A 136,536-nucleotide genomic window follows, 5' to 3' on the forward strand; every position below is an offset into this window, starting at 1 on the left:
TTTTTTATGTTATTGTTATCATTATTATTATCATTATCATCATTATTATTATCATTTATCATTATTATTGATGTTGTTGTTATACTATTATTGTTACTTCTACTATTACAACTAAACTGTTGATATTTCAAATTTTTAATAATTTTCTTTTTATTTATCAACGTAAACCTTACAATCATTAGTAGTTAGATTAGTACCAGTAGTAAGAGTGGAAGTTATACGAAGTAGACCGGGGAAGTAGAAGAAATTTTAAATGTAAGTGTAGGATTTTTGTGAGATTATTGTTAGTACTGGCTGTAATAAATTGTATTTGTATATACTTAAGTTTGCTTTTAATATATTTCACCCTCTGGCCTTTGATTTTAATTCATGTTTTGGTGGAGGATAAACAAGATTTGTCATCGTGTTTCATTTTTGATATCACTTCTGTTATCACTAGTAGGTTTATTTGATCTTAATATGAAGCAGGGAAATTTGTTGTTTTTGCAGGGAATTTTGTTTTCAGGAAAATCACATCACGAGCGAGCTTTCATCATTCAATTCTATAAAGAATGTGTGTTACAGTACCATGAAATATTAATCATTAGCTAGCTTGCATCTAAATAAAAACATTGTTTTCATTGGAAAGTACATTATCGGTTGACTTCATGAATAGCTATTTATCTTTTAGCTGTAGATTAACCCACGTAATACGAATTATATCTGTGTATATAAAGTAAATTCCTTCAGCAATTATCTACAGTACAGTATACACAATGTTTGTTTCGGCACATTCCTATTCATAATTGTAAATAAGATTGCTCATTGAAATCTGTCAGGTGAATTATGAGCTTGTCAACGCAATTACGCAAGGGACCGTTTCATAAAGCTGTCCGTGAGTTAAGAGTGATTTTAAGAACAACTGCAGTTGATCCTTTCTATACTATAGTTAATGATATTTAGCATACATGTTCATTGGTGATTATTTAGCGCGTGATAACCAGTCGTTCATATAAGTTGCATTTAACTTACGAACAGCTTTATTAGACACCAACCTGGTTGGTTTTACCATGAACCGACATTATTTTGTCGAGGACCATTCATTACACATGCAGTTAGTACGCTGTTTGTATTTTTTATACAACGCTTTTTACTATATGAACCTAACAGTAGTTGTTGAAATAGTTTAAACAAGTATATAAATCTTAGATTTTTAAAATACATGTAGAACAATTTCAATCATAGTAAATTCTGAATTCTCAATAAATTAGGCATGTTTCTTGAACTGTTAAACAATTACTGTGAGGTTTAAGTATATTCAATTCAATTCAGTATTTATAAATAGTATATAGTGTTGTATAAGATTTTAAACAGCATAATTACTGTGTAGACGTTTATAGATCTGGTACCGACAGTGAACTGTAAAAATGATAGTTTTATTTAATAGTCATTTTTCGATCTTTGGAGCGACAGGCAGAGTGATACTGCAGCCACATCAACAACACCCACTCCAAACCCGCAAACATAATTATGACAAGCCATTAGAAACAAAGTAATAGCTTTGATCGGCCTGGAGTCGGTTTCATCGGTGTGACTGTACACTGTAAAAACTGTGGTGTTAAAACTGACACCAATTGGTGTTAATAGAAGACCACACCCTGAGGTGTTAAAATTACACCCTAGAGATTGAACATAACACCAAAGAGTGTAAATGTAACAACCATAGGTGTTGTAATAACACCTATAACACCACCAATTTAACGTCGGTGTAAAATAACTGGTTTGGTCCTCTACGTACACCGGTTAACACCACAATTTTTGCTGTGTAGTATCGCTGCAATTCATATGGTACCATCCGCCCCCCTCAAATAATAACAAAACAGAAAAACGAAAAATACCCCTCCCCGAATACCCACAAGCACCCATATAAACACATGCATGTTGCCAGTGAAGGAGATTTTGTCCCATTATGACCAGCAAAATACTTGGGTAAATTGAATATTGACTATTTTGCTATGAGGTAAATTATAATAGATTTTATATGCATTTAGCTATATACACATATATATATATATATATATAATATAATATATATATATATATATATATATATATATAATATATATATATATATATATATATATATATATATATATATATATATATGGTATATACATATACATCTATACATCAGTCAGGACCATTTGATTTCGCTGGTTACATGGTCGCATTTCATGGAACTGTAGAGTTTCCGAAATATCCTTGACTCCTCTTCGTAGATGGGTAGAGTATAGCGATTGGCAAATTGAATGTTTATATGATGTATAATAGTGATGTTGATTGTCATTTTGTTACTGATCGTAAATATTGATCTTAAACCTTCCCTAGAAATGCAAAGGATTCTTTATTATTTTATTATTATTCATATAAATCAACTAACGTAGAGGGCGTCAACAATTTGTAAATTGTTGCCCCCCGGCTTTGTGTGTTTGTATAAATAACAAAATACAAGTTGATGTTATTGTGATTGTAAGTGATTCTTTCAATATTTGAGTGGAATAAACTATCCTACAACCTCCTACGCTTTCAACCAAAAAGATTCACTTCTGCATTTTACTTGTTTGATTTAATTTAATTGAAATGTCTAATTCATTGTAAATTTTACATTACAGTAACCTCGGGGCTCACCATTCACAAGTCCAATATCGTGGTCCATAATACTAACAAAAATACAAAAATTACCATGATAAGACTTTGTGAAACATGAACCCGAATTATGTGCTAATCATGATGTGAGATGTGTTGAACGCAGACTGTTCGCGCGTTGAGTGATGAGGGACGAACCATTAGATATCCAGGGGGGGGGGTGGACTGGATTCCCCCCCCAAAAAAAAAAACAAACTAAACTTGACTCACCATCAGAATAAAAAAAATGGTCCACTGACAAAATCATCTGAAAGGTGCAAAAAAAACCAATAAAAAAAATTGTCTCAACGGAGTAAGGAAAAAAAAACAAAACAACTTTGCTCAAAGAAGAAAGGAAAAAAAATTGCATCAACCCAAACTTCCAGCCCCCCCCCCTCCTGGTTATCTAATGGTGCGCCCCTTAGAGAGAAATGCCAGATAAACCCGTCCTTATATAGCCATATAGGTGTCACACCTGTAAATATTTCCGACGTGGACATGCATGTTAAAATAGCAGAAATATATATATACATTTATATGAAATGAGGATTAAAGTAAGAGGAAATAATGTCTGCTACTTAGCGTACGCATAATTTTTGAAAGGAGGGGAAGGGGGGGGGGGGTTCAAAGCTGAATTGAAAGTTGCCAAGAAAAAAAAGGTCTTCACTAAATATTACAGGTCGTCTCATACCCCGAAAATCTGACCCCAAAAAAATTGGACCTAAAAAAAAATAAAAAATATCTGGGAATCAAAAAATTAAAGTAGGGTTTGACAACCTGTAACCACCCCACCCCCCCCCCCTGTGTACGCTACTGCAGCGGACAGGAAACATATCTGAAATTCCATATCTGAGCATCAAAGGGTATGTTGATCTGGCTCATTTCTTAAATATACCAATATGCATTGAAACATCTCGCCGAGATCCCATTCGTCTTCAGAAAGAATAAAATAGCCCTAATTCTTCCGGCAGTCAAATAGTCCCGACAGTATAAAGTCACATTTCACCCCCATTTTTGGCAGAGGGTGTTTTAATGTTCTTCCTATGTAATCGGTGTCAGATGGCGAATAAATCATATGCATAACTTTTTCTTAATCAGCTATATCAAATTAAAAATGTTGGGAATGGTCTGGGAAAATGATTTTTTTTTTGAGGGCTTCCTTATTGAAATCAGTCGTCGCGTGACACATGTAATATTTATGTAGCAATTAGAAAGATGGGATATGGGCGGAGCCATTGCGGTTGCGTAAAACGGAAACGGAGGTGACTATTCTGTTCTTTATAATTCAATTGAGGGTCATCAGATTCAATGGGTTGTTAAAAGGTTGGCAGAAAGGGTTAAAATAAATAGAAATTATTTCTGTGCTAGCTAAAGTTTCGTTGCACTCTGCGATTTTTTTTTACACAGGCTTGACAAAATAATGTTATTTGGTATCACCGATCTTCTGAAGATATGAATATATATTTCACAGCGTGTTTTTTTTGTGGGGGGTTCACTTGAATTTTGTTGGGGGGACGCAGGAAACAAAATTGTCAAGCAAAAAGAAAGGGGGGACAGGACACCCCCCCCCCGTCCGTGTACACGCACACACGCGTGTGTATGTAGTTCTTTATGTTTGTTTGCTTGTTTGCTTGAAATTTATTTCTGCGTTCAACATGTTCAACATAATACAACATAATCAATTATTACATAGATTTTACATATATATACATTTTAGACACACGTATCATTTACAATCTCTTTCTGAATATAAAAAAAAGCATATGAAAAATATTATTTAACTCAATTTCAGAACGCAGGAGACCGTCGTCATGTGGGTGGCGTATATAAATTTGATCTCTTCTTTGATTTTTCTTCTCTTTGTCTAGGATATCAGCCTAAAAAGGAAAATTGGCATTGCCTTTATTGATGTGTATCACATAAAAAGCGAATTCTTGTTTGGATAAATATACTACATCACACTTTTTTTTAATCATCACTTTATTCAATATTCAAAATCAAACAAAGGAACATAGGTGAATACACAATAAAAAAGAAAAAAGCCCAGGTCATGAACTAATAAATTACATGTAGGCATATGTAAATTACAGAGAAAAAACGAATCACAATTTAAACAACAATTAGAAAAAAAAGAGAATCATACCAAAATATAGAAGATCAAGTTTTGAGCAGAAAAATATGTATATATATATCTCATAAGTGTTGTGTATAATGCTACATAATAGATAACCTTTAAATTTAATTGTAGTTTGGGTATAATTATAAAGTTCAACGTTGAATGGCAAGACATTGCATTAGTAATATGAAGTGAGACAGAAATAAGAAAATAATATTCAAAGGAAACCAAAACAAAGAGGAACAATCCAGAGCAAGCCTCATCAGAATCTGCGACGAGCCGGGGGGGGGGGGGCACTTACATTGACGAGTGGATACCATGCGCGACCAAAAAAACACGTAAAAAGGATGTCCTTTTCACGATAGGGCACGTTACGTACGTAACGTGATAAGGGTGTCAAAAACACAAAAATAACGAAAAAAGGGTATCTATTTCGCTAGGAAAATTACGTGTTTAGGGTCGAATTTGCGGGGATGATAAAACAAAATTAAAATGTTTTATAAAGGATGTCCTTTTGCCCCAACACTACGTGTTTAGAGTCCTATTTGCGCGAGGTGTAGAAGGTGGGGTCGTACTAAACAAATAAGGTAAAGCCGACGACCGAAGGACCCGTAATTCCTCTACTTGTTTAGGGGTTCATTTCAGGGAATATTTGCCAAGAGTATCGTTATGTTTCCAATACTTGTTAAGGGTAGGTTTCACACGCCAATACTTGTTAAGGGGTGCATTTTCAGAATATGGAAATTACGTGTTTAGGGTGCTTTTCGAGACCCCCATAGTCGCGCATGGTATCCACTCGTGAATGGATGCCCGTGGGAAGTGCGGGGCGACGAGATTAGCAAGCCTTGGAAGCCCAAAGAGTCCCGCTGCACTCCCCATGGGGACCCCTAAACCGGCCAACGCGCTCCAGAACCACAGACCCCGCCGATCACCCCCACCCGCTCCGCACACAAATCCCCGAATCCTCCCCACTGTCCCTCATATTGAGAAGAAAAGGAAAATTCCGAAAATCTGTGCACAAAATCAAATGGAGAGTCGCTCACAGAGTCAGCTATTTCGAAGCACGTCCGCCAATTCGAGGAACCCAGGGAGCACGACGAGACCCTCCAAACCTCCACACCTCGCTCATCCCCAAACCGAGCCCGACAAAACAAGCCCCAGACCCCCGGGGGGAGGGGCCACTTCCATTCACGAGTGGATACCATGCGACCATGGGGTCTCGAAAAGCACCCTAAACACGTAATTTCCATATTCTGAAAATGCACCCCTTAACAAGTATTGGCGTGTGAAACCCTACCCTTAACAAGTATTGGAAACAAAACGATACTCTTGGCAAATATTCCCTGAAATGAACCCCTAAACAAGTACAGGAATGTTTTATTGTTGGTCCTTTCGGTCGTCGGCTTTACCCATTTTGGTTTAGTACGACCCACCTTCTACACCTCGCGCAAATCGGACTCTAAACACGAAGTGTTGGGGCAAAAGGGACATCCTTTATAAAATATTTTAATTTTGTTTTATCATCCCCGCAAATTCGACCCTAAACACGTAATTTTCTTAGCGAAATACCCTTTTTTCATTATCTTTGTGTTTTTGACACCCTTATCACGTTACGTACGTAACGTGCCCTATCGTGAAAAGGACATCCTTTTTACGTGTTTTTTTGGTCGCGCATGGTATCCACTCGTCAATGTAAGTGCCCCCCCCCCGGGCCCAGACCACTCCACTCGGTGTTGGTAAAGAGAAGCACTAACTCCGACAGGGCCCTCTCCCTCCTCCCACTGAGGTTCTTCCCTGGCTTTGTATATCACAAAGGAAGAGACGATATAGCGAGTTTGGATAACTCTCTGCTGAAGATTTTGGGAGAGATTAGCCTTTTGCAAAATGATAACAGTTCTTTTAAGCTTGCAAAGTTGTCATTCGAAACAAAGCCACGCAAACCAATTTTAACTAAAAGAAAAAGAACTTTGAATTTTTTTTTCTTTCGATGTCCGCGACTATTGGTGCGTATTTATTACTTCTGTCGTTGAATTAGGTTTCCTTTATGACTGTTGCTGTATTTTCTGCTCCTAGCATTGATGTATCACCCAATACATACAAGCTTGAAAGCAAAATATTTCTTTGACATCCTTAAAAAATTCGGATAATGACCGTTTTCATTATTATGTTTTTCTTATTTTATACAAGTCATGTTTATAGAGCTCATTGAGCTCTTCAATATGAAGAAGAATGTGAAATTATGAAGATGGACGCATTGATTTATCATACTGATTTTATACAAGTCATGTTTATAGAGCACATTGAGCTCTCTTCAATATGAAGAAGAATGTGAAATTATGAAGATTGACGCATTGATTTATCATACTGATTTGTCATTATTGTGATGAAAAAAAAAGAAAAGGTGTGTGTGTGTGTGTATGGGGGAGATGTGTGTGTGCACTTCATTCCATCATTTTGTTTTTTCAGTTTTTGGTAAATGAAAAATTATTTTTGTATATCATGTAGATATAAAATGAAGATTTTGAAATTTTAAGCTTGAGTTAAAAGTTGAGTTTAATCGGTTTGTTTTCTCATTTGGTAGAGCGTCCGTCTCACAACCGGGAGGTCGGGGGTTCAAACTCCGGCCGAGTCAGACCAAAAGACGTTAAAAGATGGGAGTTGCTGCTACCCTGTTTGGCGTTCAAGGGATAGAGCCTCGTCGATCTGGCGCTGCACAGCGGCTGCCAGGCACACCGTCAATTGGGCGAAACAAATTTTCGGAGTATTTCATTTCTGGTGTCTATTTCGAACAATAAAATATGGATTTTAAGGATTGTATTTAAAGGAGATAATGTAAATCATTTTAATGAAATCCTCAATAAAAATATGTTGAAAAAAAGTGCTGAGTTGGGTCTTGCCCGGTTCCACCATATCCCAACCCCACCCCTCTCCCTCCTCCCTCTCTCTCTTTACCTCTCTATCCTTTCAGTTAATCTCTCTCCATACTCACCTCTTTTCTATCTCTCCATCCCCTGGTTCCCCCCCTCTCCCTCTCTGCATGAGCCCGGTCTCCGAGTCCAATTTACCCCCTCCCTCTCTCACTCACTCTCTATTCCCGCCTTTCTGCCGGGCCAATCCTTAGCTCATTATATTTGCAATTATATTCCACATACTAATAAAACTACTGTATGGTTGGCCTGTTAAAGTAAACCACGTGATTATAAGCGGCGGTTTCGTCTACTCCAACTCAAACACAAGTTGGCGTTTTGTGTTTTCCTGATCTCTCTAGTATGAAGTATCCATAGAGATATACTAGTTTATATCTCTATGGAAGTTTCAGAGTTCAGCCAGTTCGGAGTTCCATTCTGCGCATGATCAGAGGAAGGTCATTTTGTACTCAAGTGACATGACAGTTTGATATTTAATGAGATAAGCACCAACTTTGATGTTTTGATTATTCATAAATTTGTTTTTTTTATCATTTTATTTAGGTTCACAAAACACAACGATGCGTCAACTATTATAGCGACTGGTATTTCACATGTGGCCAAGTAGGTCCTACATTGTTATAAGATCTTGCTAATTCATTCAAAGAAGAAAGGGTATAGAAATGCAACAAAACCTTCATAGAGTGTCCATTGTTGTGCTATTCTATTCACCCGGTGGTTGTTTCATAAAGCTGTTCGTAAGTTAAGAGCGACTTTAAGAACGGCTGGTGATCCTTTCTTGTGGTAAATTATGGTATATTCTTTGGCAATGGTTCAGTACGTAAAAAGGGATCACCAGTCGTTCTTAAAGTCGCTCTTAAGTTACGAACAGCTTTATGAAACGGCCCCCTGTACCCTGGTCTATGCAATATCTGCATCCTGCTATATGAGGCATGCTTAAATAGTACCTTGCTTTGAAATCTACCTATGAAAGGTCATTTTGACCCAAATTTTGACCCATGCGTTAACTCCGAACTGGTCTAACTCGAGTTGCAAGCCGGAGTTCTCAGTATCAGGAATAGGTAGTTTTCGCAAGTGCAACGGGGTCAGATTCTGCAACGTGGTACATCTATAGAAAATGCCAGTCAAATTACAATGGACACCTGACATATTTTTGTCAAAAGTTGGTGAATGGACGAGGACAGCATAATAATGTCCCCATGATTCAGACGGGACGAAAAATTGCAAATATGTCGTCTGTCCAGAGTTAAATGCCGGCCGCACAGACGTGTCGTTAGCCTCAGTGGCGTACCGTGAGTCACGGCATGGGGGGGGGACCAGCAAAAATATTGAGTCACCTAGTGAGCGCGCTCAGTTGCTAGGTTTGCTGATCTAACAGAAGGATAGTGTCATTAGACGAATATGTATGTCACTGATCACATAATGCGAGCGCGAAGCGCGAGCTGAAAATTTTTGATATTCAGACCTAAAAAGGGACATTATAGCAAATTTTGTAATCATGATATGACCTGTCTCGCTAAACAAACAATGCGAGCGCGAGCTGAAATTTTTGTTTATTGACCCCAAACAGACATTTTAAGGACTATATTTTTAGGAATATATTAAGAGTATACACATTTCACCATAGTAATCTAATGGGAGTGCCAAGCGCTTGCTGATTTTTTTTTAGAATTATATGCATCCAAACACATAAAGCACTTGTAGTAATTGTAATCATGATTAACATGCGCATCTCACTAATAAAATATTGCAAGCGCGAAGCGCGAGCTGAAAATTTAGGAAATTCAGACTTCGAGGGACACTTTTAAGGCTTGTTTGTAGGAATTCACGAAGACCATACGTATTTCACCAGCTAAATGACGCGATCGCGAAGCGTGAGCTGAAATTTTTGTATAAAACCCCATATATGGATATTTTAAGGACTATTTTTAAAAAAAAAATCTATTATGAGTACACATATCTCACCACAGTCATCTAATGCGAGTGTCAAGCGCATGCTGATTTAGTTAGAATTACACATAGAGACATACTTTTTGTAGTCATTGTAGCATGATTATCATACGCATTTCACTAGTCAAATATTGCGAGCGCGAAGCGCGAGCTGAAAAATTAGGAAATTCACACCTGAAGAGGGGCATTCTAAGGCTTGTTTGTAGGAATTCATGTAGACCATGCGTATTTCCTATAACCAAACGATGCAAGCGCAAGCTGATTTTTTTTATATTCAGATCAGAAAAAGGGATATTTCAAGGACTGATTTTAGTAATTCATGAAAAGCAGACATATCTCATTAATCCACTAATGCGAATGTAAGCGCGGACGGGAATTTTTTTCACATTAAGACCTTAAAATTATATGTCACTACATAAAACAATGATGATTCCAAGTGCGAGGAAATATATTTGGTGTATATTGACTTGAACACGAGAGGTTTTAGTACAACAGGATTATATATCTCGTTAAAACAGACAATGCGAGCATCAGGAACAATGAAAACAAAGGCCCTGAGCAAATTATGTTTCATAAAGTTATATTTTTTTATTTTCATGTAATATAGCATATCATAATTATAATGTAATATAACATAATTAACAATAATTTCTTCCTTCCCACTACGTTTCTCTCACTTTCTCCCTCTTTTTCTCTTTTTCCCCCGTTTTTTTTTTGGCCAGCTGATTGAGGAGGGCACGTGCCCCCATGCCCCCCTTAGTTACGCCACTGGTTATAGCCTATAACACGGACCTAACGGGGCGCTAGCAGTAAGCCCATGCAGTAACATCTTTCGGATCGTGAAGTCAAAACATTTATTTCAATGTGTAAGTAATGCATTGCCGTTGTAACATTGTATAGGCATCGCTGCCACATTATCGGTATAGGGACTCTAGTCTGTTAGCGCGTTGTGGTGCTAATTTTTATTTAGCACCAACGACGCGCTAACTACGTTTCTTTGCGGTCAGTACAGGACGATACTTCAGTTGATCCACCTATTAATTTCCACAAAGTCTTCTTTGTCATAAGGTCTTTGACAATAGATTCTCTACACACTAAGAAATAAAAAGGGTCAAAATTGAACCCCGCAAAATCAGCACCCTTTGTGGGAACGATATTTTTACAGGGGTGCTGATGTACCGGGGCTGATGTAAATTTGAAAAGCAACAAAAAAGGGGGTGCACTTCAAAATGTAGGTCAGTACTTTGGTCCCCAGAAATTTGAAAACCAATATATATATTTAGTTTTGGATTTGTGATGTCATAAACGAGCAGGTTCCCCATGTTATGTTATGTAACATAAATGCATGAATTTCATTTTTTTTATGGTTCTTGAAATGACATTTCATTGATTTTTTACCAAATCTATGTAGGAATGCTGCTCGCATATGACATCACAAATCAAATAATTGAAATTTTAATAACTTTTAAATTTTTGATGGATTTATCTCAGACCTTCGGCAATATATACATGTTTTTTCTGCTATTTTACGATTAACTTTTTGTCAGGGCGAACTTCCCCTTTCTACAGGACCGTGAGTAAAGAAATGGTAGGCAATTACATAGCGCCACCTATATTGAGAAAAATTATATACAGGGGTACATCAGACTATACGTGAAAATGAGCATGCATGTTTAACGTGAGTTGGCAAAATTAGGAGGATTTCTAGTCATCCTTTGAAATCATTTATGATAAAATATTTTCTTTATTTTGCGACTGACTGCTAGCATTTTGCAAGAGTATTAAAGAGCTTCTTGCTTGAACCATCACGAGAAAATTAAATATAGGGCTCTAGAGTTTTATTTAATTTTTCCTGCTCTAAATAATATATAATCATCTTCAAATTAAATCATGATAAAGAAAATTGGTGAAGAATAATGCCTCTGATCGCCTTTTTGGGTGTTTACCTGCACTTTTAATGAGGAGGAAAGCAACACATCCAAAGGGAGTCACAAACTTGAGCCAGATAGTTCTATTTGATAGACTGAAAAGACAGTGCTGGTCGGAAGCGGCAAGGGGGGGGGCATGGTTAGGGGGTGCCTCCATGAGGGCCAATTAAAGGCCCCTTGCCCCCCAGTACATAAATACACACTAAAGCATGGAGAGACGAGAAAGTAAGGGGAGAAACGGAAGGGAAAAAGAGGAGAGAAGAAAAGGGGAGGGGATAGAAAACGTAAGGGGTGAGAAGCAAAAAAAAATGGAAAGAGTGAGGGTAAAGGAACAAATGAGATGGAAAGGGAGGAGAAAAATAAACAGATGTAAATAGAGAGGGAGAAAGAGAAGCAAAAGAATTAAAAACAGCGGAGGATGAATAGAAGACAAGGGGAGTTAAAAACGGACAGCCTCTGCCCTTGTGTGTATATAGGGTGATAATATTCAGGGTATTCACGGGCGTTTTATCATTTCATAATCATATTTCCCCCACAAAGGAAATGAATTGTGCCCCCCCCCCTCTAACAAAGAAAAGAAAAGAAAAACAAGAAAATTGGTAAAGCCGAATAATGCATTTGATCGCCTCTTGTGTGTTTACATGCACGTTCGGGAGCCGGAAAGCAAGACATCCAACTAAAAAGAATGAAAAGAGGGAAAAAAGTAAGGAAAGGGAAATTACGAGAGAGAGAGGGGGAGATAAAGGGGAGAGGGGGAGGGGAGCACCGTGTCGATACGGCCTTAAATGCTCTACCACCCTGAATATTTGTTTTCTTTTCAAATGAAAGGGACTACTGATCTGTGCACTGAAAAACTATCAGAAGTGAAGGGCACATGAGAGTAATTCATCTGCGCGCAAAGCATGTCGGACAGGCGTAAGTAAAGATCACATGACTTTATTGATTAAAATAATTCATTAAAAATAGATCAAATATCTGTATATCAAAAGAAAAACGATAGAGATAATGCTATGTTCATACTCTTTCATAATTAAGGCGTTTGGGGAGGCCAGACTGCATTTTTGTATTTCATTTTGATTATTATTACCCACAATGCAGAACGGTTCTGGTTTTTCTGGCAATGAGCTGTGTGAGGGTGTGTGGGTGTGTGCGTGTGTGTATTTGAGTTTTTGTCAGACGTGTATCAATCAGCTATGATTATTTACGTCTGGGACCGACCTTTAACGTCACCATCCGAAAGACGTGATAAGGGTTCGAACCTCTTCATCAATTTGTAACTTCCCCACAGCTTGGTGGATTACAGGTGCACGCCACAACGCCCAGTTGGCCGAAATTATGGTTAGTCACTCTTATTTCAGGCCATTTAACTTTTGATTGAGCTGGGCAAGTACCTGATCAACATATCAAGTCTTAATGTACTGTTAATTGTAAATAATGTCAGCGAATTAAAGCAAAATCTATCCAGGGATTGATTTTTAATGATTTGTTTTTGATGAGCTATGAAATAACACGTGAGTGAATGGGGGTCTGTAATACTCATGCGAGCCCTGAAAGGGACCAATGCTGGAATGGAAGCTGCCCTCTATTGGCGGTTCACACAATGGGTAAAGAGAAGAACAAGAAGAAGAGGAAGGAGTGGATATTAGAATGGGAATGAAAATAGCAGGAAGAAAACAAATGTAAATATATATATATACAGTAGCGGACCGTGACCCGGCGAGACAAAGCATTGGGGGGGGGGGAGGGGCACTGCATTGTCTGAACAATGCTGTGCCCCCCCAATGCTTTGTCTACTCCGGGTCACAGTCCGCCACTGCATATATATATATATATATATATATATATGTCAAATGTGAAAATCATACATGTACAACAGCTTTTGCAACTCTTGTATTTAAATGTTTGAAAGTAATGAATGAAAGAAACAATGGCTATAAATCTATATAATTATATATACGTACGTTCGAACAAAGAAAAATATTAAAACGCTGCGGATGATATTTTTTTGGCTACAGCTACTGTTATGTGCAAATGGTTTATATGTCCCTTATTTTCTACATCCGAGGATAAACCTAGATCTAGATCTTGGCTCCCAAAGACCTAATTAACATTGAAATACGGATTAAAAGTTGCCAAAGCTTTCACTACAAAATGAATGTCATTTTTGGTTACTTAAATGCCTCAGAATAATACATGCCACAGCACCCCCAAGGATTTTTTTGGGGGTGCTTCAGCACCCTTAGCACCCCTGCTTCCCAGAGCCATGATCCGTGGGTCCAGGAACCAACATTTTATTGATTAGGCCCCTTACCCGGGGGCCCCTTAGGCCCAATCAAATTTTTATCCTTTCTGAAATATATGTTATATCGTTTCGAATCCGGGACATTTCCCATAATGCCTTTCACAGAGATGTACGATGTTCGGATAGCGATCTGAGAGGTCGGCCGCGATAAAGCATCATGAGCGATTTTATGCGGGTACCGATTTTGCTTCGCCGTTGATCTTGTGTAGCAAAAGTGTGCCGGTGGTACGTGTATTGTGTGTATACGCGCGACTGGGGTGTGGTGGTATACGGTGAATTTCTACGGAAGAAAGGCTTGCAGAACGGAATATCATTATTTTTGTGTGGAAAAATAACCTGTTTTGGACACTGCTGGACGGTGCAATTGTATCAGGATAACCAATTTTAAATGGAACTACCAAGGACTCTAGAGTTTGGAGAATAAAGAGGATATATCGACGGTTTGTGGACATTCAGACCGAGTGTCTGACCGGCTGTTGTAAACTTACTGGACTGTGCATAAACGTTATTTTATTATTCCAAAATGGGGTGCGCTACGAGCGCAGAAGATAAAGCGGCCGCTGAGCGGTCGAAAATGATTGACAGAAATCTACGGTTAGAAGGAGAAAAAGCAGCTAGAGAAGTAAAATTATTGCTCTTGGGTACGTATTGTGGATCACCATAGGCTAGCCTACTGAAAAATGAAAATTTAATCACACTGGCAAATGATGTGTTATTACAACATGAAGTGTGAAGTGACTGACACAGTCAGACTCAAGAGTTGGAAGTGCAGTGCCAGTGCAGTGGATGGAGTGGGGAATCTTGTTCACGTCACTGTTGCTGCTATATGAAATCGAATGAATAATAATATCTGTAGAATAACTAAAAATATGATGAATGGATGAAAATGAAATTCTAAAATGCATTTTAAATTTTTTATCATGTTAGCTAATTGCTTTTCACATGATCCACCTCTTGAGTCATAACTAAAACTGAAACTGACATTGACCACCTCTAGTCGTGCTAGTCTCGGTCTGACTGCAAGTTGTTGCTTTTGAGTTTTGTGTAAATGTCCAACTGCTACAAGTTCAACTTAAGCAATTACGAAAGAAATTGTGTCGGTGCAAGAACGCCCTAACTCCTTAGCAAAACATTATCGCCAACCACATCGGTGCAGAAATGGTATTTTTGTGCGGATGTGAAGAACGAAAGTGTTGTGTTAGGGCATTTTTGCTACGAAATGCTGCGTTCTCAATGAATTAGACAATACTGCCCACATGTCATAAACAAACTTTGATGTTCTCTTTTATATTTGGAAGTTCAGAGAAAAAAAAACATGGAAAAGTGATGTAGAATGTATTACGGTATACCCAGTTGTGTGTCCGGATGATCAATTTTAGAAAGTCATGTGGAAAAATTTACAAGCGAAGTTTCATCAATTTTTAGTACAAAATGTTATGAAATATAGAGAAAAGAGAACAAAATAGAAGATGATTTACAACTATTGAATTAATATTTTTAGTGTAATCCAAAGACAAAAAAGAAGGCTTCAAAAATATCAAGTGTCCGGACACCCGACTCCCCCATCCTACTGATTACTTTCATGAATTCAATCATATCAAAATCATTGTTTTCTTAGAAATTGATAAAATTCCAACATTACAATTCAGAATTACAAATACCCAAATGTTAAAATGAAAATAAAGAAAACAGGCCAGCATCATGAAAACAAAGTACTTTAGATATTGTCCTCTCAATAGAAAGCCGAGCTGAGAACAATGTGTCTGTAAACATATGTATGCTTACCTACATGTACGTGTACATGTTGTACATGTACAACGTACGTGTGTTAAGCCCATGCGCCTGCGCTTTGTCAAATGAGGGTATTGTCTACATACAGTGTGTACCTTGACTTTCCAAAGAGAGTGTGTAGTTAGAGCTGATGCGTCCATGAAATGGGGCCCCATCTTCCAAACTGAAGAACTTTTGTATTTGAAATTGTTTTTTTTATAGCCTCTGGTGCTGGAGACAGTAGACACTTGAGGCAGGGCTCGACATAAGCAGTAGCCTGGTGGCCCGGGGCAAGCAAATATAAGAGTCGGGTCACCAAAATTCTGTTTATAAAACCCACACTTGATATCTTGATTGGGCTACCAAAGTCTATGATGTCTATTGTTTTAGGGACACCAAATTTGCTTTGCGGGCCACCAAAATATATGAAATTAATGATTTGGTGGACTAATCGGGCCACCAAGATAAAAAAAATTAGTGTGGAGCCTTGCTTCAGGGGACACAGTCACCCAGTCTTATTTTAACCAAGGATTGGTGTTTTGCTCACTGCAGCAAATCTACAAGAAGTTTTCATATTTTCATGATAATTGATTGTCATATTAAAAAAAACATTCAGCCATTTGGTAACTACATTTACATGTATGTAATAATAATAATAATAATATTCCATCTATATACCGCAGTTACTATGTGCAATACTTGGTATCATACATGTATTATTTCTCTCTGAAGCTAACAAAGAATAACATTAACAAGAACAGGTTTTAGAATGGAGGTAAAAAGGGATGGAGAAGCTCAGAGATGCCAAGTTCAAAGACCAGCTCTGCGTGAGATTTTCTGTGCCATCTGAGTGAGATCACTAGGCTGTGATAGTTGCGTGAGACAGAGAGTTGAGGGGATGAACAAGAGTACAAAATGCTTGAGTCTCACGCATAATGCGTGAGACTTGGTAGCTCTGGATGCTGCTCAATAAAAGTATGACCTCAAGGAAAATTAAGCTTTTCTCCATGGTTCAGTGCAAATGCAGCATGCTATTTAGTGACCCTTATGTCAGGGTTAAGCCCCCTGCTTTATCAACTGGTAGCTTTGAATTTAAAGGACAAGTCCTTCCCAACAAAAAGTTGATTATTTGAATAAAAAGACAAAAATCCAACAAGCATAACGCTGAAATTTTCATCAAAATCGGATGTAAAATAAGAAAGGTATGACACTTAAAAATTTTGCATCCTGGTCGGTATGCAAATGAGGAGACTGACGGCATTGTCAACTCCCTTTTGTATTTTATTATATGAAATATGAATGAAATATGAGATATTCAAATTGTCTCATTGTCAAGTGAAACAACGTTTAATACCTCACTGAACATGTAGAATTACCATTGTTAAAGAACAAGTCCACCTCAAAAAAAATTGGGTTGAATAAAAAGATAAAAATCCAACAAGCACAGCACTGAAAATTTCATCAAAATCGGATGTAAAATAAGAAGTTATGACATAATTTTAAAGTTTCAATTAATCCCACAAAACAGTTAAATTGTATATGCACATCCTGGTTGTTATGCAAATGGGGAGAGTGATGACGTCATCCACTCACTATATCTTTTGTATTTTATTATATGAAATATGAAATATTCTAATTATCTCCTCATTGTCAAATGTCAAGTGAAACAGTAATTAATTCCTCCTGGAACATGTGGAATTAGCATTGTTCAATAGTACTATATGATTCAGTTACATGTTTAGTCTGTCCCTATGGTCAAATCTGTAAAAAATGAAATATTAATTCAAACAATAAACAAAAGAAATAGTGAGTGATGGACATCATCGACTGACTCATTTTCATGTCACTGAGTTGTGCATATCACTGTTTTGTGAAAAATAAGCAAACTTTAAAATGTCATAACTTTCTTATTTTCCATCCGATTTTGATGAAATTTTCAGTGTTATGCTAGTATGATTTTTCTCTATTTATTCAAATCAACATTTTGCTGGGGTGGACCTGACCTTTAAATACTGTACATGTTTATTGTGGTTCAGTCAAGTTGGTCCTTATTGTCGAATCCATAAAAAATGAATTATTGTATAATTCAAACAATAAAAAAATAAAAGAAATAGATAGTGAGGAACATCATCAACTGTTTCATTTGCATGTTTCTGAGTTGTGCATATCAGAAAAACTTTAAAATGTCATAACTTTCTTATTTTACATCCGATTTTGATGAAATTTTCAGCGTTATGCTAATTTGATTTTTCTCTATTTATTCAAATTAAAATTTTGGGGTGTACTTGACCTTTTAGAGTCAATGAACTTTGCCTTTGGCCACGTCGGGGGGGGGGGTATTTGTTGATTTGCGATCATAACTTTGAAAGTTTATGGATTTAGTTCATGAAACTTGGACATAAGAGTATCCATCATGAGTTTCAGGTCACTTGACCAGGGTCAATGGTCATTTAGGGTCAATGAAATTTGGCCAATTTTTCTGTTGAATTGCAATCATAACTTTGAAAGTTTTTGGATACAGTTCATGAAATGTGAACATACATGTACATGTACATGTAGTTTAGGCCCTTCAGGGGTTATTAAGGGATCATCTTGCACAAGTCTTGGGTCACATTCTGATCAAGGTCAAAAGTCATTAAGGGACAATGAACGTAGTATTTTATTATCATGTGATTTTTTTTTTGTGAATGATTATTCTAATGTCGTTTTCAAAGTCAGCACTGCTGCTATACAGTGCGTCCCGGAAAAACGAATCGATTTATCATAACGTAATTACAAATACAATAGACAAGTGACCTACCAATGTAAAGCTGAGAATCTCCTCTTTCATCTCATATACTTAGATTATTCCCCATTCACGCATGAGTAAGCAAAAACAATTTGAAGAAAGGATACCAAAAACTAATTTGGTGGGGAGGGGGGGAGGGGGGGTATCTGAATTTTAAAAAGAAAATCACATGCCTAAAAAGTTCAATATCTGCTCATTTATTTGATACCTTAATAACAAAAAGGTCAAGAAGTAAAAACGTTATGTTCCCTCGAAACAATGCTTGTATTTCCATAATTTCATTAAATAAACATGTTTTCATTGGTTTCCCACAGAAGCTATCGCATGGTTACAATGTAACAAAAGACTTAATGCATGGCTGATCGTCAACAACACGGATTGTCAAGTGAGATTGAACGCTAGACTGTAGAACCTCTTAATTTTATTAAATTATTGAAATTTAAGCCTTATTTCAAATAACCAGACCTTTGTTACATGTATTTCTTGACCATTTTCTGTATTGAGGAATCAAATTACAGAGCAGATATTGAACTTTTTAAATATATACAGCCCGCCAAATGACTTTTTGATATCCCCTCTTCAAATTGTTTTTGCTCACTCATGCGTGAATGAGAAATAATCTAAGTAATTTCAGATGAAAGAGGAGATTCTAAGCTTTACAATGGTAGGACATTTGTCTATTGTATTTGTGATTAAGTTATGATAAATCATCAATAAATCATGGATTTGTTTTTGTGGGATGCACTGTACATAGAAACGCATAATGCCGGCGAGACGGCCAGAGGCGCTCAACTTGTTGTGTTATATGATAAATAGGGGTTAAGAGAGTGCAATGTGAAAAAAAATTAATGCTTAATTATATTTACAAGCTTACACCTTGTACTAATAATTTCATTTCCCCCCCTTTCTTCTCACTTCCAGGGGCTGGTGAATCAGGGAAAAGTACAATAGTAAAACAAATGAAGTAAGTACTTGCATTCTGAATTTTGGAGGAAATAAAGCAAATTGTTGCAGTGTTTAATGTCAGTCTGTGCTTTGTAATTTGAATCCATTTGTATACTGTAGTTTGTGTGTACATGTCATGTATACATGTTAGTTTTGAACTTTTTGTACAATGTACATGTAGCTTGAAAACTACATGTACATTAATATACGTAAAAGAATATAGGCAATTGTAATTCTGTAAATGTGTGCATTATCTACAATGTAGCTACATGTACATGTATATGCACATGCCAAGAAAGATGTTCCAAGTATTTTTTATTGCCAAAAAAGGTAAATATCAATTTTCATTCTTAAAAACTGATAAATATCCCACTATGTATTTTCTTCACCTTTTGACTTGAATGGATAGAAGATTATAAGATCCATTTACTCATCTGAGTTCTGTATTAACATACCGTAAAACAGGTTTGCAATTATTCACTTTAATTGTAGCGATGGACAGTCAAGAACATTGTTGCATGTTTCTGATCATAAACCAGTCAGAGTAATTTTTTCATGTTTTCTATTCAGTATGTTTACGGGCCTTGAATTTCCTCTCAATAAGGCTCAGGGGCCCGTAACACAAAACTTAGCAATGATCGTAGAACAATTTTCTATGATTGATTCCATTAACTACAATTTACAATCAATCGTAAAAATCAAGCGTACATGTACGATCAATCGCTAACCTTTGTGTTACGGGACCTACAAGTTAATCAAAAATCAGTGAACCCCACCACAAAATGCACTCCTTCATGCTGAAAATACATGGGGGTGGTGGGCGAATTCACCCCGGAAATGCCTAAAGTCGCCCTCGAAATCACCCAAAATCATGCTTTCGGGGGCGACATTAAATCTTAATGTCTCCCCCGAAATTATTGCCGAGCAATAACAACTCAGTGGCCTGCGATCGCCATATGCTCAATCTCCGCTTACCATATAAAAATGATAAAAAAATCCGCTCTCAAAATCATGAACAAGCCTTGGAAATAGCGAGGAGCACAGTTTCAAATTCCGAAGTTGCATCTTTTTTTCTGTACCACGTGTTTCCATGCAAATGGTATGAAAGAAAATCAGCGCAATGGTCGGGAAATGGTTGCATGTATAGGGGTCCATTATGACTTCCACCATGTGTAATTATCCAATGCACATTTTCCCCTAAAGATATCACAATTCGTGATAACATAATTCGAATTACACAGGAAATAAATCCCAGAGTCTAGTAACCTCGCATTAGTGAGTTGTCGTTCGGCTTTGCTTTTCAAAATGGCCAAGTAATATCCAAAATAACTTATCTTATTTGTTAATTATAACTTAAAAATCATTTGTTTTATTTTTCCAGGGGATAAGGTAAATATCAGACAATAAATCATCAAACAAAGCTCCATCTATTTTATTAGGCCGGCGGGAGGCTCACGCATGTACGCATTGGCGCTTGTACTACATGTAGCTAGCCAGTCTGAGCTCTGTCTCTCTGCCAGAGCTCTGGGGGACAATTTGCTCAGTAAAGGCCTCGATGATGGTGATTTTCTGTTTCTGACAGAGTTTACATTTCGGGTATATTGTTTTCAAAACTGCCAATAAAGTTTGATGATTTCTTCATTGTCATGTATATTTAAGTTATGAGTTCATTCTCACCAAATTTAGACTCCTCCATAGAGAAATGCAATTTTCGTGACATCTGCGTTTTCAAAGAACTTCAGGAAAAGTTAGGGTATGTGGGCCTTTATTACATGGCCGAGTACAGGTTATTGCACAGGAATAGATGGAGTAGAAATTAGATATTGAATTTATTTATATCCAAGTTCAACTCACAGTCACAACCACATCCAAGATTCTAAGCATGAAAAAAAATAGCTTAAAAATCATACAATATCAAAATTCATTAATAAGTGAACAGGTATTCCTCAAAATACAAAAAATTGAAAATGCAGCCCCCCCAAAAAAAATAATTAATGTTTTCCCTGTAATATTAGATCACCTGACCTCTCAATTAAATGTCTAAAGCATCACATGGCAGAACTTGATCACTTCGAATACAGTGTATGTTCATTTCCTGGTGGGATTCACTAACATTTGAGCATCACTGTAAAGTTTTCAGGGATGTCCAAAGGATTGTTGCTGAGACTGTATTCAGTCTTTCTACAATAATGATACATGCATGCAGAACATTGCAAATTTGCTCATTATGGTTGTCCAAAGGATTCTTGGTGAGACGAAGTCGATTCAGTGCTTCTATAATGCTGTTGCAAATTATGCTTTGCAAACTTGCTCATTATGCATCACAATATAAGGTTGCTATGGACTACGGCAGTTTGTAATGCACTCACCAGATGATAATGCATGGTAGAAGTACTATTACACCTACCTGCTATAGTAGTCTTTGGTGTATGTACATGTATGTGATGTACCATTACACAGGAAATGGTGGAATTGAAAAAAAACTTGGGCATTTTTTTTTTCCTTTCTTCAAAGAAAATACTCTACCCTGCTACATTGTACAAAGATGTAGTTTCTACCAGTCCATCTATTTTACCACCTCTTTCATTTCTTTTCATTTGTCAAAATAGGATTATACATGAAGAAGGGTATTCTGAAGAAGATTGTAGGCAGTATAAACCAGTGGTATACAGTAACACAATTCAATCGATGATAGCCATCATCAGAGCGATGGGTTCACTCAAGATTGATTTCGGAGACACAGAAAGAGCAGTAAGTACAATAGTACAATGTAGTTTAATGCTTTTTATGCTATAATATTTTTTTCCTCTTTAAAGAGAAATGCCAGTAATTGCAGTAAACACTGCTTTCATGAGAAAGTCTGTAAAATAAGGCTATAATTGTCAGTATATCATCGAGGATCTATATCTGGTACAGTTACATTTACTGAATTTTGTGAAATCTTGAAATCTATGCTGAAAAATGTTCACACTGAAGATCACCAACACAGAAAAGCGCATGTGGGACAGTGTATAATTACTGCATTGAATGTCGGGCCCGATGCTTGACCCGAATCCTGTGCTTATTTGCTGATTTCTCAGCAGTTACACAATTTCTTCCAGAATCCTTTGGCACATATGTTTTATCTATACAAACAGACACTTTGGTGGTCATTTCAATGGATTCTGTAAGAACTCATTTTGATAAAGTTACCAAAACTTGCATTTACCTTCAACATTAAAGTGAATGGGGATTTAATGGGGCTTTTGTAATCTTTTGGGCATTTTTGAGGCTAAATCGCCTGGAGCCCCAGTTTGATTTTTTTCCTTATGTTGTATGGTTGATACATGTAGTTGGCCATTCTTGGTATGTTGTGTGCATTGCTCTTGACATTTCAGTAGCTATACATGTAGGCATCATTTAATCCTACCATAAAAAAACAATGACAAAATATAAATGAAAGAATGAATAACTAATATAAATAATTTAGCTAACTAAATGAATGAATAAATGAATGAATGAATGAATAAATAAATAAAAAATTAAGTTCAGCCAAATATGTTTCTCTTTCACACAATAGTTAGAAATGTTGAATCATGGATATTGGATCATAAATCTTTGATCTAAATTAAATTTATGATTCATACATATGCAATTGCACCAGGTTTATTTTTTGCCTGCATTTGTCATTTTTTAATTTGCATCATGAAAGGTTACATTAGTTCCTCATATTTCTATGATATATAGATTTGCAAATATGGCTTTCTTCCATGATTTAAATAATTATGTGTGGATATATCGATGCAGGCGGAGCCAAAATATTTCATTTCATCTATATGATTCTTTTTTTGTGAAACGTATGTAATGCATTTAGCCACAGATTGCAGTTTGGATGAGTTACATGTATATTTAGGGATAGTACATGTACATGTACTTCATGTTAATTGCATACACAGACAGTGCACACACATTGGTTTGGAACTTTGGAGGCAAAGATGTGCGAGACATATTTTGTGAGTGCCGGAAATCGTGTTGCCATGGTAACAACAAATTACATGTATATGCCCAAAATAAGATAGAACACTTGCAGTTCAAACTACTACCCTTTTTACACGTACGCTAAAATTTCCTTAACCCCATACTATAGGTGGGGCTAAATTGCCATTTAGCCCCACCTACGTGTATAGTACGGGGTTAACAGAATTTCATTTTTGAGGAGCGCGATCACGCCGGCGCTCCTACCGTGCTCCTTAAGAAAAATAAGGAGAGCAAAAAATCGTGCTCCTAAAAAAAAAAAAAAAAGGAAAAAAAAATGCTAAAATTTCACAATTTACATCTTTAAATCCATGAAATGGCATTCTTTTTTTTCCATAATTCCTTGAAATTACTTTGATTTAGTTGTAAACTATCAGAAAAATGAAGAATATTCATCTCTTTCCCGCCTTTGATTTTAATTTAAACTCGGTAAATGTTGCAGTCCCATGTAGTCCCATATGTAGATTTTCATGGCAACACCATGGAAGTCTACATGTGGGACTACAATATTTACCGAGGTAAGTTCAAATCAGAGTCGGGAAAGAGGTGAATATTCTTCATTTTTCTGATAGTTTTAAACTAAATCAAAGTATTTTCAAGGAATTATGGAAAAAAGGCCATTTCTTGGATTTAAAGATGTAAAATGTGAAATTTTAGCAATTTTTTTTTTTTTTTTTTTTGCAGGGGCGCGTATGACGTCTTGTAAACGTATTGACGTGTCCCAGGCCTAGTTTCACCACAGATTAATTAATAGCTAACACAGCCATTGCATATATACACCATGTACAATGTTAAGAAAAATCTACAATTTGTCATACATGATAGTGAGCTCCTCACGGAGAGCGATTCTGAGAAGCTCAGTTGAGCTCCTCAAAAAAATAAGGAGAGCGATTTATTGAGCTCCACGAAATTATAAACGTGAAGGACTGGGTTAAGCTTAGCCCACTTTCTTTTTACACAGCATTTTTGCAAAGTGGGCTAACCCCACCTTTAGTACGGGATTATTTGGCCCTGCAAAAAAGCAGGGTTATCCCAGTAATTGCTGTGCTAAGAGCGATAGTATGGGGTTAAGATCGCTAGTGTAAAACGAATGTGGGCAATAATATAAAGCTTAACCCCGTACTATAGATGCTAAATAGTAAATAGTGGTAGTAAAATACGAGCTGTGATTGGCTGGATTTGTACCACGTGACCTCCCTTCAAAAAGTTATATTGTACATATGTACAATATAACTTTCGATTTTTGGATGGCAAAATCCATGATGGGGGGCTTAGATTGAGGGATCTATTTACTATAATAAATAGTGAACGTTCTATCATACAACATTACTGGACTATATGAACTCCAAATATAAAATTATCCCTCGTGCAAGCCTATTTCACCTCGGCCTTCGGCCTCGGAGAAATAAACCTGCACTCGGGATAATTTTATATTTGTCGTACATATAATCCAGTATATTGTACAATAGATTGTACACTATTTATATAATAGCAATTTAGCCCCACTTATAGTACGGGTTAAGGAAATTTTAGCACGTGTGTAAAAAGGATACGAGTGAAGTACTTGTACTACGAATGATCGATAAAAACCACTAGTCCGGGGTTAACGAGTTTCGTGTGTAAAAAGCAAGCATTCCTTATCCGGGGTTAGCAATAACAATTTGGCATGTGTGAAAAGAAAAAAAAATAGTAAGGGGTTAAGGATAGTACGGGGTTAGCGATAGTCCGGGGCTAAGAAAATCCTGTGTAAAAAGGGTATACATGTACTTGGTCACTTTTCAAACAATTATCAAACAATTCTCATGAAATTTGGCTCACACATTGGTCTTGAGGTAAAGATGTGCGGGACATATTTTGCATGTGTCAGAAATCATGTTGCCACGGTAACAATTTATATGAAAATTAGGCCAAAATCTTCTGCATGTAGTTCAAACTATTTCATCAGTTTTTTACCAATTCTCATGATATTTTGCTCATACATAGATCTTTGGGTAAAGATGGGCATGATATATTTTGTCCATGTGTTGGAAACTGTTGCCATGGTAACGGCGTAGGGCAGGGGTATTACTATTAATCACCATCAGTGATACGTACATGTAGTTCTAGTTTTAGCTTGGTTTTCAGGGGTTGGGGAGGGAATACGTCATTTGCCAACTTATCCGTTTAAAAAGTTAAATACATGTACATGTAGGCTTTCTATCCCTTTGACTTTTGGGTCTGGTCTGGGTCTTTAAAGTTGCGCAGGGACAGTGATTTTCCGCGATCGCGGAAAACGGACGGATTCACGGAAATGGCCTTTTGAAACGGAAAGTGGCATTTCAAACGGAAAATCACGGAAAACATATTTTTCCTCAAAATACACAGAACAGCAACATAAATTACTCCAAAATCTCAACAAAAAACATAAATTACTCCAAAATCTCAAGAAAAAACAAATATTAAATGGCCACAAAATCTCACAAAACACGATCTCACTTCACCACAATCACAACAAAATCAACACATCGTGACTGCTCTTCACTCCTTCACACCCGATCGTACCCCTCGCCCCGGTCCTTCCCGGCCGCTCTGGCAGGTTACGGTCGATCGGCATTCACATGCAGGTCGTGTTTTGCTGCCCTCTACGTTTGAAAATGTATAGCACGATCTTGAAATCCAAAATGGCGGATAGAATGAAATCGTTGACTGCTCGAAACGATGTTCAAAACCCCCCAAAATTATGTCCAAAACCCCCCCAAATTATCTATAAAAGTTTTTTTTTTTTTTTTTTTTTAATTGTGTTTTATTGATATTCAAAATCACATATAATCACAATATTTACATCTAAAAGTTCATTCAACAGTGAAATAATGCCAGAAATGTGAAAGGTGAGGATGTATTCATGTTAGATATATGTATCAAAATATTTTTTGTGCCTGCATAGATCCGATTACAGCGGATTCTACTGTGTTGTTGGTACAGTGACAGATCCAAATTTTGACCAGCGCGAGCGTTAACTTGTGTTATTGCTACTGGAATTTTCACTTTTCCGTGTGTTCAAAGTCTATGGGGAAACGGAATTTCCGTTTTCTGACATGCCGAAACGGAATTTAAGATTTTCTGAAACGGAAAAGGCAATTTTTAGAAACGGAAAATCACTGTCCCTAGTTGCGCACACATGTATTCTACGCTACAGTACGTCCCCCAGTTTCAAAGCCTCATTCTGCCTGTAGGAAATAAAACATCACCAGCACTTGGTCACCTTGACCCCTGAAACTGATCAATTAGTCAGCTCACATGCTCTCACATACATGGCATGGATTTCAAGGAAGTAATAAAATTCAATTTTTGGAATGGCCCGTCTGTCTGGAGCGAGGCATGCAGCTGGTGTGATGCCCGTGCATAGCTGAAGCTGAGATGTTGGGGAGGTAATGAGGCCGGACGAGTAATGTCATTGATGGCAATCCAATAACACCACGGCTATTCCTCGTCACAGCTGCAGATTCTGATGAAACCTTATTGTGCTGTCCTACTTTTATGTATATCTTTATTGCGATGCTCAGACATCTTATAACGATACTCTCATTGAACGTCGCCCATTCTATTGATTGCTTGCTTCCATTATGTTGTTGACGTTATGAACTTTTGAGTAAAAGTAGGCCTCAATCCACAACATGATGTGCACATGTTTTTTTGTATGTTTTATGCGGTGAGGGGAGCAGGACATAGTGTTAACTAAAATCTCTTTCTCACTAGTTTTCCATCACAAATGTTGACTTTATACATGTACATGTACTACTTGTACAAATGAAAATGTAAACTACATGTAGCCCAAATTACAAGAAGATACATTTTTTAAGGGCCTACATTGTATTAGTATTTACAGACAAATATTGTTCATGGATTTGGTAGTGTACATGGAGGGCATACAATGTACATGTACAACGTACATGTACGTGTAGGCCCATATTGCTTTAAACATGTACATGTACAGTACATGTATACATGAGCAAAAAGAAAAAAAATGCATTCAAATCCTTTATATGCTGACCATAAGCGTTTGTAGGCTTACTTTGTACAATGTGCATGTTCCGTAGGCCTGTATAGGCCTATTTGAGACAGAACCATTACATGTAGGCCTATACATGTACATCCGGAAGAAGCGAGTATTGTCAGGATATCCTGTTTCAAAAGCCCTCAAAAAGCTGCATGTACATGTACCTGAAAAACTGGGATAGGCTTATACATGTAGGGTCTTATACACATATTGGAATAATATTACAGGGATATCACTCTTCAGGAAAAGTTGAGATTTCAGACTTTATTGATTAATTTCCAATCGTAAAGACTATTTTTTGTGTACAAAATGTCTCATTCTACATGTATAGGATTTGATTATGATTTTCAACTTTTATCATCAATTCTACACTGTTAAGGTGCTATCACTGTATTACGATGCAAAAATTCTAAATGCAAAAATTGTGTGTTCGTGAATGATGTATTTTAATAATACACTGTAAATAGCAACAAAATATTTTACCAACTTCAGTTCTAAGAAATATTCTCGCAATGGGCCCTGCTAACATGATAATTAATTAATACGATATTGGGGGTAGGCCTACATGTATTTCATACTCAGTCATTCAAAGACTCTCAGTTGCCATGGAAATGACCTTCCAGATGTACATGTATGTAAATGTAATGCACATTATGGTGCACCAGCAATAATACCTGCAATTATTTGCTTGATGTACATGTACATGTGATGGACTCGGAACTGTAATTGAAAACAGTGTTGAAAACTTTTAGCAGATGAAGAAAGAGGGGATGGGAACATAATGAATGTACATCTTTAGCAAGAAACTTTGATGAAATTGAAAAGAATTTTTTATGAGTCGAAATTCTATTATATATTGTCTGCCAAATACATGTACATGTACAGGCCTACATATTGCCTACAATATATAGGCCTATATTTAATGTCCATTCAATCATTACCGTTCCTCCATGATTATACACTATTTATCCTTCTGAACAGCACAGCATCATTTATTTATTAAATGCACTTAATAAATCTAATTTGTTGTTGACCAGGAATCGCAGATGGTGAGTCCATTTTCAATTTTTACTGATGACATACAGTAAACATTGATGATGACTACTAATAATATTAATATAATGGTACAAAATTATTTCGTGAATTAATATATATCAGTGATCTTGGACCCACTAATAATTGCAGATTCTTAATTTTTGATTGATTTGTTATACACAAGAATCATGACTGATCTCTTTATATTGTGTTTTTACAATTCTATGAAATATGTTGATCGCCTATGTACGTTCTCATGTTGCCCTATCGATTCTATCATTAAAATTGTGTCTTTCTTTTCATATGTCGTACGAGACTGTAAAACCTCTTACAGTGGAGCGTGGTACTAAACCAATTCAATAGCAGTTTTGAGTGTATGCTGCATTTCCTTGGACTCGAGCAAACTTCCCGACTAATTTTAATATTCTTGATAGTTTGTATATTTGCAAATTTATCCTGTAATTGTCTTGGGAAATAAACGTAATTGCATGAAGAAATTTGGAAAAGCAAATAGACTTAATAATATAAGAGGATTAATTTCTAATGGTAATTTTGTTCCAGTAATATTTTAGGGGGTTTGATCAAATGAATGTACATTGTACATGTAAATAAATCAAAAGAGTGGCATGTAATAGCGTACATGTACATACATGTACATGTATGTATGTGTGTAGTGTATATAGGCCTGCACATGTGTTTTTGTAACAGAGTGGCATGCTTTACTTTCAAATATTTTTCGATCTACATGTAGGACAATTTTTATTTTACAAATGTCAAGTGAGCACTTACATGTACATGTATTTGTTTGGCGTCATCTGTGCCTGGGAGGCGAAAAATGAACTGAATCACTATGACCCGCGGGTCTCTCCTTCCGATATACATGTAAGTAGGCGGTTTCAAACCGCCTCGATCACAAGAATCCCCGTTAAATTACGAGAACTTTTTAAGGCTAAAAAATACCCGTTAATTATTCCTGCATTCACACCGCCCCGAAACACATCCTTCGGGATAAGTTCCCGAAGTTACGAGCATGCGCAGTGTGGTCTGATAAGCAGGCAAGGCGGGAGATTCAAAATCTCTAGCCCAGCAGCCACCCACGCCGCCGCGCCCAACGACACGCTGGGATAAAAGTTCCCGTAATTTGCTTTCACATCGCCAAAATACCTGCGACCTTGGAAAAATCCCCACGAAAGTTCTCGTAATTTCGCCAAGTACCTACTATTTAGCGGGTATTTTCTTTCGGGGAGATTACGCGTAGTTTGCTTTCACATTACCAAAATACCTGGTATTTTCTGATCGGGGTAAATTTCCCGATCAGAGAATACCTGGAACTGGCGAACTTCGAGGCGGTCTGAAACCACCTACTGATGGGGGGAGTGCAGGTGGACTACTACACCAGGGTTTCCCCCTACTCTTATACAAATAGTCCAGTGGGTTCTTTAAGTTGAATTAAGAAGGGGGTGAGTTTCCATTAATATGGGTTCCACACACAATATATTATCAGTAGTTCAAACAGATACCTGTAGCATGTCACAAAAATCCTCTGCCTTGATATTTTGCTTTGAAAGTCTATGAAATTAGCCACCTGTCAGAGCCCGAGAGACGAGTGTACAGAAAAATCACTCTGAGTGTGACGTCACCGAGGGGAATTTAGTATTAGAGGTGCCCGGATGTAATACAGAAATGCTATGCAGAGAGAGAAAGATGATTCTACAATTTTTTTCCAAAGCAACTCTAATCAAACAAGTAGGAATCATATGTACAAATCTTTACTTTCCCTGTATAAAAAACAGTATTAATAACTATCATGAACTCTTAAATCATGATATAAGATTGCAAACAGTTATTGAATGATATTTTCACTATTTTTTCTATTTTATCACAATGTTCCATCAAGTGAGTAGCTGGAAAGTAATTCTGGCGGCTAGCTCAGCTCTGCGCGCGCTGCACGCCTATACAATACACACAACACCCAGGCATTGAGTGTACGGTAGTGGGGTCTGTAGTGGTCTGGTATGTCGACCCGCAGTTCATGACCATGCAGCGATCCCCTGGCGTCTTTTTCTTCTTTCCTTTTGTCGTTGACTCCATTTTTATATCCTCTGGATCATTTCCACTCATGCACATTCCAAAGAACAATCTTGAATCAAACGTATTATTCTTCTCGGCCTTCCGAGTTTTTTTCTATATTTAATTACGCTAGAGGTCACTGTCACACATACAAACGCAATTCGCAAGTGAGTTGAAGACAGCAAGAAAGGTATGCGGTACGGTAGCTCGACAGCTAGCTGCGCGGGAGCGGGCGGCACAAAGCAATTCCGCAACCAACTGTGTTTTTTGCAAGAGCCACGTCACACGCGGATAATATGTTGTAATTACACGTTTGCTACGTTGTCGACTGGTGAGAAGATCTCGATCAGATTTCATATTATTCGTCTCGTAATTATTCCTTAAGGGTCTATGGTATCATTCTGAGGGAATTTACATATTTGGAATAATAGTACGGCCATAAATATACTTTAAATAATTTCCTCTTTGCAAGTTCTATAGCTCGCAGATACAACTTCAATTGCAGTTTATTACATAATGACTTGTTTCGCCACGGACACAGTCCGGAAGAAAACAAGGCATTAAAATCGTCTAAAATTGCTACAAAGAAGAACAGTTTTAACAATGTACATGTAGGGACATATTATTGACTATATGTCTTTGAACTTCCTTTCAATATCGTTCACATAAAATCAATAGCGATAAACTGAAGTTTTGACACTAAAGTAAATATGAAGGCGTACGTGCATAGTACACAAAACGGCACTGCCTTGTTTACTACTACACTCCCCCCCCCCCCCCCCGATGACGTCACAGTCAAAGAACACCCCTCGGTAGGCATTGCCGGAGAGAACTCAGGGAAAATGGGTAGGGATAAATCGTTCAAATTAATAATAATAATAATAGTAGATGCTTACATGTATATAGCGCATAATATTCTACAGAATCTCTATGCGCTTTACAAAGGAGGTAATTAAGTCTAATACATGTATACTTAGAATAAAATACATAAATACTAAATGAAAGATTAACAAAACATTGCAACATACCTATCCTAAACCAAATAATCTAACATGAGAACAAGTATGTTTTTAAAGATTTAAGAAAGGTGGAAGTACATGTGATGGCCCTCAGATTATTAGGCAGTTTATTCTATAGTACAGGTGCTGCTAACTGAAAGGCACGATCACCAAACGAACATGTTTTAGATGTTGGTACAGTTAATAAATTCTGGCTAGAAGAACGGAGATTCCTTTGTGGGACATATTCAGTAATCAGATTATATAGGTACAATGGGGACTTACTAACTAATGTTTTATGACATATCGCTATTATCTTGAAAACAATCCTCTTCTGTACAGGCAACCAATGCAAGTGCGACAACAAGGGCGTAATGGGATCTTTACCTTTAGCACGCATGATAAGTCTGGCTGCGCTGTTTTGCACTATTTGTATCTTTCTTATATCTTTTTCAGGCAGGCCATATAAAAGTGAATTGCAAAAGTCAATTCTGGAAGAAACAAAAGCGTGAATCAACATTTCAGTGGTCTTTTTACACAAGTAATTCCGAATTTTTGCAATTCTTCTCAGTGAACACATTGCAGATTGAGTCATAATCCTAACATGTTCTTTTAATTGAAGGTGTTGATCCATGTGAATGCCCAGGTTGCGTGCTTTGGTTGTCTCATGTACAGTACATCTACCCCATCTATTTCAATACAAGCTGGTGTTAAAGCAGGATTAAACCTAGATGAAAAATGAATCACTTCAATCTTCTGTGGGTTGATTTTCAAACTATTTCTCTGGGCCCAAGACAGAACTTCAGCGAGACAAACATTAATTCTGCTTGTAACATTATGTAGGTCATGTGGTTTGAATGCTAAATACATTTGAGTATCATCAGCATATAGCATTGTTTCCAAGCCATGGGACTTGATAATTGCTGATATTGGAGAGCTGTATAGCGTGTAGAGCAATGGACCAATTATCGATCCCTGAGGCACCCCACATGAGTCAGTGATTGGTTTGGAAACGGCTTCCTTCACCTTTACGACATGTGTACGCTGTGAGAAATTCACTATTTTGAAAAAAAGAAAATGGGGGGTCCAATCACCTCTTAGTGTTTGGGGGGTTGTAAGGTTGCTATTAATGTAAATATCTCAATATTTGGAATCGTCGTCTTAATTCAACTTTAACACGCAATGGTGGTGACTCTCCTCTACACGGGGCCTCCATTTATGATCCTATCTGAGGGACAGTGTTTTCCATTGTAACATAGCCTGCATCTGTGAAACATGGGAGAGACTTTTACACACAACGCACTGGCTTCAGTCATCCGCCCGGGGTGAACTTGAACCTACGATCTTTGGTTCAACGGGCTCGTTACCGACTGAGCCAACAACGTTTTGCTTGGGTTTTTAATGAGAAAACGGTCTCCCTGTAGTGAACTATTTTTTGGCAAAGTGCTTGACAGTTTGAAATTACACGTCATAAATCTCTGATTTTTCCTTTATTTCTTACATAACAGCTTTTTATGTGGGTGGGATTTCCCTTTAAACATTTTACAAGCATTGGATTTTTTCAGACAAATCAGGTTGTATGGTAATATCTTAAGATTCTTGAACAACTAAGACCCTGTTCTCATTGCGCTTTCTAAAACTAGTTTACTGGAAACCGGTTTAGGAAACCAGTTTGGAAGATTGCTTTGCTAGCATTCCCATTTGATCACCTGAAAGTGGTTTTCAAAATCACTTCACGTAAACGTGATATGAGAATGCTCTCATAGGGGTTACACATTTTGCACGAAATTTGAAACCGCTGTGTAGGCATTTTACACAGTGTGTAGAGTAGGGCGCTCAAAATGTGCGAAGATCGCTTCCCGAAGAACGGTTGTGTCCTCACGCTATAAAACCAGTTCAACAAGGCAAAGCTATCTTAAAACTACATCGCAAGGTGGTTTTATAAACCAGTTTGAAAGATCACTTCCAACACCGCTTCAACCGTTCTCATGAAATTAAACTACATGTAGTTTCTACTAAACTAGTTTTAGGAAGGTAGTGAGAACAGTGTCTAACAGGGAATGACTTTGGCGGTGCTTGGAAAAATATGCAGACTGATGTAAATTGCGGGAAATTGAAAGGAGATTGGATAGGATCAAGTTCATCTACTTAATGCACAGACGGTTTGTCGATGCTAAAGCTACATACATGTACATGTAGCCGAGATGCAATTAGAGAAGAATCTATGTACTCAGCCATGCATGTAAATTCTCCTGCTGGGTGAATCCTATATGCAGGCGCAAACTTCTCACCATTTTATATTTTAACTTAATATGTGGCGTGTCCATGCTGCATTTGAAATTGGGCAAGCACGTTTTCATAGAGGTACATGTACTTGTGAGGACTGATATTGATTTTAAGTTCAAAATACAAGAATAAATAGCTAGCTTCATTTTTATGTCAAAGTCAGAATTGGTTAAAAAGGGATTCTATACATGTATGTTTTGTAAAGGGCCCTGTTACATACATACATACATACATACATGTACAGTATAAAAGAAAAGGATACAATCAGTTGTAAAATTACTTGTAATTGTAGATCTTCATGTTGAGTATTTTGCTATGGGCTGCACCATACTGTATATACGAACGTTACAATAAATTGTAAAATTATTCAAATCCACAATATTTACCTACATGTAGGCGAATACAAACTATACTGTAAACTTTTACAATTAATTGTAAGTTTTTTCACACGGTTTCTCATAGACACTTCCCTGTATTGTACTATCAATTGCTCAAATAAGTCTACTGTGTGAAACAATTTGTAACATTAAGCATACATGTATCTGTCTCCACTATATTTTGATAACTGAAACTTTGAAAGTTTGTATTAAAGAAAGAATACTGTTGGCTAAATGTTTTAATGCCTAAAAAATCCTAATCTGAAGAGGCAATCCACCTGTCCTGCCCAATCAATAATCTTCAGGATTGAACTGGTTTTGAAATTTCAGATTAGACAGAATTCCTTCCTCATTTTCTATGCTCTTATCTGGAAGTATTAAGGAAGACAAGTTGATGTGCATTCATAAAGGATAATGCTTTGCGGATCAAAGTGTAAGTTTGCTCAAAGATTGATAAGAATCATGAAGGGGTGAACTACAAAATGTGTATTACAATCATGCAAAGAAGGCCTATACAAATTCATGTAATTGCAGTTTTGTGTTGTCTTCATTTTGGGGGCTTAGGACATCCCAATCTGCCCTTGTACATTGTATGTACATTTTACCTTGTCATAACTTTGCATATGCCTTTAATACTTGTACCCTTATTTTTTCCCCTTTAAATTGATTTTTAAGACTTCCAGGCATTATATGTACATGCATGCACAATTGCACAGTGTTTACCAATACTGAATGGGTGTTTTCTCATAAAAATTAGTATCATTGTGTTTACCCGTTTTTCTGTCGGTTCAAACAACAAATAATGAACAGTACATATTTACTTGTATGTACGTGTGGGCCTACTGAATAAAATGGCATTCTTGAATTATTCCAAAATTGTTATCCCCTGTTGGCCTCAAATATCAAACAATGAGTTTTTCAATGAAATAAAGTGTTTACTTCATTTTCAATAGATTTTTATGATTTTTTATTGGGATGTTTTGGTGTTAGTGTGTTGTGATCGTACTTTGTTCAAAGAGAAATAATTTTATGTCAATACATTTTTTCAAAGGTTTAGTTTTTTTCGTTTTACTTTAGATATTGTGGGGGGGGGGGGTACAGTACACGTTGCCTACATGCAGTATGTAGGCCCTGTGCAGTGTGGGTGTCCAAATGTGTTTAATTGAAAGAAATTCTTCCTTTCTCTCTCTCCCAATAAAAAATGACACATTTTTCTGATTTTATGACATACATGTACATGTATATCATAAACACATCCACTTGGGGGTGTATACATGTACATTACATGTACTAAGGGTGCGTCGTGGTCTAGTGGTTCTTACTCTCGCCTTTGAAACAGTGGGTCGTGTGTTCGAATCGTAGCCATGGCGTATTTTCCTTCAGCAAGAAATTTATCCACAGTGCTGCACTCGACCCAGGTGAGGTGAATTGGTACCTGGCAGGAGTAATTCCTTGCATGCACTGAGCGCTGGTGATGGTAGCTCGAGCTAAAGTCGGTGTAATAATAGCAGCGCTTTGTATCCTCAGGCAAAAAGCGCTTTATAAATCCAGCTATTGTTATTATTATTACTAATTGCAGGACTGAAGCCGGTGTCACGCTGGCTTCAAACCTCATCCAGAGGTGGGGTCAGTCTGAGCTGGCATTAGTCCTACAATGTACGTTTTTAAAAATGGAGATGTTACTGTTACACATGTACATGTATGTTTAGCTGCCATCGGGGCCAGCCTTGGTCTGCATTCAACGTACAGTACTTGTTGTGTAATGCTCAAAAGTCATATTTTGAAAGAGTTGTTATAGTATTCCATAATGTCCTCTAAATTTACATCTCTCATGTGATAATTTTGTTGTTACTCTTACATGTAGTATCTTCAACATGCTTTAATCTTGAAAATGATTGTTAGTTTTCATACTTTCTATTTATTAATTTTTTTGTAATGTTTTTGTTTTTTTTAATATTAGGATGATGCAAGACAATTATTTGCCTTGGCTGGGCAGGCAGAAGAAGGGGAACTTAGCACTGAATTAGCAGCGGTCATGAAGCGGTTATGGGCAGACTCAGGGGTCCAAGCATGCTTTAGCCGGTCCAGGGAGTACCAACTCAACGATTCCGCATCATAGTAAGTTGTGTGTGTGAACACTGTATAATTTTATCATGTGGTATCGTTGTTCATTGCACAGGATATTGTACTTTATGTATAGTGGTTTGTTCACACGATTTGATAACTCCACGTCCAAGGCCTGGAGGTTGAGATAAAGTTCGGGATGGCTTACTGTGTGTGTGAAAGACCCCCCTCCCCATGTACATGTAACTTGATACTGTTCCCTTGTACATGAAAATGGAAAACAATTTAATACAGAATGTACATGTAGGTAACAAAAATTGCGATCCACCAATCTTCAACATCCAGTCATGAATGGTATTACATGTACATGATCTCATTGCTTAAGACAGGTAATTATGATTGATTATATTTAGAGTGATTGTTTAATAGATAGTACACATGTACAATGAAATGTCAAATGTTCATTTGGTTATCACTCAGGTACATTTCCTTAATTTTCCTCTCTAACCTTTATTCTATTCAAGTCTCAATCTTAATTATGAAAAAATGTCAAAAAAACAAACAAAGAGCTTTTGTATTCAAAATGTTGTACATGTGTCTATTTCAATAAAAAGTCAGCATTAGCATTAAAGGAAGAAATAGAAAAGAAATAGTTTTTAATACTGTACATGTTGACTCTATTGCAGTCAGATTAAAAAAAAAGTATTCTCTTCTGTGTGCACTATCCAAGATAAATTACCAACAATATCAGTTTATTTGGGGGCAAACAGGAAGTTTTTAGTTTAGAGATTAAAAAATCAGTGATGTTTTGATTAAAATTGTTAATCAGTGAAATTATCACTTCCTCTTTGTTGCTACATCATCAGGACTCAGAATTTGTTGCTGAAAGCAATTTTTTTTTCTTATCTCAACTTCAACACTATTTAATTTCAGTGCAATTATTGAACCCCTCCCATATGGGTTTCAGTAAACTTGTTTAAGAGCTGGGAGATTGCACAAATCATGCATAATGATAATTTTAAAGATCTTACCAGGGTCATATTGTGTACATGTACTTGTAGGAAGATAGGACTTGTAGTTTTGACCAAATTTTACCAAACTTACTGCCCTTTTTATACACGGTAAAAAAAGATGATTGTAATTGGAATGATGATTCCAGTGAAAAATAAAGCTTTAGGTGATTTTCAAACAAAAGTGGACATGGGGGTGAAAATTAAAACTTGCTAGAAATCATTAGGCTTCAATGTTTTTAGAAACTAGACATCTTAAAGTATATTTTTCCATTTCATTTACATAAAATTATTAATTATGTCTTGAGATACAGTGAATTTTATGCAAGGGAAATTAAATGTTACAAAATGTTGATTTTTGCATTAAAATTCACACATTGCCTATCACAATATAAAATTTGTATTAGAAGCGCATTTGTTGGCAAGATACAAGCTGTGTATTGTATCTAACTCCTAAATAGCAAAAAAAAATTCTTTGAAGTGTTTTTCTGAAAAAAATTGGGTTTCGAAGTTTTCAAAACTGGTTGTCGTGTCACTCACGTTTTAAATGCAAAAAGTTTTCTAGAGCTGTGTATTCTGAAAATTAATTTATCCCAGTACTGGAGCAAATACAGTTTATCTGTACCTTATTGTATATAAAGTAACTTGGTCCAATGTGTTAAGGTAAAGCTAAAATTAACTGTTAAAGTTGTGTCGTGTCACTCACAATGTCGTGTCACTCACGAAATGTCGTGTCACTCACGGTATTATATTGTGTATAAAAAGGACATCCAGTAATTTTTGAAGCGTTTTACCAGGGATACAGTCAAAATGTTGTTCCTGACATCATTTAGGCCTATTTTAGTCTAATAATTTCCTCCATCTTCCTAATTTTACTCCTTATTATGGAAATATTGAATTTGACATTGAGTTCATCTATTTTCTCTCCTCTCCGTGGTTGCCTTGGTTTAAAAAATTCTGACAATTTTCCATTGGTGTGAAGACTCGGATCCTAATTCATATTTTGGTGAATGTACTGTGATTAAGAATATAACAACATAATCAATCAACACAAAATTATGAATGTATCAAGAGAAAAACCACAATACTTTAGCAATGGACATATTTACAATTATGCATAAAGGGTTGGTGATGGTGATGGTTCAAGTCATACCTAGGTATTACTTGAACATTCTCTGTCTCCATTTACAGAAATGAGCAGAAAGTTCACCTTTCTTTTCTTTGTTATACTCATAGCTAGAAAGGTCAGGGATCCTTTTTTGAAATTTGCAGAAATTTTAGTGGTAAAGTAGTGTACATGAGATATAAGCGATCACCATGAACACCAAACATTTTTTCAAATTCGGAAAAGAAAATATTTTTCTTTTCCTTCTGATTGATTAAATCAACCTTTTCATTTGCCACAAAGCTTGTATTCCAGGACATGAAATAAACAAATTTGCAAGAAAACATAAACATTTCAGGTGAGAATGTACTGAGATTTGATAGAACATTTTGGATATTGCTTGAAGCAGCTACATGCCAAGTTCAAAATCATTATTTGTTCGGCCACCATTCATACCACTAGTGATTAACTACTATTTAGGGTATGAACAGCAAACTACCGAAAGCGGGCCAATGTGTGTTCAGAGCAGATTTGCATTTACACATATTCATTACAACAAAATGATGCATGTTCATGTAGGTCCCAACAAGTCCCAACCAAGACCGCATTTTGATTTGAGCAACTTTGGATGGGTTGCCATGTACCAGTAGATCAATTTTTTTTTTTGGGGGGGGGTACCCTGATAAGAACAGAGCTGGACCTCGAGGGGAAAAAGCTATTGAGGTATACATGTAAAGGGGGCCTGGTTAGGATGCTGAATTGGATTTTAGTGTGACATCCAAGGGCTTAGAAAAGGAAAGGCTAATGACTTGTAGTTGTTATGTAATAGTAGCAGACTGCAAGAATCAGGTACTGACTGCGTCTTTCACCTTGTGGCTTTCCCTGGATTCCCGTGGTATGGTATATGATCAAATAATTAGCAATGAAAAGGCACAAGATTCCAGCTAAAAGCATAGCTCTGAATTTTGGTATAGTGCCTACATGTACTGCCTTGGGAGGGTCCACATACAAGCAGTGTTCAGGAGAAAACCTATGCTTGTTGAGTTGAATTCCCAAGTTTCTCAAGGATTTGCTGATAGTCCATCTGAAGTGTGCAGCAACATGATTGTGGTTTGGTACCAAAAAAGACATTTAAACTGCCATGTCCTATTTGGACAATGCCTGAAATATTAAAGGAGGATAATATTGTAATCCAATATTTCAAGAAAAAGGAGTCATACATGACATCATTGGCTACCAGACCATGCCAGATGATGTGAGTGACTATTGAGAATACCTTTCTTACAGGGAAAAATTATTCCATCCCTTGTGGATGCTGAATTGTATTCCTCTGTAAACTTTCATATACAGAAAGGGAGAAAGATTTAAAGTTTTGAATGATATCAGGCCACAAAAAGAATGTTTGAGTTGATGTCAATGCCAAGACCTCATAACACCTCCTTCAAGTGCCCCCTCCTCTAAAGAGGAGAGTGGTAGAAGCCCTAGTGTGACAATGTGGTATGGTATAGGGAATATGAGTTGATGGGCAAATATGACCATAAACCAAGATTAAAACATCAGTATGACATATTATGAACTTTAAAGAAAGCAGTTATTATGTAATTAAGCTTGTTTTTTGGTTAATGGTATTTTACTCTTCTACATTATGCAAAAAATACTTTCAATGTTGAGATAAATGTTGTATTTTTGCACTTGTCGTGTCACTCACGTTTTGGATGTCGTGTCACTCACGGTATATAGGAGGGTACCATTTTCCATAGAGAAGGTTTGATTGATTTTGACTATATGTGTTAGATAGGTACACTATTTATATCCATTTACTGGTACTCACAGTACTCCATGACAACTACTTGGGCACGAATCCAACCATATGTGTTAGTGGTCAGAAACCCATGTCCAAAATTTGTCGTGTCACTCACGCACCGTTTTTTAATCATATCTACTAAACGAATTGTTGAATTCAAATCAAACTCGTAGTGGCCCATGCCAGTCCTACATTGTATATAATATAGTAGTCATGATTGATTCATAACCTTTGAGTTTGAAGATATGAGCCCTTAAAACTCTCCGATTGTCGTGTCACTCACGTTTGAAAATGACGCTTTATTAATATTATGACGAATTTTTAGCATGTGTGAAACCAAACTAGAACATGATTAGAATCACAACGCCTGCAATCATCATTACAATGATGATTCAAGGTTCACATGTGAAAAGGACCAAATTTGTCTAACAAAATGGATCGAAAGTTTTGTTATTTTTCTACATGTATGCCACATACATTGTGTTTTTTTTTCTCCTTTTTCAAATGTAATGTGGTTGTGTCTATGACCATTTTTAAGTGATGACAAAATGATTCACAAGTTCATGTGCTAAATTTATGACTGCCTGTATCCTGCTATTCAATTTGATTGCATGCTCACAAGTGACAGGCTATTGATTGTAGTAGATAGCCAAGTGTTATATGATTACAGCCACTAGGATAAGAGACAATAGACAAGATTATTATACATGTACAAGTAGCTTTCATGACATTTGGTCGTACATGTACCTGTACTAAAGGAAGGCAGTGCCCCTGAAACTGAAAGTAACGTACTAAGTCGACTTGCCGGAACTCGATGTATTTAAACTTGTATTAACCCAGTCTCCAAACCAACAGAAACCAGATACAAAGTTATTTGAATTCTAGATGAAAGTTTACATTTTTTTTTGGGGGGGGGATCTTCAGGTATTGAAATGTCAACAACTATCTTATTCGGACTTTGGGGAATAATTTATTTATAATTACTTTGTATGACATTATGAATGATGACTTCGTTCATTAAAGGCCAAGTGCACCCCAGGAAATTGCTGACTTGAATAAATAAAGAAAAATCAAACTACAGTGTACATGTAGCATACATGTAGTGCTGAAAATTTCATCAAAATCGGATGTAAAATAAGAAAGTTATGACATTTTAGTTTCGCTTATTTTTCACAAAACAGTGATATGCACATTATAGGCCAGTCAGTCGATGATGTCCATCACTCATTATTTCTTTTGTTTTTTATTGTTTGAATTATGCAATATTTCATTTTTTATAGATTTGACAATTTAAGGACCAACTTGACTGAAACATATAGTATTAAACAATGCTAATTCCACATGTTCAGGGAGGAATTAATCGTTGTATCACTTGACAATGAGGAGAAAATTAGAATATTTCATATAATAAAATAGTGAGTGGATGACGCCATACATGTAGTTTCCTCATTTGCATACCAGCCAGGATGTGCATATTATGAAATTAAGCAAAACTTTAAAATGTGATAACTTTCTTATTTTACATCCGATTTTGATGAAATTTTCCACGTATGCTTGTTGGATATTTCTATTATTATTCAAATAAACTTTTTGTTGGGGTGGACTTGTCCTTTAAAAGTTGACTGTTTTGTCTGAAAATGTCGAATACATGTAGGCCTACTTTGGTTTTCCGTACTGTGTACATGTGCCTTTCTAGCCACCCCCCCCCCCCCCCCCCCCCCAAAAAGGGAAGAACTTGAAAAATATAATTGAGAGGAAATCACCCAACCAAGATCATGGCCCAGCAGTCAGTTTCGTCTTTACAGTACTGTAGTTGAGTTTCTCTCAGACCAAGTTTGCTTTAACAAGCTTTAAGTTGAACTCTGATCAGTTGGAGTTTAATAACTCTTGACTTTGATAGTTTCCATAGGTCTCCATTAATCCAAGTGAGAGGGGGTATACTCGGCCAGCCGAGATTCCTTGTCTTGTTTGAGCCCTGCTACACAGTAGAGCACATATGTTCACATTGGGCTCCATCATGCATTTTGAAGAGCATGCAATTAAAAGAGTGTTTTAGCATTTCTTGAATATGGACCTTGTTGAAAACCCGAGTGACTTTCTGCCTTTTGTGAAATATTTAAACTTGCTTTTGCAAATAGTGCACTACCTGCTAAAAACAACACAAAAATAACTTTCAAGCCTATTTTAGTTAAATTGGCTGTAATTCCAAAATGACATCTCAGTGCATGTACACATTGGTGCTCAATAATGTTAGTGTACCCCACCAGAAAATGAACATATTCTGCCATTGTGAAGTCAGATGATCAATACGATATTACATTCAATAAAGTTTGTCTCTTGGGGCTTGCAGTATATTGTAGTGTTGTAGACTTGTAGTCTCACTCAGCATGAAGGAGTGCATTTTGTGGTGGGGGTTACTATTAAACTTTCTAGCACAACTGTACTCTACATGTAGGTCACTTTAATGCAAAGCTTTATTCCAAATTACGCAAATTCGTATGAACTCTGGTTTTATATTTAATTTCTACTTTATATAGATAAAAAATACATGTACATGTAGCAGGCTATTATTTTTAAATAGGGCTGATAGAAACACAAACTTGATATATTTCTGTCTTAGTGTGCGCCATCAGTGGGATGTCTGATGGGCTTGACCAGTTTTGACCCTACAGATTGCTTTTCCATATTGCTATGATATAGCTAGGCTTTATGGCACCTACATGTGAATAGTCATCCTTTCTACTTGTATATTAAAGGGATGGTCCGTGCTGAAAGTATTTATAGCTTGATATTGATAAATAGAGTAGAATTCACTGAGCAAAAAGCAGAAAGTTTCTTCAAAATCGGATAACAAAGTTATTGAATTTTAAACTTTAGCAATATTTTGTGAAAACAGTCGTCATGAATATTCATTAGATGGGCTGATGATGTCACATTCCCACTTTCCTTTTTCTTCTGTTATTACATGAAATCATAATGTTTCATTATTTCATACATAGGATGTGTCTCCATTATGATGAAATAAGTTGCTGCAATAAATAACTAATGCAATTAGTCAATCCAGTTGTTTTAGTTCTTGGTATTTTTTTTTAAACCTAAGTATGTAATAAAATACAAAAGAGCAAGTGGGGATATGACATCAGCCCACCTAATGAATATTCATAAAGACATGCCTAGAACTGTTTCACCAGAATAATGCAAATCTTTAATATTCAATAACTTTGTATTTGTTATCCAATTTGGATAAAATTTTCAGCATTTTGCTTTGTGAATTTTACTTTATATATTGAGATATAAATTTCTCCTTTCTTTTGTATTTTATTATATGAAATTAGGTTTATTCAATTTTTTTTCCTCCAAGAACTAGAAAGTTGATTGACAACTGATTTAGTGCATTAGATATTCATTGCTGCAACTCCATTTCATTATAAGACATATTATTCACACAAGTATGAAATAATGAAATAATTATGATTTTATGTAATATTAAGAAAAGGGAAAGTGGGGACGCGACATCATCAGCCCACCTAATGAATATTCATGACGACTGTTTTCACAAAATATTGCTGCATGTAAACTTTAAACTTTCATGACTTTATTATTTGTTATCCGATTTTGATGAAATTTTCGTCATTTTGCTTAGTGAATACTACTCTACATGTATGTATTATATATTCAGCCCGGACCATCCCTTATATGTCTGCATTGTGTAGGGCCTACATGTACATACATGTATATGAGCGATGGTGAATGCACAGGAGTGGGGGGGGGGGCAAAGCCTCAGTCAATTCTTAGAATAAAACAAAATAAACTCATCACACTCCTCTTATAATACTGTCACAAACAAAATACATGTACATGTAATTGTTGAAAGGTAAATCAAATCAAAATCAAGCATAATACTGTAATTTGTAGAACTGGTAATTCATGTTGATTCTTCATTTCACGTGCTTTTATCAATATTTCTTTCTCATCAGTTACCTGAATGCCTTGGATCGATTGTCAGCGCCTGGTTACATCCCTACACAACAAGATGTTCTTAGAACAAGAGTCAAGACCACTGGTATCGTCGAAACACATTTCACCTTCAAGGAACTTCACTTCAAGTGAGTACGATCCAACGTTTACATGTAATTTTGGTGAAAAAAAATTAATGGAAACTTACCGTAATGAAATTTCTGCAAAGCAATTCATATTACACATCAAGTTATCCCCAAGTGTAATGTACTGACTGTTGTGGACCAATGCACCCATCCTACAGATGTATCTCTTATGATAGATAGATAGATAAATGGATTTTATTAAAAACATCATGTCTCGCAGTAAAAACTGAAATGAACATGAATTACAGATTAAAACAATTACAAGACAAAAAGCAATATAAAGTATTAACATAGGAATTGAATTAAAATTAAGGGGTCACTCTCGCAGTGCACTTAATTTCGGCAAGGAGAAATACATATCCAGGCACCCCAAATGGGGTACCTGTAGAAAATTAACTTTGAATACAATCATCCAAAGTGCACCACGAAAATGACCCTGTAAATACTTGACATGAAAAAAAATATATATATATAAAAATACTAAGTTCTTACTTAGGTATAACAAGGCATAAATTAAACTAGATTTGATTCATAAAAAAAAAAAAATGATATTAAATCGCTTTTTAACATTCCTTCTCTCCTACTTGTTTTCTCCAATACATGCATCTTAGATTATTCATTATTTTGAAGGACATGTATGTACAAGGACATATATGTGCACGAACATAAAGTATACAAACATGTAGGAGCATGAAAAGAAACAATATTTTTGGAGGTCTACTACAGCCACGCCAGAAAGTGAAATATTCAATATCTTTTTATGCATACATGTCTTCAATAAAAATCTGTTATATGAACAGTTTCACAAACCCCAAAATATTAGATTTCCCCACCTACAAATATCAATATTGTATTTACTGAAATTTAGTTTTGCGTTAAGCTGTTTGTGGCATATTCCAAAGTTGCACTTGATAATTGTGTCTCTGAAATTCATTGTGAAATATGAAGGACTCGCTAGGCTACTAAATGAAGCAACCCATGAAATACTTGCACATACATGTACAGGGGCACAGATTTTTCTCATATTTTCACTTTCTCATTTCAAGCCAGCTATCTACATGTAGTATCAAAACATTGATTGTACATACATGTACCTACATGTAATCTAGATATTAACTTTGGATTACAAAAGCTGTATGCTACTAAGACTAAACGGAATAGTAGGGTGGCCTTGCCCTATAAAACATATCAAAATTTAAAGTCTGTAACATCATCATGTTGATATATGATACACAGATACTTGTAGGAGCTTTCATGCGATGCATTTCAAATCGTTTTCAATGTGTAGGAAAGCCTGTGCCAGACTGCCAGGCAAAACGCATTCTACATGTACAGTAAAACCATAAGGGTACATGTCATGTATTACCTTGCCACGCAATGTTTAGAGGTTGTAGCCTATCAGAAACAAGTGTCAGCGGGACCTGCACACCTGTAGTCTCCGTTTATAGCCTTTAGAGTGTCATCATTTGCTGCTAAATTTCATGCTTTAAAAAGTTTAAAAGAAATCAAAAACCTAAAGAGAGGCAATCTTATTGGAAAGAGTAAAACTAGAGGAACAATTTAAATCAAGTTTCATCAAAATCGGTTATGAAATAGGCAAGTTAGGACATTTAAAAGTCTTGTTGTACTTTCTATGGGGATCTTCAAATTGGCAAACATGCTTCAGAATGGCTGATTTTGTGGACAACCCTCCATTTATTTGCACACAAATTTTCAGATTTCCCCCTTTATTTTAAATATTTCACATCATCTCCTGACCTTGAAATACATGTATGTGGTGTGAATTATATTTTCCCATGACAGAATGAGGCAATATGCAATTTGAAAGATAATGGGGAAAATCTGAAAAATTGTGTACAAAACAAATAGAGATTGTCCACAAACTCCACCATTTTGAATCAACTTTGCCAATTTGAGGATCCCTATAGAAAGTACAATAAGACTTTGTAAACATCTATAACTAGCTTATTTCACAACCGATTTTGGTGAAACTTGTTTTGAATTGTTCCTCTCATTGCTTCTCTTCTTGAGTTTTGGTTTCCTTTAAATTATTTCAATAATTCAAATGATCATGAATTAAGTAATTTTTCCATTTGTTTGTAAATGTATACATGTATGTGTTTAATCAAAGGATTATTTTATGTTGATGCGTGACAGGCCAGTGATTGTATCATTATGCAAAACTTCATTTAGACCTTGGTACTCCTGAGTAAAATGAAGAGAGTATGATTAAAGACTATATTTAATAAAGCAAAGCAAGAAGTTGCTGGTGGGCAAATGAAGTGATCAGCCTCCCGCTCTAAATTAACTGCTCTCCTTCGCGCTCTCTTTTATTATAAGAGCAAGGAGCCATCATTTCATCTTCTAATCAAGGAAATTTTCTTAAAAGCTTTCATCTTCTTTTAAATAGTGTAATGCTAAGTCTTAATGATAACTGATATAATTTGATAAATATCAGTTTCATAAATGTCAACTTTGGAAGACGAGTCATGATACATGTAGGTGTAAACGTACATTTACATGAACATGTACTGCACATGTATACTGATAAATAAAACAGGTTGATTATTAATGAGCAAAATAAAACAATGTACAATATACAAGTAGGATTAAAGTAACTGTGCCGCTTAAACTTCAAGTGCTGTATTAATGTTTGTGAAAGTTCAACAATTCATTACTATTATTGAGCCTTGTCCATGCTCATTTTATTACATGCAAGCGCTAAAAGAACAAAAGTGTAATATCCAGTCGAGCTTCAAAGATCGATCCCCACAAAAATCATCATTTATTAAATTTTCAATTACACGTCTGAGACCAGCCTACTAATATTGAATCCCATACCTGGAGCGAAGCCCGGATCTCATCACTAGATGCGTGGATGCAGCTATAAATATTCCCATGGAGCAGCCAATCCGTCTAATGTAGGAGGGGGAAGACATCACGCGCTAGTCTAGGCTTTAATGGCACGCTTTTGTACCGTGTGCCAAGGCAATTAATTTTCTGTCTCGTGCTGGCATTGATAGCTAAAATAATGACCATGCTCAAAATTACTCTGCAATTTATACCGGAATGAATGTATGTTTCATCCTACATGTTAACTATTTCCATAGTGCATTAGGGAGGTGATAGTTATTGATATTACCCTGTTTTCAAGACTATGATCGGGGCAATAGTGCAGTGAGCCTTGTGTAGTGTCATAACCACCGTGTGGGGATGAGCTATTTATCATGTCGCAGATGTCATCTAACACATGGAGTGTGAATCCCTCCCTGCAAGAAATGAGTTAATGGGAGAAATTTAAAGAAAGGGAGCATTTGAATGGTACAAAACAGTGAATCATGATTTACGTAAGGTAGTAGTATCATTTATTGCTGTTCACAGAAATTGGAGAATCGTAAAGAGGAAATTTATTTTGTGATTTATTTGTTTTCTCCATTCACCCCAATATACATGTATGTTGTTTCATACAGTGTACATGTAGAAGAGTTGTAAGGATTCATCAGAAATGATGACGCTTGTGACGTGTGTAGAATTTGTTTTAAGCCTAAGAGTAAGAAAAGGTATAAAAATATTTTGGTTGCATGTACATGTAAAATGAAGAAAGAGATTAAAGATAAAAATACCAGTTGTGGTAACGATCTCAAAATGATTTCGAAGAGAATCCAATAAAATTACCACCAAAGTGCTTGTACATATAAATAAAAATATGTGCCAAATGGCTCTGGAATAAAATAAGTACATGTAATTGCTGAGAAATGAGAAAAATAAGCACAGAATTCCATCGAATGTTGGGTATTTTTCTAAGCAATATCAATACACTGTTCCACATATGCCTCTGTGTGTTTAATAGTGATCATCAGAATTATCAGTTTTCAGCTACATGTATGATTTCACAAAGATTTGATAGTTTACATTGATTTACCAGATGTAGATCAATGATGATATTGTGACCATTATCCTTTATTTTATTTAAGACTTTGTCCTCGGATAATCATTTGCTGCAACTACTTTCTTTTACCTTTTGGGTCCGACCACTTGACCGAAGGTCCGCGAGGCCGAGGATCCGTGAGGCCGAGGGTCCGCTAGAGCGAGGGTCCGCGAGACCGACTTTTTTTCCCTTCATAGGTTCCGCGGTTTAAGAGGCCTCGTTGCAGCGGCGTAACAGGTGCCTGTTATCGGGAAGGGGGGGTCAATGAATTACCGGTTACTAAATTAGGTGGTTTCATCAGACCGCCTCGAAGTTCGCCAGTTCCAGGTATTCTCTGATCGGGAAATTTACCCCGATCAGAAAATACCAGGTATTTTGGTAATGTGAAAGCAAACTACGCGTAATTTCCCCGAAAGAAAATACCCGCTAAATAGTAGGTACTTGGCGAAATTACGAGAACTTTCGTGGGGAGTTTTCCAAGGTCGCAGGTATTTTGGCGATGTGAAAAATTACGGGAACGTTTAGCCCAGCGTGTCGTTGGGCGCGGTGGTGTGGGTGGCTGCTGGGCTAGTGATTTTGAATCTCGCGCCTTGCCTGCTTATCAGACCATACTGCGCATGCTCGTAACTTCGGGAACTTATCCCGAAGGATGTGTAAATTCTACTATATTTTCACCAGAAAAAAAGCCAAATATTCAATTTTTCCATTAGAAATCAAAATCTTGATTGATAAATCCCCATGGATGATGCATCATCTGGTTGGGGAATTTCCATTTGTGATTGTTGGTGTCTACACTCTTGCATGTACATTTTGAGGCATAATATTTTGATTTTTTTCCTGGCAATGTTCATTTTTCACGTTTTTATATCTAATAAATGATCATGTCAAAAACAAGGGTTCTTGTGGCTGAATTATCTTTGATCGATGCAAAATTTTGATGTACATGTATAAATAAGCTAACAAATCATTAAATCATTTTGCAGAATGTTCGATGTTGGAGGTCAGAGGTCGGAGAGAAAGAAATGGATACACTGTTTTGAGGGTGTGACTGCAATCATCTTCTGTGTGGCCCTCAGTGCCTATGATCTGGTTCTGGCAGAGGATGAGGAAATGGTAAAGATCGTTAATATTTTCTTCCTTTCATATGGTGTATTTTGTAAATGAGGTGGATGAATTATGACAGAAATGTTGTGGTATTTGTACCCATGTATCAATGTCAGTATTGTCAGTGTTACTAGGTGTGATTTTTTTTCTTCAAAATCACCTGCTACTCTCTTCTATACATCAACCCCATTGCCACTGCGTACTGTATAGTCCTTCAAGAAACTCTGCTAAAAAGGTGTCAACTCTGCAACCTCCCGGTAGCTCTTGTTCACACCCGGAATAAAAACATTCCGGGTGCTGCAACATCCCGATTTTGCTCAATCTCGAGATTTTATCCCGATCGGTCCTCTTCGCGATTAATCTCAAGATTCAAGAAACCCCGTCTCCACCATTGCAAGAAGAGCGATTCCTGCTAGAGCGAGGCATCGATGCATTATGGTCTGATGTCGTGAATAAATAATCCTGAGTGCGTCTGCACCTACGAAGTAGTGTGATAATTCGTAAAATAGCATGCTATTTGGCAAATAATCCCAAGTTGACTTGGGATTGCAATCTCGAGATTTATCCTACAAACTAGCATGATAATTGCGTCTCCATTGCAAATGACCTCGAGATTGTTCTGATTGGGATAATTTGCCGGATCAAAAATAGCGCACTATTTGAAAACTCGGGATGGTGCAGACGGCCCTATTGTGATACATTAATCATTGAAGGCAGTGATAACACAAACCTTATACATCTACATGTAGATGTAGTTCAAACATGGAGGAAAACATTATAGCCTCCAGGCCGTATGCTTCCGTCTTAATTGTGCAATTTTGCTGCTTTGCAATATTAAAGCTGTTATTACTTTTTAGAGGGATGGGGCTAGTTTAGACATGAAATTAGATATGGGATGTGCAAATTTGTATTGACAAACAATTTCAGTTGCTCCTATTTGAATTTCAATTTTGTTCAAATGAAAATAGCAAATGTTTAATTCATGTTTTAATTTTCATCTTAACATATCCCAACAATATCATTCTGGTCTTCTTTGAAATTGCAGACAGCCTCATAAATACAGTGTTTACACAGTGACTCGGTTCGGGGGTTGAACACGAGAGCTGTGCTCAACACGGCAATTTTATGCTGTGTAAACGCGATCAGAGTGATCCGCGAGCTGTGTCGAACACGGCTTTATCGATCCTACAAAATCGAAGGTTTCAACCCGCGACCCGAGTCAGACTCGGCAATTTTTTCGTGTGTAAACAGAAAGCCGTGTCGAACTCTCTTGACCTAGGTCACTGCGCGCGCTTTCACTTTTGGCATTGTTGTTGTTCGCACGGACAAGATTCGATTCCGGCGGTGAAGTTCCCACGTTTAATTTGTGACGTCATAATTCTTCTTCCGTTCGAGATCCGCGAGCCGTGTTGAACTCGCCTTTTTATATGTACGTATGAACGCGATCTCTGATCCCTTCTTCGCAGTGTTCAACTCGGCTCGAGGATTCAACCTGCGAGCCGAGTCAATATGTACTAATCTTTCTCCTTTTTCACTTTCGAAATCCCTATAATCTGCTTTAGATAAAGGGAAATTCTTAATCCTATTTTCCTTTGACGTTATTGAAGCTGGTAAACTAATCTCTTTTCCTCTTGCGAATATCCTAAAAGGCGTGTATTCTCTGTTTCCTGCATTGGGGAAAAAAGTAAAATCAAATCTTATAAGGGTTCAGTATCCTATATATATATATATATATATATATATGCATTTGGCTGAATCTGCGTGAATAGTGTATGCATGTTACTGATTTAAGTGGAAACAAAAAGTTTTGGAAAGAGGTGAAATGTCTTATCGTGACCTTTCAAATGTCATTCTTGTTATTTTTGGTAGAAAGGTAACAGAGTAAGAAATAATTTCTATTTCTTAGGGGCTACATGTATCTTTTTCTCGACATTGGGGCTATTGCAGAATTTTTGGGGCTATTTCTATCATTTTAAGGGCTACTTTTAGGGGCAACAAGCAAGAAAATGCAGTGAATGCAAATATCATTCTGCCATAGTTGGAATATTGATCTTTTGAAAATATTCTTTAATATTGTTGTGACAGGTCTAGGGGCGACTCTTAAAATAATGGTCGCCCACTCGCCCCAAAGCATGCATCTTTGGGGAATTTTAGGGGCTATTTGGGCTCTCATGGAGGCGAAATTTCCCGTCGCCCTCTCGTATTTCCTATGGCTATCCTGGAAGAGAATTAAATATCATTCTGCCATAGTTGGAATATTGATCTTTTGAAAATATTCTTTAATATTGTTGTGACAGGTCTAGGGGCGACTCTTAAAATAATGGTCGCCCACTCGCCCCAAAGCATGCATCTTTGGGGAATTTTAGGGGCTATTTGGGCTCTCATGGAGGCGAAATTTCCCGTCGCCCTCTCGTATTTCCTATGGCTATCCTGGAAGAGAATTTAAAAAAAGTCAATGCAAATGATTGCTCCTTAATACGCTTCTTCAATGACCAAAACCTTCAGGTTATCCAGTGAAGTGTTGGCCCTTTACTTGTATTCATATTTGAATGAGGCAAAAAACATGTAGGGACAAGGGATAATTTGCCCCTAAATATTCAAAATATCCGTAATGAATTCCAAAAGAGCCCCTGTAAACTACTACTTGGCTCTATTGAAATATGCATTCCAAAAAGTGGGTTTATTCCCCCCCCCCTCTTCATTTTCTAATCACTTCAAGACAGTTTTCTCAATTTCTGGAATAATAAAATTTCTTTTTTTTTCCTGGCATGGAATCAATTCATTTTATGTACACTGTATTAGAAAAAATATTTGTATAACTGTAATAATGGATAATCAGTAAAAAAATATTTTAACAATACAACAATGCACATATGAATGTTCATTTGTTTCATTGTGTACTGTAAATTACTATGCAGAAGTTCTTATTGGAAGATGTATATAAAATGACACAATAAGGAAAATATCAAAAGATGTTACCGTACAATAGTCATATCCCTTTCCCATTATTGTATATGAGGAATCACAATCCAAAGGACCTTATTGAAATGTTTGTGTTTTTTCATTATTCATGTTTTTTTTAAATCAATATCCCATAAATATCATGATTGGAAATTCACTATAAGACATTGTAAAAAAAAATATGTTGACATTTCTAGAAAGAAAGTTGCTTTATAATGTTCCACCAAACAATTTCTTGAGTTGTGGTGAAGTGAAATGCTTAATTGGAAATTTTATTTAGCTAACATGTAGATATTTTAGGCTTCATTGTTTTCAAAATTTCGGTACCAACATTTAAAATTGTAAATAAGTGTGTGTTTATGCTTCCATAGCGAGGACAGAATCGGCGTTTTCAAACGTTTCAAAATGTCGATCGTAAACGTGGTTCTGGTAGTGCTGTTTATGCTTAACTTTTCAGAGGTGAAATCACGATCTCCAGCTTGCTTCGCATCGTAATTTTTGTTGAGGAAGAAAGCTAGGTCAAATTGGGCGCGCCCTTTTTCGAAAGTTTTTTTCTGAGTGTTGTTATGGGGAAGGTACGTCGACTGTTATTTAAACATCAAACAATTTTGCATGGAGCTACTTGACAAAGCCATATAATTTCCACCATGGTGAGGATAATAGTGAGAAAAACTAAAGAATATTACAGTATACATAATGAAAATAATAAAAATATATATTGGTTTATGCTACTGCATTGGGCATCTGGCGAATCATGTTCCTAGGTTCTTTTTGTAAATCCCTCAATATTCATCCTAATGACAAATTGGAAGAGTAGTGATAGTACTTAAATCAATTATCACAACATGCAAATGTAACAAGGAAGATGAGAGGTAATTCCATGGAGGTAACATGCGACCATGGAGCAATGCGACTGTATTTGCCTGCGGATTTTCATCTCACCGGAAGCATGTACCAAATTACGTCATTTTAATACGTTTACGATCGTGGTTCTGTTGATACTTCCCCAGAAAGCCTGATTCTGGTCAAACGACGTTTATGCCATGGTCACATTTGTTCTACGGCGAGTCGAAAACAGCCGTTTCAATATTTTTTGTCCAACTACATATAGGTGGTTTGAATCAAAATTGATAAAACGGTTGTTTTCGACTCGCTGTACAACAGCCGTAGAACAAATGTGACCATGGTATTACAAACGCACCTTTTTGTGAGTTTACGATCAGCGTTTTGAAACGTCGTTTAAATGAAAGTAAGCATGGACGCAACCGTGTTTTGGACTAATCACATTATTCACATATGAAAACGCTGATTCTGGCCTGAAAAGTGGAAGCATGAACTTGGCCTAAGTGATTAACATCCATGAGTTACATGCCGGTGACGTTCTGTAATAAATTCAATTCAATTCATCCTTTTGTTTTTCAACCCTGGCCCCTGGAATATCCTCTGGACCATTCATGTGCATTGAGCTTATTAACAATTACCAGTCTATTAATATCAGAGCAAAATGGTGGAAAAGCTCCTAAAGTTGCCCCTTCCTCCCTCCCTTTTTTCTCCCCATTATAACAGATAACAACATGGTATATTCACATCTGTGTGAATAGTGACATTTGCAATATCAACGCACATTGTACAATGCATGTTGTACTGTCTGAACACCTTAATGTATTCCAGCCTTTCCAGGAATACCTATGAACATGCATTTGATTTCTTAGAAATTCAAGTTGGACATGAATTATGCGTAATGACTAAAGACTACAGCTTGGATACAGGAAACTGGTCGAAACAAAAATCACTCATGTTTACAACGCATGTTTGTGAATTCATGTTAATGAATTTGATATTCTGTACTCCGTGTATGAATATCTCTTGAAAAGGGGGAATCATTCAGTACATTATGCATGATTGATATCCTGTGGAATCCAACATGGCTTCCAGCCAAACATGCATACTTACACGGGTACTTCATGGAATCAAATCACATGCAGGTATCATTGTGGTATTGCAAGGATGGACTCCGTTTGGGAGCGCAGAGAAAATATATTAAGCCACGTCATTTGATCTGTCACTAATACAGGATATGAAGCCAGCTCTTTTGTAAGATGAAGGAAAACATAGTTTTGGATAGATATTTATAGATTGTAAGTCTTTGTTTTCAGAATTCACAGAGGGACTATGAGCTATTAGATTTTATGATGGATTTTATTTTCTATTCAAATTTTGAAACTGAAACATCAAGCAACTTACTCATGCACTTTCTATATAGCCATAATTGCAGCAATTTGAAATATGCCGATCTTGACATAACTTATCAAGTATTTTATGTACATTGTAGATTGTATTTTAGATGAAACGTGTAATATGAGGATTTTTTTTTCAAAGGAAATGGGAAAATCCTGTATTATCCATTTTTATCATATTCCAGCTCAAATAATGAACATTTAGAATGATTTAGTAACTACATAACAGGTAATCAAGTCTAACACACAACACCATTCAAAATTGATCTTCATAAATTCATCTCGGAATACTAAAAAATTCGAAGTATAACTTGCTGCACCAAAAATTGATATCGTATTTGATTTGATTTGATTTGTTTTCTTCTGCATTCATTTCATTCATAATGATACATTTATCCATAACATAACAAACATATATCATAACATACATGCTTGTTGAATTAGATCAGTTGGTCTTGTCAGTATTCTTTTGTAATTGATTAGTTTGAGTTAAAATGAACTCAATTAAATTTGAAAATGCACAGTAGACATGATACAAAAATAGAATTTCAATATAAATCATTAAGATTTAAGGGAAATGTACGGAACATTTTGCCCAAGTTGGCAAGCCAAAGATGATCAAGGTGTACAAACTCAATATTTTGAATATTGACCATTCATACCGGGTATTCATCTTCTTGCATATAGATGCATCAAAACAAAGTTTAGCAAATTTTACTCTGATTGTATAATGCATTGAAGCAAAAGAAAGTGAAAGACAAAATGTTCAGCAAACGATATTCAATTCATTTTTGTTTCAGTGAATTTTCAAGTCTTCTGTGTGAATACTTATCGATAAGAAGCGAAATAAGACGTAAAAGCAGCTTTCTCCTCTTTTACGTCAGCAGAATCACATTGTTTCTATGGGGATTAATATTTCCTTCAAGTACCTGTGCATGCATGCAGAGAATATCTTCTGCGTTTAAGTATTGTTTGCATACTGCAGTTGTCATGACTCTCAGCTATTATATTAGTCATGGACACAGAGCAAGCAGGCAGGCAGGCAAGCTGCCTATGTAGCCGTGATGGAGATCTGAAGCTCTACAAGCCAGATGAGAACAAAAGCTATCCACTCATATTTCCACTGATGTGGGTAAATATAATACATGTACATGATAGATTTCATCTCAATCTCTCATTCTCCCTCCCTCTCCATCCATTTTACATTCAATGTTCATTACATGTGAATAAAAGAGTAAATTATGATTGCACAACTTGAAGATGATAGTCATTGTTCCCCTTGGCATTGATTGGATGAAATACATCAGTTGGGGGGGGGGTGTCTCGCTGTCTCCCCTCCCCCCTCTCCTCTCTCAAAGGAATATTTTCTACCATACTGTGAAACATTACAGAAGCCAAGGGTGAAGTGGTTCTGATTCTGGCCTTGTAATCAGATGGTCGTGTGTTCAAATCTCAATGCCGCCTAACGTCTTTTGGCAAGGCATCAATCCACATTTTGCCACTCTCCACCCGGGTGATAAATGGGTCTACCTGGTAGGATGTCAAAGTCATTGTAGCTTGACCAGCATCGTTAGTGCCTTACATTGCAACTGCATGGAATATTCCCCAGGGAGGGGAGAATCGAATCCAATGACTCTCTGTAGATCGTAAACTGTACACTTGTACAGTGTATGTAATATGCACATTATGAATTATTTTAATGGAAGTTATCTGATTCTTTTCATGTGATTTTTTTTAAGTGAAGCATGATGTCATATGATCGTTTGATGATGGAGTTAGATGTAACGTTCGTCATCGATTTTTAGAAAATTCTGATCACTCAATTCCATTATCAGTACAGACAGGATTATTGAATAGTTTCAAGAACACCCCCTCCCCCTTCATGGAGCATCAATTTTAATAGGTGGATGCTTTCTTATTGATAAAATGTATTAGCAATTTTGATGAATTCAGCACCCTTTCCCTCCTCATGGGATTTTTGTTATAACTTGATGGTGATTTTTTTAAGTGATTGCTTTTTAATAGAAAGTATGAATGCTTGTATGCAATGTACCAGGGAACTGAAGGCTTAGGGTCCTCTGCGAGGGAATGGGTAATGAGGATAAATGCTTTGACCAAAGGGCCCTCGTAGCTCGTGCACCAAGTAGGAATCAAACCCTGTTCACTATCAACAGGGCCCTGAATCTGATTTATTGGTCATATTCAAATTTTGCCAAAGAGCCAGGAAATAAAAGTGATGGAATTGTCACTACAACACAATAGGAATATCAAAATGTTTACATGACAGGCTAATGTGATCACCCATGGTTTACAGGAGATGTAGCCACACCCATGATACTGTTTTATCCATGTGCTTTATGTTGCCTGGAAACATGTTGTTATGAAGGAATGAAATCAATATTACAATGCAGGCTCCGAACATGTTTACTCAAAACGAAGGCTGAATAGATGTGAAGACTAGAATTTCAAACTCCCTATCCAGTTGATACATATTCGCTATTTTGCTACGTGGAGGTCATTCGAGATGTATTTCATGTTTCGGGTGTGTGGGGGGGGGGGGTGGAGGGGGAGGAAAACTGATAAAACATCTGCTTCCATGAGCTGAAGTTCAAACACATGTGTTTGCTTCAAGGAGTACATATGTTATGGGACGACAATCATTTTATTTGTGGAAGAGAGATGCTGAATAGGTGGGCATTTTGGGGCTCTCTCTTCATGCATTATTCTATACACACCTCTCCTCCATGTGCACATTGAGACACAAAGACAGTACGTGTATAGGGGAACCCATACACGCTTCCACCCATCCGCACAGTCCACATGCACACACAGAAACACACACAACGCAGAGCATCGCTACCTTCGTCACCACAGTCGCCGCATCCCTGAATACATCTTGCATCTCACACGACTGCCATGATCATTATCTCTGCATAGTTACAGTGTTTGGCGCAATGTAGTCGCCAGCGATACCATTATTAGAATTGTAATTTTGCAGACCTTCATGGTTGATTGGGGATAGAGAGTTCTGTGTGCACTAACTTGTGCTACTGGAAAAATAAAATCTCCCTTTTGCATTGCTTCGGGCGGAGAGGAAAAGAGAAAGGTTGAATGCATCTAATTTAATATCCGATATGAATAAATAAACATGCATTTAGATGTGAATTTTTTCAAGGCATTTGAGTGAATGATTCATTGCTTCATCAAATCAAAGCACTTTCTGTTGTGTAAGAAATAAGAATCGATTCAGTATACAAAAACAGACCTTTAAAAATAAAATCTTGAATCTTTCAAGTCATATATCAGGATGAGATGATTGAAAATTGCATGTATACATGTACATTGTTTCCAACTCCAAGGCAAAGGGGGGGGGGGGGGGGGTATTCACATTCGACGAACTCTTGTGGTTAAGTCTATTGATTCATGTTGTAACTATTTATTTTAATTAATTTCTTTTAAAAAGCTGATAAAAACATCGAAGTAACCATTATGGTGTGTTTATTTTGTCATTATGTTGGATTTGAGATTTGAATTTGTTGTTGAATCTATAGAACTCTGAATTGCCATTATGCAAATCTGAATGTTAATACATGCATGGCCGTAGCCTATTAATGGCATTTCCAAACTTGAAATCGCTCAACGGATGAATCAGAATTTTGCATATGTCCATTTTTTCAGTATTCTATTGAACTTTTTCTATTTATTTATATCTCCATTTGTTTTATTTAGGCTAGCTTTATCAGTAATTGTAATACTGTTTACATGAAGGCTCCACATAACATGACATTGAAATACATTACATTTGTATGATGAAAAGAGAGTTCATCATGTATGTAGGGTAAACAAAAAATAATGTAACGAACAAAACTTAAGTTGCCAATCTCTGCCAGTCTAAACTTACCCAGAAAATCCTAAGCAAATTTTGAAAAACAAATCCTTGTATGAAGAGAATACTTTTAGATTTTCAACGTGTAATTTGCAAGTTTTTCGGTGTAACTAAATTTAATTCGATTGAACATGATTGTACATGTCGTCGGCGGTCATCCGAACCGTCGTATCCACATACGACGGTTGAAAACCCATTTCAGAGATAATCGACTTCAAAGTTTACTGTTCACACTTAGTTCTCCGCGTTACAACATATTTATATATATATATATATAATATACTGCTTGACAATGGTATCCTTACTTTTACACAAAACCAAGGATTATAGAAAATATCGCAAAAGAGCTCCGTGTTTGTAATTTTGGTTTAAGCGGTTTAGATTTCCCCTGTACAAAAATGCCATAGGGAATACAACAATCCTGACCGCGATTTCAATGCGCGCGGTCAGTCAAAACGTCGTATCACTTTTCATGTGCAAAGTCAATGCAGCGCAGATAATACGACAGTTTGGTTGACTGCGCGCACTGAAATCGCGGTCAGCCAAAACGTCGTATCGCTCTGCTACAGTACACGTTTCCAATGGGATTTGGGTATTTTATTAAAAAATTGTATGGCATGGTCGTGAAAATCCAATCATCTCAGAAACTAAAATAAATTGCTGCCTAGAAATTCACATATGAATAGAATAGAACTTGTCTGCAAAAATCTCAAAATTGATTTTCTGACCAAAATTGACTGATACAACAGTTCGGATGAAAGCCAACGATGTATTACACATCAACTACTACATTGTATGATGTGCCCCTTTATTTGCTCTCTGTAATTTTAGGAAATAATAATAGGCATTTATATAGCGCCATCTATCTAGAAATATTCTATTCCGAGGCGCACAAGAAAAGAAAGAATGAGAAAGTTTGGATGAGTGTCAAAGTGCCAATAATTAATACTGTTAGAAAAGATAAGATTTGAGTTTAGATTTGAAGGTCTCCAGTGATTGTATAATTCTTAAATTTAATGGCAAATTATTCCAGAGAGAAGGTGCTGAGGCAGAGAAAGCTCATGCACCATATGCTACACGTGTCTTGGGAGTCTTAAGAAGTTGCTGTGTGATGCAATGAAAATTTTGAACCGTGGGAAAAAATTAAATTTTCCTCTCCCAAATATGTCATGAATACTTCATTTCCTAGATTGTTCCAGAATTCAGACTCACATTTCTTTGAAGGAGTGTGGGGGTTTCCCTAAGCTCTTCCTGTTGGATAAACTGTTTGGTTTTGACATTTCCATTATTATCTCCATCCAACATGATCCTGTACTGGAAAATTGACAATGTACATGCGAAAGGTAGAGAATTGATCAATAATCCCCTGATTTCTTGAAACTCATATTATATTATCGTAAGATAGAGATAAAGCCTTGAATATTATACTGAAAGTTTGGATAAATCCTCCCACACCCCTCCCCCTTTCCAAGTGTGCCAGTCATATTTCTAAATCATGAATATATGCCCAAGAATAGTTATGATGGCGATTTAATAAAATAAAAATCGGTGTTTGATTTTTTTAATGTTACCCATTTGACATGAAAATTTGTTGGTTGGGGGACCGATCAATATAGATCTAACTTTTTTTTCCTTTCAATATATTATCAAACCACTTCTCAGTCATGAAATTTCCTGAAAAAGTTATGATATGAAAATGATGAAGGGTCTCAAACTTCCAATGTCAGAGGAAATATTTCAAATTGATAAGCTGTTTTTTGGTCAAGAGCGTATTGTTTCTTTAAATAGGCTTGCATTTTACATTATTTACATATACAGCGAGGTAATAATGATAATATTGACAATTTTGACATGTACTCTTCAATAGGAAAGCATGAAAAACGTCCCTTTAAATTCATATTGCCCTCATCTTTCATAATGACTCTTTGGCAGCATGAGTCAGTTATGCTTGCTGAAAACATGTTCAACATTTCCCTCACAGCTTTTCTGTATTGTATGTGATTAATACATGCACATAACATCTATACCAAGATTTATAAAAAAACAGATATAAATTTTCTTTAGAAAGAAGTGTATCATAACCATCTATACATGTAGGTGAAAATGCACAGATATGAGAAATCATATTGTGATCGGACTCCTGTGCATGGAGAGAAGAAAATCAAATGAAACTGGATATTCATCTGAGGGTACCTTTATCATTATGAAAGTCAAAAGTGACATCATACCACTTTTGATAAAACCACAGTCCTGTTTTAATTAATTAGAATATAAGGTGCTATTGATATTGATAGTGTTCACATTTACGTGTATGTTCTTTTATTTTTTTTGTATCTGTCAGTAGCGTTTTCATTACAGGAACTGTGGAAGAATCCCAAATACAGTGTTTTACTTTGTGGTAATTAAATGTGCTGGTTTGCAACTGGCCCACACCCGTCTATGATTACTGAAAGGGATGTGTCATGCATGTATGAGTCCATACTATTTTACACAGTAAAAAAAAACTAGCCTGTTGTTTAAGACTGTTACTTTAACAACAATTTGTAAAAACTTTTTTTGTTTAAACCATGCCATTGGATGGCATGGTTACCATAATGGTAACTTTTATGCAACGTTTCCCAGAATTTTGGAAATATCACTGAGAGAGCAGTCAGAGCATTCAAATTATCTTTAAAATGATGAGGTGACCTGAAAAGAGAAAAACAGAACAAATTCTTCAAAATGAGAACAATGTCAGTGTGAAAATATTCATTTTTTGCATGCCATGCAAGAACTAAGAAAAAAAAAATGATCAAAATCAAACATGAAATTCTTTGACTTTGACAAGGTAATTATAAAATAATATTTCTGTGATAAAAGTTATGAACTTTTACACTGTTAATTTTTTGATATTTATTATTATTTTTTGGGGGGGCTGCCTTTGGGGTTTCTGTAAACATATAAATCAGGCATGGGTTCTCTTTTCTGCAAGTCTGCATTGTGAACCCCTTCACCTCCCCAAAAAGTGTAGAAAAAAGAAAATTTGACTCTATCTCCCATGGTAGAAATAAAAAGCAAATTATGAAAGAAAAAAAGGATTCAAATTAGAGATGCAATGGAGATGATAGAAAACCCAACACTATAATGTGCAATTAAATGTGAGTTCCCTCTAATCATGTTATGATGAAAAGATTTCCAATAATTCATTGTAATGCTATTGTGATTCATGTTCAAGGGCATGGTTAATCACGATCAATAAACATTGCTTTTCCTCCAGAGGGCCCCATAGCAAGCCAGGAAATATTCACACTATCATCATTCTGATTGTCATTTAAAACTCTACCCATGTCTGCCCCACGTCAAACAAGCCGACCTTGTGGATAATGTATCATTGTATGTTGCAACTACTTTTACTTGATTAGTTTTTTTAAATTTCATACTGTTTGTTAATACAGCATCCAAAATGAGTATTTCTTTTACATGTATTGGGTTGTAATTTTTTTTCTAACCATTTAAGGATTCCTGATCAGATTATTTTGAACAAAGACGCAACTAGCAGGCTATTTCACGGGTTGAAATCTTACAAGTCTAAACAATTACATGTATTTGCAAATCACATGTAGCATTCTAATAATAGGCATTTATGTAGCGCCATCTATCTAGAAATATTCTATTGCGAGGCGCGTTGTTATTATTATTATTACCCCAGCTTTAGCTCGAGCTGCCTTTCAGCGCTCATGCATTCAAGGAATTAATCCTGCCGGGTACCCATTCACCTTACCTGGGTTGACTGCAGCACAATGTGGATGAATTTCTTGCTGAAGGAAATTACGCCTTGGCTGGGATTCGAACCCGCGACCCTCTGTTAAAGTATAAAGTAAACATGCACTTGGGTTTTGGTGCTGGATAAATGATTGATTGAACGAAATGTTTTTAGTACCCAAGTAATGCTTGCACTTTAAAAATGGATAATTAATGCTCTTAGAATCTCAGAGCTAAACTGGGCCAATGGAAACCTAGCATTGGTGATGTAGTACTTGCACTTTGAAAAGGGATAACATGTACTCGTAGAATCTTAGAGCTAAATTGGGCTAATGGGAACCCAGCATTGGTGATGTTGTTTTTATTCTGCTCACAGACACACATGGTACATGTACATCCAAATTAAATTACATTGACCTCTATTCAGATTCATTTCATTTCCATTGCTATTCGTAGGAAATTGTTATGGCAAATATTTCAACAGAATTAAAAGACAAAACTATATTTATTCAGGAAAGAACGTTGACAACAAGATTAACCTGCACACATGCAATTTGTATAGAGAAGATACCTTGAGTGAATAAATAGAAAATTAAAGTACATTGCTATACCAATCATGAAAAAATGTTATTTGCAGTTATTTCTTGACAGCAATGTATTAGTTCAATGACAAATTAGTGGAAATGCTCTGTTCTGTGGATATTACCACTCTTATTAGTTGGTAACACCCCATTTTATCATGAAATGAAGAGAAATATACACCGCTATATTGAATAAAAAGGTAGAGCTACATACATTAATTGAGGTCGATAAGCGAATTATTGGAAGTTGTAACTCAATTGAAGTATACAAGTATTCATGAAAGGTGTAAATGTAGTTTGTGTGATGTACATTTCTAAAACATTTGCTAATGAAATCCTCAGGGTTCTGTTAAATTCCTCTTCACAACATTTTAAACATTTCAAGACATTTAATTTGTACTGAAGCAATTTTATTAAATATAATTAAATTGAATTTCCTTTCATGCCTTTAATTAACTGATTGCCTGTGTGTATTTAACTTATACCCTTTTTACACAGGATTTTCTTAGCCCCGGACTATCGCTAACCATGTACTCTCCTTAACCCCGTACTATTTTTTTTCCCTTTTCACACATGCCAAATTGTTATTGCTAACCCTGGATAAGGAATGCTTGCTTTTCACACATGAAACTCGCTAACCCCGGACTAGTGGTAGCTCATGAATATTCACAAGCACTGAGGTGTCATTTGGGTCATATCCAAAATGTTGATGTGGAAAGTATTAAAACACGAATTCCAACTCGCTGACTAATGGCGCGCGCTTTTTCTCATCGCCGTGTTCGCTGTTCATGAATATTCATTATGCTTACCTCTGATTGGACAACGGGGCTGGCTCTGTTGCGGGGCATGAATGGGAGCGCTTAGCCCACTTTTGTTTTACACTCGCGATCTTAACCATGTACTATCGCTCTTAGCACCGCAATTGCTGGGATAACCCTGCTTTTTTGCAGGGCCAAATAATCCCATATTAAGGTGGGGTTAGCCCACTTTGCAAAAATGCTGTGTAAAAAGAAAGTGGGCTAAGCTTAACCCCGTACTATAGGTGGGGCTAAATGGCAATTCAGCCCCACCTATAGTACGGGGTTAAGGAAATTTTAGCATGTGTAAAAAGAGTATTAATTTACCTTTTCCATTCAAGATAATTGTCTTGAAAATACATTTAATTTAATTTTTTTGATAATGCATGACTTGTTAATTTCATGTAACAAGCTCAGCAAATGTTGTGCTCAAGTTGTATTCAATAAAATGAATAAATTGGAATGTACATTATGCCTATGTCTTTAGAGTTGTTCTAAAAAGTTTAGGTGAACCTCACCAAAAAATTCACTCCTTCATGCAGAGTGTTGAATGGATACAACACTGCAATGTTCATCGAGCTCAGAGAAACGAACTATATTGAATGTAATATTTTATCACCTGACTTCAAAATTTGATATTTAAAACATGGCAGAACTTGAATACTTAAAATATGTTCATTTTCTGTTCGGTTTTAAGAACTTTTGAGCACCACTGTACATTTGGTACACATTATTTTTTTTCTGTAACAACTTAATGTTTATACATTATTGGAAATAATGTTTAAAGGTTGCTTCTTTTCTTTTTTTTTCTTATATTTCATCTCTATTTGATCAGGGTTTAAAAAAAATGTATTCAAATTCACATTTTTTAAAAGATAGTGAATGTTAATATGTGCATATTATGCAGTCTGAGTTTCTCTTCTCTCTACATTGGAAGACTGTAAGTTCAAAGATGTGATTTGTAAATGATATGTTGGCTTTTTTTCTCTCGTCTTTGTACGTGTATCTCTCTTTGCTGTTTGGCGCGCCAGTCAGTAATGGTGGTGAAACGTAAAACTTGAATTCATTAGAGCTCTATGTTTCCATAGCAACGGTGTTACTGCTTGTGTAAGGAGAAAAAAAGAGACTTCATGCTCAAGTACATTGATCATAATTGTATCGTGCTATTTGCAAGTGAACACAGGGTCTGTATGTACATTACAAGAGTGGCAGAGTTGCCAATTACATACTGTATTTTTCTTTTTTATTTGCTAAAAACACTGCACAGGTCACATGGAAAGACATTTTTTCCCTTACTTTATTTTTTAGATATGGCAGAAAAGCTAGCCATTGATGAAAAGACTGCTTCTCAAAAAACATTTTAGGAATTTCCACTTCAAAAGTGGAAAATATTTTATTCAGAGTTTTTCTTTTTTGACTGATGACTGCATGATATTTGTAATGAAATAGTAAGATTGATTCACTTGTAATCTGCTTCATGTTTGTATTTTTCAAATCTCAGTATTAACATGATGTTTATGTGCCTCACGATCATAACAAGCAAATTAGTGTGAATAGAAGGTTGTGTGCTCTATCGTCTCAATTAGGGCGAGGCTAGGACCTGAGCTGAGCTTTTCCTCTCCAATTATGAGTATTTGACATTCAACCGTAATTAGCAGCGGGGAGCACATGATGCATGGTATAGGGGAAAAGGGTACATGTATGGCTTCGTCAATTTGTAGGACTTACACAGTAGGATGCTGGATGATGGATAGATGGCCAAACGATGTGAAAATGCAATAGGTTCTGTAAGCTATGATAGATGGGACCGTATTGCGTACTTACTGCAGGTGTTGCAATAAAAAAAGAGAACTGCATGTTTTGCTTATTAGTGCGGAAGTCTTTTGATTATTTTTTTGTTTATCATTATGCAAAACTGAAATACATGCAACTTAACTTAAATTATACCTCAATTTACACACATTTCAGTGACTACATTTTTTAACTTGTTAGGATGGTACACGTTGTGTACATGTGTTTGTATACAAATCTACTGTACATTGTACCTATATCTTCTTTGAAGATAAATTCATAGCATACCCATCTCGATAAAACAGTTTGACAGGTACAGATTCAATGTCAAGTCACATACCCCCCCCCACCTTAGACACTGCCATACATGTATGTACACATGTACCCCCACCCCGAAACATCTACTTTGTGCTTATTGTAATGATATGACAAACCATTCATTCCAAAACCCATCTTTTCAGTCAACAAGACAAGTAAGCTGTTGCAATGACCAGTTGTTGATTTGCTGTATATGATTGATATTTAATGTTGTACACTTATTCATACTTTGTTTCTACTTAAATATATTATGTTGTGCTTGTTTTATTTACCTTCAATTCAAGTTGTAAAGCACTTACATACTGTATTGTATTAAGCAGTATACATGTATAAAAGCTCCATATAATTATCATTATGATATAATGGTGTGAAACCTTGATTACACCTTTTATAAAAATAACACCTGGGTCTTTTAACACAAAGGTTAGCGATTAACCATATGCTTGATTTTTACGATTGATTGTACATTGTAGTCAATGTAATCAATCGTAGAAAAATGTATTTATGATCATTGCTAAGCTTTGTGTTATGGGCCACTGATCTCAGGATAGACTAGATAAAAGAGAAAATGAAGTAATGGAGAAGTGGTACATCAGAGATCTTGACGGCATGGTCAATTGGAGGGTCTACTTAATTAGCATTGGTGATTTCAATGTTCAAATGCTCATAACTTTATCAATGTTATTCAATCATTCTCAAACTGTCTTTGACTTGATTCTTTGACTTTTCTCTTTTCTACGAATTCAACTGTTTTCAAGAGTTTCATTCTCTTTGAAAATGGTAAATGAACGATTGGGTTTGGTTTGATTTGGTTTTGTCCAATGACCAATCAAAATCAAAGCAACAAGATCTCACTTGAAAACGGAAGCTCATGAGCGATTTTTTTAACCCATCATTTCCCATTTGGGCGCGTCGTGGTCAAGTGGTTCTGACTCTCGCCTTTGAAAGGAGGGTCCTGATTTATCCACACTGTGCTGCACTCTACCCAGGTGAGGTGAATGGGTACCCGGCAGGAGTAATTCCTTGCATGCACTGAGCGCCGGTGATGGTAGCTCGAGCTAAAGTTGGGGTAATAATAGCAGCGCTTTATAAATCCAGCTATTATTATTATTACTTGGTCATTTTTACTGATTGATCCATGAATCGATGTAAATTGTTCATTTTTTTCATGGAAACATAATTCTATTGTACTCTATTCATTTTCTCCCCGTGCAGAACCGCATGCATGAGTCGATGAAACTATTTGACTCCATCTGTAACAATAAGTGGTTTACAGAGACCTCCATCATCCTTTTCTTGAACAAGAAGGATCTCTTTGAGGAGAAAATTCAGAAGTCACCGCTTACCATCTGTTTCCCAGAATACACAGGTAATGTATTACCCCTTTCTCACGAGCCAAATTTTCCCAAACCCATACTATAGGTGGGGCTAAATGGCAAATTAGCCCCACCTGTAATATTCCGGGGATAAGCCTATATGTAGTCCAATTTCTGTTCTCACAACGTTTTGGCAGAGTGGAGTAATCCAACCAATAGTAGTAGACACTGGCCCTGCAAAATAGCAGGTTTAGCCGACCAAATGCAGTGTCAAACGTGAAAGGCTGGGGTTCAGAGTCATTGTGAGAACAGAAACCGGCCCAGCCAAGGACAGTGCTCGTTGTATGCCCTATGGGCAACGGAGCCAGCACTGTTGTCCGATCAGAAATAAGCTCACGTGAATGGCTTCTACTAGTCCAGGGTTTACAGAATTTAAGTGTTTCCTTTATAGGTAGAAGATTTGGCGCATGCAAACAGAATATTACAGTATGGGGGTTATTAAGGCTAGTATAGGGGTGAATGATAATCTTGGATTAAGAAACTGTAGTTTAAAGAAAAGAGTATCATTCATCTTAAAGGTCAAGTTTAGCCGAACAAGATGTTGGTTTGAATAATAGAGACATATCAGACAGACATTTAACCAAATTTTTATCAAAATCTGAGAATAATGACATTTTAAAGTTCATTAAAAAACATTAAGGGTGATGTGCAAATAGAGTCAATTATGTCATTTACGTACTCTCTATTTTGTTTGTAGTTTATTCTCTGAAATGTTCTATTTGTAATTTAATGTACATTTCATAGTAAAAAGCTTTTGATTGAATCATATTCTGTTACTGCGGTACACTAATGAGAGTACCATATGTACAAGATGGAGGCATCGCATGATTGACATAAAATTTGTTATATTTCTATCATAAAACACATTAAATAGTGAATATATGACATAATTGGATCCCTCGTTTGCATCTGACCTGTGTTTTGCATATATAATTATGAAATTGAGCAAAAATTTCTCTTTTTTTTGACATCCCTTTTTTGGGATTTTAGCACAGTGCTTGTTTGAACCCTATTTAATAATTGAACCAAATATTTCGGTGGGGTAAGGGTAGACAGCTCGATTTCATGGTCCTGCATTGAAATATTTTACTTCCATTATTAAGTTTCAACTTTAAAAATGCACAACAATATCTTTCAAAAAAAAAACCTATCCACTCCCTTTTATTAAAAAAAGAAAATGGTGGAGGGGGTGTCTAATTCTGTTTTTAAAAATTCTTGTTTTCATGGTATACTTCCTCTTAATGTAGTATGGAATCACATTCCATATTTAACTGAAAGGAGGAACTCACTCTGCTATAAATGATTAACATGTCCACAACTAAATTCCTGGAGATAGTCAAATATAAGATCTTTAGCATCCTTCACTATTTATTCAATGAAACGTGCTACGCCGAGTAGATTCAATTCAGTGAGAGAAATTTCTTTTCATGCCCATGTACGTGCAAGTGTGAAAAATTGCTGTTTGGTTGTATGGTTTTGCTGTAGGGAAAAAAAGTACTCGATAAATAAAAGTTTAGACCTGAAACTGGCTGGGAAGATTAAAGAGAAATATATAAGGAATATAGATTTGGTTTATGCTTCAACTGAAGGAGAATTGATTGCTGTATGCTTTACATGCTATCATACTTATACGCATGCATGCATTCACTTGTTCATTGAAAACAGTTTGTTTGTAGGGAGATGAAATATGTTACATATATTAAATGATAAAAAAAAGTTTTGAATTGAAACTTGAAGGCTAAGTGGTTGCATTTTCATGAAATATAAATCCACCATTTTGTAATTTCAACTTCCATTATTTGCATGGCTCTAGCTGAAAGTAGAGTATGAAAACCTAACTGATGTAATGTATGCTGGACAAGCAAGCAAAAATGAGCCATCTTTTGTTTCTTCCCTGACTAAGAGGTCAAGTTTAGATTGACAGGAATTTTAGTTCAGAAAAGGATTAGTTTTATATTAGGTTTGGAATTCATTTTGTTTGTGTTTGGATATTTATGAGCAAAAATAAGTTTAATGAAAACAATATTAGAGGGATTGACATGGAATTGAAGAACTGCCCTACTTTAATTTTTGCATCTTCCAGTTGATCTTCATTTGAAAATGAGTAATTTACAAACAATTGCAACAGATATATGTAATTGCCTTGGAAAATTTCATGAAAGAAAAAATTTTCCAGCGTAGAATACATGATGGCAACATCCTGATCATATCCTCATCAAAACCTTTGAGGCAACCATCTTTACATCCCAAGATCTTCAACAAATGATGTTCAAGAGCATTAGAAAATCAGTATTCTACTATGCACTTGCATTTACCAAGGTACCTGTTGCACAAATAACTCGGGACCCCTCAAATGATAGAAATTGTCCCCATTCAACAATCTCCCCAAAAGTGAAAAAATCCCCTAAAAAGTGGAATTGATTTCCCACTCTGGCCAAGCTTGCTCTATGCATAGAGTTGGTTTGTACTGCGTAGCAGTGAGCTGATATTATTAAAGGTACTTTACTTTTATTAATCAACAGATACTTGCTCCCAACACTTTCCGTATCCCCAGGGAATAATTACAAGATGCTCGGGGTGTTCTGATTGGCCTAGAGAGAGGACGTGTGTAAACATGTAATTGTGAATGATAATGGGGAAAAACTGAGCGGTAATTAGGCCAGTTTAATCAGTGGCTGTAATATGCTGTCATCGTTGCAGATATGTTTGTACTTAAGCTGCCATGACAGCGGGACCATTGGTACATGTACATGTTTTAGTAAGTGGGAGAACACCTGATGCCAGTGTGATATTATGTAAGGCCAGAATGCACATGTACATAAAGACATCGTTCCCACTACCGTCCTAAAACTAGTTTAGTGGAAACTAGTTTAATGTGTAATGAGAACGGTCGAAGCGTCTTGAAAGCGATCTTCCAAACCGGTTCAGAAAACCACCTCGCGATGTACTTTTGAAGATCGCTTTGCCTCAATAAACTGGTTTTAGCTTAAGTGAGGACACAACTGTTGGTTGGGAAGCAATCTTTGCACACTTTGAGCGCTTCTCCACACACTATGTGGAATGCGTACGCTGCGGTTGCAAATTTTGCGCGAAACATGTCACCCCACTGAGAGTGTTCCCATAGCAACAAGACCGCTTTAAGTGAAGTGGTTTTGAAAACCTCTTTCGGGTGATCAAATGGGAACGCTACAATGTAGCAAAGCGATCTTCCAAACTGGTTTCCTGAACCGATTTCTAGTAAATTTGTTTTAGAAAATATATATGAGAATGGTGCCATTGATTTTGGGGGTACAATCGTGGCTTACATCATTTATTCTATCTGCCTAAATGTATGTTCTGAATCAAGGGAACATTTTCTATAAGAGAATATCCAAATAAAGATGAAATATGTATACATGTAAAGCCTGCAAATTTCTCCTGAAAATTACTTATTAATTACCATACTATTACTAGTCATGCCAACTGTTCCTTTTTTTTTTGGGGGGGGGGTATTTCATCCTTTTTATTAAAAAGGAAAACTACTGCAGACTTTACAAAAAAACATTGTATCATGCACATTTCTTTTTATATAGAAAGTTGAAAATACTCTTACAACAAAATGAAATCCCCTTTTTCATCACTCAAATATGGGGTTGCCATCTCTGTATTGCTTAATTATCTTCATTCCTCTGGATAGAGGTCGAAAGGGTAAAATCCTTGACAATGCCAATGCATATTTGCATTTTCATACCTTGCATGTGCAGGAAAAGTACTTAGAGACATGGATGTTAAATCAGTATCATGTGGAGCTTTCATCAGATGTATTAATCTCTAATGATAGAAAAAGAGGTTGTACATGTATAACCGTATATGTATGCTGAAGTACCTTAGGATCACATAGTTCAATCTCATATAGGCCCTATAAAAACAAATTTCATGCAAATATTTTCAAGCTGTTCCCCCATTACTTGTAAGCATTCATTTGGGCCATCAAATGTGTGTATACATTAATGTGAATCTTTATAGAGTAAAAGAATAATCAAGGAGACGAAGGAGTCCTCTTATTTTGGTAAAATGCCAATTTGTCTAATACCAACTCTTCCACTATTCACATGGTCTACCTGGTCTACATGGTCTACCTTCATGTAGTAGATAATGCCATCCCATCCAATAACATTTCATCAAACAACCATTTGGTCCAATAGCTATTTGGTCCAATAATCACTTTGTCTAATCACCTGTTCGTCTATGACCATTTTGTCTCTGTAACCAGTTGGTCTAATTCCCATTTTCTTTTCATTTCATTTATTTCACCCAATTAACAATTAGTCCAATTAAACCAAATGGTATATGGACTAATAGTAAATGGCAATTGAACCAACTGGTCATTAGACAGAATGGCAATTAGACCATGAGCATAATGGACAAACTGATGGTAGACCAAATGATAGTTGATGAGTTGATAATCGGACACAAAGAAAATAGACCCTGTATTTCCATGGTAAAATATTTCATTTCACAACACTTTATCCTAACTACGTGTGTTATACAATACAATACAATTGGATTGGAGAATGGAGGCACAAATTAATAATTTTATTCAAATTGATAATGTAACACATCTACATGTAGGCCTACATGTATGATTGATTGACATGATTGACATGTACACCACATGGTATGACTGTAGAGAGTGGGGGGGGGGTTTCGAGTTTTGTGAATTCATGTAGGGAACAAAACATGTATGAGAGATATTCATTGCATTGAATATTGCATGGTTGATCAATTTCGTAAATCAAAATAGTTTTCAACTATCACAAAAAAATTAACAATTTATCGAGAACAAAAATATGTGCAATGTAGTTGTGTGATTGAGTCACTTGTTTTCCTAGATGCTATTGGAAATTTACACTGAATCTACATGTAATGTGTAGTATTTACATTTCTGATTTCAATCAACATTGGCATACTTCCAATTTTTTTTAAATCTATCTTTTTCTAATACTATTGTGTCTGTACTGTACCTTGAACTTTGAACAAGATGGGTGTGCAGCTGTATTCCTTGATGGTGACATGTACTAAATGTGTAAAAAATCATCTTGAGTAATACTGTTTTTAATGCCGCAAGATATTGTGGTTGAAACTTGACCTCCACTATTGTTTTCTGCATAAACATTGCATCCAGTTGGAATGGATCCAATTAGTAGGGATACATGTAAGTCACTGGCTGACCTGAATGTATCCAAGATGGATATCTTGTGTTCATACATGTATCAAAACAATTTACCATAATATTTGCACCAGTGACAGTGCTTGCCCTCATGAGAAACTGGCTTGTCAAGGCAAACATGAAACATAGCCTTTTGACAAGGCCTTGTGACTCGGCTTTAACAAGCAGAGACAAGACAAGCGGCCAACGAAGAGGGTTGGCGAGACCCTAGTGAGGGCGAGATCAAGCAACTGGTCTCGCAATGCTCGCATTCACCGGGTCTTTCCTGAATAGTCTTTTTCCAGAAGGTAGTCATTTGATACAAGTTTAACAGACTTGTGGCATTTAAAGGCTAGGTCAGCACTCAGCTTTAGCTTCACATTCATCATATACATTAATCCATCTTCAGAAAAATTCTCAAATTCACAAAAGTTGTTTTAAATCCATGTTTTGAAACCCTAGTTAACTGCTTATCCATTCAATGACTATGCTTTAAGATTTATTCAGTGCATATTTTGAGAAAGCACTCATGATGGATGTACGCTTTTCTTACAGCCAACCAAATAAAGCCAGGAGCAATTTTCGTAGGCGCAAATGTGGTAGGAGCAAGAGGATGTGATACATGAATGAGGTTAAGCGTTAGATACCATGGTTGCAATGGCGTTTAAAACGGGATCCAAAGACAGAGTGTCACTTAACTCTTTGTGGATCACCCGCCCCCCCCCCCCCGTTTCATTGTATTACTAACTCTATATTCCTTTTTTCTACCATCATCTCATCTAGGATCCAACACCTATGAAGAGGCAGCTGCCTACATCCAGATGCAATTTGAGGACCTCAACAAGCGCAAGGACCAGAAAGAGATCTACACACACTTCACCTGTGCCACTGACACCAACAACATCCAGTTTGTCTTTGATGCCGTCACCGATGTCATCATCAAGAACAACCTCAAAGACTGCGGTCTCTTCTAGACCAGGCTGTCTGCGGATAAAGTGTGGTTCATAGCAATTGTTAGGTGAGTGTGTAGCAGGAAATTTTTTTTTCAATTTTTTTTTATTTATTATTTACTTTTTTTGGGGGGGTGGGCTACTTATCACATCCTGCTGCCATAATCTAATACATTGGATAAGTTTCAACATTGAAGTGAATGGAGATTTTCCAGGGTTATTTTGAGATTTTTTTTTTTTTGGGGGGGGGATTGTCCCAAGCTAGTTTCTTTCCAAACGCAAACTTATGAGGGTCTGAAAAACATCCAAACTTTGAACACGTTTTTGAGACCAGCAGAGGTTTAGACTGGTTCGTAATATTATTGGCGATATGTTCATATTTAATTTTCTGCTGTCATTTAAAATCAGCTTGCTGTAGGGTGGATTTCCTCCTTTGAAACAGAAGGAGAGCTGAATACTAGTGACAAACAATTTGAAGGGGGAAAAAATCATCATGTAGATGAGTTATTTGAATATCAAATGTGTTTTCAAGATGATAGTAATAATATTTATAGGGCACTTTATAAGGGTGTTTCATACTGAAGATGGGCTATGTAAACAATGAATCCATTAATTAAAAGAAAAAAAAACTTCTAGTATTGAAAAAAGAAGAGATTTAAGTGAGGATTTGAAAATTTCAACAGAGGAAGCATTTTGAATATGGGTTGGGAGCTTGTTCCACAGGGCAGGGGCGATAACAGAAAATGCTTTGACTGTTTTGTTAACGGTATTTAATATTTTCAAGTCCTTCCAGAATTGTCAATATTCAATAGAACATAACCACAAATGTGTTTCTCTGTATCCTCAGGAGTACAAAAGAAATAGGAATCATTGTCCTCCTACATCTTTTGATGAAAATGGCAGTATAATGTAATGATAATGATACGCAACATTTACATAACACTTAATGCAATGAGTTTAAGCTCTGCATTTGATTACCCCAGCTTTTCTTGAATTGATCAGCTCGGTATTCATTGACAATATTTCTCTCTCTCTTTTCTCCCGACCTCAGGTATCCTGTGGCGTTTATTTTCAAATTGGAACGATGGTGATGTTGATTGATTGGGGAAGAGTGACTTGAAGTGAGCAGCGGCTGCGTGTGAAACATTGGAGGAGTCACACCTGTGGTTCCAATGATGGAAAAAAAAATGTCTGCTAACTTCAGCAACTGCTGATATATAATATGCAGCATCAGAACTTTTATCTCTTTAGCCGTTTCCTGTGTGGGAGCAGTGCACCGGGATTTGTTTCTGTGTCTAATTTGTGTAGAGTCATAATAACCAATGCTAGGCACAGGAAAAATAAAAAACTTGTTAAAAGCTTGCTCTGTTCTTATTGAAAAATGAAATTCTTATGAATCAATTTATAATCTGTCGTTTTCTTAGATGAATTATGTTCTAATAATAAGTCTTGGAATGTGGATCTTGGGGGAATCACGAAGCGATGCAATTATTATTATTATTATTTGTGTTACGATAGGACTAAAATCTTGAGTACAAAGGATATAACTATCCTAAATAATTTATGCACAAATGTAATTAACCTTATGAAATAAAAAAAGTTTCATAACCTTTCATGTTGCTATTGATACCAATATATTATTTATTTATTTTCAATCAAAATTCCAGTATCATGAGGAATGAAGATTTTCAGTAAGATTTTAGTTTAAAAGAAGACAATGAAATAAATCTCATAGTATTGTTGACTTGTTATATTTGATTCAATTCCTTCTTTTATGAACAGTTATGTGTATACTACGCCGTATATTAATTTAAAAGGGAGGCATTTCGAATTTCCCATATTATTAATATTGTGCAAGAACTTTGTAAATTAAAACACATTGCCATTTCTTTTTTTTTCATCATATTTTACTTTGTATTGTTGTCAATCTTTTTTTGTAAAGTTGTAAAAGGTGGTATTAATTAGCACTTTAGGTACTAAACGAAAAAAAAAAGTTTGGCAGACATCTAAAGAAATCACTGGGCCAAATTCATAAGATGAACTTATCATCTACGTGTGACACATTCATTTCATTTTTTCTTCCTATAAAAAACAAAAAGAAAATATATGGATGATCTTGTGTTTTAGTGAATTTTATAATGGCTTTTTATGTACAAAGTAAGATCTTTAATAACTGTATTTCCCTTATGCTTTTTTTGTGAGTATCCTTATGAGAAAAATGGCAAAAAAAATGACAAAAAAATATATTGCGAAAACTTGTCTGTCGTAGTGTAAGTATCCATATCTATAATATACATGTATATGTAGAAAGGAATATGTGCAAGAACTATAAATTGGGACTTTTTGATAATGATCAATGTTAACCTTTCACTTGTATCTTTTGGATACGATTCTTTTTTCTTGTTTAACGCTCATGTGATGTGGTATCATTATTGTATAAAAGAATGTCCATTGATTCTTGTCTTGGGATACTAGTAGGTAGTACCTCATCCATGAATCCTAAGTGATTAAATTTCTCCTGTAAGGAACACCTCTTTAGGTAGGAGGAGTTTTACTATATAGTGTAGTTTGTATTATAATGTATAGATCTTTGAGACGGTGGCTTGCGGAACCAGAGACCTCCCCGAATAGCACTTGTTTGATTGTTTTATGGTGTAGACTCTAGGTGATCTACGTGTAAGCCACTCCGACAACCCGTTCGATACCGGGACCCGTCGAACCGTGTGTGCAGTCAACTGGAAAGGGATTATCCAGTGTCGAACGGGTTAACGTCTCCATCAAGAGAATGAGAGAGCGAGAGAGAGTGGGCTTTTGTTTTTACTGTCCATATTTGAACCGATAACAATACTGTGCCTTTAGCACAAAGATACAGCAGTCATTGCTGCTGTACCAATGATCAGAACAATCATAGAGTGAATGATGTGAAGGTATTGTGTCGTGTCTTTGGTTTTGCCTCGTATTGCAAGAGGTTATTTGTCATGACTGATTCAAGCTTACTTTGGTAGTATTCTAACTTCCCATCCTGAAGAAGAGGAAGAAAAAAAAACACACATTGTAGTTCTCACTAGCGAGCAAGAATATAGTATTTTCATATTTTCAAATTTTGCACCAAGTGGGAAGGCCTCCCACATGTTTGTCTTTATATGTATCTTTATGTATTGAGTATGCATTGCTGTATATCCCAGCATATCTGTAAAACATACAAATTGTGATCTATCATTTTAATTGTATCATCAGTACGCAATCAGTTTACTAAGTAGGGGACAAGGAAGGTTGTATTTCAAGTGACCAGTTAGACGAGGCATGATTGGTAATACGTTCATCTCACACCAACAAAATCTGCCGCAAAGAGAACACATTTTTCCCCATTATCCTCTATTGTAAATACCAATATCCTGATTTAAAAAAAAATAAAGAAATGACTTTGAATTGAGAGCCTGTGTGTAAAAAAAAATATTCATGTAAATTTTGATGTGAATAAGCAGTAGTGTAAGTTCACATATGCACATTTGGAGTGACAGCTCACATTTATTCTGTCTTCAGGGAACGTTCTCTTTTCACCCCCCCCCCCCCACCTCTTTCTTTGGTAACTCCCCCCCCCCCTTTGTCTTTGGTAGCTTGTTGATGGTGTTTTTATCTGTATCATTGTCAATACTGTAATGTCATTGGTACATGTACAAATTTGGAAGTGACTGATGTCCCGATTATACATGTATGCGTAGTGTAAGGGCTTGACGGGATAATGAGGGCGACTATGTACCTGCCCTAAGTGATATATCATTTTTGTATACCGGTACTGTTAAGATTAGCCCTGTGCCATGCTGACATGGAATTGAAAATACCCACCCTTAATTGCTGTCATTTTTTTTGGATGATGATGATAAGAAATACTGGGTTAGATGTCAGAAAATGTTGCTTCAATGTTGCATCACATGCCAAAATAAAAGGATGTGAATAAATAAGTGGAGTTCATTTTCATTCTGGTGTAATGGATTAACACAACATATTATATATTTTAAATCTGGCTTGTTCAATTCTTTCCCTCTATTTTCAGGTACTGAGTGAAAGTTACCGAATATATGAAGAGAGAAATTGACATAATTTTAATATGCACACAATTCATCGACTACCCTAAAATGTAGTTAAAACCTCTGTGTGAATCTGTAAGATCAATAGTTTTTGCCGGGTGTAATATGCCCAATGTACAAATACTTTTGTATGCCTTTGCCCTGAAGAACAATCAGAAGTGTCGGTTTGTGCACAGAACTACTGCTCTTTCATACTTGCAAAACTAGATGCAGTCTCTCTGTTCATTATTTTTATTTCGTAGTCTGAATGGGGTCAGATTTCGCAAGTGTGTCTGACAGAAAATCCCCGTAAGAATTTCTTTTTCTTCAAATTATGTTATCTGTTTAAAGAATATACAAAAAAGAGGTGAGTAAGAAATGCAATGATAATGATCATCTTTGAATGTAACTTTGAATTGATAAACAAAAGATGATTATGATGTATAATCTGTAGACCAGTTACTTTATGTGTGTGTGTGCGTGATGGTTAAATGCACTCTACCTTCACATTTATTGGTACCTGGTTATGTTTCATCTGTACAGTGTTTTATTTAGTAAGTTGACTCATGACAGCTTTTTTTTTGTTCAAAAATTGTGAATTGTACTCTTGTTAATATGAAGTCTTTATTGCCTAAGTGTGGAGCAAATTCAAAAGAAAGAAAAAATAACTCTTTTCAAGTTGATGTAAACAAATATTTTGGTAGTGAAGAAAAAAAAGAAAACATTGCCTGAAAGTTGCCATGTGGAAGAGATAGGGCAGTGGTAATGTTTGAATCAATTTATTGGAGTGGCAACCTGTGAAACGGTTGCCAGCGTTGGGTTACTACTGACTGCCTTAAGATCTTGGCAAAGACGCTGTGTAAGATAAAATGTGGCATTGTCCCTGTAACTTTTGTGTTTCCTGTGAACAGTAGTAGTGATGATATAGCTGAGGTCAGAAATACAATTAATGTTGTTCCACAAAATACTGAGCTGTAATCTGGTGTTTATTTCTTCCGTTGTCTTGTGTCGCAAGTAATTGTATAATTACAGCGTCGACTTGTGTGTTTGAGTAGCAGCAATTGTCAGTGGAGGTTTTGTGTTTGTAAAGTGATATGAACAGTGATGAATGGAGCCTGTATCAGGAAAGTATTGTAGGTGTTGTTAATTTTGCTCTTATGGTAAACGAACATGGAACGGGGCTCGGCATCCAATCACGATCAGTGTTTCCATGGAAAATTACACAAGTTGCCATAAATGCAAACCTTTTTGAAACAGACCCCTTCGGTTTCAAGTTGAAACTAAATCAGATTAATACATTTGAACCTCTCCTTGCTTATCTATGGCATGATAGCAATCAACGATTGCTGGCAAATTAACATGGTTGCTTAGACCAGGAGAAAAATTACATGGGAGCTCAGGGCGTTTCCAGTTTCACCCCGATATGCTCCATTCACTGCAATGTATTATAAAACCTATCAAATTTTTGCAGGTTTATGGTAGCAGCTTGTCAAAAGTAGCACCCCCCCCCAAAAAAAAAAATGCTTGTGCCAGACTGCATATCATAGGGACAGCGTGAAAGAGACATGTTTCTTGTATTTAAACGTCTATCTTTACAAAATCTTCTTTGTCCTGTGCCAGATTGGTGTATTTTGTTGAGGGGATCACTGAAGAGGAGACTGATTCTCTGAGAGACTCTGAAATACTCTTAAAGAAAGGACCACTCTTCCCAGAATCTCGCAGAATAATGTACGAGATCTCTGTGACATTTCCATCACTTGATTTTAATGAGCATATTTCCTAGAATCAGCCTCATTGGTCTCTTCAACATGTATAGCAGTTGACATTGTTGATGCGATCCCTGAGGAGATCCCTTAGACTGATCCTCTGAAACGGAGGTCATCTCATGGAGGTGTCTCTTCAACGGTTCACTCGGGGATTTTGCAGCAAGTTCCTGATGGAATGTCTATCCCCTTTTTAGAAAATGCACGATAAAATCTGTAAAAAAAAATAAATAAATAAACATCGGTTTCCCGCTATTCAATAATACTCAGCCTGAGTGAGATCCTATCAACTGATTAATATGCTTGAAGATTTATCTGTCCAAACCAAATGTTTTTTTTTTTTTGGCGAACCAATGAACCTTCTCTTAACTTGAATTTTGTAGTTTAGTTTGCTGTTGCTGTGTCAAGCAATGATTTTCAATTAAAAGATCTTTTGAAGGACCATTCATACTGACAGTTGATAATAGTATTCCTTTGTCAAGACATATTTTCACTAATTAATGTCAGTAGTCATATTGCATTATGTTAATCCGACCTTCCTCTATATGTTGGGTGCGTGCAATAATAACCCATCGTTATAAGATTGTCAATTGGTATCAATAAGTCGTTAGTACCCTTTTAACATAATTAGTGTGGTTGCTTTGATACAGGTACTCCATAATAATAGGGAGTGATGCAAACGTCAATACCTAATTGCCTCCAAATCTCACTTCAAGGACATAAGCAAAATTAAAATATATATGTTTTATGTAAAATACATCATGGATTTTTGTTTCTAACTCCACGAACATACACCGCAAGCCTCAGGACTGACAACGTTCAATTCGTCCATTTCTACTCTTAACTAGGGGTAATGAAGTTTTAGTTAAATTTGAGAAGTTAAAGTCGAGAGTGAATTTTAGTCACATAGGTCCATATTCTGAAGTCACGGTCTCATCCTGTACTAAAATTGTGTAGAGCCAAAATTAAATTATTCTGTCTATATTGTACATTCATTATGTTTACTATTTTGTATCCTTTTGCTTTCATAATGAAAAATACTTCAAAATACTTCAAATATCATTCACAGACAATTATGGACAATTTGAGTGTCAAATGAGTTAATTAATTCGATGTTTACTGTTAGAGAATTTGTGCCCCAATTGGCTCTCCATACTTATACCACAACTTTGCACCAGGGTTTGATTTAAACCCGAGTTCAGAATACGGGTCATAGAAGCCAATAACGTGCACACCTGGGGCTTGGGACGGCCATGGACGCCCCTCCCCCCCCAAAAAAAAAAAGGAAATGGAGAAGAAAAAATATTTATGAAATGGGTGAATTATATTAAATTCTAAACATTATGTCAAAATCTATAACAAAATTTGATTTACTTATTAAAAGGTTCACATTTTTGCTCGCTTTGCTCTCTCGCGGATAGTAGAGAGTTTTGGTTTTCCCCATACACCACGTATGACCCCCTCGAATAATTCTGTTCATATACGCTACTCCTAAGAATGACCAAGGTGATCATTCGCCGACCTTTGGATGATTGTTGTATAGCTTTGACGTAGAAATTGACGGCAGTCATTGTGCCTATAGTAGAACTTCAAAATCTTTTTAAAAAAAATAGTTTAATGAATACGGAATATATGATCCGGGTAGATGATAGCAAAGGGTAACAAAAATATATTGCAATCTTTAAAATTTTATCTTCAATGAGTGCGGTAATGATCTGTTTCAAAAACATCTTTTCATTCACATAACTTCAAGATATATCGGGGGTAAAAGTGCAGATGGGGTGTATAGGTTTAGGCAGCAATAAGATGAACAAAGTTCTTGCTTTTTAAATTTGGGGCATGGACCCCCCATTCCGCTCCCAAAATGAAAATCAAGAAAAAAAAAGAAAAGAGAAGGAAAAGAATAAATTATGAAATTGTGTAAAAAAAAATCTCGCAATAAAATGTTTTGTATTATAAAGATCAAAATTTCGAATATCTTGCATCCCCCTTTTTTTTGCTCATTAAGCCACTGACTATGTTTCATGGGTTAATCATATCATATAGCAACGTATATGCAGGCCTGGGGCCCGTTGCAGAAAGAGTTGCGTTTAAACGCAAGTCAAAAAATCAAACGCAAGTCCCAAATGCGCGCTGTTGATTGGTTGAAAATCAAGTTGCGCGTGATTTTCAGAGTACGTTTAAAAGGGCTATTTCATAATTGGCCTAAATCATCTTTCGTTGAAATTCCAATCGTTTCAATTAGAAACTATAAATTTCTTATTGCCTCATGTTTCGTAGCTCAATGAGACGACTTCGTTTTTTTTAGTGTATTTTCAATTAGAAACCGTGAGAGGGCAGGAAATGGCTCCCCCAAAATGAATAATAAATAACCAGTCAGGCAATAAGTTAATGGTAAATAAATTGAATTATATATTATATATATCTTAAAGTTTCACGTATTGGCTTCTCTAATAGACAAGTAACAAAATATGCTGAAGATAAAAGGTAATGCTTTCAATGCCAATATAGTTTTTATTTACTCGAATTTTCGACGGACCTCCGTCTTCTTCAGGAGTATATACAATGTGTGGTATCAATCAGAGAGCGCATCCTCAGACAGATGTTGTTATGATGACTGGCTGAGGATGCGCGCCCTTCACAGCAACATACATAGTAACGCTTGTTTGTAATTATCTAATTGTTACGTAACAATTAATATTGCGCAATAACATTTCTTGTTACGCAACAATAAGAAATTTAATAATACCTATCCGTACTTAATACTTTCGAGAGAACCATTTTCTCTTAACCAATTTGATCTTCGTTCTATCATCTCATCTCTTAAATTTCTTATTGTTGCGTAACAAGAAATGTTATTGCGCAATATTAATTGTTACGTAACAATTAGATAATTACAAACAAGCGTTACTATGTATGTTGCTGTGAAGGGCGCGCATCCTCAGCCAGTCATCATAACAACATCTGTCTGAGGATGCGCTCTCTGATTGATACCACACATTGTATATACTCCTGAAGAAGACGGAGGTCCGTCGAAAATTCGAGTAAATAAAAACTATATTGGCATTGAAAGCATTACCTTTTATCTTCAGCATATTTTGTTACTTATATATATATATATATATTAACGATTTATTTCAAAATGTGAGAAACCAGCCTCTCTTGCATTTTCCGCAATGTTAATGACATCATTAAAAGTAACACGCATAATAAACAGAAAGCGTTTCTATATGCACTTGCATTAAATGATTGAACATTTATAGAGCAACGATCAATTTTTAAACAATAAATAGCCAATAAGTAATTTGATATTGTTTTTTAATTTTCCAAGCTTTTGATTAATAATTATTAAAGCTTAAAATTCAATCAATACTTGATCAGGTCAAAGTAAACCAGGTTATAAAAAAATCATCCATAATATATATCCCCTCAAGGATTGTGTTTAAATAATGCATTATACTGGCTGGTTTCCATGGAAACCTAACCCAAATACTAGTACTTGGTTTTATTTTCTTGACGTATGATCGTCACGGGTAGACTACATCCTCGAGCTGCATGATGGGTGCGATCAGCGTGCAGAGAAATCCGCCATGCAGGAACAAGAGAAATGAAACTGACACCACACAACGCGAGCAACAGAGTAATTTCAATACTGTAGGCAAATATTTATATCCCGTCACAAGTTCCTGCCACCCCCCCCCCCCCCCCCAATCCACCAGCAAAAATATGAATATTGCACTTTTCCGATGTGAATATGACGGGTGTTTATACTGACTGCATGATTCTATCGAAGGTGGCTGAAAAGTGTATGGGGGGGGGGGTACTGTTTGCATCTTATCTGGTAACTGCGTGGTCTGGATGCAAAAGGCGGGGGGGGGTGTCCTATATATATATATATATAGACTTTTTGCCGATTTTTGTGCGGTTCACTATTGGTGCAAATTGAACCCATTTGAATAGTTATCGGGCGGAAAAATCTTTGGGGGTTATATGGAATAAATATACAAATTATACTTTTTTGCTCTAAAATCGACGACAATTCGAAGTAAAATAAAGATTGCAATCACTAGACCTTAATTAACTAGATGTAATTGCTTATTATTTGAATTCATTAACTTATTATTTTGAGGGTGGAATGTATATTTCCCCTATTTTTTTCATAAATACCAAATCAACGGAATACACTAATTATCCTCTAGACCTACGCCAATTTCAGGCCGGCAGAGAAACATTATCAACATGATCAATACTGTTATCAATACTGATCTTTATGATTTTATCAGCACCCTCTCGTTTAGGAACTTTATGCACGTTAAGTAGGGCTACAGCAGCCCTTGTAACAATGGACCCATTCTTGTCCCTGGTCATGTGCTAGCTAGTTTGCCGAAAAATGAATACTTTATTTAATTTAGCCTTTGAAATCGTTATTTATATCAAGATATATCCATGTCCAAATGCACTTATAATACTCTCGCCTTTTTTTAACCGGGGGGGGGGGGGGGAGGGGTCAACTTTTCAGGAACCTGGTAAAAACACATGGAGATGATCTTAGAATTGTGACCCGATGAGTGTTCAGCACCCCCCCCCCCCCCCATCTCCTCTTCCTTCCACCTCGGCTTCCACCCTCCTCCCTCTTTTGATTTGTTTCGCGGCCCAAGTACGGAGAATATGATAGCCTTTATGCTCCATATTATAGGCCTAAAAATAAAACGACTTTGAGGCAAATACTTATACTTTATGTTTTTCATGACTTAACATAAACGAGGCTACCCTCATAATCATAATCATGAAGGTAATAAGGCCTTTGGTATTGCCCAATGCATGTGCCAATGTTTATAGGACCGAAAACCGTTCGAAATGAAGTACTGCTGGGTCGTCATTATTTCCTGGGATTTCTTCCTCATCGAGACATCGACACGTTCTCATGTAGCACAAAGCTTTACAATCGATTTGAGGTTGACATTTCACCGTTTATTACGTAGATTAACCCACACGATCACTTGCTTGTACAATCGATCTTATCACTATCAGTTCTCTGTGTTACCGGACCATAGTTATGGTCCAAGCAATTATTTTTCTCCTGGTATAAACCATACGAAATTACGTGCATTATAAACCTCATGTACCTGCATTATACAAATCGGTTGGTTGGTTTGTTGGTCGGGTATGATTTTAGCAAATCCGTCAATTTTGACGATAAGATTGCCTTCCTCTTTGTAACAACCAAGGGCCCGTAACACGAAGGTCAGCGATTGATCGTACGCTTGATTTTCACGATTGATTGTACATTGTAGTCTACGATCATTGCCCGGATCATTGCTAAGTTTTATGTCACGGGCCCCAGAAAAAAGTTTTTCTTGTTGATTTTTTTATTAAAAAGCAATACTCAAAATAAATAATTAATGTGCGTGGTGGATTTTTTTCCTTCTAAAATTTTTAAAGAGCGAGATAATGATATATCACGCGTTATTGGCCGACAGTCCTTTATAGATGCGCTTTCCTAAACCCGCTCATGTTAAATTACGGCTTTACGAGGTACAATTTTTCATCTCGTGTTCTGTGATGCAAGTACTTTTAAAAAAAGTTTAAAAATTTCATTTCACATTTTATTTTGACTATATGGAACTTGTGTGATAAGTGTGTAAAAGGGAGGGTGTGATCATGAATTAAAAAAAAATTAGTGCTTAAAAAGAATGCAGAACTCAAGATCTTTAAACGACCACCCCCCCCCCCCCCGGTCACTCCCATGATCGAAGGCCCTGACCAGGCATCTTTTGGAGCAGTTATGTAGATGCACTGAAAAAAAATCAATCAAGCATAACAATTTTTAGGCAATATTGTAGCCTACACTTTTAGATAGTGGCAAAATCTTGGAATGCGGGGTGATCGAGACTTTTATTTTAGTCATAAAACGTGTATTAACGTAAGGTTTTTAATCAAGGGCTATTTTTTTTTACTTCTTTAGCAATCGAATTACGAGAATTTGGGGGGGGGACTGGCGTCAGGGAGGGGTGGCCCGGGGATGGAGTTCCTGTCGGCTTATATAACCCGGTTTTCAGAACCAGAATAACTCCCCTCGCAACTTTCGCTATAACTCAACCCTCCTTTCATTTTTGTCTCGACTGCATAGTAGAGCGAGACTATAGGCGCTGCTTTCCGACGGCGGCAGCGACGGCGGTGGCGCATCGTCAACATCAAGATCAAGTTTTTGAAATACGATATCATAACTTAGAAAGCATGTGGACCTACTTCATGCAACTTGGAGATAATGCTCATCAAGTTTCACTGAACATCCTGCCCTGGTTTCAGGTCACATGACTAAGGTCAAAATCGGGGTCAAAGGTAATTTAGGCCTTAGACCATGTCGGGAGTATTTGTTGAATTACCATCGCGAACTTTGAACGTTTTGTGAATAATTATTTCATAGTCATTTTCAAAGTCAGCACTGCTGCTATATTGAATCGCAGGCGAGACTGCCAGAGGCACTCCATTTGTTATATTACACAGTAGTCACTGGCGTATAGCCTACAGATGGGAGACTAGGGGATCATGAACCCCATCCGTACGACCTAGAAAAAAAAGTGAAGGAAAAGGAGAAGAAAGAAAGTGGAATATGACATAATTGTCTGAAATATTATGACAGAATCTCTTACGAAGTAGATTTTCCTATCAAAAAGATACAAAAATATCACTCACAACATTAAATTTATATATATTGTCCCATACGTCTGGCCACCTCGAATAGGCGGCGGAAGGGGGGGGGACGGGGGGGACGTGTCCCCCCCCTAAATTTTAACGGTCCCCCCTAAATTTTTTGTGATAACCTTTTTTTTTTTTTTCGCTTGTCATTTTTTTTCCTGCGTCCCCCCCCCTAAATTCACGTGGACTCCCCCTAAATTTTTGGCTTCCGCCGCCAATGCCACCTCGAATCATTTGACTGATCACGCTACTGACATAAAAAATCATGATGGTATTAAATTGCCAGAAAATTTTCATTTCATAATCATGGGCCAATTGTGATCTACTATATCCAGAAATAAACTCACCCTATCAAATATTGATTTCTGGGAGCCCGCTTCCGGTAGAGCAGACAAATGCTAATATTAAATATTTTGCCGACATTTTGATCTGAGCTCGCCGGTATTGGTTCAATGGCACTCATACGATTAGATCCTGCTCTAAAAGAGGCGAGAAAAAAAGGCACGTACTTATGGTCAATTAGGCCCAGGTATAATTGCATGATGATAACTTAATTACATTTACCACACTCATAATGCAACGGGATCTATAGCTCTGTTCTCACTATCGGGAGGGGGGGGGGGTACAATCAATGGTTGCCTCTGAACTGGCGTACAGATCAGGGGCGGGGGGCATGGGCTGGCCCCAAAAATTTGTAGAGGTGTTTAGCTCAGTGAATAATTCTGCGTTGAACCAGAAGGTCCGGGGTCCCGGGGGCCACTTACATTGACGAGTGGATACTATGCATGCGCGACCAAAAAAACACGTAAAAAGGATGTTCTTTTCACGATAGGGCACGTTACGTACGTAACGTGATAAGGGTGTCAAAACACAAAAATAATGAAAAAAGGGTATCTATTTCGCTAGGAAAATTACGTGTTTTAGGGTCGAATTGGCGGAATGATAAAACAAAATTAAAATGTTTTATAAAGGATGTCGTTCTTGCCCCAACTGTTCGTGTTTAGAGTACAATTTGCGCGAGGTATAGAAGGTGGGGTCGTACTAAACCCAAATAGGTAAAGCCGACCACCGAAGGACCCGTAACAATAATAAATTCCTGTACTTGTTTAGGGGTTCATTTCAGGAATATTTGCCAAGAGTATCGTTTTGTTTCCAATACTTGTTAAGGGTATTGTTTCACACGCCAATACTTGTAAGGGGTGCAGTTTCAGAATATGGAAATTACGTGTTTAGGGTGCTTTTCGAGACCCCATGGTCGCGCATGGTATCCACTCGTGAATGGAAGTGCCCCCCCCCCCGACCGGGGTTCAAATCCCACCATGGCGCTCACGCCCTTGGCAAGGCTTTTATATACGTTTGCCACTCTTCACCCAGGTGCAGTAAATTGGTACCAGGTAGAAGTATCCCTTGAATGCTCGCTGATTAGGGCTAGCGCTCTAGTAGGTATATATGCAGCACTCAGAGAAACATTTTATTGGGCATGATACAAATGTTGACTATTATTTTCACGACTAAAGACATAAAAGAGAAAAAAGAAAGGAAAGGAAGGGAAAATATATCATCTTCTGATAATATGCCAACGTATCACAAAATTATATTTTTGTATTGAAAATGTGCTTTGCGTGCAGCTTTTATAAATTTTTCCTTATAGGTGCCATTTCCGGCCCCCTCATTTCAATACACCACTGATGCATGGAAAATTAATGGCGGATCCAGGGAGGGGGGGGGGGGCACAGCCGGCCCGTGCCCCCCCCCCCCTTGAGAGGCAAAATTAGAATATTTAATGTAAACATGCCGTTAAAAAAGAAGTGTGCCCCCACCTTTGAAAGTGAAGACCCCCTTTTTTTGCTTGTCATTTTTTTTCGTGGACGTCATATAGGCCTACCCTTAAATTTTTCATGGTTACATATACAACCCCCCCTTTTTTGCCCCCCCCCTTCGAAAATCCTGGATCCGCCCCTGCATGGAAAACAACTGAAAATGAATGTGATTTCATCGTGGGTTCCATATGACATTTGCTCTGGGCGACATTTGCTCCGCTGCAAATTCCACACATCAATGGACTGACCAACCTCAACTCTGGATTTAACAGTATACCCTATCCCCAACCTAACATAAAACACTATTGCAACCAAGCCTTAACCCTATACATCTATAAAGCCCGCCAAAATGTCGTGTCACACCCACCGTGTTGTGCGGGCCACTTGTTGACATTTTTTTGTCACGGGCGGGGGGAGGGGTCACATCCCAACGCACCCCCCTCACCTATGGACCCCGGTATGGACTAGACATTTTACCGGGAACACTATGTATTAATGGGTAAGCCTCCTCATTTGTAATCATTCTTTATTTCAGTTCCTCCTAACGACTTGTGCCCATCGAATTTCTGCCTTTTCTACCCCCTCCCCCTTCTTTCTCCCTTCTCTCTTTCTACCTGATCATGTGATTGTCTCATACTTTCCACACCTTCACACAGTTTATCCTCTCTCTCTCTCTGCCTTCTATTAACATTTATCACAATCCATCAGCAAACACTTTCGTGCTTTAATCCATAAATCTGTGCGTTAATTTCAGTTGTTGACAGGACACTAAATTACAAATAACATAAAACCACTTCAATACTACTGTTGTACTACTTGACTTTTTATGAAGAGGAGATGGGAACATGAAGAGATGAATAAATTCCAAGCCACAAGTTGTATCGGTTTCTAATATATTGATTTCTGTAATTGTATTCACATTATTTATTAGTTTCAAGTAGTAGCAGGACAATAAATAAAAGTTAGATGTCAAGCAGCTTCTTTCAGTACTATCCAACGAATGTGAAAACCAAACTGCAAATAAGAGCTACAGCATGCATGCATACTGAGGTGGAAGGGGGGGGGGCTCTTGGGCACCATCTACAAGTCATAAGGTCTGTTACTCAATATGAACACTTTTCATAAGGACTGCTAGTCATAAACAGAAAAAAAAATGCAGGGTCCCCTATTCACAAAATCTGACGAGGGTCACTGTTCATAATTGAAGGAAGGGGGTGCTAGTCAAAACATGGAAAAAGGGTTGCCAATCATAAGGGTCGCTATTCATAATACAAGGGAAGAGCTGAAAAAAAAATTGTAAACTTTCAAGTTCTTTACATGCTACTGAAATGGAGAATACTATTGCTATCATAATAATCATAAAGTACATTTGCAATAACTTTCAGGCAGATTCTTCAATGGTTTAATATCATAGCCAGGGTTCCGGTACATAAAGACTTGTTTCAGTAACAAATGCATATTAAGTTAAACATCAGCCAATCAAATCAAATGATTTAAGTAGCTTAAAACTTATTGCAAATTCTTTATTATAACAAGTTTTATGAAATGGGTCCCTCCAATACCATATACAAAAACGTAACAAGTGGAATGCCTCTGGCCGTCTCACCTGCATCACGCGGTTCAATATAGCAGCAGTGCTCACTTTGAATACTACTCTAACTCGCACAAGATGTTCAGTGATACATGGTTACTCTTATTTCCCTTTTTTATGAACTAGACCAATAAACTTACAGAGATATGATGGTTATTCAACAAAAAACCCCAACATGGCCAAAGTTCATTGACCTTACATGACCTTTGACCTTGATCATGTGACCTGAAACTCGAACAGGATGTTCAGTGATACTTGATTACTCTTATGTACAAGTTTCATGAATCAGATCCATAAACTTTCAAAGTTATGATGGTAATTCAACAGATACACCCAATTCGGCCAAAGTTCATTGACCTTTGACCTTGGTCATGTGACCTGAACTCGCGCACAGGATGTTCAGTGATATTTGATTACTCTAATGTCTGTCAAGTTTAATGAACTAGACCAATAAACTTTCAAAGTTATGATGGTAATTCAACAGATACCCCGATTCGGCCAAAATTCATTGACCCTAAATGACCTTTGACCTTAATCATGAGACCTGAAACTTGCACAAAATTTTCAGTGATGCTTGATTACTATTATGTCCAAGTTTCATGAATCAGATCCATAAACTTTCAAAGTTATGATGGGAATTCAACAGATATCCCCAATTCGGCCAAAGTTCATTGACCCTAAATGACCTTTGACCTTGGTCATGTGACGTGAAACTTATGCAGGATGTTCAGTGATACTTGATTAACCTTATGTCCAAGTTTCATGAACTAGGTCCATATATTTTCTAAGTTATGATGACATTTCAAAAACTTAACCTCAGGTTAAGATTTCGATGTTGATTCCTCCAACATGGTCTAAGTTCATTGACCCTAAATGACCTTTGACCTTGGTCATGTGACATGAAACTCTAAAAGGATGTTCAGTAATACTTGATTAACCTTATGGCCAAGTTTTATTAACTAGGTCCATATACTTTCTAAGTTATGACGTCATTTCAAAAACTTAACCTCAGGTTAAGATTTGATGTTGACGCCGCCGCCGCCGTCGGAAAAGCGGCACCTATAGTCTCACTTTGCTTCGCAGGTGAGACAAAAATGACCATATGTGGTGATTTTTTGCATGGTCAGTCCCCTCACTTTTGGCTCAGCCCCCCCCCCCCGCATTTGAAAACCGTTCCACGGCCACTGCGTTGCATTCACATTCTAGCTTAGCTATGACACAAAACAGCTTGGGCAATAACATTTGCGTGTAGATCCATGCATGGACATGAATAAATTCATTATAATTTTGGACACTCCTTAATCTTTACAGCAATACATTATTCAGTGCATTATCATAAAGTACATTTTGCACTCACTTTGAGGCAGATTCTTCAATGGTTTAATATCGTAGCCAGGGTTCCGTTACATAAAGACTTGTTAAAGTAAAAAAAAAGTGTACTTTCTACAATTAAGTTAAACATCAGCCAATCAAATCAAATGATTTCATTAGCTTTAGACTGTTATAACAAATTCTTTATTATAACAAGTTTTATGAAATGGGTCCCTGAACTGAAATGTATCTTCAAACAATCAGTAGTCAATGATTTCCCTTTTCAAAAAAAAAAGTATAGTTTAGTTCTCCCTTTCCACACACACACAAAAAAAATCCCTTACACATCCTGTTATGGTTTGAAACAAAAAGTGAAACTGAAATATCATTGACTGACCGAGGTCATTACAATTATTATTTAAATGATTTAGCGATACCTATCACTGTATAATGAGACGTGTCCAACTTAAAATATGAATCAAAATTATTAACCCCCCCAAAAAAAAAACATAAAAAAAATAACACACATATGATGAGCTCAGGCACTGTCCTATTATGATAATTTTGTATTCATGAATAATCACGTGCTACTAAGTGCATTCACATTTTGATGTATTAAAGATTTTGGATGATTCCATTTCAAGCAGTTACTGGCATATGAAGTTGGAAATGTGGTCTAGTGGTTAATGCACCAACGTTCTGAGCTGGGGGCCAGGCACGATTCCAGCAGAGACATTTTCTTTCGCCCTTTTACCATATTTTCAAAAGGGTAGGATAGCTCTGGGGAAACTTGACGATAACTATGCCTAGTTACCTCCTATCGCTATCTATTCCCATATATTTCACAAGAGATACATGCCTATGCCAACTTTTCAAATACATGTGAATAATACTACATTTCATTTGCGGTCATCCGAATGGTCATATCACAATACCAGAGTGTGAAAACCATTTCAGAGAAAAATCAACTTCAAAGTTTACTATAATTTGCACATTTAGTCTGAAACAATAAAAGATTATTATTGCTAGAAAAATAATAATAATAGGCATTTATATAGCGCCATCTATCTAGAAATATTCTATTCTGAGGCGCGTTGTTATTATTATTACCCGGCTTTAGCTCGAGCTGCTTCAGCACTTATGCATTCAAGGAATTAATCCTGCCGGGTACCCATTCACCTCACCTGGGTCGAGTGCAGCACAATGTGGATAAATTTCTTGCTGAAGGAAATTACGCCATGGCTGGGATTCGAACCCACGACCCTCTGTTTCAAAGTCAGAAGACTTATCCACTGGGCCACAACGCTCCACACACGGTAGGACAGACCAAGACAAGTGCCTATCAAACATTGATATCTTTACTTTCACACAGAACAAAGAATGTGAGAAGATAAAGCAAAAGAGCTACATGCTTGTAATTCCTGTTTGAGCAGTTTGGATTTTCCCTGTGCAAAAACGCCATGGGGAATGCAAAACCCCTGACTCAATGCGTGCGATCAAGCAACATGCATTTGCCATATTAAGTACGCGCAGCTGTTGTTTGCTTTGCTACAGTATCTGTTTCCAATTGGACTGGCGCATTTCATCCAAATTTTGCATGTCATCACCTTGAAAATCACAATTCAGCGTATATCTCAGAAACTAAAATGAAATGCTGATTAGAAATTCATTTATGTATAGAGTAGGACTTGAACTTTCATTTTCTGCCAAAAAAATCTCAAAATGATTTTTTTAAAACCAATATTGACCGATACGAAAGTTCGGATGAACGCCGATGATTCGTACAACTGAGCAGACCATTATTGCGAAGGAAGAAAACACACTGAAATTTTATTACCTCTCTCTCTCTCTCTTCCTATATGTAGGCCTAAGTTGCCTAAATAACAATGTTGTACAAAGTCCCTGGCAATACTTGCACTCCATGATCAAGGCGAATCTATAATCAGCAGAGCTATTAGAAGCCATGACAAAGAGACATGGTGATAAACAATAAAAAGCTTATCTTAACCTATAACCAACTTAGTTCCTGCCCTATTTATCCAATGTGTATCATCAATCTGTTGACTGTGTTAATTCATTTATATAACCCATCTTCATTATTCACTGACACAGTTGTATTTATGTACCGCTTAATTTTTGTGTGTGTTTCGAAGCACTTTAATTTATTATTACCCAGTTATCAGATCCTGGCATGCCTGCACAAAATAAATCCACTTTCTCCACTCCCTGGGGAGCATTCTGAGCCAACAAGAATCAACACTCATTTCTACTAACCAGAAAATGGAAATATAATTCTGATTTTGTTGAATCATTCACAAGTGCAGCATATTTCAAAGCTGCCAAAGATCAGTTGGTATTGATTCAAAAAATAAATCACCAAGAACGCAGACTATTTCTAGCATGATTTGGAACTTGAGAATTTTTTGAGAGGATCCTTGACAGGTTCCCTTTGTAAGATTTCTGAGAAATCATCTTCAAAGCTAATTCAAGTATGTTCCACTGTATAGACTTCTTCAACATCTCCCCAAGAATTTTAGTATCCTCTTCAAAATGAAATATAATCGCCCAGAAAGCACTTTCATATACTAAGTAAAGTACGAGGGAGGCAATGGTCTCAAGATAGTGGCTCAAAAGTTTTGGGGGCTCTAAAAATTTCCATGATCAAAGAGAAAAAGTGAAAAGGAATTAAATATGATATTAATTTAAAATGGCAACATTTTTTGTAAGCTCAAGTGGCTTGCAACTTTTTGTACATTTCCCCACGAATCATCAATGTTGTACCTTTTTGTCACATTACAGCACTGAAAAGAGGGGGGGGGAGGGTACCCATTGTTGCATAGAAGGATTGTTAGATATTAGATTGTCATGCTACTAAACAAATGAAAACAAGATATTCAACAAATTGTTTTCGATGACCTACTAAATCTGAATTATCAAAACTACTGGTTACTATGTTGACTTGTTGACTTCCTGTTTCGCAACTCCATTCATTTTACTTTTGCGCCCAATATCATTACATTCATCATTTGTAACTGAAATACTTCAAGTGCTCATCCGAATGAAAACTGATAACGACAAGTTCTAAAGCCTCTGTTGGCTAGAACTTCCTTCCTGAAATTCGCTTTCATGCAGGAAGTATTTATGGTGCGAGTATGACAGACAAATGGTTAAGATCACAATGAGAAATTATAGTTTCCTTTGACTCTCTGATACAAGGTCATAAAATCTTCTATGTGTTTATCTTTGTTCATCATGTGATACACATCATGTCAGTACAGCTATGAAGATGAACCATAATCTAAAGAACAACAAACTTAAAGCTCATGTCACATACTGCCATGGAATAGGTAAATCGCCACTTGGTCTACTACCCGCTTTATTTACTTTCAATTTGGTCTCATGCCATTTGGTCTACTCCTAGCTTATATACAAATTTCCTTCTTATTGCCATCAAACCCACATGCCATCTCTCATTTCCAGGGGCCCCCATTTCATGAAACCTGATATAATAACAAATTTGCAATAACACTTTTAAGCTACTGAAATCATTCAATTTGATTGGCTGACAGTGAATTTGTTATAGAAAGTGAGCATTTGTTAAGTCTTTATGAAATGGGACTGAGATAGGCAAGGCTCAACATTTTCTAACGTTAAAGAAAAGTTAACAGATGGACAGACACCGAGAGTGATACCATTATACGTCCCGTAGGACGGGCGTATAAAACTTGTTTCTGAAACAAATTTTCCTTTGATCAGACAAAGAGGACATTAGACCATCTGTGCATTAGACTAAATGATAATTTGAGTAAAGTATAGAGAATAGGGTATAGAGACGATCACACAGCAATCAGACCAAATTACTTAGTACATGTAGACTAAGTGGGTTCAGCCCATGTGGTGTTAGAATATCTAAGAACGACCCCAAAGTCTTGTAGAGTCTGCAAACCAAGTACTACTGCCTAAAGATGATACTGTCTGCATTTGTCTAAAAAAATTCATCAGATGAACTGTACGGCCACAATATGATTTGAATATACACCAAGTTATAAAAAAGGGCTGATAATACCTGTCAACATCTTCATTCCTCTATACACCAATGAAAGAATGAATGAAGTAAACTCAATATACTCATTCATTTCTCAGATGGTATTATTAGGCAGCAACATATGTGACAATACCTAAAGAAATAACACTCCCTCAAAATCTTGATTATTTTTGCTGCTCATATGTATATTTCCAGATATATTACTTTATCTGACATTGGACCAATCAACAGAGGCAACTAAGAATGAATATCAATCACTGACTAGAAGTGTCTCGCATCTATTTCCAAGCTTTGGGGAAGGAGAGGAAAATACTTGAGACAGGCCTATGTTGGGACAAGACTGCAGACCACTATACTGACAGGCAGGAATGGTATGCATCAGACTACATCATCTACATGTACGACCCTTGAAGTGAAACATGAAACCCTGGGTTCTATAACACCTCACACCTCTTTGTCATATGAATATTGTTCTGTCTGGGGCAGGAAAGGACAGCTGCTTTCAGATCATGACAAGCCCAATTTCCTTCAGAGCTCTAGGTACAAAGGCAGAGAACCTTGTACACGTATGGTAACATCTTGATGACTACCACTTCATCCAATGACAACAGTCCCAGCTGATATCTTAGCTTCTCTTCAAAATACAGGATAGCTGCTTCAGTTTCCCAACATGCCCAAGTTTCTTCAGAGCTATGGAGAAGTGCATTGGCAGAAGCGCTTCTGATGACCAGCAAAACCATTTTGTCCAATAACAATCCTTCTAGCTGATTTCCTAGCCACTTTTCAAATTTCATTCACCTGGCAGAATAGGACAGCTGCTTCAGTTTCTCAACAAGCCCAAGTTCCTTCAGAGCTCTGGTAAAGTGAATTGGCAGAGGCGCTTCGATGGCAACGTCCCGATGACCAGCCCACTCTGGTAGGACCACACGATGAAGGTGAAGGAAGAGTGGAAGATAAGACACCTGTTGGTTGGTCATGGACAGGGCCTTCCTCATACCTGGTCTCAGAACCTGCAGAATATAAACAAAAGACATCAAGAGACATTTGTGGTTAGCTTCATCAATTAGATCCCTCCAGTTTTCTGCAACATCCCACTAAAGTGATAACATAATAAACAATATCCTTAGGGAAGGTTAAAATTTGGCCATTCTTGTATTTATCTTAAAATGGAAAGAATGGATTCTTAGCTATAAAATCATATATCTATGTACATCTTAAAGTGACTTCAGTGATGAATATTTTGTCTGGAATTAACATTGAAAATGTAAGTAAATTAGAAGGCACTTATTCAACAATAATAAATGAAGAAAATGATGCTCAAAGACAAAGATCACATAAACACCCAGACCTGGGGCTTGTTTCATTAAGAGATACAACTATTGAATTTTGGCACTACCATGGTAACAGGGCTCATTTTTAAAATATTTTTATTTGAACAGGCGCTAGGTTTTCATGTTCACAATTTAAAATGGATAAATCAAACATCTATCAAGAAATTGGCTATGGTTTATTCAAAGAAAATCATATACTTCTCTCACAACTTCATAAGCTTTTTGACCCACTTACTCCTCGGAATGCATGGATCATTATTAACTGAAACTTGTGTGGGATTTAAAAAGTATTCATGTTTAATCAAAAGTTAAAATTTAGAAGTGCAGACATGCCCCCCCCCCCTTCATACATGCAGAATGGAAAAGGTCTGGGATTACAACCATTTCATTTAAAGATAAGAATATACATGTAGTTCCTTCTGGGTAGCAGTTTTTGGGGAAGTGATTATCACTGCCAAGTGTTACAAGCTCCTGAAATCCTTGAATTTGATTTAGCTGAGAGCAATTTGTCAGTGTAAAAGCATGAATACTCCTGGAAAACGAGAATGCCACTTAGAATTGATGAAAACATTTGAAAACCATCTAGAAATATCCCTCTCAGACTAAAAAAATTGGAATTTTTTATGGCCAATTGTTGTTGTTTTAGCTTAAGCCACACGTATCATTCAGCAGTGAATATTTGCGCCAAAAATGTGTTAAGAAAGCCTTAAATCAGACCTTAGTCTAAAAACTTGCATCCCTGCCCAAACCTTTCCATTGTACCACCACAATAGGTGTAAGAGAAAACCAGCACTCTTGTTTATAAGTAGGGCTGTTACATGTAACATCAACTAATTCCCCATTAGAAACCAATGTAATGACATGTGAAACCTTACATGCATACATAAATCTTTTATCTCAGGAGAATTTTTTTTCTTGAAACCATACAACTTAAACTTCAAGATCATTGTAAACTTACAAAAGCATTACCATAACTACAAGATATGTTTATAATCATTGAAGACATTCAATAAGCCACAAGGGAGAATCTTAAAAGCTTCTAAAGTTGAAGCAATTAATTTTTTAGACCAAAATCGAAGAAAATGCTTAAGTCAAATTTAGCCTAAGCCAGAAAGAATTTGGTAGTTTCAAGAGTTCCAATTTGGGTAATTTTACATGTTTAACCTACTGGTATGTACCATTTTATTATCTGCTATCACTCACGGAAATGAATGCATGGTGTAGCTAACATTGCAAGATGTTCTGTAAACTGGGTAAGTTTAAGGTGTAATTTCTCAAATAATGATAAGATTGAATGTGTATCTGTTTTAATAATGAGTCAGTTTACAAAGAATTCACATTGTCGGTTAAAACAAAAAATTGAAAAATTGGCAGGCATTTTCAGGAGAAATAAGATAATGCACAATATGGAAATTGCTGTATTATTATTTACCAATGAATGATCTCAATAGGAAGAGTACTGAAATTTAGATCAATCTCAAACTGGAATCAACTTCAATCACAACTCTTAACCCAATGTTTCTATCAATCACAAAACTTAAAATGGTCAATAAAATTTTGAGATGAATCCATGCACTGGTTATGTATCACAATGGTTTTGCAATCAATTGCTAAATGGCAATAAGCATGTTCACAGTTGTAAACTGCGCACAAACAGTGAAAGGTAATTTGATATAAGCCATGAAGGTGGTTTTCAAATTCACTGAGGCATTTGTGATTTGATGACTATTCATGTATTACTTTTAAAATATTCTTTTCATCACATCCAAGCTGAAAAATAATGAAAGTCTTCATAATCACTGGTACTTACTGTCTTCAAATCTTAATTGAAAACCTATCTCTTTAGTTAAGAAAATTGCTGTGTCCATATAGAATTACGTAAAAAGATCTTTGAACAAGCGTAACTGAATATATTCCTATAAAGCTGCGCTATACAAATTTATGTATTTGACAGTAGCCCAAACAATAGTCAAATGGGCAAAAAGCAGACAACCAACCAAACAAACAGATTTCCAAACTTATGCAACATCTTCATTTGAAAATGTCAGTGCTCATCCTCATGAAAAATTGCAAAGGTCTTTTGAGAAAAGTTGATCATTAGCCAACCATGAACTGGCTTATAGCCAACTCAACTGAAAAAAAGTCAGAGCTATAGTCAAATAATCCACAACCATTTGATTGATATATAGATACTGAATCTAATAGGACCACTATTCAACTTATGAAACATCGATTTCTGAAATACCTATAGTTCACATTATACATGATTCAGCCTTAAAGAATGTAAGTTTGCCCTCTCCCCAAAAAAGGAATGATTTTGTCAGTGAGAATTCAATATCTCCTTGCTTGGCCCACATCTTCAAATTGTGAGTTTTATTCAATTTATCATGTCACAGGACTCACTGTAATGTTAAACAGGCTCTTTTCTTTTATCATATGTGTGAATAAATAAATAAATATATACATAAACAATCATAAAATAAACAAATGAATAAATAAATAAATAAACCAAAAAGGTAAATAAATTAATAAATAAATAGTTAAATAAATAAACAAACCTGGATGCCATGGGTGGCTAGTGATTTATGAGGATCCATGAGGACGGGATTGCCAAGAATTGTCTTGACCTGATGCGAGTACGTATGGTCACCTAAGATTGGACATAGTTCATTGGTCATCTGGACCTGAAGCTGATGCCTTCTCACTACAAGTATAAAGAATATCGAGGAAAGATTTTGATGTTGACTTGGTGAATCACATCAACAGGAATTATATAGCCACCTTGGCTCATATTCTGACATCTTGATTTAACTATGGCCATGGACTTACTCGGTGCTACGATTATGGGAAGCCAAATATGTCAAAATTTTGTTTACATTGTATCCCTCTTATGTTCTCTGTACTCTTTCATCATGCTGTAATGATGCAGAAAACTAATTCATTCATTATTCCCAGATAGGTATGAATGATCTGAGTAAAATGGATGAGATGATACATGGTCACACCAGTTTCAGTTTTTTTTTCACTAGTACATTTTAGACCGGAGTTGTGTTAGAGCCATGTTTTTCCTGGAGAAATCCTGCATGTAGCTTTTAACTACCAATTCTTGAAAGACAAAACAATCGGGAATGCCGGAAACCGCTATGAAAAGACGCAATAGCTGGAAGCAGTGCAGATAGTTGACCAGGTGCCTCCACAAGTCTTTCTCTTCCTTGTTGGAATCCCGCAAGGAGCTTTTCACTCCCACAACCTCAACAACAAAAACAATCGAGGTGCCAGAAATCCACTATCCAAAGATGCACATCCCGTTTAGCAGGAGTCATGCGAGAAGCATCAAGTTAGATCCATTGTCTTTCCTGCAGGAATCCCGCAAGGAGCTTCTCACTACCAATTCTCAAAGACAGAACAATTGGGAATGCCAGAAACCGCTATGAAAAGACAAGTAGTGCCTTTAGCCGGAATCATGCCAGAAGAAACAGCGCAGATTGTTGACAAGGTGCCTTACTAAATCACTACCTCTTCCCTGCAAGAGTACCGCAAGCTTGTCATTACCAATCCTCAAATTGAGGTGCCAAAAAGCTGCTATGAAGAGAAGCATATTCTGTTTAGCAGGAATCGTGCTCGAAGCAGCAGGGCAGACTGTTGACAAGGCAGCTTACAAGAAGTTTACCTCTTTCCTGCAGGAATTCCGCAAGGAGCTTTTATCTACCCATCCTTAAAGAGAGAACAATTGGGAATACAAGAAACCGCTCTGAAAAGACGCATAGTGCCTTTACTTGGATTCATGCTTGAAGAAGCAGCAGAGACTCTTGTCTAGGCACCTTACCAATAGTCCACTTCTTTCCTGCAGGAGTACTGGTAAACATTCTTTCATTTTTACAATCTCACCTGGTGCATGCTATCTCGTAAAAGGTTGGCGACCCTCGGGGAAAGGTAGGCCTCTTGTGATAACGAACATTGGTTGTGCATTTGTTGTGAAATGGCGAGGTGTGACCATCTTCTATTAGATAACTTACCTCTTAAAGGTTGAAGCTCTACAAGTGCACAACCTAGGTCTCTGTTCTCCCTGACGACTCTATACCTGGTCTCTGCCGACCATACGTCACCATCTCGGATTTGCCTCCCAGAGGGATCATGTCTCACAACAGTCTGACAAATTAAGATAAAAAAATTTGATTATCATAGAATCCAACGAGTGATATATTTTCTACCAATTCTAATCCAGTAATGAAGGATGTGAGTCTATCAAGTTTCTGAGTGGGTATTCAAAGAAAAGACCTGCCACTGGGATGGGTCAATCATTCACACTAAAAAAACAATAACATACATATAAACAAACAATCAGGAATTTATAGCACACACAGTCCTTTTTAACCAGGAAAAGATTGTGCTACATCAAATATGCTTGATTGTTTTACATGGAAATTTCTCCCAACAGTAAATGCTGACATGGATTATTAACCACACTACCAGTTTCACTTTAAGTTACCCATATGCCTTATAACTCTGTACTTCTTTGTTTTAACTCTTTAATTCTACTTTTGATTCTGAAATAGAACCCCCCCCCCTGTTCATAAACAATAAGTCAATTTGGTGACCCCAAGTCCTCGTTACACTGTGAGGAGTCCTCTGTAGTAATATAACCTGAGGTATGTCAAGCTTGAATTAGCTCCTGGAAAGAAATACAAATTTTGTCCTATTGTGATCTTTATCCTGCTTGTAGCAACAAGTGCCAACAGGATGTGCCAAATTGTGCTAACAAGATATTAAAAGGAGCCAAGACTATACACAAATCCTATTGACTATACACAAATCCTATTGACTACACACAAATCCTATTGACTATACACAAAGTAAGGTGTGAAGAATTATTTAACTCCCGGGGGGGGCCACTTCCATTCACGAGTGGATACCATGCGCGACCATGGGTCTCAAAAAGCACCCTAAACACGTAATTTCCATATTCTGAAAATGCACCCCTTAACAAGTATTGGCGTGTGAAACCCTACCTTAACAAGTATTGGAAACAAAACGATACTCTTGGCAAATATTCCTGAAATGAACCCCTAACCAAGTACAGGAATGTTTTATTGTTACGGGTCCTTCGGTCGTCGGCTTTGCCTTATTTGGTTTAGTACGACCCCACCGTCTACCCTCGCGCAAATAGGACTCTAACACGTAGTGTTGGGCAAAAAGGACATCTTTATAAAATATTTTAATTTTGTTTTATCATCCCCGCAAATTCGACCCTAAACACGTAATTTCTCTAGCGAAATAGATACCCTTTTTTCATTATTTTGGTGTTTTTGACACCCTAATCACGTTAGTACGTAACGTGCCCTATCGTGAAAAGGACATCCTTTTTACGTGTTTTTTTGGTCGGCATGGTATCCACTCGTCAATGTAACTGGCCCCCCCGGGTTTAACTCGTAAGAAGCTTCATGATGCATAACAAATCCTTTACAATTAACTAAGATTAACAAGGTTGGAACAACAACATGAGGAAGAGAAAAACTTCAGAGAAGAATCAAAACAGTTTTTTTTATAGTAAAACTGATTATAAAAACTGAGGGAAATCAATGATTTTATAAATTCATTTTATCATTTCAATGAACAGGCAGATGGATAGATGGATGAAACTTCAGAAAAAAATCAGAACATAACAGATTTTTATGTAAAACCCAATTACAAAACTACCAAAGTAAACACAGAATTTTTTTTTTTTGGGGGGGTCTTAACGAACAGATGGAGGATGAAAGAATGAACTACATAAGCAGTCCGAGAAAAAATCAACCACAATGTTCAATCCTATTACCATCAATGATTAAACCCATACCATGTTTCATTCCTCCGATGACTTCTGTCCCAAGGTACATTTTTGAAACACCTGCATTATTGTAAACAACAAAAAAAAATAATATAAGAAAATGTAGTGGGCAAGCAAAACAATTAACTATGGACTGAAAACACACAAATGCGGGAAATGTCGAAACTTGAAAATATTTGTCACTAGAGGGAGCTCTTTGCCACAAATACCATGTTGATTGTTTTGAGGATCATACTTTCATAATGATCAGTTTAATAACATCCATGTATCTATCTCTAGCATCTCCCTCCCATCTACTTTTCCATTTGTGTCTCACAATTTGTGTGAACTGCCCATCAGAAGTATCTTTACAAAAAAGTAGTCATTAATTTTATTCAGCTGAACTTCATAGAATGAATAATATTATGATGTAACTGAGCCACGGCTGTTGAGAATTGAATTTATTTTTATTCTGTGTGTGCTGTGAATTTTTGTGTGTCTTGACTTTTGTCCTCATACCATCAATTGACATGCTTTTCTGCTTGGCAAGTTAGCATGGCATAATAGAGGTGAGAAATTAAAATAAATAAAAAAGACCTTGCGAAATCACAGATTATACAGTAGTTATCAGTCAGGACTGCCAAATCACTTACCACTTTTCTGTTTGGTATTCCACACACAATGCACCTGAGTAGAAATAACTAACATAAAATTGTTTTACATGGGTCATATAACACTACATGTACGCATTGATATTAGGGCCTGCATTGTTTAAATGATAGAGAGCATTCAATGATTTAATAAAAGTTCTTGCATTTATTCATTTCAAAATATCAAAAATTTTGGTGTGAATTAGAAACATGAGATATATAAATATATGGGCCCGTTATTCTTTTAGTCGGGTTTAACTTACACATGGTCTATACTCTGTGCTAAAGTACGGAAGCCAAACGTTTCAGAATTTTACTAATTCTTCACTAATTCTTATTCTTTAATGGTGAAGACAATGTCATACATATCCCGGCAGTGAATGTTTTGGGAGTCAAATAAGCTGACATTGAACCTCTACTGTTATAGATTTATGGAACAACTGGTATCCATACTTAAACACAACTTTAAAACTGACTTCAGAATACCTGCCATAATGTCTCCAGATACTGAATAATCTTTAAGTTTTGCCTGCTATTTATAACTTGACCATTATATTCAACCACAAAAATATGCCAAATGACAAATGATTAATACTGTACTTGAATTTCATAATAAATGTTTGTCACATTAACAAGCTTTTTGATTTATCTGAAATATTTCAACTCACATCATTCATTAGAAAAAAATAACACAAAATTGTATTCCATCAAAATACTAATCTTACTGGTAAGTTTTGATGAATTGTCTTCTATTTCTGGCCTCCTTGATTTTATCCTGAAGTTCTTCAGCAGCCATTTTGTTTTCTGTCAACAATACAAGACCTGATGCTTCTCTGAATATTGTATAGGAATGAAAATTATTAAAGATGTTTTGCAATACGGTTCTTCTTTTTCACAATATGTGTGGTAACTCCTATAAAATAATTCTATTCAAAGAGGTTATGTGGTCTAGTGGTTAGACCATTGGACTCATGATTATGAGGTTGTCAGTTTAAGCCCCCCCCCCCCACAGCTATTATTGCTACATGTACTTTGACTAAAAAAGCAAGAGACTAATTTTTGTAAACAATAAGGTCAGCACCTATGATTGATTCTATGAGACGTAAAAATATTTCCTGTGGAATTTGTTATTCCAGCTTGGGGATAGCTGACAAGTATCTTGAAGAGACTCCTAGAGAAATGTAACAGAAAATCCCATATTAAGTTTGGGTAAATTAAAATATAATTCTTAAAAGTTAGAGCTTGTTATCGGATGTGTTTATTATTTAAGGAATACTAGATGGTTACTAAATCCGAATTGACAGTTAAATTCCACAATGACTATAATTTAATGACAAGTAATTAGGCCCAGATGTAATGGTCACAAAGCATATTAAAGATTTTTTTCTTCATAAGTTTCTACAAGTCTAATGAATGTAATGAAATGACTCGTACTTCTCAAGACCTTGTGCTATCTCTATGGAGGGGCAGTCTGTGATGTCTGCTATATGTGACATCATACTGGCAAGGGTCAAAGGTGTAGAAGAGTCATTTCCTCTTCCTGAGACACCCAATCCAGGAGGCTTGTTGATAGCTACAATACCATCTGAGAAAAAAGAGAGAAGAGTTTTAACAATCAATGGTGAGATTGCAATTGAGATTGAATGAAAGTCATCAATATGCATTCTTCTGGAAACAGTACAGGCCACTGTCTGGTGTACTGTCGAACTGGTGAAGTGCAGTGAGCAAGTGAATGTCTGATAAATTTTAAAGATGCAAGTAAAAACAACCACCGTTATTAACGGAGCTGGATCTTTTGTACCTCTTGTTAATTAAAGACGTAATTATAAATAATTGGTATAATACTAACAATTATTTATAATTACGTAATAAATTATAGTATTTGTGAAATAATAATTTTTATCTATAAATTGTTCTTCAAGACGGCATTGCTAGCCGGAAGTATGTCATACATAAGCGGTTCAAGGGTTGACACTATTGTATTTGCGTTGTTTACATGTGGATCGAGGGGTCTACGCGGCATCAGTTCAGTAAGAAACCTTTATTTTTTTACATTTTTAACTAACATTTTTTAAAACCTTCCTTTGCATTATGCGTAGGAAGGTGTAGAAATTAATAAAATAAACGTAATTCACACAATTCTGTTATGAAAAGATGGATTTCCTAGGGAAATCCATCTTTGTTTACTTCCTTCTCTTACATGTCTATGAAGGCCTGTTCAAGACGTCAATAATGAAGAAGTATATGACAGGATTTTAAGTCATCATCATTGCGTCCTCAAGACTAGGTAAGTACCATCAGTCCTTTTTTTATTTGACATGTATGGATTAAAATAATTTGTGCAAACCTAGCCTTGAGGACTCTGTGATAAAAAAAAACATCACAGAGTCCTCTAGGCTAGAAAAACCCTAAAGCGGCCGCACGCCAGCGAAGATACTCTTATATATTTTTAAACAAGGGGAATGCCTCTGGCGTCTCACCTGCATCCCGCGGTTCAATATAGCAGCAGTGCTGACTTTGAATACTACTCTAACTCGCACAAGATGTTCAGCGATACATGGTTACTCTTATGTCCACTTTTTATGAACTAGACCAATAAACTTACAGAGATATGATGGTTATTCAACAGATACACCCAGTTCGGCCAAAGTTCATTGACCTTTGACCTTGGTCATGTGACCTGAACGTGCACAGGATGTTCAGAGATACTTGATTACTATAATGTCCAAGTTTAATGAACTAGACCAATAAACTTTCAAAGTTATGATGGTAATTCAACAGATACCCCAATTCGGCCAAAGTTCATTGACCCTAAATGACCTTTGACCTTAATCATGAGACCTGAAACTTGCACAAAATGTTCAGTGATGCTTGATTACTATTATGTCCAAGTTTCATGAATCAGATCCATAAACTTTCAAAGTTATGATGTGGAATTCAACAGATATCCACAATTCGGCCAAAGTTCATTGACCCTAAATGACCTTTGACCTTGGTCATGTGACGTGAAACTCATGCAGGATGTTCAGTGATACTTGATTAACCTTATGTCCAAGTTTCATGAACTAGGTCCATATATTTTCTAAGTTATGATGACATTTCAAAAACTTAACCTCAGGTTAAGATTTCGATGTTGATCCCTCCAACATGGTCTAAGTTCATTGACCCTAAATGACTTTGACCTTGGTCATGTGACATGAAACTCTAATAGGATGTTCAGTACTACTTGATTAACCTTATGGCCAAGTTTTATTAACTAGGTCCATTTACTTTCTAAGTTATGACGTCATTTCAAAAACTTAACCTCAGGTTAAGATTTGATGTTGACGCGCCGCCGCCGCCGCCGCCGTCGGAAAAGCGGCGCCTATAGTCTCACTCTGCTTCGCAGGTGAGACAAAAAGAAACAAAGAAAAAAAGAAATGAAAAAGGGAAAGCTGGACAGGGTAAAAAATCAAATATAATAAAAACAATTTTTCTGCAATTATGTCATAATATGTATAGATCTATAAATTAGATTTTAATTAAATGGGTTAATTTTTATTGCTCACTCGCTTACATTTTACAATTATCTAAAAATTTTGCCATACGACAAATTATGCCCTTCAAAGTTTTGGCCGAGAAATGAATTTCTACACATTAGTCTTGCATTAAATCCAACTTTTTTATATCAAACTTAATAGATCTAGATCTGTCTAGAGAATCTACTCCAACTTATTATGAATAATATATGGTACGTAAAGAAGCTGTGTCAAAAATTACTGAACACTGACCCTGATGATAAGTGATACTCCTTTTCAAGAGGTTGACATTAAAGCTTTCATCTTTCCAATCATTTAAATGTTGTAGAAGTTGTCTGTGATATCTTCTTTTGGCAGTAGACCGAAGACTCACGGAGGATCCGTCATCTTTCCCTATTCTCCAGCGCCAGCAGGAGGCCACATGTGTCCGACACACAACGGGAGAGTTCCGGCACGTTTGCAGCAAAGGTTTCGCTAATGGCGCGGGCAAGAATATTCGAACGAAGAAATTCATTTTCGGGGTCACAACTTCACTGATATTACATATATATGTTCAGAGCTCACCAATGTTATTATAAATATTGCAAAATGGCTAATGTATCAAACTTTTAAGTACGATTTCCAAGGGATTTCTGTGCCCGAATTGCGTCGTCTGTCAGAATCGTCTTCCTCAAGACAGTCCCTCTCATGTGCAAAATAGCTGAATTCAAGACTTTCATTTTTTTCGTGGTAATTGTTTCTTTGATGTAAATTGAAATGTAGGTCCATTTTAAGTGATTTACCGGATTCATAATACGATCAATATTTGATTAAATAAATATATTGTAACAAATTATTTATCAGTCGAATGAATATTCTGCACGATGCGTCCATTGATATGTGGAAGGAAGAGGATTGGGATGTAGTGAGTAATTTCAGTGGTCTTGAGAATAAGCTAGAACAAGCACGTGTGACGTGAGCAATCAAGGATTTGTGATGAGCCGCCTTTCACGATCTCATTCAAATTTACTGAAAGCAGCGCTAATCCATTATGCGTCAAAATTTTAATAACCACAAAAAACGACAAATTGATATAGGCGTAAAATTCATCTGAATGACACGCACCTCAAAACCCAATCGAAACAACAACAACAACGAGCGTCGAGCGAAAATGAAAAAAAAAGTGTCAGGGGGGGGGGGGGGGGGTGGTGGAGTGCCTTTGGATAAGGATGCGTAATAACTCCGGGGGTATATAACTGGAACACCCGACTTTTGACATATATGAATCAGGGATGAATTAAGCAAGTAGTAGGATTTGGGGATGGGCAGATTGGGGGCCTTGAGATGTTCATCAACTTTGTTTGGCCTAATTTTGTCATAAGCAAAAAAAAAGGGAAAAGAAGCTAGGGATAGCGCTCAACAAATACTATAGCTCATTTAGCCAGAAAAGAATCAGTCTTCCCTATATGAATTTTGAAGAAAAAAAGATAGGCCCGGAGAGACGAGAATATAAGAAACTGACAGGTAAAACAAAGAACAAACACTCACACACACATATGTATACACTCATTCATTTAATTGGTACAAAAAAAATTGTCTAACAAACAAGGAGAAAAAGATTATACATGTTGAAAGTTCTCGGTTATAATTTACTGTGAATTTACTTAATTTATATCAATACCATTTTTGCAGGTCTATATATAGTATGGTTCAATATTAAAAGCCTTGCACCCAGTAAAAACCAGTAATTAATCTAAGTTTAAAATGAAAACCAGAAAAAATCAAAAGCTCATGTGATATTTTTTTTCAACAATAACTAGGAATGACCAGATCATAAGGATAACTTAAAACCAAAATAGAGAAGAAGAGAATCTGACTGGAAATTCAACTCTTCTATCATAGTTCTCTGTTAAACACATCCCACCAGCATGACAAATACAGCTACCAACTTATAGCATATCAAACTCCCAGTTGTGAGTTTCTGTCTTAATTAACCACCAAGAAATATAATTGTGGTATTGTCTCAGAAAATTGTGTTTCTTATTAGAAAATATGAAAACAGAATAGTGAATATCATTACAAGATCCTCCTCACCATATCATCACCTCTGTCATTGTCATCATCACTCATCATCACTCTCTCATCATTTTCATCATTATCATCAAGATCATCATCATCACCATCATCACCACATCATCATCATCACCACCATCATCATCACCATCATCATCATCACCATCATCACCATCATCACCATCATCCACATCATCATCATCATCATCATCATCACACCACCACCACCACCACATCATCACCATCCACCTTCTCATCATCATCATCACCACCATCACCATCATCATCATCCTCCTCTCATCATCATCATCTCCATCCTCATCATAATCATCCTCATGTTCATATCTCACACATTTTACCATATGTACTCTCAATAATTGGGTAGACATACAAAGGACATTCTGCAGACCTATGCTTTCAAGATCAGTATAAGAATCATAAATTTCATTCATTGCTCATTAAACATACATTGTAAACTAGATATTGACAGGTATGAGAAAAATAATGGAATTGTATACATCTTCAAATACATACAGGTATCAACTACTGAGATTGTTGTTGAAGATGATGATCATTTGATTATAAACAAAAACATAATTATTAACATTTGGTCCAATTTTTAAGTGATTGTACGTTTTTTCCCATCAAAATAATCCTTAACAGCTTCAATGTGCTATTTATTCAATAGAATAATAGAATGAGAAACATAATCTATGATTACAGTGTGGAGACCCAACCTTCCCACCATTTGGTTTCTGCCATTCTCCAGTAGATTAGTGTTATTACAGTAAGTTACAAACATCTAAATGAATACCCTCTATTACCAAACAAAATATATAAAGAAATAGTACTATACAACTAAAACCCTTATGAATAAAGGGGAAAAAACAATATCTAAACTTGCAACTTGCTGGATAAGACGAGTTTAAGTACATATTACAATAAATGGGGGGGGGGGGGTTGTTGCAATAACTTATATTAAAGCGATCAACCGCAAATATCAAATATTCTGTTGCCTTTTTACAATCGACTGATTAACTTTTAACTATAGCAAATCAGATTATACTTCTTGTTTCATGGTGCATATTAGCAATCAATCGCAAATTTACAATTAATTGCAAATGCTTGTGTACGGTAACAAAATATTGACTTGCAATTGATCACAAGTTTCTTGCACCACCCCATTAGAGTCACACTTAAATGCCTATGTTGCATGCGTTATAAAAGGCATGACTGCATTGGTAAAATCATGGCAAGCGGACGTGCACTTCCGTGTATTAATCAATTAGATTGCGCGTACATATCACATACACGTTGGCATTTAAATGCGACTCAAAGTCATACTTAATATTTGTGTAATCAAACACCCCCCCCCAGGTTTATTTGTGTAATGAGAGGGTGTGGCCAAAAAGAGTTATCTTTTGATCACAGTAATAAATCTCATAGACAATGGTTTTAAGTATCACAGGTGTCTGGGACTGCAATAGATCTTAAAAATAAAAGTCCATGAACAAATACCCTTCCCCATTTCCTACCACATGTATTTTGCTTGAGTAGTGAAAAAAATTTTGAAGAGAATAACATAAGACGAAAAGCGAATCAAAAGGAAAGAAGGAAGAGAAAGAAGGGTATCAAAAAGAGAGATCAGGTTCCCGCTTCATTAACACTTGATATAATTACAAATGCACAATTTCTATAACAAGTTTACTATCAGCCAGTCAGATTGAAGGATTTCAGTAGCTTCAAACAGTTATTGTAAATTTTTTATTGGAAAAAGTTTTATGAAACAGACCCCTGGAATATATTCAATTGAGAAAGAAATAATGTCACCTTTATCTTGCTGCCCCCCCCCTTTAAAATTATACCCTGGTGCCACACTGATACATGCCCCAACTACTAATTGCCTGGCAAGAAACTTTGCCAATAGATAAATAAAAACACAGTTAAATCTCCCACTCCAGTACTCATGAATATTTAGGATTGGGACATTGTCTGCACCCCCCTCCCCTTCCCAAAGAAATCTCTGTAGCTACCCGCCTGATGACATAACATCAAAAGGAATTGCATAGAGCTCTGCATACACATGGTTTGCAGTTGATTATTTAATTAGATTGTGTTTAAACTCTTTTCCAGAGTGGAATTGCAGATCTTAACATGAATAGATTGCACTATATAGAAATAGGAAGAAAGACAAGTGCTGTGGTAAATTGGTGACAGACAGATAGACAGACAGATAGACGGACAGCTGGACAGACAGACAGATGGACATACATACACATAGATATATGCATATTATGTAGATAAATAAATTCCTTAACTAAGATATTTGAAACATGCATGGTCAATAAAATGTAACAATCTTTTAGCTTACATGTACATCAGAATTCATCTCAAAATAGACTTACCACAAGAATACAGAATATTTCCATCATGTAAATATATGATACAAATTATATAGTTATGTTGCAAAATACATGTAGTTCAATTTTCTCTTTCTATTTTCTTATTTTGATTGAAATACATATCAATTGAGAAGGTAGTATGAGTAGCAATGCAAAATAATAGTAGGAACTTCAGTTTTATACTTTACAAGCTGAAAGTTCAATACAATCTTATTTCTAATGCATACTGGTGGGCAGTCCATCAAAGCATCATTGCAAGATAAGTTTGTACGCTTGTGGAAGAGGCTACATGATATACAATTAAAATCATAAACAACTCGCTGGAAATTCCTAAATAAATAAGGAGAACAGGGTGAGATTGGCTTTTGTACAGTGCAACACAATACCCTGTGGCAGTCATAACCTGAATAACTTTGAATTTAAATAACATTGAGACAAGTACAGTCTGCTTGGTGCTCAATGTCAGTGAAATACTGAACTAGTCAATTAAAGTGTGTTATGCATCAAACATTCAGAAAGTATGGTGGGAATTATTTATCAAAGGTTGGACTGGCAAATGGCAATCACTATTTTCCCTGAGGGGCGAAGCCCCAAGGGAAAAATAGTTACATTGCAGGTCCATCCAAGGATTAATAATTCCCACTATGCTTTCGATAGAGACGCCTGATAGATTTGTTTTATATCCCTCTAACTTTTAACGTTAGACCTCGTCCTTGCTGATTTGCAACCAATCTAGACCAATCTTAAGGTTGCCAAACCTATTCCTAACTAGTCTAAGGCCTGTCCAGTTAATACTAGCCAGTCCCTGGGTAGGCTGCGCGCAGCTCTTCTGGTCTGCTGTTAATGAGAGGTACGATGCGCTGCACCGTTGCAGTTGCACTCTGTCTCAAGATAATTTTGCAAGCGTGCAGGCCAACTTATTTTGAGACTCTCGTATCGGACTTTGACTCACCTAATTCACCGTGTATTTGGGTGTCCTGTATGAATGGCCGTCATGGAGTTATATTTTCTGCATGATAATCTAGACCCAATTCTATACTGACTTTTCAGATTGTCAGTAAATAACTTGAGCGAGAGCATGCACAGTTCAATGTTGAGAGAACATATCAAGCATGAGCTTGCGCAGTTCTCCCCATGAAAGTATATTGAAAAAAATATGGAGCTGGAAGAAAATGGAGCTATTTGCAGCTATGTTATTCCCAATGAAATAATACTTTGTCACATGATCACAAATTGACCAATCGTTTATCTAGAATATTCATGAATGTTCATAAGAGGGATATAAAGCCTGATATTCATTACATTTGAATGGTACATGAAATAAAAAAAAATAGTCACTATGATATACCAATATGACAAAAAGGAGTTAGAAAATCACGGTACATGTATATAATTGATAATTATCATTAAATTACAATTTTGACAAACTTATAGAAGCTCATGACAAAATTCAAGGCACAGTGAATACAATAATGAATTCTTCAAATTCATCCAATATGCGTTAGTTCAAAGTGATGATTTTCTAACTATTTAAAAGTAAAACTTACAATTCCTGATTGAGTACTAAAAATGAATATCAATTCTTCTAACACAACCTCGTTGCTTGTAAGCTAAAATAAAAAATGTTCATTGATTAAGAAAATACAGTCTACTACAAGATAAATACCATTTTTTACATTAGAAATATTGGAAATACTAACATAAAATGAAAGCAATAGAGATCTTTTATGAATGTAGTCAGAATGCCAATGGTTGCAGTAGTTCAATATGGCTCAGGGATTAGTTACAACCTGCTCATGTAACAATTACTCACTTAAATTTTGTAAATGTAGTTGGTAATTTCAAAACTGTACCACACATAACAATTAAACATCATCCGAATCTTAAACAAGAGTCTAATGAAAAGTGTTTTATACATATGAAGCAAACATAAGACCCAACTCATGGCCTGACACTATACCAAAAGCACAACTTTGGGATGTATTTTTTAAATCCGAAATAAGCACTCACCCCAACCACTAACCCTGAATCTCAATCTAAACTAAAGCTTGAGATAAAAATTCATATTCTTATTAGACTTATTTCAAAGGTGCATTATAATCAATATTCCCAAATAACAATATTGACCATTTTTTCCACATTTCAATCCTATTTATGATTAGCTTTTACCAACATTTGCATATAAAATCTTCAGCCTACATCTATGTCAGTGTCGTGTGAATACCATTCAGCTGTCTACATTTCAGATGCACAGCTTTGAGAAACCTCAAATCCCTCATGATCCTTAATCCCTCATTCCTCGTTATTTATGATGAAATAAAACTTTTATGCAGAAGCAAATGTTGATTAACCATTACATAACTTAAAAATAATTGAGTGTCATTTACATTCAACACAGCAAAATGACTTATAAGGGGAGAAAAGAGTGGTAAAATGCAGCAAATACTAAGATACCATAATTCAAGCATAGCGTGAACACATTGGATGATTTCAAGTTCGGTTTTGACCTTTTGGTGTTGGTGTTGTGTCAGTTATTACATGAGTATAACACCTAACATAAAATAAAGATGGTTTTGAAAAGTCACTCACTACGTGTTGAGCTGTCAATATTTTGATCTGGAGAGCGGTTCAAGAAAGGACTTGATGGATATTTTATCCGACAAGTCCTGTTTAATCCGATAGTTACCATAGTAACAGTGCTTCTCAGTCAATTAGAATCAATGAAAGATGTCGATATAACAACTTGTTGGACAAAACTGTTGATGAAACTGTCCCCGGGAATATTTTTTGAGCTAGGAAAAGCAATCCGAATTGAGCTTCCAACACAAACACACAAACACCAATACTGGACAGGAACCATGCTGCATGCATATTTGTTACCAGCAAACACTTACCTCTATAAATAAAACATATTTTGTGTTTGAATTGATTCTCTTTTCTCCCTTTTTAAGTTTTGCTGCATTATACTGTATGTGAATGAAGCATATTACGCCTGTTTTCCACCTCTCCCTAATGCTAATGAAGATTGTCTTATAATTCATCCCTTTTTGGTTTGATCTGCTTGAGATCATTCCTGAGTTTAGGCTTGTATTTCTGCAGCTTACCATACCTCTTCAAGAGATTCAACCAGTAGCATTGTACATCCTCCATCCGAAGGTGATTCCAGATGAAGTCACGACCCCTGAGGGAAAAAAATATAAGTAACCAATGGGAAAACCCTATACAAATATAGTATCGGTACATCATATACAAGATCATTATATCAGTAAACGCATGCAGACATAAAAAGAAATTCTGCTTTAAATCACTGTCCAGAAAGTGAGAATATTTACATAAACACACAAATCATAGAAAATACAATATACATTATAATATACCAACGAGAACTTATAAAGCACAATTTTTTTACTTAGTATTTGCATGTGTCCCTAACATTCATTCAAATAAAGACCCCTTTGCTCACTGCAACCATAGAAGCTGGGATCTTGATAATATTTGATTGACAGCTGAATATATCTCACCTGTCTGCAACCTGCTGGGAAACGTCTTGGTTGGCCTTGGCAAATTCTATCAATTCTCTGCAGGTGGGAGCAAGTAAAAAGGGGAAATTAAAGAGAAATTCCAGTAGTTGCAGTAAACACTGATTTCATGAGAAAGTCTGTAAAACAAGGCTTAATTGTCAGTATATCATCGAGGATCTAGATCTGGTACAGTTACATAAACTGAACTTTGTGAAATCTTGAAATCTACGCTGAAAAATGTTCAGACTGAAGATCCCCAACACAGATAAGCGCAAGTGGGACAGTGTATAATTATTGCTTTGAATGTCGGGCCCGACGCTCTACCCGAATCCTGTGCTTATTTGCTGATTTCTCAGCAATTACACAATTTCTTCCAGAATCCTTTGGCACATACATTTTATTCATACAAATAGACACTTTGGTGGTCATTTAATTGGATTCTGCACGAACTCATTTTGATATCGTTACCAAAACTAGCATTTACCTTTAAATGCCAAGTCAATCTCAAGAAGAAAATTATCTTTTAAATACACAGAGAAAAATCAAATTGGATGTAAAACACACAAAAAAGTCATTTCAAAGTTTTGCTTCATTGAAAAAAAAAAGTTTTTCTTGTACTGTAAATACATCCAGGTGGGTGTTTCATAAAGCTGTCCGTAACTAAGAGCAATTTTAAGAATGACCGGTGATCCTTTCTTGTGGTAAATGGTATACATGAAATGCTATTTGGTGATGATGTAGTGTGCAAGAAAGATTCACCAGTCCTTCTTAAAGTCGTTCTTAACTTGCAAATAGCTTTATGAGCCCCCAACCCTCCCCCCCCCTTGTCTGTATGAAAATAAGCGGATCAGATGTCACCCACTCACTTATACTTTGTTTAGTTGGGGTGGACTTAACCGTTAAATTCATCAAGTACATGTACATTTAACTGTCTTGGCTCAGACTTATTGATGCCACAACTGGTCATATACAATGTGTATTAAGTGCTCTTGAGGGATCATACATGATGGCAGGGGCAATAAGAACATACATGTACTGTACAGGAACTTTGTGGACAGTAATTCAATGATTATTTCTCAAACTGCATGCATGTGCATGCATCATATATTTGGGCATCCGTGTCATCAGTGGTTATAATCAAGATTAAAAACAAAGTTATACAAATAACAAGTGGAATGCCTCTGGCCGTCTCACCTGCATCACGCGATTCAACATAGCAGCAGTGCTGACTTTGAAAACTACTATAACTTGCACAAGATGTTCAGTGATACTTGGTTACTCTTATTTCCATGTTTTATAAAGTAGACCAATACACTTTACAGAGATAGGATGGTAATTCAACAAATACCCCCAATGTGGCCAAAGTTCATTGACCTCACATGACCTTTGACCTTGATAATGTGACCTGAAACTTGCACAGGATATTCAGTGATACTTGATTACTCTTATGTCTAAGTTTTATGAACTAGACCAACATACTTTCAAAGTTATGATGGTAATTCAAAAAATACCCCATTATTGCCAAAGTTAATTGACCTTTGACCTTGGTCATGTGACTTAAAATGCACACAGGATGTTCAGTGATACTTGATTACTCTTTATTCAAGTTTTATGAACTAGACCAACATACTTTCACAGTTATGATGGTAATTCAACAAATACCCCAATTCAGCCAAAGTTTATTGACCCTAAATGACCTTTGACCTTGATCATGTGACCTGAAACTTGCACAGGATGTTCAGTGATACTTGATTATTAATGTTTGTCCAACATGTTTGATGTTCAGACCCAAAAAACTTTTAAAGTTTTGATTGTAATTCAATGATACCCCAAATCGGCCAAGTTCATTGACCCCAATTGACCCATGACCTAACATGGACGTGAAACTCATGCAGACTTGGTGACTTCTTACTCCTTATGTCAAGTTTAATGACCTAGGTCACCATATATTTCCAAAGTTATGATGACATTTCAAAATCTTAACTCAGGTTAAGATTTTGATGTTGATTCCCCCAACATGGTCTAAGTTCATTGACCCTTAATGACCTTTGACCTTGGTCATGTGACATGAAACTCTGATAGGATGTTCAGTAATACTTGATTCCTTATGGCCAAGTTTCATGAACTAGGTCCATATACTTTCTAAGTTATGATGTCATTCAAAAACTTAACCTCAGGTTAAGATTTGATGTTGACGCCGCCGCCTATAGTCTCACTCTGCTATGCAGGTGAGACAAAAACTAATTCATTAAGCATCTCAAAGAAAACATAAGATCGACCTAAATTCTTGCAAAGTGCATGCATTTATTTTCATTGTTGCCATAATCTAAAACGTAACAGCTGAGCTGGCCACTCCTACAATCTTTTTAAGAAATGCACCAAATGTCAGACATTGTCACAGATCTTAGCTCCTCCACCTGCATATTTTGACGCTGCCCTTGCCTGGATAAAACCATCAGAAATTACCAGAACATACCGAGTATCTCACCAAAAATTATAAAGATTTTATTTCATAGGGATGAAGTGAATCCATGATTTAAAAGCTGGGCAGAGGAACCTAAGACACCAAATAACCGGATACCATCTGCCTGGACAAAACCCACAAGAATTACCAGAAAGAACAGTTTCTCACCTTGCATCCGATAGATCTTGTTTGACAGGGACAGAATGAACCCATTCTTTGAAAGCTGAGGAGATGAGCGCCAAATACCTAACATCCTAATGCCACTTATGTCTGAACATAACCCTCCAAAAAATTATAGATAGAACAGTTCCTTACCTTGTTACCTTGAACTTGTTTTACAGTGATGTTGCAAACCAAAGCTGGGTATAATAACCATAGGCATCACTATCCTGGAGCAGCCCATACCTGACAAACGCCCAATAATTACCACACAGAACAGTTTCTCACCTTGCATCTGATAGATCTTGTTTAACAAGTACATAGTAAACCCATGGTTTGAAAGCTGACATCACTGCCCTGAAGCAGCCCATACCCGAACAACCCCTCAAGAAATACCACAAAGAATGGTTTCTTACCTTGCATCTGATAGATCTTGTTTGACAGGGATGTAGTGAACCCACGGTTTGAGGGCCGGGTAGAAGAACTCGAGCCACTCATCACCCACATGAAAGACAAGGGAACGGCAGAGAAACAGGTGCTTCAGTCGGAAGCTGGCAGCAACTCCACGGAAATTAAACAGATATCTGGCAAAAAAACATAATGAAACATCATTTACAAAATAATAGTTACATAGTGCTTAATACATGTTTCTATGTTTCTAAAAGCTTTTTACATTGCAATAACTATTACCCCAATCATTGGATCCTGGCATGCCCGCACACAATCTATGCACATTCTCCACTCCCTGGGGAGCATTCTAACAAGATTTCCAAGGCTCAATTGCTCGGCATACCACATAGGCATTTTACAATAATTTGAATTTCAATTTTGTGAGAAAATAACTTTTAATAGTGAGTTGAAATTCAGAGATTTTGTCCAAGGCAAGTGTACATGATTCATTTAAAAATAAACCAATACTAACCTGTATTTGCAGTGTTCTTCCAATGATATTTCCTTTGCAGGAGGCTCATGTAAAGTATCCTGTAAATGGATATGAAAAAATAATTAATTGAACACACTAATTATTTCAGGGCCCGCTCCTTGAAATCATGATCAAGATATTCATTACTTGCCAACCTACTTTATAATTATTTTACATATATTTTCCAAACTATATTCTAGGACTGGGAATAAAACTTGAACAATTGATGTATTTGATCAGTTTACCAACAAATGGCAACCAAATGCTACTTCTTACACTTATCAAATGTTAACCTGGGGCCCGTAACACAAAGCTTAGCAATGATCGTAGAACAATTTTCTACATTGATTGCATTGACAATTTACAATCAATCATGAAAATCAAGCGTACGATTAACCTCTAACTTTTGTTTATGGGACCCCAATGTTGATTTGAGACATTTGACTATTAGCACGTGGCTATAATCTTATACAGTGCGTCCAGAAAAACGAAACCGAGATTTAGTGATGATTCATCATGACTTAATCATAAATAAAATAGACAAATGACCTATCAATGTAAAGCTTAGAATCTCCTCTTTCATCCGGTATTACTTAGATTATTTCTCATTCCCGCATGAGTGAGCAAAAACAATTTGAAAAGGGGATACCAAAAAGTCACTTGGCGGGCCGTATCTGTGTTTTAAAAAGAAAACCACATTTTTTAAAAGTTCAATATCTGCTCTTTAATTTGATACCTCAATTACAGAAAATGGTCAAGAAATAACAAAGTTCTGGTTATTTGAAATAAGGCTTGAATTTCAATAATTTCAGAAAATGAAGAGGTTTTACAGGCTAGCGTTCAAACTCACTCGACACTCCGTTTTGTAAACGATTAGCCATGCATGAAGTCTTTTGTTACCGTGCGATAGCTTCTGTGGGAAACCGGTGGTGAAAAACAAGTTTATTTAATGAAATTTAGGGAAATACAAGCATTATTTTGAGGGATCATAACTTTTTTAATTCTCGACCATTTTCTGTTATTGAGGTATCAAAGAAAAGAGCAGATATTGAACTTTTTAGTCATGTGATTTTCTTTTTGAAATTCAGATACCCCCGCCAAGTGAGTTTTTGGCGTCCTCTCTTCGAATTGTTTTTACTCACTCATGCGTGAATGAGGAATAATCTAAGTAATACCAGATGAAAGAGGAGATTCTAAGCTTTACATTGATAGGTCATTTGTCTATTTTATTTATGATTAAGTTATGATAAATCATCGCTAAATCTCGGTTTCGTTTTTTCTGGGACGCACTGTATTTGACAACAAAGTGCACCACAAGATAATACTGGTAAATGAAATTCATGCTAAAATTGAATGAATACCAAAAGTTTTGTAACTCTTTCAAAACACTGCAATGTGTTGATGTGCATGTCCACTGGGACACTCGACTGGGTCAGCTCACTCATTATGTGTGACTAATGGTAGGTCATGTGACTAGGTAACCTTTTTTGCTCTTTTTGATTATTCAAACTATTTCATGATTTACCCTGGTGAACAATCAAATGGTAAAATGGGTATTGGTCCTAGGCCTACTGTTTTCTTCATTTGCCAGGCACCACGAGTAGACATAAAAGACTTTCTGTTCTTCATCAGATTTGAAATTATGTAACGTCTGAGACTCTGAGGACTTCCATGGTGGGAACAAATCGACATAGAGACTTCAATGTACACAATTTTTTTTTTTTATGCATGCATTTAATGATAATATTAGTAATGATAATAATAGGCATTTATATAGCACCATATATCTAAAAATATTATATTCCGAGGTGCGTTATTATTATTATTACCCCGGCTTTAGCTTGAGCTGCCTTTTAATCACTCATGCATTCAAGGAATTAATCCTGCCGGGTACCCATTCACCTCACCTGGGTCGAGTGCAGCGAGATGTGGATAAATTTCTTGCTGAAGGAAATTATGCCATGGCTGGATTTTGAACCCACGAACCTCTGTTTCAAAGTCAGAAGACTTATCCACTGGGCCACAACGCTCCACCATAATAATATTAATAATGCACTACTCCTACTGTAAAAGCATTTTACACAATGTCTCTATGCATGGTATACTATTAACCCAGCTTTAGAAAGGCTACTTTAATATATAATATCATCATCTATATAGAGCGTTTTAGCCATACATTTAAAAAACACTTATTTTGGTCTGCATCAATTGCCTGTGCAGAGTGTATCCCTAGAATGACCAAAATCCAAAGATTATCCCATAGGCTCTTGTACAAAATTTGCTATCGAATATGAGAGCATATTCAACAGTATAGTGCGCATGGGCGATTGCATGAAATATACAATGCGTACAACAATGAAAGCACTGCGTTACGCAGCAAATAGCACAACTCCGCTCGATGATGTCATAATGAACTACATGCAAGTCGCATGTCAATGACCAAATTTTATCTTATGAAGTGATGATGCCATTATGTGATAAGTGATATGACTTGTTTAATCAAATTTCACCCTCTTTTTGATTGAAAGGGGTGAATAATTATATTGGATGGATTTCTTTCATAGAATACCAGAAATATTCCACTCATTAGGGCCAAAATACTCAACTGCGATTCATGGGATATTTGTCCAAACTCTTGGAATATTTCTGGTATTCCATCCTGAGCCATCCAATATAATATAAATAATAATAACAATAACATAATAAAAATGTAATAGAGTGCTTAATCATTCAAGGAGTTCCTTCCTACTGGTTCCTACCTACACCTGGTTTGTGAAAGGCAAATGAGGATAAACACCCTGTGAAAAGATGGGAGTGCTGCATCACTGAGGATTTGAACCCTGGACCTGAAAAGGACCGCCCAAACTCTGTTATCAAAATTATCAAAAAAGTTTCACTCACTGCATCAGATTTCCACGCTTGATTCTTGGTGTAGCTTGCATCCACCAAATCTGGGTCTTCTCTTGATAAGAGGACAAGAGGATCTCTCTCAGCGCTTGTTCTAAAGGAGGAAATATCAAACATTTTTATCTAGATATAGAAGGCCTTAATAGCGGTGCATAGAATACCGGGATGTATATTTTGGTAATTCATGATTTGCCTGTGCGATATCAGAGCGTATCGCACGATGGACTGAAATCTGACTTTCTGATTACTTAACTCTGACCTGTGCAATAAATGTAAACTGTAATAAAAACATGCCAATTCTTGTGAAAATGACAACATTTTTAATGAAAATGGATAAGATTTAATCATTTTTAATACATCTCTTGGAGAATCACGAAAGTATACATGTATGGCAACAATGATTGTAAATTGGTGAAAAAAGAAAATTTCCTTTATGGACAATAAAGTTATCCTATTCTATTCTGTTCTATTCTAAAATGACCAAAACAAATTTTAAAACATATTTCATTACATGAAGAAATAAAAGAATGAAAAAATACACTTTGTACTGTATTCGTGCAACGACACACAGGTTACTCAAACATCGACTTATGCAACACTGACTGTAGTTAATATAACAAGTCTACATACAGCACTAACCTTATATTCATCATAATACTAATAGAAGCAAAACCTACCTTGACCCTCTGAAAAATGCTTTATCTTCTTTCTTTTCCCAAGGTAATAACTTTGATTCTCTGAAAAAAAGGAAATACATACCAAACAAATAATATATCAACGTGGAGCGTTGTGGCCCAGTGGATTAGTCTTCGGACTTTGAAAAAGAGGGTCGTGGGTTCGAATCCCAGCCATGGCGTAATTTCCTTCGGCAAGAAAATTATCCACATTGTGCTGCACTCGACCCAGGTGAGGTGAATGGGTACCCGGTAGGATTTATTCCTTGAACGCTTTAGCGCCAATATATGGCCGCTCAGCTACAGCCGGGGTAATAATAATATACCAAAGTATATTTTCAGCGCCTTGAGCACATAATCAATGTGGATTTGGCGCTTTATAAATACTCTATATTATTATTATTATTATTATTATCTGCCAACCATTAAGAACCCCCTCCCAAATCTGAACAAAATGGGAAAGTAACATTCACAGATTTGCTTATCTACTTCTGAAGAAGTATTACACATCTAATACATTCTCATAAATTTAAACTAATATTGCACAAAAAAGTTCCTATTAACAGGGGGGAAAACAAAATGCTTGTTACATTTATATATTACAGCACCGATGGAAAAAATGATAAAGGGTATACACAATATCCCAGTCCAAAGAAAGGGTATTGAGGCCAATGAGAAGAGCATCAAAGATCCTGGCTTTGGGTTAATTCAAACCCTGACTTCACTCCAAAGTTAACTCTCCAACAATAAAACCAATACTTTTCTGAAAAGTCTTTTCCTGAGATTAGAACCCTAGCTTACCTGTCAAGAGACTCCCTGAAGAGATCCCATCTTCCAAGGCCAGTGGGAAACAACGGCCATACCGCTGGGCCACCTTCCCAGAAGGTCCAAGCTGGGTACATGATGTCATAGTGCTGGCTTGTCACCTGTTGAATTAAGACAAGATAGCAGTGATGGACAATGACTATGTATCTTGAGAGAATCAAATGACAGTTACAACAAGCCTATTAAAGAGCCAATGTATGCATAGTAACAAAATGAGAAGGAAATGTTGAGCATTTTAATTTCCCATAAATAGCAAATATTACAAAGCAGTGCTTTGAAAGAAATTCACCATTGATTTTTTGTTATAATGAAACAGTTGGAAATATATCAGGCGTGGATCCAGAACCAGACTTTAATGGCGTGCAAATGTGCCTGTCATGATGACAAGTCAACAAGTTTGCAGTTGGCAAAAAACACACATAAAAAGTCAATAGTAGGCCTCCATTGTTACTAAATTTTGCCATAGAAGATTTAAAAAAGAAAATTTTTATGGACTCAGAATGTGCTTGGGGTGGGGATGGGTGGGAGTGGGGGTTTGTTGGGGTTGCAGTCAATCAGGTCAATTCTACCAGTGCAATCAATTTTAGGCATTCAACATGCAGTTTGAAAGTGTTCTAATCCCTTCTATTTCCAGAACCATCATCAAAATAAATCCACTTTACAAAATTAAGTTTAGTATGTTAAAATCATATTTAAAAGTGCATAATCATATTTAAATCATATATAGGAGCGCCTTGAGCACCTAATAAGGTGGATATGTGCGCAACATAAATACCCTATATTATTATTATTTTAAACATGCTTAAAATAATGAATCAGGGCAGTATGGATATCATATGAAGCCATTCTATCAGCTTTGAAGGAAATCACAAATTCTGCAACCCTGACCGACAGGCAGTTGGTTGCGTAAGCTTCAGGAATACTAAAGAAGATGAAGACTTTAAATTTCATCATATCGCTGATGGCAATGAAGAACATGATGATGAAAACCAGCAACATTGCTGAATCACTCCAGAAGGAAGATTTAAATATCATAGATGCTCTAGAGCCAACAGAATCAGCTGTCATCTCACTTGAGCACATGAACGGTGACACTAATGCCATGGATGTTCAAATTCAGTCTATTCTTCCTCTCGCTTGGAATGCTTACAATCTTCTCTTGACAGCACCAATAAGTGTTACAAAGGATGAACGCACATTCAGCCATATGAAATTTATTTTAAAAATTTATCAATCAACCATGGGGGACCGGCGACTGGAAAAGACCTTACTAATACTGCCGACTTAAATCACTTGTTAACAACTTGGTCATCAAAACCAAGACGTTAAATAAAATATAGAATAACATACAAGATAAGGTAACTTCATAATTTCTGTAACATATTTAATAACTGAAAGAGATACATGATGTTAGCAGTAGCATTCTTGCAGTTTAGTTGGCACATGGTCTTGCACAGGTCAATTAAAACTTAACAAATCTTTGATTTTGAAACTATACGGTATATCAAAATTTGCCATTATACTGCAAGTTAGCAACTAAGGCACAGTAGCCTTTCTATTTTGATCCAAAATGTGTATTTTTTACAGTGCAAATACCTTTAAATCTTTGTAGAATTTACCTTAAAGTATTCACCAAATGCCACAAATTCATTTCTAAAAAATTCAAATTCTTTTAGCATCTGAGGGGCACATCCCCCCATCTCCCCTGTGAGTGCATGTTGTGTGAAATCTAGTTGGCAAATTTAGCTGGTACACCCACCAACAAAATGCTACTGGGCTTTCTGGCTACAGCCCTGAGAATACATAATCAAACAGTTGCAATCTGGGTAGGGATCCAGGAACTATTTGAGTCGTTGAGGACTGAAGCTAATGTTGCTCAAAGTGGGCATGGCACTTTTGCCTCAAAGGAATGTGTACATACCTTACTAAAAGAGAGTACAGGCAACGGCTTGGCATATTTTCCACTCTGTGGCCAATCTCGAACATTCATCACAAACTCCATGTCTGGGAGTTTCTTAATGATTTTCAAAATGAAATGTTCAACTCCACTGCATCTATTGTAAATGAAAAAAAATATTGGGGGAATTCATAAATGATGTTTATGTAGAGCACTGATGTAAAAGGTCTTAAAAAGTGAAGATATTTAAAAAAGGAAGAGAAAAAATGTAAATCAAAATTGAAAAAAAAAGAGACATGCAAAGACCTTAAGAATATAAAAAAGGCTATATGATTTTCTGTTATCATTTCTATAATCATAACTTTAATAATAATGAAAATTATCATTCAACATTACAGTCACAAACATCACCGCAGGCAACACCATCATCATCATTATCATCATCATCATCATCATCATAATCACCATAATCATCATCATCATCATCATCATCATCATCATCATCACCATTATCATCATCATCATCACCATAATCATCATCATTTACATAATTATCTACTCTATTATTCATTAACATCAAAATCATCATTACTTTGATCATTTAACACTATAATGATCAATACCATCACTCAAATGACAAAATCAGCATCAAAATACTTCCACCAGTATCCCAATTATCATCCTATTCATTACTTGTAATTTCTTCATTGACATCATCATCATCATCATCGTCGTCAACATCATCATCATCATCATCATCGTCATCATCATCATCACCATCATCATCATTATCACCAACGATCATCACCATCATCATCATCATCGTCATCAACATCATCATGCTCAATCCCTGGTAACTAAACAAGCCATTGCTTTATTTGGCACTTACCTAGCAGGAAACATGCATTTCTCTTCCCTAAAGAGGTGATGGTTGATGATCTGGTAGAGTGTGCCTCTACTCTCAGCTCTCTCCACATCCTCTCTGGTGATACCTCCTCTTTCCTGCCACACCGACAGGTCTTCATCCATTACTCTAAAAAAAAAAAGAAATGGCTGAGAAAAATTAGATGAAATCCCAACTGCGAGCATTAGCTCTGCATGATACTTGATATTTGGGTATTTGCTTTGCGTGAAAAAAATAATTATCAAATGTTCTTCAGCTAGAACAAAGAGATAGGATCAACAAAAATAACCCTTTTGTCTGGCCCTTCATGAGTAGCAACGAAAAAAAGGGTAATATTATCATGTTGACCTTATAAAATGTATGAGGATAAGTCCACAACAATTTAAACTTAAATATTGATTTATCATTTGATTGCTAATCTTATCAGGGGAAAATTACATGGGGGCTGAGGGCGATTTAGCCCCCGAAATGCTCATAAGAGCTCTGGAAACAAACAAACAAAAAAGCCCTGCAAATTCAATTCAATTTAACTTTATCCAATTCAAATATTAAAAACATTTAACAACACATAATAAAAAAATGCAATTCAAGATAAGATAAAGTAATTCAATGGTATGTACATGCATATTGAATAGAAAAAAATGTATTGAAATTAGGTACAGCTGTAAAAGACCATAGAGGTCTTGTCAAGACAATTCCTATTTATTGCAGTGTTAAAAGCTTATCCTATGTTGCAGATTTAGGTAGTAGGTTGAGCAAAGTAGCCCCTGAAAATAGAAAATAAAATTGGCCTGAATCATACCCTGCATGGCATGAGCAGTCGTCCATTGCACAGTCTTCATAACTTGATGTAGCTTCCTCGATCAGTGACAGGTAAGGCTTCCATCTGTCATCTGTAATGAAGAGAGATCAGAGAGGAGATGCTGATAATTAATGTTGGTCTGGTTCTAGATGATCATGATCATGTTTAATTTGTGCTGGATTGTCCACTGAATGCCAATAAACGCGTCTAGTAAAATGAAATTGTCTTCTCCTTCACATCTTTTGATTTGCCCCTAGTAGAAGAAGCATGGTTTGGACTCTTTGGAGAAAGCTTTGAAAAGCAATACAGGGAAAAATCACTTGTTCACTGCAACCATCCTACCTGTGGGGAATCTACAGGTAGGACTATGGTATGCCAATGCTGTACATAGCAGACATTTTTAAAAAAATCATTAAAATATCACTTTTGTGACCAAAAATACTAATTTCCATACAGTTGCAATTTATTTTTCATTAGTAATTTGGGAATAATTTTTGTATTCACCAGAGCGCTCAAAAACTTGAATTTTTGGCATATTTTTATGTACACCCTCTATTGGTGGAAAGTAATATGGCAAGAAAATTTTCATTTTTCAATCTCTATTTTTAATTAAGAAAAAATAATTTAAAGAATTAAAGTGACATAAGAGCCAAGTAATATATTGAATAGCTGTAATGGAAACTGACAGTGTAAGAAAACCAAGCATTTGTCCCATTGAAAAAAAAAATAAGCCAAACATTGCCACCCTTATTTTGCCACACATGGAGATGTAACTGAGAACAAGGTTATATCAAAACGTTATATCATAACCTTGTTCATTGAATGAGTGGGAAAAATAAGAGATAAAACAAGGATGTCATATATGTACCCATCAACATCGTAGATGGTCAGTGACTTCACTTCAAATGATGAGGGATTGTGCAGCCTATGATTGAATGATGATCCTCTCTCTCTATGATAATGATGTTCTCAATTTTTTTTAAGGCAAAGGGGGGGGGGCAGGAAGACTAACACAACTTAGTATTTTGCAGATTGGTGATTGATAAAACTATAATAATTTTGGATTTATATGATACAAACTCAACTGGTTTATAATTCATATTACAAAATTACAGGGGCCGGTTGCACGAAAGGGTCTTTGCAAGGACCGTCTTTCGTGTCGCCCATCTTTTATGATGCGCCATGTGAAACGCATTTTAAATAAATTACCTGCAAACATATTTCATTCGTCCGTTAAAATTAACAAAATATTTGTTAATAAAATGTGATATATCATGAAATTGTATAAAATTTGATTTAAAAGCAAGCTAACGAATCTTATTCTTTATCATAAATTTCAGAAACACCCCGCTTATAGCGTATCATAAAAGTTGGGCGACATGAAAGACGGTCCTTGGAAAGACCCTTTCGTGCAATCGGCCCCAGATCTATGCACTCCTAGTACCAATGAGGTCCAACATTACATGTATGGACCTCATAGGCGACATCAGTGGAAATGCGGGGTTAGAAATCTTTGACTCGCAGGATATTTCGATATTATTTGACAAGTACGCGCTCTTTATATAATTTTCTTTGAAATTATAATTAAGGATCGTTAATACTTTGTTCCCAACAACAATGAAATTAAAGATATTAAGGGAAACTTACATTTTGACGACTTTCCTGATTTTCTTGGCAGGTGCTCTTCACTTCTGACGCACGATCGCAGCTGAATATAGATCAAGTGCTACGCGTTCTCGTCACCTGATCGGTTTGTTATTCTTTTCGCCAGACGTTAATAATTATATATTTGATAGTGCTAGTATTCATCGCGAATTTAGGTGAAAGAAATTGAAGTTAAACAGCGCCAGCTTGAATTTTTCGACTAACAATGTTTCAAATTTCGCCACCCACTAGCCAGCAATTATCTTTTTCTTTTACCAAAATACTCTCCCCAAAAAGGAAGATTTAAAGAGAAAGAGAATTATGATGGTAGAGAAAACAAAGTCCTTTATTTTCCCGCTTTTACTAGCTGTTTAACGCGAATTTCAATCGAATATCAAATGGGGTTTACATTTTTTTAAAGTCTATTAATAAAAAAATATTCATTGTCTGGATTTTAGCTCCCCGGTTGAACTCCCATGAAATTTCAATGTTTTTCATGATTACCAAAAATGGTTTAAAATGTTCAAGTTTTTTATCGGGATAAACAAAGTTTTAGCTCGGTGCGCTGCGCTCGCCTTATTTTATAATGCTGAGATAGCATTTTATGCTGTTAATGAATTCCCACTATGATTTGATTGGTAAGGTCATGAATGATTAATAAGATTAATTAATTCGTGTCTCTTTCTTTCCTGGAAAAAGCAAAAATTTCATGAACTTGAAATTTTCTGAATTTCGGGAAGAGTGGAAACATTGTGTATGCGAGTGTCATACTACAGAGAGAGGGAGAGAGGGGGGGGGGTCCCTCAGCTACTTGTCCTCGCCAATTCCCCCAATTTTCGTCTTGCTCGTGTTTTTTTTTCACCCTTTTTATTAAAAAATTAGAAAGAATTGGGTGTCAAAAAAACACCAGGGGAAATGAGAAAAAGAGGGAGAGAAACATATTGGGATAAGAAAAATTTGTGTCACATAATTATTACATAAGAAAATATTTGTCATAATTTATGAAACTTTACTTTTTACATGCATGGTGCCCACCCACTTATATATATGAAATCTTAAATTACTTCACCATGGCATCTCGTGCTAAATGTTTTCACCCTGCTATATAACTTTGAACCTGCTGACAGGGATTACTAATTTAAGGTTAAAGGTTGAATGTTTATCAAACATAATTTGGTTGGGGTCTATGTGTTCGTCATTCATGGTGATATACAATAGAATATTCAGAGGTGTCGATCATGGGGGCGGCAGGGGCGATCGCCCTAGCAATATTTGGGGGATATCGTTTTGCCCCCCCCCATAATTCAGCATGTGCAAAAATAAAATATGATTGCAATGACACACAAAAATCAGCAAGCATGATAGCGATACATAACTCGTTCTTTAATCCTGCTCAAAATATCCGCTTATCAGATTGAAATAGAATATATAGGTAAGCAAGTAGGTAGTGATATACTGCAATATCTAATAGTGCTCGACTGTGTATAGGACAGGAGTTCTCAAACTACGGCCCGCGGGCCGGATCCGGCCCTTGGAGCTTTTCAATCCGGCCCGTGAGACTTATGATTTCCATAACAATATCCACTGATGCAAGCACATCAGGTTGGGGAGCTGTGCGTCATTCAGATGATTCTTTCTCTCAAGGTTTTTGGTCTTCTGGGTTACAAGATTTGCATATCAATGCTCTTGAATTGCTAGCAATAGAACAAGCACTACATACCTTATGTAGCCAATGTCAGGATATCCATATTCGTATTTTCTCTGACAATAGCACTTCGGTCGCTTATGTTAATAAGATGGGAGGTAATGTACCCTTTTTAAATGACATAGCGTTACGCATTTGGTTTTGGTGCATTAAATAAGGAATTTGGATTTCCGCCTCTCACGTGGCAGGGAAAGATAATTCATTTGCTGATGTCCTTTCAAGGAGGGACATGAACAAGGAATTAAGCCTACTCCCCTGTATTTTTAATAGCATTATCAATACCACGTTTGCCCCTGACATTGCTTTGTTTGCATCATCTGAAAATAAACAACTTCCAAAATATGCTTCTTGGAAGTACGACCCATTTGCATATATTATTGATGCTTTTTCCATTTCGTGGGAATTCTTTTCTCCTTACATTTTTCCATCCTTTTGCCTTATCCCTAGAATCCTTCTCAAACTTCGAGCAGACCAAACAAGACTGGCCCTCGTCATAGCCCCGATGTGGAGAGCACAACCCTGGTTCCCTTCTCTTCTCCACATGCTGGTTGCCCCACCCCTTCTTCTCCCAATAAACTACGTCGCCCCAACAACTATCCAGTAAGTCTGCACCTAGCCGCTTGGATACTCTCGGCAGACAATGGAATGCAGCAGGCATTTCAAAATCAGCTGCCAACTTACTCGCCCGATCTTGGAGACAAGGAACGTCTAAACAATATCAATCTGCATGGAATCAATGGTGTGATTGGTGTTGTAAACAACAAATTGATCCCTGTTCACTTAACTTCCTTGCCCATGAACATTCTTCAGGCAAAGCTTATTCCACAATTAATTCTTACAGATCTGCTTTATCTTCTGCCATTCCACCCATTGGGATGCATTCAGTGGGTCAACACCCTTTAGTCGTACGTTTAATGGAAGGGATATTCAATGAAAATCCCCCTAAGCCTAGGTACAGTAGTATGTGGGATGTGTCAATTGTTTTGAACTACATTAAGTCTTTACCCGATAATGAACAATTAACCCTAACACTGTTAAGTAAAAAACTTCTGGCCTTGATGGCCCTTGTTTCCGCCCAGCGGGTTCAGACGTTATTATGTTTAGATATTTCCTCTTCTATATCAAATAATCATGCGGTATTCTACTTGACAGAGTTACAAAGGACAACTTCTACCAAAAACAGTTTAATTAACCAGACTGTTGAATTTAATTCATATCCACATGATAAGAAAGTTTGTGTTATATCGTCCCTGCTAGAGTATGTGAAACGTACTACCCCTTTAAGGATTGAAAATGGTGAACGCAGACTTTTCTTTTGTGTGAAGCACTGCCTTAGCACCTGGAATATGATTAGCCCACAATTTTTCATTGTGCATAATACGGTGAAACATTTTATGGGTGCTACTTTTATGCTTCATGTATATAAAAATGCCTTATGTATATGCTTAAAATTGCATGGGCTGTTACATTTTGTCTTTATAAAGTGAGATAATTATGAATTTTGCGTTGTTCAAAAAGTTTACAAAAAATGTGATTTTAAGATTAAGTGTTAAGAGTTTCGATTAGAGTATCCCCCTTAAAGGACAAGTATAAAAGAATAAAAAGAGAAAAATTGAACAAGCATAACACTTAAAATTTCATCAACATCGAATGTAAAATAAGAAAGTTATGGCATTTTAACAGTTCGTTTCATTTCACAAAACAGTTATATGAATATCTCGGTCGGTGTGCAAATGAGGAACTGATGACATCACTCACTCACTATTTCTTTTGTATCTAATTTTATGAAAGATGAAATATTTTTGTTTTCTCGACATTGTCATGTGAAATGAAGTTTCATTTATCCCTGAACACGTGAAATTCCATTATTTTAACATTTTGTGGTTCAGGCAAGGAGGTCCTAATCGTAAATTGAAATATTGTATAATTCCAACAGTAAAAAAGTACAGAGATAGTGAGAGAGTGACATCATCGACTCTCTCATTTAGCATGTTTATATAACTATTTTGTTAAAAATAAGGGAAACTTTGAAATGTCATAACTTTTTATTTCAAATCCGATATTGATGAAATTTTCAGCATTTTGCCTGACTGACTTTCTCTATTTGATTAAAATCAACATTTTTCTGAGGTGGACTTGACCTTTTAATAATAAAACATTATTCTATGGTGTTTCTGAAATAAAAATGTTTTTAATAATTAATTCCAATTTCGTGGATATGCTGTTATTCTATTCACATTTATTTCCTACTTCATATAGGCCCTAACAGATTAATATTAAAGCATATGTAGGTGAATTATATTTTAGAGTACATTGACACGAACACAAAGATTTAAATGAACTCTGATGTGGACATAATTATGAAGTACATATATTTTGTGCTGTGATTTCTCTTTTGAATTTTATATTCATGCGTCATTTGGGTTAATCATTTCTTTATGCACATAATTATTTTTGCCTCCCCGTATTTCTTTCAATTTCGTACAATGTGTTGTTACTGTCACAATTTGGATTACCTAGCACGTATATCATCGACACTGGATGAAAAGTCTAAATAAAAATTATATTTTTGTAAGGGTTCAGATTAGTTTTCAAGAGGATCTTATGTTATGAAATTTTGCCTAATGTACTCATATTAAAAGAGCAATTATTCTTCTCAACCCAATTTAAAGAAAAGGTGTTTTATTTGCATAATGAGGAAAAAAAATGTGTGTAATCATGTTGATGCATATTATTTTTTGATCCAAGCAACACTGTGTCGTTCGTTGTTATGTCTGCGATTTTTTTCCATGTATTTCTAATGTACAAAATACTTTTAAAAATGCTGAGTAATAGTTTAAAGGTCTGTATTATTTTTGCAAATCATTAAAGAGAGCACAATTTGAATTGAAAACTTTGTTTTCATAAATAAAATTGGATTAAAAATAGTGAATTGCAGAAAAGCATTGTTGCTCGAACGCAAGCCATAACAGCAGACCACTGCAACGAAAGAAGCACATGAAATTGACTAACGTGTTTTTATTGTTTGTATTAAGTTGATTGATTACAATGATGATGATGGTGGTTATGGTGATGATGGTGGCGGGATAATGATGGTTGTAATGGCCATGATAATGACGTTGATGATGATGATGATGATGACTAGATGTTGTTTTGTTATTTTGTCTTTTAATAAAATAAGTAGTGCAAATTTGAATTCATTAAAACTTTATTATGAAAATAGCATAAACAATGGTATAAGAAATTGGTATGCATTAAGGAAAATCCATTCCTGACCAAAAGAAAATAAAAAAGTGATAATTGAGTGATGACGTAGGCCTATATATGCGAGCACTTTTCCTTCAAATCGGAAACAATTAATGTTTAAAAAAATAAAGGAAATGTCATTTTCTATAAATACATGCTAATGACATTCACTGTACCTTCAATATATCAATAGAACTTCATATCCGTTCCAAAAAGAAAAAGGTGAGTCATTAGAGATCATTAAAATTGGAAAATAGAGCATTAGCTCGTTTATGACGACAGAAATCAAGCATACGAAAATTTATTAACTCTAATTTTGTTCAAATAAAACCTCTGATTTTTTAATGATTTTTCTTAGTAAAAAAAAAATTATCAGGGTAAAAAATCCCCTTTCACTTGCAAAACAGTTTCAGTGTGTAACGGTAATTTAAATCATTCACCTGATAACCAGAACTATCCAATAAACAAGATAATTATCATTAATTCATGCGGGCGCGCAGCGCGTGCTGCAACGTTTAATATATTGCTGTGAAGCGTAAAATAGAATGAATATCATTTAAAATATATATCACAGATAAAATTATACCAGCTCGACGCGCGAGCTAAAAAAATTACGTTTTCCGACTTTTTTTTTTATATCAATAACAAAATGGATATGAAATTAACCGACTTATGCGAGCATACAATTTAGACAGGGTCTATCCTATAACCTTTATAATATACAATGTCTTAAGTCATATAAAGAGAAACGCAGATTCTAAGTATTTTTTTATAAACAGGATAACTACATAGACAATTTATTAATTGAAAATTTGGGATTCTTTTCCTAAAATGAATATAAAAGACAATAAAGAACACAATTTATTTTCGGACGAAGCCAGCAAAATTAGGGGACCACCAAAAATTTTGTACAAGCAAAAGAAGGCTTTACAGGGGGTTGGGACCGATAATTTTTGACAAGCAACAACAAAATGTTATCAACAAAAAAATTAGCGCGATCGTCCCCAATCAAATTTAGGGGGCAGGTCCCCCACCCCACCGCTGGTTTTAGAGCGTCAGAGTGCGACTTACCTTCAACCGCTATCACTATCGGTAACATGAAGCAATTGGAACATTTTCCGATTCCATCAGCTTGTCATTTTTTGCAAACAGTCCAACAAACCCTGCTCTTGTAAAACAGGCAGACATTAATTTGCTGAAACGGACAACATCTCAAACTCAGTATTTCTTTTACACAGATACATACAATCTCACCAACCCCAATACTTTTCTCACTATTTTCTCCTCCCTTAAATTTTCTATTAATTTTTTATTTGCTTGCTCTCTTTACTCTCTTTTCTTCTTTCTCTACCTCCTTTCTGTCCTATTTTCTCTTCGATTTTTTTTCTCGTCTCATCGCTTTTCCTAATCCCCAGCCCCGACGGCCGCGCAAATTAACCGACAAAATCCAGAATAGTGGGAGAAAAAGGGCGAAAGGGCAGAAAACTCTGCCCAAAGGGGGGCCAGAGGCTAGAAAAAGGTTTATCACCCCATAGTCAGGTCGTCTGGTGCAAAATACATGTTTCATTCAAATTTAGATTTATGTATTTCTTTCAATAATAAAATACCAAAAATAGTAGGGGATATTTCATATTGTACCCCCTACAATTTTTATAAAGAGACGCATCTCCTTGGGCATTTAGGCCATGGAGGGGGGATTCAGTGGCGAACCGTGACCCGGAGGAGAGAAAGCATGGGGGGGCACAGCATTTCACAGACATTGCAGTCCCCCTCCCCAACCCTTTGTCTCGTCCGGGTCACGGTCCGCTACGGGGGGATTACTTGTACCTCCCTTCATTTTAGTGACGGCCGTGATTCTAGGTCGGAATCATAATTATTTTGGAAGAGTGTAATACACTCATAGAGATGTATACGCTCGATCTCATACCTGACGTAGACGGCGCTATTCAACAAATGCACAATCTCCAATATAAAAAATAGAACAGAAAGTACGCCTTGAACACAGGCCAAAATGCCTAACGATTTCTCCGCGGCATTAACAACTATCGTAAAGGGCGCTCCATTTATAAATAAAGATGGATGACTAGCATGTCTATGGCGACAGAATTTACCGCTACTATTTGCCAAGAATTGTGAGAAGTGGTCTGGAAATGCAACAAAAGAACCGGTGAGTACCGATTAAACATTATTATACTATTCATACCTATCTCTCAAATGTGTACCATTAAAAAAAAATCGCAAAAATCACTTAGTTCTAAGCTAGGGCGGCCCAAACGCGCGTGAGTGGAGTCTCAGTTTTTTAACACGGGTAAGTATTGGGGTGTCGCCTAGAGTGGATCTATGCACTATTCCTACTTAGGCCTGTTTGGTTTTTCTTTTTATTAATCATTTAAAAGTTGGTTTTCTTGACAAGCCCTTGACATCGCCTCACACTCTCAAAGTCACCCTAGATCTTGATCTAAATATTTCCTAAACTTAACCGTAACGTTGTCGTTAGAACTTAGTAACATCGTAACACAAATATGTACAAGTGGGACTAACCTTGGCCCAACTTACAACTAGCAGTGTTAATACGTTTTAAAGGTCAACAAACAGACACAATAAAACGATAATTATTGAGTATCTAGGCAACTTACCGTTCTCTGTATCTGCAAATGTATATATAACCTGGTATCCAACCAGAATGATGAAAATTGGGAGAATTCCTGACCCAGTCGTTCCCATTTTCGTACGACAGGAGGCTGACATCTTTATGCGAATTGTACAAAATTATATGTGGTATCGCGCCATCTGTAGTTACTTTGTATAGTTACGTACCGGTACCTAGAAGAGAACAATAGAAATTCATTGATTCACAACAAGGCGAATAACCAATCATGGAGTGACGAGTTGCAAAACGAGCCGAACTTGACAGTTGCCTTAGACGCTCGAGTGGCTATTTATTAACTCATTTTACACCAGTATATTTGCTGTATTATATCATTATTCTTTATTTTAAAGAGAGTAAATATAAGACGTATCCGTTAAAGCGCTGAGACCTATATTAGGCCTGCTGATCATGCATGTCATGATCATAAATTATTTTATACATGTAATATGAGTTAGACATAGGCCCCCTATAGTAAAAATCTGGAATCAAAATAAAAAAATTGGAAAGTCGTCAAAAGGGGTCATCATTAAAATCCCATTATTTACCTTTTGTATCTGAACTTCCAGTGCAAAATATTACATTTTCACCCCCTTCGCATCTCTCAGTCTCTCTCCCTTTTATAAATGTGTAATATTTTCTTCTTTACAAAAATAATAACGATAAAAATAGTAGATTTATATAGCGCACGTATCCTATATTACCCCGGCTAAGCAAGTCTACCGATTCTGGTGGTCACAGCTTTTGGGGGGAATTGCCATGCATGCCGGTACCCATTTACCTCACCTGGGTTGAGTGCAGCACAATGTGGATAAATCTTATAAATTAAGTATTTAATGTTATCGTTTTCTGTTCAGTCTCTCCCCGTATGCAATTAAACCATACATAATTATACACCTCATTATTTGTCATGTCTACGAGACCAGTTATCTCAAATGTTTAATTCATTTTACAGTCGTGTATAATGACGTGTCTGTTATTTTTTTTATGTGAGAGAAAATGGAGGAAATGCTTCTATGTGTATCTATTATCATTATTATTCCATTATACTGACAAGCGAAGGGGCAAAGCTTAAAATGGATTGATTTTAAGTATTAGGTTCATACATATGCGACTCAAGAAAAGACCTTCTATCTAGGAAAGCTCTGCATGTAATAAGCTGCATTTGATTCGGGAATCAAATATTTCGCTGTCAACAAAATTCTCCCTGTATAGGGAATGATTGTGTAGAAAGCATTATTTTTGATTATTTTGTAAAAAGCATGGGTTGATTGCAAGTATTTTCTTGCAACACCCCTTAAGATGGCACAGTTACTCAACGTTTAATGAGGGTAAAAAATATTAGTTGGAGAGATCACAACACAATAAATTAAGATTTATGAAGATCTTCCACCTATCTACATCACGGTAATAAAACTTAGTATATTTGCTGGTCATTGTTTCCGTTGTGAGAAATAATTAGTTATTTCTGATGTACTTTCGTTGCGCCTCCCTCATAAAACGAGAGGGCGAAGACCTCTAACATGTATAAACTTTGTTGATTACATATTATGTTGATATATACAAATAATAATTTGTTACATGATTTAACAACTCTCTTGTTAAATCGCGAAGCAATGGCGTGCCATTGTTGATTCATTCTCGGATACGTCCGATTTGTATAGTGTAGTGTATATTGATTTAATTATTCCACAGAGACGAGGGAATGTAGGCCCACACTCATAATTTATCTACATTTTGTTTAAATAGAGTTCATGGGCGGATAATCACAAACGATCCTTTCTGTATCATCGCTTGATCGTCTGCTCTTCTAATGGTCCCCTGACCCACATTTCCTTCCCGCCCCCACCTTCTTGTTGGCTGCTGTCTGTTGATTGCCTCTCTCACGATTGCCTTTTCCTCGAAATGCATGCATCCTTATACCAAATCACGCCATGTCGCCATCTCCTTTTCATTGATCACGTCTGTATTCGTGGTGGCAGCGGATGTCGGGAACCGAATGAAGAGAGAAAAG

General features: G+C 36.3%; 3 protein-coding genes across 3 annotated transcripts; 1 reads left to right on the plus strand and 2 right to left on the minus strand.

Annotated features, from left to right (window-relative positions):
- The first annotated feature begins 13,991 nt into the window (after positions 1–13,991).
- LOC446190 (guanine nucleotide-binding protein G(i) alpha subunit) lies at positions 13,992–78,182 on the plus strand. Its single transcript, XM_041604792.1, has 9 exons — positions 13,992–14,528; positions 19,367–19,409; positions 22,000–22,141; positions 36,167–36,324; positions 44,167–44,295; positions 49,204–49,333; positions 66,852–67,005; positions 72,984–73,218; positions 74,202–78,182. The coding sequence occupies exons 1-8, from the start codon at positions 14,411–14,413 to the stop codon at positions 73,172–73,174; spliced, it is 1,065 nt and encodes a 354-aa protein (XP_041460726.1). The 5' UTR covers positions 13,992–14,410; the 3' UTR covers positions 73,175–73,218; positions 74,202–78,182.
- Positions 78,183–94,933: 16,751 nt separating this feature from the next.
- On the minus strand, positions 94,934–106,426 carry LOC121411904 (mitochondrial mRNA pseudouridine synthase RPUSD3-like). Its single transcript, XM_041604793.1, has 8 exons — positions 106,004–106,426; positions 103,668–103,818; positions 102,959–103,066; positions 102,233–102,270; positions 101,619–101,664; positions 99,794–99,930; positions 98,336–98,481; positions 94,934–95,456 (listed from the first exon to the last, which is right to left on the minus strand). Exons 1-8 carry the CDS (start codon positions 106,263–106,265, stop codon positions 95,241–95,243), a joined length of 1,104 nt encoding a protein of 367 aa, XP_041460727.1. The 5' UTR covers positions 106,266–106,426; the 3' UTR covers positions 94,934–95,240.
- Positions 106,427–110,197: 3,771 nt separating this feature from the next.
- Positions 110,198–134,659, minus strand: LOC121411905 (protein O-glucosyltransferase 1-like). Its single transcript, XM_041604795.1, has 11 exons — positions 134,512–134,659; positions 125,281–125,371; positions 124,464–124,607; positions 123,599–123,731; positions 121,654–121,778; positions 120,856–120,915; positions 120,173–120,272; positions 117,272–117,330; positions 116,766–116,933; positions 113,727–113,783; positions 110,198–113,386 (listed from the first exon to the last, which is right to left on the minus strand). The coding sequence occupies exons 1-11, from the start codon at positions 134,621–134,623 to the stop codon at positions 113,236–113,238; spliced, it is 1,200 nt and encodes a 399-aa protein (XP_041460729.1). The 5' UTR covers positions 134,624–134,659; the 3' UTR covers positions 110,198–113,235.
- Between the last annotated feature and the right edge of the window lie 1,877 nt (positions 134,660–136,536).

This window comes from Lytechinus variegatus, chromosome 3 (assembly GCF_018143015.1).
Source record: "Lytechinus variegatus isolate NC3 chromosome 3, Lvar_3.0, whole genome shotgun sequence".
NCBI lineage: Eukaryota > Metazoa > Echinodermata > Echinoidea > Temnopleuroida > Toxopneustidae > Lytechinus > Lytechinus variegatus.

What these genes read in the sequence shown, in the direction of transcription:
- LOC121411905 (XM_041604795.1), bottom strand. Translation starts at nt 134,623, where the DNA reads ATGTCAGCCTCCTGTCGTACGAAAATGGGAACGACTGGGTCAGGAATT. An exon ending in GCATTTTTCAGAGGGTCAAG is followed by an intron (nt 120,273 to 120,855) that starts GTAGGTTTTGCT and finishes TTCCTCCTTTAG; the next exon opens with AACAAGCGCTGAGAGAGATC. An exon ending in CAAGATCTATCAGATGCAAG is followed by an intron (nt 113,784 to 116,765) that starts GTAAGAAACCAT and finishes TCCCACCTGCAG; the next exon opens with AGAATTGATAGAATTTGCCA.
- LOC446190 (XM_041604792.1), top strand. Translation starts at nt 14,411, where the DNA reads ATGGGGTGCGCTACGAGCGCAGAAGATAAAGCGGCCGCTGAGCGGTCG. An exon ending in AGTAAAATTATTGCTCTTGG is followed by an intron (nt 14,529 to 19,366) that starts GTACGTATTGTG and finishes TCTCACTTCCAG; the next exon opens with GGGCTGGTGAATCAGGGAAA. An exon ending in TTCAAGGAACTTCACTTCAA is followed by an intron (nt 44,296 to 49,203) that starts GTGAGTACGATC and finishes ATCATTTTGCAG; the next exon opens with AATGTTCGATGTTGGAGGTC.
- LOC121411904 (XM_041604793.1), bottom strand. Translation starts at nt 106,265, where the DNA reads ATGAATTTCTTCGTTCGAATATTCTTGCCCGCGCCATTAGCGAAACCT. An exon ending in ACCAAACAGAAAAGTGGTAA is followed by an intron (nt 101,665 to 102,232) that starts GTGATTTGGCAG and finishes ACAATAATGCAG; the next exon opens with GTGTTTCAAAAATGTACCTT. An exon ending in GAAGTCATCGGAGGAATGAA is followed by an intron (nt 99,931 to 101,618) that starts ACATGGTATGGG and finishes TATCTTAATTTG; the next exon opens with TCAGACTGTTGTGAGACATG.